This window comes from Miniopterus natalensis, chromosome 14, assembly GCF_054644295.1.
Source record: "Miniopterus natalensis isolate mMinNat1 chromosome 14, mMinNat1.hap1, whole genome shotgun sequence".
In the NCBI taxonomy this organism is placed as follows: domain Eukaryota; kingdom Metazoa; phylum Chordata; class Mammalia; order Chiroptera; family Miniopteridae; genus Miniopterus; species Miniopterus natalensis.
Window position 1 is genome coordinate 45,270,476 of NC_142094.1, and position 144,179 is coordinate 45,414,654.

Below are 144,179 nucleotides of genomic sequence, written 5' to 3' on the forward strand. Positions count from 1 at the left end.
AAGTGGCCAGTCCTGACCCTTCTACATCCCTGGGCAGCCGTGCGGATTAGGGACCAAGTTCCTTTTTTCTGTGGCTGGCTTTCTATTGACCCATCCAGGCCATCTGACTGTCTTCTTGATTTGCATATAGCATGTACCCAGTGGCCTGAAACTCCAAACCTAAAACTGTCTACTAGTTGAACTCATGCAAATGCAACTTGATGTGGCTGGGAGCTAAAGCTTGTAATGCACTAAACAAAATAAATAAAATAAAAATTGCTAAATTATGAAAGAGAAAAGGGGGGAATCCTACCAGGTAAACACTGACTTTGAACTGACCAAGGAGATATACACAGCCAGGATGACCAGAGTACTGGTCTACCTGGCAAGTATTTCTCCATTGGTGAGAGGTCTACAGAGGCAAACAGAGCCCCATGTTATTAGATATCACTCCCCACCACCTCCAGCCTCGACTCCAGCTTTGCTAAGTACAAGCTCCCTTCTAATCTTTGGTTTCCCATGTGGCTTGCCCAGGATGCAGAACAGACAGCATCCATTCTGCATCACAAGGTCTCCTTGCAAATTCATAAACTAGCATTCTGATTCGTACACCCACTTCTGGGAGCTTTCTCAAGGTGACTCAATAGCCCAAGTCCAAACCACTCTGTAAATTGTGGACAGGGTTTCCAAGTGACACAACTAAGAGCCAGACCTGGGACAGGTGACATGATCCAGGTAAACATTACCCTTATGGGAAATCTGCTGGGTACCAGCCAGCTCTTCCCAGGAGAAATTAGGGCATCAAAAATTCCTCATTGGCTGAGAAGCCTGATTTGTTTAAATACTGTCTGTCTGTATGTAGGTAGAAAAATGCTCTGCTCCAGCTACTAAGTGCTAAAATGTATAGCGTGGAAAATAAGTGATCATAAAGATGGAGCTGTGAAGTGCAAGTTTTGGGAAAGGTTCCCTGAATGAGCTTGGGAAGAGTGTTTGCAGGTCAACAGGACCTGGACAGGGTCGGGGACTGGGGGGGTAGGAAGTGTCAGGACAACATGTTTGGACACTCCCCACTTTGTTCCATCTAGGCCAGGGCCCCTGCATAGCTGTGGCCTTTTCCCTCCGTGCCACACCCAGGTGGCACTTACTCATCACACTCATGCCAGGCCCCAAACTGGATTTGCCACCCCACACCGCCCAATTATCAAGAAGGAAAGTCATCTGATGCTTTGGCCAGGCCTCCCATTAGCCATCAAGGCTGGGCCTGCCTTTCTTTCCTTGCCTTCTGCCAGATGAATTTTCCACTTTTTCCTCCATCTGAGCTGAGAGTGGGTATTTCTTCCCTTGACAAAGAAAGAAAAAGGCAACTGCTCTTCCCTCTTTCCCCCCAAGCAAACTAGGTTTTTCAGCTTCAGTGGTTGGGACTCAGCTTCCAGGCTCCGGAATGCTTTACTTTGCTATGCCTTAGTCTCCTCATCTATAAAACGGAGATAACAATATCTATGTCATAGGGCTACTGTGAAGATTAAATGAGTCAATACAGGCAATGTCGTTTTTGAAGAAAAATTGTGAACACCTAGAAAATGTTAAGTCTTCAATAACTGTTGGTTATCCAGGCAGCTGTGTATGGCTGCGCAGGTGATATACTGCTCAAGAACACCCGGCCGGAGGGTGGTGAGGATGGGACCAGTTTACATGCCGTTTGCCCAGCTAAGTGCCATGGTTGTGCCCACCCAGATGAGACTCCTTTTTCGAAATGGCACCAAGGTGCCATCTTCTTGCCCAGAGGGAGCACCTTATTCTAATTCAAGCAAAGGATGGAAAAGGCTAGCAGCAGCCCTGGAGGTTATTCTTATTAGCTCTTGGCATTCTCATGGCTATGCCGTCCTTCCTGCAAGACTGGACTAGAGCGGAGTCCAAGATGGACTGGTCTCAGCCACACATAAGGTCCTGCTCCTCAGCTCCCCAGCACATCTGGAGCACTTGCCGCTACCTAGGACACTCCTGGGTTAAAACCTTGCCCCCAAAGCCCCACAGGCTGCCCTACTACTTCATCCCCACTGAGGGGACTCCCAGCCCCAAACATGGAGTCAGAGTCTTAGCCTCTGGAAGGACCCTCTCCTTGGTTACTGTTGATGGCCTCCTGTCTGCTGAGTGATGGGCAGTGCATTACCTCCTGAGGAGCTCTAGTTTTTGGCAGGTTCCTTCTAACTTCTGAGTACGATCCATTTCCCTGCTTCTGCTAACCAGTGAGTCTCTGAGGCCAGGCAGAACAAGCCTTTTCTCAAGTGACAATGCTTCAGATTCCTAAAGGCCACAGCCCTGGGCCGCCAGGCCTCTTATCCTTAGGGGAAACACTGCCAGTTCATTCCCTTCTCCCTCACAAGCACTGTCCAGAACCTCCACACCATTCCACCCCTCCCTTCTGGACATGTCCCCATTTGGCAGTGGTGTCCCTCGAAAAATGAGACATTAAGAAAGGGGTTCCTGAAGTATTGTTGTGCAACTCTTCTTCCTGGGCTCTGAGCCAGGGATGCTTATCACCGCCTCCAACCAAAATGTGTACCCCCTCCATCAGACAGACTCCCCCACATTCTTTCTCTTTACAGAGCCCAGGTTGTTCAAGAGGGAAAAACACAAAACCAGGTTCTTCCCAGACAGTGCCTTCTCAGGTGGGCAATTTTGCCAGAAGCCTCTATCTAGGAGCTCCTCCCTGAACTTACCCTTAGATGAAAGTTCACTCACACACCCTCCTTTTTGTTTTCTTCATGGGGGCTGCAGAAGCCAAGAGCCTATTCCTGGTAAGGTGAAAAGTTCTGGGATGATGGCATCAGGTTAAAAGTTCAGATCCTAGCCCCCTGAAAGCCTGAGCTTGAAACTGCTGCATTGTTGACAATTCCGGAGCTGGAGGATGGCACTTGAGCAAAAGCCTTTCCATCCACCCAGGGAGAGCAGAGTCAGTACAACCACTTCATGGATACCCACAAGTGGAAACCATGAAGGCAGAATGGCCTGGAGCAGACACAGGGAATTAGCAAACAATGAGAGCCACTTAGGCACGTAGGCTGGAAGGAGGCCGAAAAAAGCGCAGACTATTATGTTATCAGTAAAGAGGTGAACGGCAGCAGTTCTACCTGTGTGTGCCACGCTATTTACCGGTCTAACCTGGACCGGTGACTTGCACAGAGCACCGATTAGCGTTACCTGGCAGCCTCTCCAAGGTAGAACTGGTTTATAAAAGGGAAGGGCCCTTGGTCAAATCCAAAAAGAGAAACAAGAAAATCGAATATAACTCCGAAACTGATTTAAATCCAAAAGGCCAGGGGCCAGGCTCTGCCAGTACGTGGTGCTCTGGTAGTTTTGAAAGGGGTGGAGGTCCTTCTCACACCAGGCAGAGGGGGGAAAAAAAGCAAGGTGCTATCACTGAGAGGATCAGTAAAATATCTTCCCTTCCTGGGCAGCAGCATTTTTTTATTTTTTATTTTCAAGAGACGACGCATTTCGAATGAGAAGCCCGGTCCTAGGGCTTCTGAGTCCCTTCAGCCGGCAGTCAGAAAGGGGAGACACTGGGAGAGGGTTGGGGATGGAGTAGGCGCCAGGTGACAGAGACTATTTGCAACCCAAAAAGAAAAGTTCCGCACAGTGTGGGGTCTCCTCCACTCACTGTCCCGAAAGAGGAAGTGGCAGGGGCTTTATCCGGCCCCAAGCAACCTCATGGCTTCACTACCTTAAACCGAGCAGAAGCAGGCTTCACTCCCGCTCCCTCCTTCCAGGAGGGGAGAGAAAGCGGCGGGAGAGCCGGCTACGGAGCTGGGCCTGTCTTCCAGCCCCAGAGCTCTGCCCAGACGGTGCAAAGTAACGGGTCCTCGGGGCAGCAGGAACAAAGACGCGGTCCCGCGCCGCGCGCCCGGAGGAGCCGAGCTGCCCGCAGTCGGGGCGGGTGCGGAGCGCGGAGCGCGGGGAGGGAGCGCGCTCTCCAGACGGCCGTGCGCCCGCCCCGGCACGGGCGCCGCCGAGGGTCTCCAGAGTCTGCAGCCCCGCGCCCCTGCCCCACGCCGCCATCCCGGGGGCAGCCCCGCCTCGCCCCCCGTGGCCATCGCCTCCTTCTACCCCCAACCCACGAGGAGGGCGCAGAGCCTCGCGGCTGCTGGCCCCAGCTTACGTTTAGCCTCCGTCCCGCTCGCCGTCCCGGGAGCTCCGCGCGGGCCCAGGCTGCGCTCGCGGGTCCCCAGGGCCCGGACGCCGCTGTTCGGCTGGGCAATTAGAGGGCCGGGGGCGGAGACACCCCGGCCGGCTCCCGCCCGCGGGCCCCCATCAGCCGCGCTCTACCGGGCTCCAGAGTTACTCATTTCCTGCATGTCACAGAAACTTTTCCTCCTTATAAGAACAAAACACCCGCCTCTACGCCCGGCCGCAGGAGCTCCTTAAGGAGGAGCGTGCGAGTTAGGGGGGTGGGGTGGGCCCAGGGCCCGCCGCGGGGTGCTGCCCGTTGGCCCCCCAGGAACTCCAGAGGGGGCAGCAGAACTGGAGGATGACCCGGGGAGATGGGATCTGGCCACTAGAGGAAACGGGGGCGAGTGGAGAGCGAGTCGGGGAGGACGCCCTTAAAAGTCGGTCCGGGGCGGCAGACCCGAGGGGGTTGAGTCCCCGCCCGCTACCTCGCATTTTCCGCGGCGGGCCGTACGGGGCCGTGCATTCCTGGGGCCACCTCGTTTGTCCCCAGGAGGGAAATAAAAATCGAGACACAACGCTGGCCCTTTTTCTCTTTTTCAGCAAATGTAATGATAAAGGGAAGCATCCTCGCCTGTCTCCCTCGAGCAGCCAGGCCCAAAGGAGAGCGAGGGCTTGGATGCGTTCATCTGCAGAGGGCGCTTTCGTTTCCAAAGCCTGTTTACAGTCGTCAAGTTAGTTAGATCTCTGTTTTGGAGGTGAGGGACTTGAGGCCGGGAGGGCAGCAGCGCCCTGGTTGTACTGAACGGGTTACGAAATACATAACCTGTTGTCTTTGTGACCTGCCCAGATGCCACAGCCAGGAGAAGTGCCCGGGAAGGGCCTGAATTAGTCCTACACAAAGTTGCTCTGGGTAGTCAACCACCCCCTGGGGAGATGAGTAGCGATCATCAGCATTGCTGCTGCTCTTGGGGCTTGGACTACCTTCCTCAAGTAACTTGAACCCTCGCCGGGAAGACGGGGGCAGAATCGAAACATAAACAGGCCAGGACCAAACGTTCTAAAAATAGACCCCCTGGCCCTTCGCCCAGGTTACTCTTGTTTTCAAGCTGCTGCTGTTGCTTACAGCTCCTTCCTTAAATCAGGCACAGTTGTGGCAGTTCTGGGAGCCCGTGGTGGCGGGGCGGGGTAAACTGATGAAATATTCTTGAAAGAACCCAGTGTTTACAAAAAGTCTGCAAGTTGGATGAGTGGGATACTCATCCCCAAAGAGGGCAGGGGAAATTCCTAGGAGATGGGGACACTGAACTGAGAGCATCACTACACTGCCCTGTGATCCTTGGGGTAAGAGTTCAGGGTTATGTGTGCTGGAATGCCAAGGTCAGTGCTTGAGGGCCCTCTGGGATTGTCGAGAGCGATTTCTAACCGACTGTGCATAGTTGTTTGTATAAGGAACGTTTATTAGATTTGTTTTTCTTTTAAACCTGATGATTTCACTTTGTGACCTGATGATCACCTTCGTTGGCTTCCCTCTGCTCTCAGCATAAGGTCCACTGTCCTAACCTGGCACCTGGGCCATGCATGAACTGGCCTCTGTTTACCCTCACCAGCCTCATATCTCAGTTCATGTTCCACACCCAACTCCTTGCAGTTCCTGGAACCTGTGCTTCTCAGAATGTGATACTTGGTTTATCCCCACCCACCTTGGGTATGCACATGTGCTCTATCTTCTCCCAGCAACCTTCATCCCATCTCTTCCTCCACCCTGTCTCCTCAATGTTGTGTCCCCCCCCCCCCCCCCCCCCAGTATGTGCTCAGTCTTCAGGTCTCAGGCGATTTCTCTTTCAGGAAGTCTTCCTTGAACACCCACCTCTGGGTTAGAGACCCCCAACCCCCATGTAGTTTCCATAGCACTTTGTGATTACTCTAGAAAGGGTTTTTTAAAAGACAGGAAAATACAAAGGACTCAACTTCTGAGAACATGAGAGGCCAAGAAGTCAGGTAAGCTCTCCTTCAAACGCAGAAATATTGGGGAAAAAGTCTACAGTTGAAAGAAAGGAAGGGGAGATCTCTGGGTATGAGATAAGAGGAGGGAGCTCTAAGGCACGTAGCGGTATTTCCCAGGAATATAAGCCCAAATGGCTAAGGACTGGGGGGTGAGCACCCACTCAGGCCTTGTGTTCTAGAAAGGTAGAGATCTGGACTTGAGACTCCCTACTTAGAGCTGGGACACTGGAAAGGCTCTTAGTGACTGTGGGATGGAAAAAAACAAAACAAAAATCCTCCCAGTGGGCCAGGGCCACAACGAGGAAGTTTGTGGTTTGTCTGGGGCTCTGGATGAATTTTTTAAAATGTCTGCAATTGAAACTGAAACCACTAGCTTGCCTATGCCATTCATTGGTGTGAGGTCCCAGTTGACACCACCCTTGTGCTGAGGGAATCCTGAAGTCAGCACAGAATGTAAAAGCTGGTTCCAAAGTGATGAATCCTCTTGGTCCTGTTAGAAGCAAATGCAAAGCCAGTTGTGTATTCTGATCTCTCACAGAATGAGGAGCTCCCATTGATGATGAGTTTACAATAAGAAATTACAAACCAAAGTAGGAAATGAACCACACGAGGGAGGGATGGATCAATAAACAGGAGGATTAGCCCCTGAAGAACTTGAGACAATAGAACAATTTGGAAGAGATGATAAAATAGTTATGTTGGAAATAATTAGTCAGAACGCTGGAACCTGGCACTATGAAGAAAGAATACGTAAATTTGAAAAAAACACGCAAATACAATATATAGAAATAAAAATCTAGTCATTTAGATGTAAAAATGTCAATGATTGGAATTCTCTTTTTATTAAGGGAATGATAACGTATCTGTCAAAAACCGAATAAGAATAACTCATTAAAAATGAGGAAAATAAAGAAAAGTAGTACACTAATCTCATTGATAAGTACCATTTTAGAAACCATAAATAAACTATTAACACAGAATCCCAGCAGCACATCAAAAGAATATTACAACAAGAGCAGATCAAAAAAGAAAAATAGAAAGATTGCTATAGATGCTGAAGAGCCACTAGATAAAATTTGGCATCCAAATATAAACACTTTTGCATCATGATAAAAATGAGAGGTGAAGTTCAGTCCCAAAGCCAATATCATGTTTGATGGGGAAATAATAGAAACCTTCACATTAAAGTCAGTGCATGGTAAGGATGTCTTCTTTTACCTTTTCATTTTAAACTTGTCAATTAGGAATGTGTTTGGTTGCAAGTAATAGAACACCTGACTACAACTTTATGTGCCTAGGACTACAAGAGACTTAAACAAATAGGGCTTTATTTTTAAGTCTGTAGATAGGTAGCTGCTTTGGCTAATGCTTTGATAGTTTGGGGGCTGGTGAAAGGTTATGTATACTTACTCTTTTGATATAGTATATTGCAAAATTGTCCTCCAAAGGTGTTTCACCAGTTTAGACTCACCAATTAAATATGAGAATGCCTATTTCCCTACATCTTTTTGAGCACTGGCTATTTCCTAGCCTTAATTAGTTTGCTTCTTTTATGGGTGAAAAGATCTCTCAATGTCTTGATTGGCATTTCTTTCATTATAAGGGAGGCTGAATGGAACACTATTACTGGCCATTTTTACTTTTCTATTTGTCAGTAGTCATAACTTCACCTATTTTTCTGTTGGCTTGTTTTTCATGTGTGTTTTCCATGATCGTAGGTGCTAGATATGGCTTCAGATTCCACAGTAAAAACACTGGCCCAACTGTGGGCAGCTACACACTGTACTTCAGTAAGGAACATTGGCAATAAAAAACCAAAGAACAAACATGGGGACAGGTTTCCTGTTCACTCCCAGCTGTGGTTCTCCCAGTACATGGAATAAAATATGTGACAATGGGAGAGACAGGAAGCCAATGCTAGTTATGAAGGGTCTGATGGGTGGAAAAAAGATCATTTTCCTTGATTTGGCCAATTTTTCACCATCCTGAATTCACCTTTGTAGGCGATTTTGAGAGATAATAACAAGTTAGCTTACAGGATGTTTCATTGGAACAGACTGCTTGGCTGAGACCTCAAAGGTGTCAGTTGAACAGGATGAATGAATTGCCTTTGGCTATTTCTTTCCTCAAAGTCTGTCCGGGAACTCCTCCACCTCTTCTACAACTATTGGAGCCAGCAGGGCCTTTAGAGATTATTTACCAACATAAATGAAGCCCAGAGAAGTCAGGTCCTGTACTAAAGGTAACACTTTTGCTTATACTAGGTGATAGGTATTACTCTAAGCACTTTACAAATAACAACTCATGTAATTACCATAATAACCCCAAACAGTAGGTATCATTAGCATTCCCATTTAACAGATAAAGAAATGAGGCCTAGAGAGGCTCAGTAACTTACCCAAGGTCACACACCTAATAAGTGGCAGAGTTAGGGTTTGAACTATAAACTTGGCTCCAGAATCTTGCCCTTAACTATGACTCTGTGTCATGTTCATAGTAAATCCCCTTCAAATGTACAACTACACTGAATTTCCCCCCAAATGATATTACAATAGTTAGAGTATTTTTCAAACTGGTTTGAAAATACATTTTACTTCAGAACCCAATATACTTACACACAAGTGCATTATATAAGAAAGTTTTCTTAAAAACAATCCTTATGCTTACTATTTGTGATATAGCCTGGTATGTTCCCTCTTCTTTTTAAAAAAATATATCTTTATTGATTTCAGAGAGAGGAAGGGAGCAGGAGAGAGAGAGAGAAACATCAATGATGAGAGAGTCATCACTGATCGGGTGCCTAGCCCACAACCTGGGCATGTGCCCTGACCAAAATCGAACCTCAATCTCCTGGATCCTAGGTCGATGCTCAACCGTTGAGCCATGCCCGACTGGGCCCTCCTCTTTTTTCTATTTCCATCTTTTACCCTTTTTTGAAAAAAAAAAAATTACTGGTTACAATTTACTAATGGGTCATGATCTACAGTTTGAAAAAAATGCTTCTTTATACCACCCTTCTTGCTCACAGCTCTGTTATGAAAGCTGTTAGTGGTTGATACATGTTAAATTTTCATCGATAAAGCACTTGGAGTGGGAAAGACTGTCAGGTAATTTCTATGAAGCTTATTTTTGGTCAGTAGGTATTTATTACTCTCCCAATAGTTAATGTCTAAAGATGATATGCAGGGGCTTTAAAACAAATCACCATGCTATAACCTTAGGAAAACCTTCATTCACCCACCCATCCATCCATCTATCCATTCAATAAATATTTGAGCACCTACTATATGGCAGACATTGTGCTAACTTAGGAATTGGCAAACTCTGGCCAGCAGGCCAACTCCAGAGCAACACCTGTTTCCGTAAAGTTTTATTGGATCACAATTATCCCCATTCATTTAAATATTATCCTTGGCTGCTCTTGTGCTATGATGGCAGAGCTGAGTAGCTGCTACAGAGACCATGTGCCCTGTGAAGCCCAAAATATCTCTTAATTTGGTCCTTTACAGAAAAAGTTTTCAGACTATGGTGTTAGATTCTAAAATATAATGGCATTTTAGGCTGGTCTCTACCATCCTGGAGATTTGAATTATCCTGCTTGGCTTAAATTGGGTTCCAAGTTCCTTCGGTTGGGGGTGGGGGTTGGGGTTGGTCCAGGCTTTTTGCCTCTCTCGAATTGCCTCGGAGAACACCTGTTCAGAGTAGATGCTCAGCAGGCATTTTCTGCTGATGAAATTATTCAGTAGATCTGACAGCAGATATTGGAAAGAAAGCAACCTACCTACAGGTTAGGAAAGAGAGTATACTCCTTTAACAAAGCAAAGAGTTTCATTTTATAGATGTCTATCTTTGCTGCAATGAGAAGCGGGGCATCCACTTGAGTACCTAGTGTGCATGTGGGTTAAAATAAATAAATACTTGTTGTTTGCCATTTGCATCAGGATGGGAAAAGAAATGAGATAAATGCATTTAACTGTAATTTTTAATACTTATGTTTGGGGACCTGGTGTGTACTTGGAAGTGATTCTATTCAGCTAACTTAGAATCTTAAATATTTGTGTTCCAATAGCTTTTAACTTTCTTTGATCACTAGTGACTCCTAGGAGTAATTACTGTGTATCTAAGTGTAAAAGCTAGTTGCCTGCCTTCCTTCCTTCCTTCCTTCCTTCCTTCCTTCCTTCCTTCCTTCCTTCCTTCCTTCCTTCCTTCCTTCCTTCCTTCCTTCTTTCCTTCCTCTTTTTCTTCCTTCTTTTCTTCATCAAACTTTCTATTTTAAGTGCCTCTTATGTATCAGCACCATAACTATATTAAAGAAAACACTGGTCTTTCCAGTCTTATGAGAAAGACATAGAAATAAACACATGATTAAAATACAGTGAATTGACAGAGGGACGCTCAGATTTTCTAGCAACACAGGAGTTCCTAACCAGGGGATACTTCCTGGAGGAAGTGACACTGAGCTGAATGTTGAAAAACTCATTGGACAAAGAAGGAGACAGGATATTTCAGAAAAGGGACTTGCATATGTAAAGTCTAGACATATTTGAAAATATGGTGTTTTCAAAGGGATTCGTGCTTTGGTTTTAAATAAATTTATCTATTTATTTGCTTACATAGTTATTCACTCACTTATTCAATACTTATGTGTTTATTTATTTGTAGTGGAACAGGTTATGTGGAGCCAATCAGTTTTTTAACCAATCTGGCTAGCCATTTGTTTTGTGTAAGTCACCACTAGTTCTAGGTGACATCAAACTGTTACCGTGGCCTCTTGGGCAAGAAGCACAAGTCAAAGAGCTGGCCTAATTGGTCATACCCCAAAGTGATCTCACAGGGAGAAGTGCAGTTGCTGTTAAACCAATAAAATTCCAGGCAGGCAAGATGACTGGGTGGTCGTGACAGTGTCGTCTCCCTGTCTCCTTCTCCTGGTAAGAATGATTTCCTGCGGTGGCACACTGCCTGCTGCTTCCTCCTCATGCCTGACCTTTCAGTCTTCCTAATAAATCTGCCCGAGCTTTGTTGTCTCCTCTGGTATCAAGAGGGGAGTTTGTATGAAGACCCTTTGGGAACAGATGTCAAGTGTTTCTCAAATGTTCTGTTAAGTTACCTCTGCAGCAGGCTGGAAACGGAGCAGATTAAAGAAATAAAATATGGTCTGAACAGTTTTGGGACGCTGTAGCCAGCTGGGACTCTGCTCTGTCATCTAAGGTGAGCATGGGGTCAGCTGATAAATGATAACAGTTTTCTGCAACACGTGGGCTTTTAATCTTCCCAGCAGCCTAGAGAAGTGTTAGATATGATGACCAGAGCAGTTTTTACCATGCGGCAGATGCAGGTGTTAGATTTCGTGGATATGAAATCCAGAGATATCGCAAGAATGACTGTACAAATAAGACCGGTATTGGTCAGGGCTTTGGAGCTTTTTTTGGAGTGGGGGCAAGTATAAGCAATGGAAACTCACTTCATCTAGACGAAACAGATAAGCTGACTTTGGTAGGAAGGTGAAAATTATTTAGCAGAACCCAAGAGAGCAGCTGTTGCTGGGCCTCCAGGCACCAGAAGCTGAAGGGGCACCAACAACCAAGGGAGCCCCCCTCCCCTTTCCTGTCTTGGGCCTGTGGGTTCCCTCTCTTTGTTCATTGGCTTTGTTCTTCCCTCTCTGCAGCCCACCCTTCTTGGCCTGTCCTGGGTTTCACATATACTCAGTCCAGGCCCTCCACAGAGTGGCTTGCAAGGCTTGGTCTCAACTATAAGTCCCCAGGAAAAATAATGGAATTGGCCTTATGTGGGTTAGGTCTCCACTCCTGACCCATCCAGCTATGACCCTGGGGAGCAGGGAGGGCCATCTAGAACATTTTGGCTTCAGGGAGAAACATATTTCTGGGTGGGAGTTCCTAGTCTCACTACTAACATTATCCTTACTAGTTTCACGAGGGGGTTGTGGGCTGTGTAGAACCTCCCACAATTGCTTCCAGGGCCTCGGTGATCTGTTAGAGGAGTAGCTTCTTTTGAAGGCCCAGTTGCTTTGCATTGCAGGCTGGGGATTTCCATGGAGGGCTGCACATCAGTGTTTCTGTCTGCTTTTCAGGAGTTTCACATTATAGCCTCCCTGGGTGCTGCTGAAGAGGTGAGCACTGTGTACATAGCACTGTTCTTATTACAGAGTCACAGCACACAGCTTAGATGCCCTAGCAGGGTGCTACAGGAGGCACTTATGTCCAGGTTTAAACAAGGAGCTTTGCAGAGGTATTGCAGCTCATGATCACATATTCAAGTTATCTGGCAGGGAAAATGGGTGTGTTTGTGGCTGTCCCTGGTCTGAGTTCACAGCTGCTTCTCTACTATCCTTCCAAAGCTCTGCTATTCACCTACACCCTCTTAGCATTTGGTGTTCTTGCCGTGGTATCTGCCCAGTGCTATTTCCCATACTTGGAATTTCTTCTATTTCCTTCCACGTCTATAATTCATATGTATCATTTAAGGTTAAGTCCATGTACCTTACCCTAACAATGCCATCCTTCACTGGTCTTCCTTATTTTAGAACTCATTCAATAGCCATTCACTTAATAGTTACATACTGAGAGGAGTGATGGTCATTTATATTAGTTTGTTGGGACTGCCATTATAAAGAACTATAGATTGGGTGGCTTAAACAACAGAAATTTATTTGCTCACAGTTCTGGAGGCTAAAAATCAAAGAACAAGATTTTTGGTTTCTTTTATGGCCTCTCTGCCTGCCTTGCAGATGGCCTCTTTCTGTTGTGTCTTTCCTCTGTGTGTGTGCTTCCCTGGTGTCTCTCTGTGTGTCCAAATTTCCTCTTCTTATAAGGACATCAATCGGGTTGGATTAGGACCCACTCAAATGGCCTCATTTTAACTTAATCACCACTTAAGGGCCCTATCTCCAATGACAGTCACATTCTGAGGTACTGGGGGTTAGGGCTTCAACATATGAATTTTAGGGGAACACAATTCAGCCTATAACATCAGTGGAGAAAGGGCTGAACAAGACATGCATGACCTGCATCCTCTTGTTGTTTGACAGCCTGGTAGAGAAGACACATAATGAACAACCATTTCCGTGAATACATAATTAATTACCATTGTGGGATGGTCCAAGAAGTGGAACACATGGTATTTGGAAAGGTAGTCTGGTGTTGAGGGGCTGGTCTGGAAAGATCTCCCTGAGGAAGTAAGATTTGTAGGAAGGATGGATGGGCATCAGCCGGGTGAAGAGGGGGGGCTGAGTATTCTAGACAGAGAGCTCAGTGTCAGTGAATCCCAAGTGGTGGGAAAGAACATGACAGATGAGGAATGGAGGAATCCAGTGTGACAAGGAGTGGTAGGAAGGCCCGGAAGATCAAAAGGGTCAGATTACACTGGGTAGTATGTCGTCACATATTCATTTCAGTGCTTATTACATCCTGCCTTGGACTGTTTTACAATTTTTGTGTGGGGGAGAGGTGGAATGCATGTTCCGTTTCTTCTGTTTTAGGGAGGAGGTCCTTTCAACTCCTTCCTATCCTGCACAGTGTGCAGCATAGAGCTGGGAATATAGTAGGTGCTCAATAAATAAACTAAGTGGGTGTAAGGAGAAATGAGAATGGTAGAAGCACTTCTATTTGTCTAAGTTAGGGGCTGCCCCATCTTGGTTGGGACTGTTACTCCTGGAGGTGCTAAGTGGTGAGGACTTTTGGTAGTATGATGCCACCTAGTGCTCCTTTGTATTAAAACAACAAAGGGGAGCAGGTTGGGGAGTATTTTTCTGTAATCTGAAAAATTAGAAGCAAAGCATTTTCTTTTATCAGCATATATGAATTTGTCCAACCACCCACACGCTCATCCATGTTCATGTCCACCTGCATCTCTTTCCTGTGAGTCGAACATGTCATGTTCCTTTCAACCTCCTGTGGGTCCCTGATTACCCATGTCCAGGTCTTTCTTTCCTCACCTCATAAATAATGCTCTCAAGTGTCAGTGTCTAGATTCCCTGAGCACCCATAGTGCTGTCTGTTGACGTGGCATGGTCTAAATGATACCATCACATTGTGTTAGAATTGTAGATTTTCCTTTCTTCCTTTCCTCCAACAGAAAGGGCAGTGACTCTGCCTTAGTCACCTCTGTGGTTTTTGTGGCAGCCTCTGCCTGCTATGCAGCAGGTACTTAAAAAGAGTGTTTTCTGGATTGAATTACTGTTGCCTTGGCAGGCCACCTGCTTGCACAATGGTCCTTTAGGAAATTCCTGGGAAATGAGAAGACACAGAACCCCACAAGAGTACAAGACAGGGATCGCTAGGCCACCTCTGATGTTACGTACCTTCAGGGATGTTATGGAGTCTCTCTAGATTGTGGTGGTCCCACAGCTGGTGGTCCCAGTGTGCAGTCAGGTTTCCTGTAAACATACCAAGAAACCTGAGCTGTGATGCCTGCCCAGCTCCACCTCGTTTCTATTAGCTTGGCTCACAGCTTGGTTCAACATGCTTCTTCAGCTTCGTCTGCCAGCTCTCCCACTACCTCCACGCACACTGTGTCCAGTCGTATTCTGCTCTGTTTGTCCGCCAGATATACAGTCTCAGTTCATGAACAAGATCACTGTACAGATGTTAATGTTCCCCAAATTAATTCATAAATTCAATGATGTTCCAATAAAAATTTAACATGAGGAACTTGCAAAACATCCTAAAAATTATATGGGATGATAAAGGTTCATGAATTTTGACAGAAGAACTATGGGTGGGGGCCTTGCCCTTTAACCATGAGGATTGGCTACAAAGCCCATGGTACTGACTGACCCAGGGACAAACCAGAGATCTCAGAACAGGCCCAGGTGTATTTTGGAACCAAGATGTTGAAAACTTGGCTCACTTCATTGAGGAAAGTCAGCTCGAATCCTATCTCACACACATACAGAGATGAACACCAGACGGATTAGAGAGCTGACGGTGGAAAAGTAAAACTATGAAGCCTACAGGCGTGGGGGCCAAGGTGAAGGGGGGGGGGAGAGAGGGTTTGGGAGAGGAGCCCCAGGGGCAAGGCAGATTTCCACGACGAGGCTCTAAATTCGCTTTCCCAGGGTGTCTTGAGGTCTGCGCCCCATTTTTCTCACCACCAGTGACCAAACCCTTCGAAGGCAGGGCCCTCACCTTCTCCACCTTCGTTTTCCCCGCCTGTGTCTTGCGCACAGTCCCTGCCCCCTATGGGCTGTAACTGACTCGAATCCAGAGGACTTGGCGGTCCTTCCCGCATCGCCTCAGTCTGACCCCCAAGTCCTTGGGGGGGGCTAGTCTCCCGGCTCCCCTTCGCCGGCTCCCCGCCCCCACCGTCCTCTCCCTCGCTGGCCTCCAGCCCTTCGCTCTCCCGTCTCTTCGGCGTTTCAACTCCTGAGCTCACCTAGGGACTCCCCCAGCCTCCCAGAGGCCCCGCCCCCTAATTTCATTGGCCCCGCCCCGCTCATTATATTTGCATATTCCTTGGGGGAACCACGCCGGGCTGCGCGCCTCAGGGGCTCCTCCCCCTCGAACCTCCGCCAGCGCCCCTAGAGGGCGAGGTGGTTGCCGGGCGACGGGAGGACGCGCCCAGCGCCCACTCGCCACCGGCCCGCCTCCAGAAGTAGAAGTAACGCGGGGGCTTTGGACGCTCGGCCCCGCGCACAGCCCCTTCCTCGGAGTCCCCCCCAGTGCCTGCGACTTCCACCGCGGCCTCCGAGGCACCCCCGGAGCGCGGCAGGATGGCCGAGGTCAGGAGCCGGCCCCCTCTCCCTGTCGCCTCTCAACTCCTTCCCGCTCTTCCTCTCCTGCTGTCGACTTACCCGCTGTCACACCCACTAATATCCGAACTCTACCCACAGCCTCACCTCATTCCGCGGTCCCAGTTGTCTCTGGCCCCATTACCTCCTGTCCCTCCTTCCACTGGGTGGCCTGTCCCAGTTGGTTCTGGCCCCATTACCTCCTGTCCCTCCTTCCACTGGGTGGATACTACCCCCCCCCCCCCCACACTATTAAATTGGCGCTGTGCTAAGCACGGTGGGAAATTCATGACAGGCACCCACACCTACACTTTGAGCCACAAAAGAGATACACACAGACATAGTGATGTCTCACACTGACTGATGGGACCCACAAGAAGGCTTCGGAGATATCCACTGTCACCCCTATTCACTGACCCTTGTGCACCTGTCACACCATGATTCCCTATCACCTGATCAGCTCTGTGACACACCTTCACTGAGTTCTTCGGCTGGTCACCACTGCCCTGCGTTATCACTGACCGTTGCGGTGTGATCTGGTAGCCTTTATTCGCTTCCCCACGCTGCGGTATACCCCATCTTCAGCATCACTGATGAGGGCTCCTCCCTGCAGCCCTTTAAAGACCCTTGTCTGTCCATTAGCACCCTCATTTATAACTCTGAGCACAGCAGGTCCCTGCCATCACTTGCCATTCACGGTCCCCATCCATCAAGGCCCTACCGAAATCCTTCATGGCCCTGTCAAAGCGCTCCCCCATTTCACCCATCCCATGGTCAGTCCCATTCAGGATCAGCTACAGAATTTGAGGGGCTCAATAAAAGACGAAAATTCAGAGCGCCTTGTTAAAAATGATTAAGAATTTCAAAACGAGACAACAGAGTAGTAAACTGACTGGGGTATAGGGCCTGTCTGAGCCAGGGGCCCTACGCAACTGCATAGGTCACAGACCCATGAGGCCAGCCCTGGTCCCAGCTCCTGTCACACCCATTAGACCCCCACCCCTGTTCCAGGTGGTTCTCTTGTCTCCTCTGACCATTCACAGCCCCTCATCATCCTGTCTCCTCCACATCTAGTCTCCCCTTCTAGACTCCACCTCCCGTGGGCAACAGCTCTCTCTCCTAATCCTGCAACCCCTTTCATGTCCTCTCTCTTCCTCACTGCCTGGGCTCCGTCACGCTCTTGTCTCTTCCGTCCATGCTGCTGGGGCCACATCACTTATCCCCACTATCCCCACTTGCTCATATCTCTCTTCTCCCCATCTTTCCCTCCTGTTCTTTCTAATTCTCCCATTTCCCCTGTCATTGCCTTTGAGTATTTCCTCCTCCCCTCCCCTACTCGTCATCTTGGTTTATTTCATTCTTCATTTTCTGTACATTAGCCCCAGATACCCATGCTATGAAGTAATTATTTCCCAGCCTCCCTCCCTCATTACAATCTCCCATTATTTCTTCTTTCTATTTTCCTTCTCACTTGATCTCAGCCAACTTTTTCTCACCTCTGCTTTCATGAGTCTTAATTTCCACTCTGGCCTCATTTTTTACTGCTGCTCTCTTTTCCTTTTCCCTTTTCCTTCTCACCACTAATTGGTATTCCCAGCACCTAGAATGATGCCTGGCAGATAGTAAAAACTCAATAGATAGGTGTTGAATGAAGGAGCATCACAGTTCCTCTCTGATCAGTTCATGTTGAAACCATGCTTCCAAAACAGATAGCTTTATATCCCATAAGTGTTGATACCTACTGGTTGTTGGTCATAGCTAAGAGATAATTTTTGCTTTGCTTTTAAGAGTATATTTTAAAATAGCAATATGAACAAATCTCCTTTGTTCATAAAAGTTTCTTTAAAACTTTTTTCTTTGATATTTTCCCACTCCTGTGCGAAGGGCCAGGTATACAGGGAAAACCTGGCCTGCCAACAAATCATTAGGCTGGTGATCAAGTGTTGACATTAATACCATTTACAGGGATGGAACTGAGAACATTGCCATGATATATTTTTGTGTATACTCATGTTTAGCATCAACAAGGGGAAAGCACAGAGCAGCAGCAGCTCCATATTTCCTAAATATGATTTTTCCTCCTTTGTGGAATTGCTGTATTGTGATCTTTGTGAGAATCTGCTTCTAGAAAACTCCTGTTGAATTTAACATTAGTACTAACATTGTTACACGAAATGTTATAGATATGCTTGTGACTCATCTATTTTAAGATGTGGGCTCCGTTTTGCTTGCATGCCATCTTTAGAAATTTAATCATTAGCACAAATGTTTTTGAAAACCAAAAATATGTAGATTTTCTCCATGTTGGGCAAGATAGGCTTGTCAAAGCAGAAGGGAAACTAGACTACTTGCCCCAAATCTTTAGGGTGAATTTGAATTTTACTTTATTATTGGGATTAAAGAGTGTCTCTGTTGGTTTCTTTGATTAGCAATAAAGCTTTGATGCAAAAGCCCTTCTCTCTTCTTATACCTGAGCCAACTTGAGCTTCTTAACCAGTCTCAAATTTTGGACGCTTGCTTGGTCCTGAGCCTTTGCTCATGCTTTGCCACCTGCCAGGAATACCCTCTGTCTCCATATCACCTGTGAAGACTCCACTGTCCCTTCTGGTCCTGCTCAAATGCCATTTTCTTTATGAAATTTACTTTAATTCTTGCTGTTGGAAGTAATTCCATCCTTGTAGAATTTTGAATCTGTTTTATGACAGGTATCAAACTCTGTACTTCCATTTTGGGAAAACATACCCCACCAATGATTGCTGTATAAATTTCCTGTGGGAGCATTGTTTATTCTTTGTCTTGGTATCTCGTGTAGGCTCTAGCATTCCAACTTACATATAGCAGATGTTCAATAAATACTTGCTGAATAAGTGAATAAGTGTATTAACCATACCCATTCTTTTTTATTATTGTGCTGTATCTAACAAGAAGTAGGTGTATTAGTTTGCTAGGGCAGCCATAACATAGTATCTCAAACTGGGCAGCTTAAAACAGCAGAAATTTATTGTCGCAAGTTCTGGAGTCTAGAAGTCTGAGATCAAGGTGTTGGCAGGGCCATATTTCTTCTAGACTCAGTAAAATCCTTTCTCGCCCCTTCCTAGCTTCTGGGGTAGCCAGCAATCCTTAGCTTTCCTTGGCTTGGAGCTGCATCAGTCTAATCTCTGCCTTTGTCTTCACATGGCATTTTCTTGTGTGTGTCTGTGTCCAACCCTCGACTCCCTGCTTTTTATTGAGATGTAATTGACATGTAACATTGTATTAGTTTTACAATATAATGATTTGATATACATCTATACTGGGAAATGATTACCACAATAAGTTATCGCCACACAAAGTTATAATCCACCCTGCTCCTATTATAAGGATACCTGGACTAAGGCACACTCTCCTCCAGTATGACCTCAACTTAACTAATTATATATGCAATGACTCTATTTCCAAATAAGGTCACATCATAAGTACTGGGGTTAGAGCTTCAATATAACTTTGTGGAGAGACACGATTCAACCCATACACTAGGGAAGTAAGAATTCTTATAGTATAACTAACTTCTGGGTTCCCATCTAAGTCATAGCCAGACTTGCTTGAATTACATTTGCTTGTCTGGGCCTATAGTGTTAAATAACTTGTCCAGATAATCATGGAAAGCAAATGCAGAAAAGACCCATGAGCATTGCGCAGGGGGCATTTTAGTATACCTGTGGAGATGACCTAGCCTAGTTTCCTTTAGGGATACAAGTGATGGAGTATCTTTTAGGAGACTATTCCATATTTCCAATGGGTTTCACTGTGAGTATGTGTGATTTCATGCTATTTATACCCCAGTCTCCCTATGCCTGACCTCAATGTGCTATGGATTCCCTCTGCAGTCCAATCCTGGGGGCAGTAAGAAGTGGGATGAAATGAAAAGAGATCAGGATCTGGAATAATTGTAACAGCTATAAAATTTTATTGGATGCCTACTGTGTGCTAGGCACTTGGCTAAATGTTGAACATGAATTATCCTGTTTAATCTAATCTGTAACAACAACAACATGTGGTAAGAAATATTATATACAGGGGGTTGGGCAAAAGTAGGTTTACAGGGTTATACAAATAAATAATACAATAGTTAATAAAGAATATACAAGAATAAGCTGTGTGCTTTGTGTACATACAAATGTAAACCTACTTTTGCCCACCCCTGTATATACTGTAGCATCAGGGAATGAACATCATACAGTTGTTCCCTTCCCAGCATAGAGCCTAAAAAGTTCTGATTATCAGTGGTTTTTAATTAGCTTGTCTGAAGGTCTTTTATTCATGGGCATTAACAGTAATTTCTGAATGGTCATGGTGTAGACATCGCAATGCTCATTCCCATCCCTGCTCTTCTGTACAGGAAAAGAGTGAAAAAGTAGTGCTGGAAGAAACTGCATTTGAAGAAATCGAAAGAGATTTTCAGGAGGTTCTCAGTGAACTTTCAGGGGACAAAAGTCTGGAGAAATTTAGGATTGAATATGAGAAGCTTCACGCTGTCATGAAAAAGTCTTATGAAAATGAAAAGCGCCTGATGGCCAAATGCAGAGAGCTCAATGCGGAGATTGTGGTTAATTCCGCGAAGGTCGCCACCGCCCTGAAGCTCTCTCAAGATGATCAGACCACCATCGCGTCCTTGAAAAAGGTCAGTGATATTCTGGAAATGGAGTCAATGGAGAGCTGCCGTAGATGAGCCCTGTGTTTGAAACAGCACCTTGTCACCATACTCACAGCTCTGGGCTGGCAGTAAATGAGCTACTAAGTTAAAATGTACATGATTTATGTATTCATTAAGCCTGGGGAATAATGTTCATTTTCAAAGAAAATAATTAGATTGGGTGAATTTGACTATTCAGAATATAATGTACAACTTCACTGGCTTGGTTGCTAAGAAATAATGGGCTAGCAAAAAGAATTAGAGATAAGTAAGAGCAATATTAGGAATCTTAGTATGTCTTGTTTGATACAAGATGAATAGTAATTAAATATCTCAAGCTGATAGCTTGTTAAAGATATTTTTATATTCCTACTTTTAATTTTTTAATTTTTTTACTGTTTTAGGAGATAATACCTTGAGAATACCCAAATAGTAATTTTTATATTTTTTCTTAACATCTCTTTCCTTCTGCCTTGATTCTCCCAGTTCCTCATAATGGGAGAACAGGGATTCCGTCTGGCTTTGTCTCACACTTTATTTTTCCATCCTCAAGTGTGTTGCATTATTTTGAAGGTAAAACATAAATGTTTAATGTTGATTTCAGGGTGATAAGAGGTTAAGACATCTTAATTTATAGTTAAAACCTTAGTGATGAGAAAAAATTCACAAACTTTTAAGAAATACCCTTGATATCATGCAATTAAATATCAGCCAATTCAAATAAATTTCCAAGGCCACTGTGAAATATGACATGTTTTCTTAGAAACAACTTTTTTTTTGAAGTATTTTCTTCCAATTGTCATTTTCTTCTCTTTGCTGAAAAATCAACATGAAAAGGCTCTAATTCCTTTTATGATGAAAAATGCCACTTTTTATGGTAAATGTTAAAACTGGAAATGGAAGGCATGAACTGGTTAAAATCTAATTGGTGAAGTTGATTTGGACAAATCTTCACATAGTCGTATTTGCATTTAAATATCTTTCATTTGTTTTGCTAAAAAATAGTATATATGGTTGTTACAGAAAAACATGTCCCAATAAACTGACATTTTGTCATCTCTCTCTATTGTAATAGCATGAATTTGTTTAATTAAATGAAATACTCTCTACCACTCATTTAATTCCTTGTCAACATGAAAGTGGAATATTTTTACCTTAAGCCAATAGGTTCTTACCTGTATAAAGGACTCACATGCCACTGGATGAAATTTTGCAAGAAAATTAAGTGGCAGGGTAAAAACTCAAGTCTGCTGCAATATTTACCGTGCTTTGTTCGTTTATTTGAATGGCTGTAATTCACTTTTAAGTATTTATGTTAATATTCGACCGTGTATTTCATAGCAGAAAGGAAGCCAAAGCTACATGAGGCCTGGTTCCTATTCTCTGCTATGGGTTTTGTTCTTCCCCTGTAAGCATTTGATGAGAAGGCCTGGGCTTGAGTTTCTGGAAATGGTAATTACCAAGGCTGCTGTGTACAGATTAGGTAACAGCAAAGATTACCTTGCTATGAATTTTTCTAAAGCTCACATGGCCATTAGGAGTTCTCTTGGGACCTAAGGACAAAATATATGTTTTACTTAGAACCTATCGAGAGCTTAAAATTTAAGGCTTGGATCTAAGATCATTCCTTATGTGATAAAGCTTATTAAAAAAATATCTGGACTTGGGAAACACATATGCTTTTATTTTTAATTTTGTAAACCTATCTTAATATTTTTATTAGAAATATCCTCCTAGTTATAGCAGCCCTTGCAGTATGTGAGCTTTGTAGCCACACTCACACAAGAAAAAAGTATCCTTTCCCAATCCCCCCCTGAAAACTGGTATTCAGTATTGACTAGCTCATGTTGAACAACTGAGTAAGTCAATATAAATTTAAAGCATAATGTGTACTATGTGATCTTCTTTCCCCATAAATGACTACTGCATTGCGGTTGTTTTATTATTTTGTTGACTCAGTTTATCTTGCATCTGGAAGCCAGTTTGGTTTTTCTCACTGATGTCCTGTGGCCCATCTAGGAGATCGAAAAGGCCTGGAAGATGGTGGACTCAGCCTATGATAAAGAGCAGAAGGCGAAGGAGACGATTCTTGCCCTGAAAGAGGAAATAGTGAACCTAACCAAACTAGTCGAGCAGGGGTCTGGACTGACAATGGACCAGGATAGCAAGTAGGTCATCGCCTTCTTGATGTAAGCTGGACTTGCTTTCGCAGGCGACTCTTTCAACAGACAGCCTGGGGTTGGCCAGTGTCACCTTGAAAGTGATACAAGACTATTTTTTGTTTTTTGTTTTGTTGGTTTCCTGGAGATTGTTTTTTGTCTATTGCTATTTTTTCTTTTTAATACTCCTTTTCTCCACACGTAAGAACTCCTCCTAATTTATGGTTATATTAAACTTCTGGGTCTATAAGAAACAGTAATACAGTTTCAAAATGAGTAAAGATTTTTAGGTTTATTTCTCTCAAACGTGTGTGGAATGGAACTGGAAGCTCCTCCCATACAGTTGCCACAGTTATGTGGCATCAGCGTCCTTCCAGCTTCTCAGGTTCTTGGCCAGAAAACAGGGTTGCTCTTCTCCCTTGCTACTCCTTTATTCCTTAAGACTTCATCTTATTGATTCAGGCTTACCTGCCTCCCTATCACCAGTGCTGTTGCTTTGGTTTGGACCTTCCATCCTCTGCTGGATTTGGCAGTAGACTCCTAACTGGTCTCCCTGCCTTCAAGGAGACCATCTATTCCTCCCCTCTATACCATCACCACATACCAGATTTATGATGCTGAAACATGTACCTGCATGCTTCCATCTTCAGTATAAACACCTTTGATATTTACCCATTCCCAAAGGATAAAGCCTAAAGTCTCGGACATGTCTCTAAGGACTGTTCATAGATCTGTCCCAGTCAGGTTTGCTTGACTCATGCCCAGCAACACCGTGCTTACTTATGTCTCCATGTTTTTGGACATGTTTTCTATGCCAGGAATGCTTTTTTCCCCTTCTCCACATAATAAACAACTAGGCATCCTTCAAGACCCATCTCAAACACTATCTTTTTTTTTTTTAAATTTATCTTTATTGTTGAAAACACTACAGGTGTCCCATTTTCCCCCCAACTGACCCCCTCCACCTCGCTCCTATCCCCTCCCCAGGCCTTCACCCTGTCATTGTCTGTGTCCATGGGTTATGCATATAAGCATATAACTTCTTTGGTTAATCTCCTCCCACCCTCCACCCCCCTTCCCTCTTCCCTCTGAAAAATGATTGTCTGTTGTATGTGTCAATGTCTCTGGATCCATTTAGTTTGTCAGAGTCTTTTGTTCATTAGCTTCTTCTTAAAGAAGACCTTTCAACATTTCACATAGTACTGGTCTGGTGGTGATGAACTCCTTTAGCTTTTTCTTATCTGTGAAGCTCTTTATTTGACCTTCAATTCTAAGTGATAGCTTTGCTGGGTAGAGTAATCTTGGTTGTAGTTCCATGTTTTTCATCACTTTGAATATTTCTTGCCACTCCCTTCTGGCCTGCAAAGTTTCTGTTGAGAAATCAGCTGATAGTCATATGGGTGCTCCCTTGTAGGTAACTAACTGCTTTACTCTTGGTGCTTTTAAGATTCTCTCTTTGTCTTTAACCTTTGGCATTTTAATTATGATGTGTCTTGCTGTGGGCCTCTTTGTGTTCCTCTTGTTTGGGACTCTCTGTGCTTCCTGGACTTGTAAGTCTATTTCTTTCCCCAGGTAGGGAAAGTTTTCTGTAATTATTTTTTCAAATAGGTTTTCAATTTCTTGCTCTCTTTCCTCTCCTTCTGGTACCCTAATAATACGAATGTGGGACCTCTTGAAGTTGTCCCAGAGGCTCCTTATACTATCTTCATATTTCTGGATTCTTTTTTCTTTTTGCTCTTCTGGTTGGGTATTTTTTGTTTCTTCATGTTCCAAATTGCTGATTTCATTCTCTGCGTCCTCTACTCTACTGTTGATTCCCTGTAAATTATTCTTCATTTCACTTTGTGTAGCCTTCATTTCTGATAGGTATTTTATTAGGTCCTTGATGGTCTCACTTGTTTTGTAATATTCTTACTAATATCCTTGAGCATCCTTATAACCAAAATTCTGAACTCTGTATCTATTAGTTTGCTTGGTTCTATCTCATTTAGTTCCTTTTTTGGAGATTTCTTCTGTTCTTTCCTTTGTGACATGTTTCTTTGCCTCCACATTTTGGCTGCTCCCAGGTGTTTGTTTCTATGTATTAGGTAGAGCTGCTATGTCTCCTGGAATTGGTAGAGTGGCTTTGTGTAGGTGTCCTGTAGGGCCCAGTGGCTCAGCCTCCCCAGTCACCTGCGCTGGGCCTTCTAGGTGCTCCCCTGTGTGGGCTGTGTGCACTGTCCTGTTGTAGTTGAGCCTTGGTTGCTGTTGGCATCACTGGGAGGAATTGACCCCCAGGCCAATTAGCTGTGAGGACCAGCTGCAACTACAGCCAAAGAGCTGATGTGTTGGAGACACCCCTATGGAGCAGGATTTACTTCAGTAGAGCTTTGGTGTTCACCAAGTGTGCTCTTTGAGTGTGTCCCTCGTGGATGTGATAGGGTTGTAATCCAGAGTGGGCGAGTCTGACCACCAGGTGCACTGTCTCTGGGGCCTCCTGGGAGGTGCAAAGTCAGCCTCTGCCTGTGCCTTGCCCAGGGCCACCCAGCATGAGCTACACAGCAAACCGTAGTTGGCTGCTCCTTGTGCTGGGCTTGGCGGTGTCCAGGAGAGGCGCAGCTATGAGCCAATGCAGGCTGCTGCTAGTGCCAGGCCTGGGGCCGCTTATCAAGCCCTATGGGGTCCGCTACTGCTTGCTTGAGAGATTTTAGGAAAGTCCTAAGCATGAGGCTCGAGAGGCCACTTGCATGGAAAAGCCACTGGAACTGGCCTGGATGAGCTGCAGGTGGGGAGGGGCGGGGCCTCCGGGAATCACGGGGCGGGGCCAAAGGTTCGAGTCAGGTGCTGGCGATTCAAATATAGCACCTGCCGGCTGTGTGTGTGAGGACTCGCCAAAGGAGCCATGGCCTCCGCCAGCCCTTCTGCCTGGGAGGAAGCTGCCCCCCACCTCTCGCCCCGACTTCAGGCAGGTTAGTTCCCCCCCGAGTGTCCCAGGTCCTTTCAGGCTGCTGCCCGGCGCTGGGCTCAGAGGGAGCCTCCGAGTGAGTCTGTGTGCGGGCCCTTTAGAGGAGCTGCTGGGGCTCCCGCAGCCTCCTGGACCCTCAGTGACAGTCTCCGCTGGTTTTCACAGCCCGAAGGGGTGGGGACTCCTCTTCTCGGCCCTGGAGCCCTGGGCTGGGGGCCCAATGTGGGGCTGGGACCCCTCACTCCTCTGGAAAACCCCCACCACAAGACGTCCCTCCCGGTTTAACCCGCGGCACCTGGTGTGGGCCCGGCCGAGTCTTTGCGATTCAGTCCTGATCCGCCCGCCTCTCTACCCCTCCTCCCGGTCTCGGTGCTTCTTCAGTTCCCTGGTTGTGGGGCTTCTGTTCAGCCGGATTTCAGGAGATCTGAGTGACGGTGGTTCTGTATTTCAGTTGTAATTTTGATGCGGCAGCGGGAGGCGGCGGGTGCAGCGGTTACCTACGCCGCCAGCTTGTTTCTCAGCCTCAAACACTACCGTAACTTCATTGCCATCGGCATCTCTGTTCCAACTTCCTCCCCACCCCCAGACCCAGTGACCGAGCAGAAGAGTCACTGTGTTCTCTGTTTCCATAGGACCCATGATCTACCTCAAGCATGGCACTGATCACATCGTATGGACACTATTTGTTGAGGTGCTTCTGTACCCATTAGGCTGTGAATCCCTGAAGAAAGGCGCCTTTACCTTCCGGGCAGGGGTCTAGCACTTTGCAGGCCGTGCAAAACCTTGTGTTAATTGGGAATGAGCATACACTTTCTTAGGCATCTTTAATCAAATCTAACTGCCATCTAGACTTCCTGTGCTTTCTAGATGAATTTATCCAGTGTTAGATGATAGTCCTAAGGCTAAGGGATAGAAAAACAAACAGCAGGTGTGGTGTCCATCGCAATGGACTCTATTATTAAAGAAGTCGAGCATAACCAGAGCAGCTACCGAAGAGCAATGCAAGGGAACTGATTAAGTGAGGAGGCATTTTAGTGAGAACTGGCACATGGTTGAGGAGGAAAACTGAAGGAACTGTCTAGCCCAGAATTTTACCTTAAATAGTGCTCTCAGGTATAGCTTCTCTCTTCATAGTAACCTTAGGATTTGAGGTTTTGTTTCTGGAGGAGAGTTTCAGTGCAGTTTTGAAGGCTCCTTTATGTTATATGAAAACTATTGGTAAATAAACATCATCAAATTATTGTGTTTCGAACAGGCCTTTGATGACTGTCAGCTGCAGGGCCTCTGCTTTCTCAGCTCTAAAGTAGCTGCTTTGCTTGAGTCTAATTTTGCTGCACAAGTCATATCAGACAGTTTTTCTACTTGCAAAATGCTAATTCTGCAGAAAGTCATGACAAATTATATGTAATGGTTTTTGAAATGTGGAAGTAACTGGTTTACAATCCAAATCAACAAATATTATCACATACTCTCTAAATACTGGCATCATGAATGATTTTCCAAATTTTGTTGTTGGAAACATTTGATATGGGTTGCATTTCTTTGGGAGAAACTATACTCTCTGGGTGAGTGGATAGGGAAATGGCAGTGTGTATTATTTGCTTATGTTACGCTTCATTTTAGACTTTATAGCTATGACCATAGCCTTCCAGGGGATATATTAAATAGTTTCCTAAATTCACATCTCCTTAGGGTTAATGAGAAGACTTGACAATAGCAATTATAGTCTTATTATACCAAATTCAAAATAATACTAAGAAGTATAGATCATCCCCTCAACTCTTCCACCCTAAATTCCACTTTTCAGAGACAAGTTACCAGTTGGAATATATTTTTCTGGACTTACATAAAAAGTCTCTATAATCCCCTCCCTCCAGACACATGACACTGTGATTTCTTAAATATAGATTATCCCAAAAAATGTATACACGCACTTTAAATAATTATAAAGGCAGTGTTTATTAAAATACACTTCATTTTCAAAATTGAGCTATCAGTAAGGGACACCCTTATGTATGCTATTATTGGCACTTCTTTTTCAGTTAGCAGCTCATAAACAGCTCCCACTTGGGCGTAAAGATCTTTTACATCTGAATAGTGTTCATCCTTGATCTGGAGCCTTCCCCATGAAAGTGAGCTCAGAGGGTGATAAGAAGGCCTCATGAGCAGATGGCTATTTAGTGTGACTCCTGTGTTCTTCATTTTTAGTATCCGGGATTTACTGAAGTTCAAAGAAGAAGTGACAAAGGAGCGAGACCAGCTCTTGTCAGAAGTGGTGAAATTACGGGAGTCCTTAGCTCAGACCACTGAACAGCAGCAGGAAACGGAGCGAAACAGAGACGAGGCAGAGCACGCCATCAGTCAGGTCAGCTCTGCCGAGGAGGGAGCATTGCCTCCCAGAAGGATGTTCTGTCCTTCCCCAGTCTCCTTCTCTCAAATTTATCCCCGCTGCCCAAAGGAGGCATCCACTGTTTTGCTTGTTTCTCTGGTTGGTTCTTGCAAGAGCAATTCTACTGGAGCCACTCTTCTCAGCATTCTCTGTCTGAGAAGTCACGAAGGCAGGGCACTGCTTACAACTCTGGCCCAAGGAGGTGCCCCTGTGAAGGCTAGGGTGCCCTGCATCGGGGGATGGTGAAAGTAGTTCCCTTGACTTTTTTCCATGGTAAGACGCCATCTAGCTGGACTCTTCTGAATACTTTTATATTAAGCCAGAAGTCAAATAGGTCATGCACAAATCTGTCTCTAGGAGAAAAACATGAGATAAGAGAAAGGCCTTTCTTAGAATTTGGGCATCATGATAAAACTATAGTTCTTTCTTTAGCAATATCTAGGACTTGCATAAAAAATGATTTCATATTTAGGGTAGTTGGCTAAATTTATTTAGTTCCCACTGATGGAGAATTGGATGAATTCCTTCCATGTTTAACTTCGCTAGATTCTGGGCTCCCTATTTAATTGGATTTTATACCTTCTTTGTGGATTTGTTTCCACCATCAAGGTGGACGTTTAGTGTCAAGACTCTGAAAAACAAAACAGAATATTCTTGAAAAGCTTTTACATTGGGGTTCAAAGATGACTGTCCTGCAGGGGAAATGCTGCTACAAAGCGACTACCCTGAAAATGAAGGACCTGAGAGAGGGAGAAGCTCGGCGGGCTGAGCCCTGTCCTGGGGGAGAGGTTCAGCTCTTTCCTCCCTGCCCTTTCTGTGCCCGTAGTTCCAACAAGAAATCCAGCAACGCCAGAATGAAGCTCTGAGGGAGTCTCGGAAGAAGGAAAAAATAGAGAAGGAGCTCAAGCAGATTCAGGTGGACATGGACACCAGGCAGACGGAAATCAAGGCCCTGCAGCAGTACGTGCAGAAGAGCAAGGAGGAGCTTCAGAGGCTGGAGCAGCAGCTGAAGGAGCAGAAGGTGCGTGGGTGCGAGCTGCCCCAGGGGTCCTCGCGAAAACAGGGACAGCGCCTTTGCTCATGGTTCGTTGTCCATTGGGGCATTTTGCATTTTCTTTGGAAAGCAGCAAACTCCCTTCACTGTAGCTGTTGGTAACAAGACACTTAGCACTTTGAGTAGCTCTTATAGGCAGATAGGTGCCCTTTTTTTTTTTTTTTTTTTAAAGCTTCAACAGGTTAATTTATTTTTAATCTTTAATTGTTTAAAAAATATTTTTATTGATTTTTTTTTTTTTTTTTAAGGGAGAGAGAGAGAGAGAGAAACATCGATGTGAGAGAGAAACATCAATCGGTTGCTTCCCGTTTGCAACCCGAGCTGGGATCGAACCACAACCTGGGGACGTGCCTTAACTGGGAATCAAACCCACAACCTTTTGGTGCACGGGATGACACTCGACGAACTGAGCCATAGCGACCAGGCAACCTTTCATTAATGTATAATACACATAGGAAAGTGTCTATATAAGTCACAAGCGTTCAGCTCGATGAATTTTCTCCACTTGGTCACTAGCTCTCAGCCCAAGAAACAGCACCCTACATGCCCACTTGTGCCCCCTCCCAGGCATGTTCTCCCCCAGAGGTCACCTCTATTCTGGATTCTAAGCAAAGGTTAGTTTTGCTTGTCTTTGTGTTTTACAGAAGTGGAATGGTGCAGGATGTACTCTTTCCCATTTATCTTCCTCGGCTTCATATTCTGTCTGTGAGATTCATTCATGTCGTTGCCACGTAGTCGTAGAACTGCACTGTCCAATGCCGTAGCCACTAGCCACATGTGGCTACTTAAGTTCGTTATTTAAAATGAAGTAAAATTAAAAATTCAGATCCTGGGGTTGCACTAGCACCATTTAAGGTGCTCAATAACCAGATGTGACTAGTAGATACCATATTGTATAGCACGATAGAGAATATCTACGTCATGGCAGAAAGTCCTATTGGACAGAGCTCACAGAGATTCACTCTCATAGCTGTATAGTATTCCATTGTGCGAATATAACAGGATTTATTTTTAACAGGTTTATTTTTAAGTTTCAAGGTTAGGGAACCCTACTCAGTCTTTATGCACTTAAAATAAGGTACTTTTTTTTTTTTTTTTTTAACATTTCCCCTGTAATAGCGGTTTAAGGTAACTTAGTAATAATTCTAGTCTGCCATTTCTCATTTCTTAAAGAAGCAATTCATGTAATTGAAAAAAAGTCATTTCTTGAAAATGTTTTCGCTGAGGAAGTTTCCAAAGAATTGTCAAGCCATATAGCATTTTTCTATTTAAAAAATAGATATTAGAACACATTTCTTTGTCAGTTGCTTTATTTATTTTATATACAGCCAGAAATAAAATAGATAATACACAGTGTCTAGTATCCTCGAGAAAAATATGAGACTTGTTTGAGCATGAAATCTGAGAGAATTTGGGACATCATAAAACTATAGTGCTTTGTTTAGCAATATCCAGGGCTCACGTAAAACAATTTCATTTTTAGAGTAGCCAGCTATATTTTATTTAGTCCCTGTGATGGGAAATTGGATGGATTCTTTTCATGTTTAACTCTTACTTACATGAAAGTTATACTGGCTCATGAACCACATGGGCTTGAAGTGCATGGGTCCACTTAGATGCAGATTTTTTTTCAATAAATATACAGCTGGCCCTCCTTATCTGCTGGTTTCACATATGCAGATTCAACAAACCATGGATCACAAATAGCGTTTTTGATCCAGAATTAGGAATCTGCAGTTGGGAATCCACAGTTGGGAAGGGCTGGTTGTATGCACTGCTCGGTGTCATTTTATATATGGAACTTGAGCATCCATGGATGTTGGCATCCTAGGGGTTCCTAAAACCAATCCCCTGTGGATACTGAGGGACAACTGTAGTTAAGTTTTGGGGAGTCAAAAGTTATACTCAGAGTTTTGACTGTGTGGGGAGGGCACCCCTAACCCTTAGGTTGTTCAACGGTCAGTTGTATTTGTGTCTGTCTGCTTTTTTTTTCTTTCAGCCCATCTGATACCCTTCCACATCCCCAATTTTCTCCCAATAGAAATGGCCCCCTAAAATCGAATCTTCTATTTCTTTAAAACCTACAGTCAAGGAAGGTAGGAAGAAAGGCTGGCTGACACTGAATTCAGGCAGATAGTAATGATTCCACTGCTGTTCCACGGCTTTGACTTAAGTTGGATTAAAGGGGAACTGTCTCTGTGTTGGTTACTGAATGGTTCGTTCTGGAAAAGGTGGTAGGCACGTTAGTGCAGGATTTGCTTCTGAAGATGTAGCTTCTGAGCCTCGCAGCAGATAAAACTCATTTGAATCTCTAGCTCATTTGAAATGATTATAGCAATTGTTGCGTATGCGAAGCCTGCCAAATGGCAAACAGGTATTAAAATATTTATCCACCACCTGTGAACAAGACTTCCCAAGGCTCTCAGAAAAAAAGCGATCCTCTCTGTGTATTCATTATACGGCGTCATTTTCCTCAGCCACTTAACATTCATCATATTTGTGCATTAGTGCTTTCACTGGGGATGAAGAACCATTTCTACAAAGACAAAAAAAGTGGGGCCACTGTGATCATCCCAGGAGGTCTGCGGGGCTTCCTGTGTGGATCCACAGACACTGTAATCAGATTAAAAAGCATTAACCAGCTCGTTCTGCCTCTTTCAGATATTGAATGAGAGAGCTGCAAAGGAACTGGAGCAGTTTCAGATGAGAAATTCTAAACTTCAGCAAGAGAACGAACAGCACAGTTTGGTTTGCGAGCAGCTATCCCAGGAAAACCAGCAGAAGGCACTGGAGCTCAAAGTAACTGTCAAGTGACATATCTGTTGCCCAGCACTCCCTCCCTCATTTCCTATTAATATAGGTTTGCTGTGTGATCAGAGCCCTTGGACTTATAATCTGAATTAGCCTTGACACATAAGACAGGCACAAGCCTACTGTGATTGCTTTATGCCTGGAAGCAGACAATGTGATAACTTCCATTCTTATAGATAAAGTTGCAAACCTGATTATTGATCATATGATTATGCAAATGCTTTCCAAAGCGAGCTCAGATGTTCATCTCTGTAACGCAGCCTTGCAAGTCACTGGTTGCCCAGAGCTAGAAACCGTTTACACAAGTGAATAGCAAAGAAGTCAGGTTACATTTTATTACTTGTATGGAGAAGGTGGAATGGGCAATGTGGGGGGATCGACTGGTTCTATTGGGTATTGACTTGTAGGATTGTAGAAGCATGATTTTCACTCTGTCCAACATAACTTTTAAGACAGGCCTCCTATTCTCTCTCCCCTTCTCCTCAAAGAGTGCTTGCAAGTTAAGTTTGGACAACAGTTTCATACTTGGGTACCTATTTTATGCCTATATGCTTTATGTTTATCATTAATTCTGAAAAATCTGTAAACCCTACTCTGATTATATTAAATACTGGGTATAAAATGAGTGACCAATCAAGAATAATACTTAGGTTCGAGTAGTGAATTATACAGTTTTTGCATCACAGGCCCTTTTGATAATCTAATAAAAGTGTATGAACACACACACACACACACACACACACACACACATATTGCACATCTTGTATCTTGTTTTGCAAGCAGTCTCAGAGGTCTCCAGGATTTTTCTGAAGTCTAACCATGGGGCCTGGATGAATAATTATTGAATTAAAATATCTTTTGTTGTGACTGAAAGTTGAATTTAGGTCAATTAATTTGGACCCTGTAGGAGCTGAGGCTGAGGAACATTTAAAGCAGCCCAGATGGGTTTGACTCAAAGCCGTTCTCTATGAGAATGCTGTAAGTTGAAGCAGAAATGAAATGACTACTTAAGGCAAAATAATATATTAGCCCCTAAGGTGAAGTGAAAGTAAAAGTACTTACGCCATTAATTCTCTCTTTTGATAACACGAATGGGGCACCTTGAAAGATGACAGATTTTTGTTATAAGATCCCGAACCGGAGGGATTCTGCTTCTACCAATAATCTGAGGGTAACATGCCCAGCTAAGTTCAGTTTCTTCATTGTCAAGGGCTGCAGGTAATTTTTAATCTTTATCTGCATAAGTGTCATTGGTTGCTTTTCCAGTAATTTTTAAGTATGGCACAATTTTGAAAAATGGATTTAATTTGAATTTTTAAAAATTCATAAAACTTGAACCCTTAGAGACAAAAATCTGGTGCTTTCATTTGCTAGAAGTATTATTTTGATACCTTTGGTACTATGTAGACTTACCTATTAATGTCCTTTCGACGTGCCTGTATATACACCCAAAGGCTAACATCCTCTGGGGAAGGAGGACCCCCCACCCTCATATATATAACTGCACCACAGTGGCCATGTGGGTACAAACATGTATTCAAATACTTTATGGCATGTTAATAACCTTCCAAGAGAGACCACTTTGTGAGTCTGTGAAAACTGCTAATTGAATATAGCATCAGTACACAAAATTCACGCATTTATTATACACATAGTTCAGCATTTAGTGGCGCCTTGAGACGTCAGGTTTAATCATTCTTTTCATTATTTTTAGCCTATATAGCCACATATTTTATTCAGAGAATAGAGTTTTTCAATATTCCTTAAAACCGAAGAGTGTGTGTTTTGATTTAACCTGGTAAAACAACTTCACACTAACGAAGGAAGAATTTCCTCTTATTGGTTCTGAGTTTACCGTCATCCAGTCACCAACCCTTTATTCACTGAGTGGCCCTGGTGAATTCTTTCTCACTGATTACAGGCCAAAGAGGAAGAAGTTCATCAGATGCGCATTGACATCGGGAAGCTCAACAAAATCAGAGAGCAAATCCATAAGAAACTGCACCAGATCGAAGACCAAAAGGCAGAAGTGGAACAGCACAAGGACACTCTAAAAAATCAGATCTTGGGATTAGAGAGAGGTAAGCAAAGTATCGTGTTGTGATTTAAAAAAAAAATTCATTTGTAAGCATTTCATTGGTGACTAATGTCATTTGGCAACTCAGGTTCTGTGTGTACAAACACAAACCATGCCAAATGAAATCAGTAAAACAACGTTCAAGCTGGTGGATGGGCAATGTGGAGGGGATATCATTTTAAATACCTTAAAAAATTCTTCAACAGACTCTATTGGCACACTGTAAATCCAGCCCAGAGTATTTGTCAGTGGAGTAAATAACATCTAAACTGGTAAGTCTGGGTTCTACATGACCTTTAGCATTAGTCTCTTTTTCCACAAAAGACAGGGGATAAATTAAAGCAAATGTCCCCCATTAGCAATATGTGAGGCAATACCGTACCAAGGATCAATGGGACAAAAATAAATGGCTTTTAATTTCTTTTCTCTGTTAGTACTTTACCACATGACAAACACTTCTTCTACTAGCTCTCCTGTTGGCCTGTGAAGGAAAAATTTAAGTGCCATGGAAGGCTGTATAGGACAGAAAAATCATTAAGGACACAAACTCTGGAATCATGTCTGCCCGGGTTCAGATCCCACTTCTGTCATATTTAACTGTTGGGGGATGAAATAAACTAATACACATAAAACATGTGGGGACAAGTGCCTAGCACATAGTACATGCTTACTAAATGAATACGCCATAATACCATCTCATTCTAAAAAGAATATAATAGAAAATAGCGTATACTAGTCAAATTTGGTGTGTCAGAGAAAGCTCTGGACTTGGAGGCAGAGGATCGGGTCTAAATTCTGATTATACCAGAATATGTGAGACAGGAACACTACATTCACCCCGGCCCCCCGCCCCCCTGGATGGGGTGCTGTGAGTTGTAAGTCACTGAATGAGGTAACATACATAAAAGCATAAAAACACACACTTAGGTAAAATCAAAATCTCCAGATAAGATGATTAGAAACGTTTGTCATGTAAACCTTTGAGAAGTGCAACTGTTTTTCCTTCTAAGATGTCAGGAAAAAGTATTTTATCTTGACAGTTTCTCTATCCACTTACTCTTTCATTCAGTTGAGTGCCTACTATGTGCAGCCACTATGCTAGGCATTGGGTGCAGGGAGGTCCCTGCCCTCTGCATGCTCGCCGCCTAGCACGGGTTTACAATCTAATGTCTACAGTGACAGGTAGGAACCCCTAGAGCTTGTTTCGTAATGGGCTTTAAGACTTTCAAAACACTCCCATATTTAAATTTCTGTGTTTTTCTCTGCAGTAGTTCTAAGCTTTGAAAAAAAGTTACATATTTAGTGTTGAACCCAATTCTTCATCCTGAAGTCATGTTTACAGAGGCCGTTGCACTCTCTCTCCTTGTTGTTTTATAGATATCATTAACCATTATTTCTTCTCAGGGACCTCTTCCTTTCGATCTGCCTGACCAAAGAGTGGCATTGGACATTATGGTTAGGAGGACAAGTCCTCCATTCGTTCTTTTCTACCAAAAAACCCAAGAAATGAGCTGAAAAACTGCCAGCACTAACAGGAGTTCAATAGGGTGGCAGGTTATAAAATAAATATATAGACATCCATAGCTTTCTTTCGTACAAAGAGTCAGTTAGAATATATGATGGAAAAACCCTCTCTCACAATAGCAACTAAAGTAATAAAACATCTATGAATAAAGTTATCAAGGTATCTGCCAGGTCTATATATAAAAAGTGCTACAGAATGCTATTGAGGGGTGTAAAGGAAGACTTGAAAAATGGAGAGATATACCAAGTTCCTGGATGAGAAGACTTAATGTAATAATGATATAAATCTGTCTAAATTAATCTGTATATTTAATATGTTCCATAAATATTTCAGTGAGTTATATTGCTAGGACTTGAAAACTGGTTCTTGCGTCCTCCAGAAGCATAAACATGTGGCGAGGGCCACACAATTCTTGGAAAGAAGGGTGAGGAGGGAGCATTTGCCTTACCAGGTGTTGAAGTGTCGTATAAAGCTCCGTAATCAAATAGTACAGTGAAGACGTCTAAGCAAACAGGTCAATGGAAAAGATTGAAAAGGCCACAGAAAGACCCAAGATTTTCATTTAAGATAAAGGTGTTGTTTCATACAAGTGTACACTATGGGTCAGTTACTTAAAAAATGGAAGCGTGACAGTTACTTTTTGGGGAAAAAAGTTAACACCAAATGGAGAAACCATAAAGCCAAGATTGAGAGATTTAGTGAAATAATAACTATTTTTTTTATATACCAAAGACTATATATGAAGGCAAATTGACCAAAATAATGTCAGTCAGAGTTAATGTCCTTATCATACATAGCGAGTTCTTAAAAACCCACGAAAAGGGCAAACTATTCATAAGGAAAATGGGCAAAGGGGACGTGTGGGCAATTTGAAAAACAGAAATACGAATAAATGGCCATTAAACATGAAAAGCAGCCAACTTCACTACTAATCAACGAAATGTAAGTTAAATACTGGTTTAAATAATCGATTGCATTGTCAAAGGTCAAAGAGAACAATAATACCCAGCTGTGGTTTGGGTGCAAAATAAAATTCCTATTAATTTTCTGGATAGAAATTTGGCAGTAGGAGAGAAATGTCTTTTTTAAAAAACACTTTGGTTCAGGACCTCTGCTTTCAGAGTAACAAATGAACAAGAACTTTTACAGGGTCATTGCTTATAATTACAAATAAGTAAATAAAATGGAAGCAACTTAAATATTAAGAAAAGGGATTGGCTAAATAAATGACACATTTTCATATAGCGAAATACACAGCAATGAAAAATTCTGATGTAGATGCACATTTATAAATAGAGAGGCATTTATTTTATGTTTGTTAATTGTAAAAGCAAGTTACAAAACAGTATGTGTAGTATGACTTACTTTGGCACATCTATATGAATGCATATATATTTATAATTATAAACACATAATTTGCATAGGAAAAAATCTGGAAAGAGACATGTCAAAATCCTAAATAGATTGCGATTGATTTGAATTTTTACTTTTTGCTTATTTTTATTTCTAATTTCTCTCTGTGTTTATAATAACTTATATAGTAAGAAAGATTTAAAAAGAGTAAGAACTTTTTGGGGTCAGAATCTGTGCTCCCAATCTCAGCCCTGTCACCTCTTGGCCGCAGACCCTTGGCATGTGGCTTAATCTCTCGATGCCTCAGTTTCCACCTGAGGAAGACCTATCTCAGTTATAATAATGATTGCGTAACAGTTAACAAACAGTAGTGTTATAGCTACAGATAAACATATACAGCAGCTTTTGTATCTCTTTGGCCTGGGCAGATTTTTTTTAGGGTGACTCCATATTTATCATTATTCTTTTCCCTGGTGATTTAGAGGTGGAGGCATCAAAGAAACAAGCCGAATTTGATAAGAAAGCAATGGATGAGCTTCTGAGAGAAAGGGACATGTTAAATAAGGTGAGTTGTTACGATAACACTGGTAAATAAGTGTCTTTCTTTAGTGCTATAATATCTGCCTATAACAGGTTGTATGGGGAAAGGAAACCCTGAGGCAAACAAAAGTAGATTAGAATAAATAATAGTGCTCAGTTTTCCTCTAAGCAGCTGTCTGCAGCCCAGCATTCACTGGCTGTGAATTGAAATGGCTTTATCACCTGTGAGCACAAAGGAACTTTGGAGAATTATCATGTAAACTAGCAGGGGATTTCAGAGAGTTTTGTGGATTCTGTTTTTATTGGTGGTGTGTTATTTGGCATCTGAAACTGCCCAAATTATTCAAAATATCTGAATTTAATATCTATAATCTGCAGCTTTTGCTAATCTAGAAAATACAGCTGACTGCTAATAAAATTTTAACTTAGAGGTGTTGGGTCTAGGGACAGCTGGTTGGTGATATAAAAAGTCTCTTATTTGCCTCCATCTTTTCAGGATTGTTGTAGGTTTTGGGTTTTGTTTTCGGCTCTTATTTTTTCTAGCCTTTGAGCTCAACATGGCTCAAAGCTGAGGGAGAGGTTGGGGGAGCTTGAGGCCTGGAGAGCCTTCAGTCAAGGCAAGATATCCCCTCCACCACCCCTTTCCTCCTCTTGCCACTTCCAGAGGATTCCTCCCATTGACAGTCACTCTTAGGAGATTGACTACTATACTTCCAAGGATATAGGATAAACTTTCCTGCTCAAGGATTTCCTTCAGGGAGGAAAAGTGATTGGCCAGGTGTAGAGTGGGGAGGCTGCTTCCTAACAGACAGCCTGATGGCTTTTGGCCAAGACAGCTTCATCTCACTGAAGTAGATACAGCCTATATTTGTTTATTCTGACTTTTCATTATTTCTTTAGGTTTCCCGGAACTGAACAAATGTTAGCAAAATAGATTACTCTTCTCCTTAAAGTAGACTATTTAGGGAATCTCAGGAAATAGTAGATTAGCTATCTTTACATGGAGAGCACTCCTTAGGAAAATCATCACATCTTTTTTTTTTTTCTTTTTCATAATCCTGGAAACTGTTCCTTATTCTATAAATTTGTACATGTAAACAATATTATTAGATTTAGATTTTTAAATTTATTTTTAACACATACAATATTTAGTCCATTTATATTTTATATACAGTGATATTCTCTATAGCTCTTAATAAGCTATAGAGAATGTGATTGTCTTTACTCTTCTCAAAAACAATGTATCTAATTATTTTAGGGTTGAGGCAGGGGCATATCTAACCCCAAATCCCCAAACATTGTGAGTAAATGGGGATGTTCTGTTGTTCTTATTTTTAGAACATGCTCAAGGCAATCCACGCGACCCAGAAACAGGTAGACCTGGTGAAGCTCCATGAACAATCCAAGAGGAACCTGGAGGAAGAAATCCAGAACTACAAAGATGAGGCTCAGAAGCAGAGAAAGATCATCTTTCAACTGGAAAAGGAGAGAGATCGGTACATCAATGAAGCCAGTGACCTCACCCAAAAGGTGAGCCCCTCCTCGATGGGTGGAGAGAGCACCCGCACATTCTTTCTAATTGTCACATTTCTGATGGTCACACTGTTGCAAAGACGATTTATTCAGATTTCAGCTTGTGGTTTGCATCATGATTCAAGAGGAATGGTGCTGACTGTGTAAGAGCTGATCTGGGGTCAAACAGTGAAATGGGTGATCTCAGTTGCCCCTTTCCGGGCTCCTTTCCTAATTTCTGGGCTTTCCATCTTCCCTGCTGCCCTACTGAGAAAAGCATCTAATTAAATGACCTTAAATTAAGAGATGAGTGAAAACTGGCATGAGCTAAGTGTGTGACACATTCAAAGAGCATTTTCATTTTAAAATTATTGTGAACCTAAAACTTCACCAGTGATGGAAACCCTCCCATTGTGTAGCTGAGTTTCAGGCTCTACTTCTCGTAAACTGCTTACGAGGGAGAAGACTTAGGCAGTACCTTTAAGCATGACTTCAAGGATTTGGATGTTACTTCAACCAGTCGTCTTAGCACATTGCCTGCCTTTAGCATGACTGGTTAAACTACTATTGTTCTGGGGCATTCACAAATGGCAATGAGCAGTGGTTTCAAGAGGGGGAATGGGGTAGGAAATGAAGAAATTTCTTTTTGGCTATGAGGCTGAGAAGAGAGTTCGGGAGAAAAGACTCATTTAATGAGATTATACCCCCCAAACAAAGTGTTGTCTGCTATGATTGCACAGCCCTGTCTTCCATTGCAATGAAATCTGCAGTAGATTCTGCAGTATTTACTGATGCTCTTGCATGTTTAAGTTTTTGTTTGTTTTTGCTTTGTTTTCTAGTGGAATCTCAAAGATGACAAGGGGGACAGCCAACATTTGAATTATAAACATAAAGAAAGTAGGAAACAAGCTTTATAGCTTCTTTCCATTTAGGCCAAATGAATGCTGAGCAGATATTTGCAGAATGTAAGTTTAGAGAAGCACAAGTGTGTAGGATCCGTCCAACCCCAAGTGAATCTCATACCCCTGATTGGGAGCCATTGGAATTCAATATATTTCTCTTCTGTCTTAATCATCTTAGAAGCTCCCTTGGTTGATTTACTGACTCTGAGGACGAGTCATCAGTTTAGGTGTTCCTGTTCTCTGTCTTGGGCCAGCCCATTAGCCTCTGTATCAGCTAAAGCTGTAACAAATAACCTTCAAATCTCAGCAGTTTATAGCAACAAAGATCTGTGTTTGCTCACACTGATGGCCTTTAGGGTCAGCGGCAGCCCTGCTTCATGTTCTCTGTACTCCAGGCTGACTTTGTTGGGCTACGCTGGTCTCTTCAGAGGGAAAACAGTGGAACAGTGGACCCTCATGGCGCTCTCAGAGCTTCTGCTGGCAAAGGAAGGGCACAGGGCCTGCGCACTCAGATCCCATTGGCCAAAGCAAGCCTGATCCTACGCCCTGGGCAGGAATACGACCCTCCTAAAAGAGGGGCCGAGGTGGTGTGACACTGAATGTACCTGAACATATGATCTGTTGCAGCCTCCTACTTCCCCTTCCTGATGATCATTCTCTGTCAGTTCCTGACTGACATCACACTGTCAGAGCTGTTAAAAATTCCAATGTGGTCTGTTATTACTCCTGGCCTTACCAACTTTGTTACCTCTCAGCCGCCTGGGGCAGTGCTTCCTAACAGTTTTTGCATCAGAGCACACATAGAAAATAACATGTCTATGGCATGTGGGAATAGGAGGGTGAGACTGTTCAGGACTGGAAGGGACTAACCCGGGGATGATAGCTACCCAGGTCCCACCTCATCTGGCCATCCGGTGGGTAGAGTGAAACTGTATTTTTGTATATACTTTTCACCTGTGCATGACATAAAAATTGGTATGCTCTGACTTAAAAGACAGAGTCCAAGCTCTTTGTTCTCCCTAGAAAATCCTTCCTCTTCTCTGCATGGAAAACTCCTATTCATCCTTCAATACCCAGCTCAAATGTTCATCTCCGGGGTCAAGCCTGCTCTGACTCCCTAGGCAGAGCTAGTCACTTTCTACTTTATGGCTTTGTTTCTGCCTCCAGAATGGCACTTAGCATCTTCTAGTATACTTATTTATTTACATATTTGTTTTTCCTACTTTACAGTGAGCTCTTGGGGGCAAGGACTTTATCTTACGCATTGTTTCATTTGCGGAACCATAAAAGAAACCACTACCGTGTCTCAGCACTTTTTATCCTCATGGTGCCTCCTCTGCTACACTCTAGATTTTACTATTCCGATGAATTGGGAGGCACCGGGTACGGCATTTGAAGTCGTGGTCCACCATATTTACTCTTTTTTGAACTGTTACAAATTCTTGGTAAAACCATTTCCAGTTAATTATTAAATCCGAGGAGCATTTTGGACACCATGCCCTTGGCTTACTTTAGGAGCCCTCCTTTTGCATTCTACATGTTAACCTTCTGGCCTTTGCCTCCCAGACATTTTATATGCCAAAAAAGCAGTCTTTCACGATGAATCCCTGCTTACAAGTTTCTTAGCTCGCTGCTTATTTGCCTGTAAGAGTGTCAAGCAAAGCTCTTCTAGACAGAGGTTCTAAGGAATGAATAGTAATGTGCTCTCAAGGGCTTAGCAGCAAGTGAGGAAAGCAAAAGATCAAAGAAATATTGTTCACTGGATAGGTACTTCATAACGAAACGCAGCTCCTATTTCTTTGATATTTACCCGAAGTTTTATACAGAGCATCTTTAATAAGCTAGAACCCTGGAGAGGAGCTTCAATGGCACATACACAAATTATAAGCTTTTTGTGTTGTAATGAAAAATGTGTATTATGGATCACTATTTTCCTGCAGAACAGAATTTGATCCATAGAAAAATCAAACTGATTTGTTAAGTATAATGATAATACAAAAGAACATAATGTTAACCCACCATGATAATCTATTAGCATTTATTAAATGATTAAATTATGATATTCTAGGTACCTGTCTGGTTGCACAAATATGCATTTTCTCACTCAAATCCTCATAATGGCCCTCTGAGGTAGATATCATTATATCCCTCATTATATAATATAATGTAATATGTTATTAAAAAAACAGAAACAAAGCCCGGCTGGTGTGGCTCAGTTGTTTGAGCGTAGTTCCCCGCACCAAGAAGTTGATGGTTCGATTCCCAGTCAGGGCACACGCCCAGGTTTTGGGCTTGATCCCCAGTAGGGGGCGTGCAGGAGGCACCCGAACGATGTTTCTTTCTCATGGATGTTTCTATCTCTCTCTCCCTCTCCCTTCCTCTCTCTGAGATCAATAAAACAACAACAACAAAACAGAAACATAGCTTTGCTGCTATACATTTAAGAGAGAGGGTAAGATAAGAAAGCAAGAAAAATAAGGCTTAAAATTTCACATGGCTGGGCACATAGGTTCTTTTTTTCAAAGAGTGACTTTTTCAGCGTCTTTATGAGGGTAAAGGCATCGTCAGCATTCAAACCATTGACACTGAGTCAGAAAAGCTTATTTGAGGAGCTTATTGCACTGATATTTCATCAAATGCAAGTTGAAGGGTTCCAAATTCAGTGACCTACTTCCTTACCCCGTCTCCGTCTCTATGATGTTTTGACTACGCTGCAGCTTTCCAGCATGCGTTATTGATTTTTATCTCAGTCTTATTTCTATTGGCAGGTTGTTTTAAGAGGAAAAGAAAAGGCAGGAGTAGGTTATAAACTGGGGCTGCACCCTGATAGTGCACCGTAAGCGGTTTCTGGGCTCCTCCGAAGCTGGGAGCTCCAACTCTCTGGCTGTGATAAAACTTTCTGTATTTGGGTGTGATTTATCTCACGAGTTGGTTTGAGGTATCTAAAGTGTAATCAGCTAATTAAGCTCCAGCCCCACAGCTGGCATCCCCCATTCTCTGATAAACCATTTTTAATGGGTGTGGGGGTGGGGCCGTTTTGCTGACGAAAGGTTTTGCTGCTACTTAACACCCCACACGTTTTATGAATTTTCAAGCCTGGAACTTCTGTGTGACATTGCTTTGAATGATTTCTATAAAAAAAAAATTGGTTCCCAGCACAGCACTAAACAGCTTTGTGAATTGTCGTCTCCTTTAATTTCAATACTTTGTTTTCGTTGCCATTGAACTGAAATGCCTTTGCTCTTCTTGGTATGACAATGGGCTTCAAGAATGCAGAAGCAAGACCGTGATTCTGTGCGCTGTTCTTGCAGAGAGCTGGACCCTGCTAGTTGATGGCCCAAAAGAAATGACCTTGGCTGCATCCTTTCTCTGGAGCATCATTCTGTCTGTGCAAAGGAGTATGCTTGTTATAACAACTCTCGGAGTGATTTGAAGAAGGAATTTTTTTTTTTTCTTTTCTCTGATGTGCTGCTTGACATTCTGAATGCTGATCATGCTGTTCGAAGTATCTTCAGTTATTCATTTCACTGACCCCAAGAGGGTGATCATGTTCATAGAAAGGTTAAATTTTAGGATGAGACAGTGTCTTTCTTTAAAAATAACCAAGCAAATAGCAGGGCCAGTCATGGATACCTTATTCAGGTTTCACATTTATTCCATTTTAGTTACTTGTGGTGGTGCCACCTGCTACTCATTTTTAAGGAATCTAAAGATATAGATCAAAGAAATGGTGTAGAAGGAAGGGGATTTCTCTTCATTTCAGACCTAGCCACTTGCCTCTTCCCCAGACCTCCTTGTCTCAGATTTTCTAATTTTCTTCCTTTCAGGCCCCAAACACCCTTCCAAGCTACCCACTGCTGGGTCTGTATATATTCTTACCTCGGGCCATTTTCTTTCCACACAAAGTGGTGACAGCAAATAATAAAACAGTAAAAATATAAAAATATTTGTACAAGTCTTGTCGCATAAATTTAAAAAAATGGTTGAAATAGAGAATTATCTCAAAAATGTGTATGTATATCAAGGTTTAACTCAAGAAGTGGAAAAGGTAGCAAGATTAATAACTATGGATGCCACCGAAAAAGCTGAGAGAAAATTAGCTCCAACATTGTCACTGAGAGCCTAATGATTATAGAGTTGAATTTCTTCCAACTTTTAAGGATCGGATAATTCTTAGGCTAGAAATAGATTTTTTGGGGGTAAATTTAGTAAAATTGCTATTCATGCACTTTATATCCTTTGGGGTAATATTGGTTGGCATTGCCGTACTGATATTACCCATGCCTTCTGCAGTAATAATGCATAAAGATCCCAGGCCTGGGGAGAGTTTGGGGTCCGAGGTTGGAATGGTTGAAGAATAGGAGGGCAGAGGCAGTTCCCACAAATTATGTGGATGGAAAGTATCAACTGTTTAGATAAGATAGGTAGGGCCATCCTCAGATCCATTAACCTTCCAGTGTTCGAGTCTCTCATAACGCTCTGTGCATATCTCAGTTTACTGGCTATATCCATTCCTTGGTTATCCATTTTATGGTTGAGTCAGTCACTAGAGGTGAACTTGAGGGCCGGCATTATTATTCTTTACATCACTAGTACTTTTACAGTGCCTGCCATAGACAAGTCCCCAATACATGTTCACTGGGGGGTGAATAAACGGGTGAGTGAGTGAATAAGTGAACAGAAAAGGACTCCATTCATTTTTTGAAACCAGCAGAAACCTTGATTTTAAAATAGAACCAAAAAGAAAGCGATGGACTTAGGTCATTTATGAGTAGGTATGCAGAATCCCAAATGAAACTCTAGCAAACCAAATTCAACAGTACATTAAAAGAATCACCCAGTAACCAAAGAGAGTTTATCCTGAAACCACAAGGAGAGTCTTCTAATAAGAAAACTATTGCTGGCAGTATGGAAATGTAAAGTGTTACAGCCATTTTGGAAAGCAATCTAGCAATATCTATTAAAGTTTAAAAAGATATATATCTTTTGAGCCAGTTATGCCACTCCTGGGAATCCATCCCAGCAGAACTAAAAGCACAAGCGAAAGAAGTAAAAGGACATATGTACAAAAATGTTCATTGCCTCCTGGTTCAGAGGATGAAAGAGTAGAGCCAAGTTAATGCCCATCAGAGGGAAGAGCTGAGTATATGTTGGTACATCCACACTGTAGGGCATTACACCACCTTCAAAGAGAACGAATTAGAGCTAGTCCACATGATTTCCACAAAGTATTATTGGGTGGTAAAAAGTAAGGTGCACAAAAGTATATACTGTAAGAAGATCCCATTTTGCTTAAAAAAATGAAAACAAAACAAAAACCCAAAAGCAAAACAGAGGAAAATAGACAAATTCCTGTATTTGGTATATGTACTCATTGAATAGCTGTGAATGATGTCACTTCTTTTGACTTTGATTTCCTTCTTTGAAAATTGGTGTGATGATCATGTCTATTTTATAGGATTTTTTCTGAAGATTAAATGAATTAATACATATAAAATACTTGATACATAGAAAGTACCTGAGAAATATTAGCTGTTATGATGATGATGATGTTACTAGTTTTGAACAGAATATGCAGAATTCAAAGAAAAATATGGAAGAACACGTACTGGATTGTTAACCAGGCGACTTTATGTATCGACGAAGGGCTGATGTGGGTTCGAGAAAGAAGGAAGGTCCAAGTAAATAAGAAAAAGAAAATAAATATATATTTCACGTTTATGCATTTATTTTAAGTTATGGCACACAGAACTACGTATAAAGAGATAAAATTAAAATCAATAGACCCAATAAAATGCTATAAAATAATATATGCTGAAAAGGCACTTGCTAAAATTTAATCCCATCTCTCCTTAATTATATAAGTCCAAGAAAACTTTGAAAGGTGTTTATTTAAAGATATTAAAGGATAACTATATTAAACAGCAGCCATCATTGACTCTGAAGAAAGAACATTACAACAGAATCATGACTCTCGGCTGCAGTGTCCTCAGAAATTTATTTTTTATGAGCAAACTTCTTCAAAAATCCCTTAAGTAGAAAAATGTTCATGAGGACACTGTAGCCGAGAGTCATGATTCTGTAGCTCCTATTGTATGGATTGCTTCTTGAGAGGTACTGGCTCTCTGTGGAGTTTCGAGCCTTGGTTTTCCACACTTGCAAAAAGGAGGCAGCATTCTTGAATCTTATCTTTCCTAGAAGTGTTTTGTGCACAACAGAATGCATTTTTATGAAGTCCTTCGAGTTTCCCTGATAGAGTGAGATTGACATTGGCAAGACAGTGTTATGATTGCTATCAATGTTCAAAGGCCACTTTCTTTCTTGTGTTTAACGACAAAGATGGGCAGTGTGGCCAAATAGCTAAGCTATCTCTTGTCTTTCTTAGTGCTTTGTGTTAAGATCTATTTAAATCTGTGTCTTTTTTCTCCCCTTTCTATTTGGTAGTTGGAGTGGTCAGGAGAGGTTTTCAGAATTGAAAGAATTTCTCTATTTCTCTCCCGTCTTGTGATCACAGAATAACTGTGCTAAGCCTTTATGCTTGAGCAGAACTCCGGAGTAGATAAAATGTTTGCCCCTAATCAGCTGGGCTGAATTTCTGTGTCGTACCTCAGTGATTATAGGCATAGGCAGATTTGCTGATTGCTGGCATTTCTACTAGCTACTCTAAGATAAAAATCTGTGTGTCCCGAAACGATAACCACAGATCAGCTGTCCAACCGCCTTTGTGTATTTTCTCCTCCAGGTCCTCATGAACATGGAAGACATAAAAGTTCGTGAAATGCAGATTTTTGACTACAAAAAGAAAATCGCTGAATCAGAGACTAAATTAAAACAGCAGCAGAACCTGTACGAAGCCGTGAGGTCAGACAGGAATCTGTACAGCAAAAATCTGGTTGAAGCCCAGGTAAAGAATATGCCTCTGTCCTTACATCTTGATTCCTCCCCATCCTGGGTTTAAAGCAATTTCTGTTATCCTGATGGCAGAATTTAGTATAGATCAAGAAAATAATCTTGTGGAATTCATCTGAAAAAGAAGATGAATTTTATGCGTAGCTCTCAGATCGTTTGAAATGGAAATGATGCAACTTGACAGGATGTGAGGATCTCGGTCCTGCTTTTAATTATTGTGCAGAATTGCCATGCTCCTGTTTCTAATTGTTAAAACTGCTAATAGCTGCTGCGACTCGGAGGGGAGAAGCATACTCTTGTCATTTAATTGCAGAGCTTTGCTTTGTAATCTTTTAGTTATAATGTTTGCTGTGGCTCCAACTCCTCTCTTGTAAAATGAGGAACAAGTGTGTGTGTGTGTGTGTGTGTGTGTGTGTGTGTGTGGCATATGCATTATGCATACTTTGTATATATCTAGTGAGGATATTTTGAGAGTTCATGCTATAAAGTATACTCTGAGGTTGATGGGAGGACATACAAAGGAACAGCCCCATCTTAACTAGTCAGGAGACCACTGTTTTGAGAGGGCCTCCCTTAAAAGTTCTCGAATGTGTATTGAACTTCCATAGGGACGGTGGTGTCTTTTTAACTCACTTTCAAACATTTCTCCTTTCATTATGTTAGGATGAAATAACGGAAATGAAGAGAAAGTTAAAGATCATGACCCATCAGGTAGATCAGCTGAAGGAAGAAATCTCTGCCAAAGAGTCAGCGCTGGTGAAGCTCCATCTGGAACAGCAGCGGATAGAGAAAGAGAAGGAAACGCTGAAGGTACAGGTCTTACAACAAGCGTGGTGGACCGTCGGTCCATCTATTCAGCCTACGGAGGCAGGCTCTACGCTCGCTGAAGGCTGAGGGGCAGGGAGGACGGCTAAGGCGCCAGGAGGCCGGGCTCTACCACCTGTAGGTCAGGCTGCCTTACAGGGGGCGCTCTCAGGTAGACGGGGGAGGCCGGGGGGATGCACCAGTACCTCGTTCAGCTGGGCTGGCTATCACCGCTGCAGTGGGAGAGAACCTGGCAGGTCAGCAGTGCCCAAGGAGTCCTGGAGCCTGCAGGCTTTCTACAGTCCCTTTACATTCACAATCCAGGTCCAGCCCTTGTGTCCACTCCCAACCCTCCCACACTCCTCCCCGGGCCTCTATAAGGCAATGCCGGCAAGACCCTTGGCCCTCTGCTCCTAATAGTTGTTTGCCTCACATGCGCACGCCTTTTCTGCCTGCACTAGCATTAGCTATTGCGCAGCAAGCTTTGTTCTCACTTGACTGGCCCTCAACCAGGCTCATAGTTCACCTTACCTCTGTGGGTCTCAGAACTTCACAGCGACTCCTCCAGGGAATCACCTCTGACTTCATATATATACTAAGACTTAGCATTTTAAATCTACTAATTTAGGACATTCTGTGTCTGCTAATATAAAGACTATTTTCAAGAATACATACCAAATAATTACGCCATTTCAAATCCTTGAACCAAATATGTTTTACTATACACGTTCACTAAACTAACATATTTTCCTTTTCTTACCCAATCCAATAGATTTCCCTCCTAATCCATTTGACCAAGGTATTAAAAAGGAACTTTTAAGAGGGTGATGCCATTTTTATTTTGAAAATATACATGCAGAATACTCATGGATGCTTATGAGCCACTTGCAGGATCTATCTATAACAAACAAGGGACTGAGTACCTTGGAACCATCTTGAAAATATGTATCTTGTGTTGGACAGATTTAATGCCATATGTCCTTGATTCCAAGATGCCATCGATTGAAATATGCACTCTCAGAATGGGTTTTGTCTAATGATAGGTCTTCATGGAAATAGAACTACTACACTAAATCCAATTAAGGCATACTTGGTTTGAGACAGATTAAAATCTAACAAAGGTACCATTACAAAAAAAATATGGCAATTGCTATATTTACTCATCTGAGACTTTTATTTCACAACTCCAACTTATGATAGAAAAAGAATAGAAAATTCTGCATGAAAGTTGATTTACACATAAAGAAACATGAATACATTTTCTAAAATTTGAAAATATCCTGCATCTTTGCCCTTATAGTCCTTGTTCAAAGGTATAGTTTTACAGAAGGTAGCTTATTCCACCCTGGAGCCTGTAGTAGAAATGGGTTTATTTATCACTGAGTTATTTAGAAGAGCCTTATTATAAACATTGCTTTACCCATGGGCCTCATGGAGGCATATTAGCAAGGCTTCAGTATAACTTGATCTGGTACACTACCTCTTTCCTTCTTCAGGATGGCACTGATCCTCACCTCTTACTTTCCCGAGTAATGCTCTATTCAAAAGATTAATTTTTACCCCATAATGATGTCCAAGGTGGAACTAACTACCTTCTTCAGATCCTGCTTTAGAATAAGCAGTTGTTGTATGCAAAAGGACAGTTATTCCTAATTCTCTAGAATTTGATTATGGTTAATATTTGTTTCCCTCACGCATTCCATCGCTTGGCATCTGCACATATCGCTCCAAAGAAGCATCACAGTGAAATAAAATAAAGGTCAACAGGGCCCTGTTTTTCGGTCCTGGTCCAGCAGAGCTGGTATAGATGAAAGATAATTAAAAGGCTTCTGCTCCGGAGAGTCTGCTCTAAATGGAGAATCCTAGGTCTGGATAGCTTTGGGTCATCAGGTATAGTAAGATGATTGCTTTGGACTTACTGTGAAACTATGATACCTTTTCCCCAGCATTTCCCATTAAGGCAAAAAGGAGCAACAGAAAAAGGGTGCCAGCTCGATTTATTATTTGAGGTTACCCAAGGGTGACTTGCAGTGGTGCTTCAACTGGATAATTCTGGCCTATCATTAAGCCCGTTTGACATTCTGTAGAAAAATATGACAGCTCAAATATAAAGTTTGAGCCTCTTGACTTTTTTAGCCTCAAATTTGAATCACACTCCACACAGGTCTCTGAATCTCATGCATCTGAAGTTCTCAAACCAAAACCCTGGGGGAAAGGGCAGATTTTCTAGTAACTTTGCTCCAAAAGACATTGAGCTTATTATTGTTGGTTCTACAAAGCCATGTGGGTACATAACCCTCCTGGAAAGGCGGGCCCTCTCTCCTGTTTGGTATACCAGGAGATGCCCGTTGATGGGATAACCCAATTTACTACTTTTCCAAGCCAACAGACAAACAATTGTCTGTAATAGGTCATCCCCATTCTCATTTATCCCCGTCAAAAGAAAAACAGTTATGTTCCTTTCATGTTTCTTTTTTAGTTTCTGTTGCCACCAGGCTCTCCTGGCTCCTCAGGACTCTAGCCATTGTCGGCACATGGTGGTTATGACAGAATGCCAATCGTTCTCTGTAGGCGCGGCTGCCTCTGTGTTCACCTGCTCATTCCGTCCCAGTCTTGTTTCATCAGTGCTGAAGGAGCCATCTCATTTGGAGTGTCTGCTCTCCAGTCCTAACAAGCCCCTGATTCTGTCTCGTCACCTCCCAGTTATCCCACATCAATCTGACAGCACTTTGATTCTTGGCAAATAATTCAGCAGCAAATTTTCTATGTCCAGGGCTCAGCATCACATTAGTGACTGGCTCCAGGGCACCACATCCTTTTACTTAGTGGACGCTCGAATGACATAGACAGGGACTGTCAGAAAGAGAGAGAGAAAGCTTAATTGTTCTCATGGCTAGAAGGCTTCATGGGGCCCTGTTTGTTTTGTTAGATGTAAATGGATGGTTTCTGTAAAACCTAGTGAATGTTGGGATCACGTATGTGCGGGTGAAACTTCCACAGTTGTGGTTCTGGAGGTAGGATTTATGCCTGCAACCAAATGAGATGGTAAATATTCCATAGATACCTACCACAAAATGGTATAATTATGGAGGCAGTGACTAAAAAGTGTGTCCAGCCACTGTATTACAACTCCATACCACCAGAAACACTTTGAGAAATTCTGATACCTTGGGCTCCACCTAGAACATTGCTTGATGGGCGTTTGGGTGCAAAGCAGTTGTTACCAACTTTTCTGGGTGATACAGTGCAGATTTATAGCTGCTAAATGCATTAGACCAAAGGTATTGTGTTGATGTTAACATTTGCTGCCAACGTCTAATACCACATCTAGTTTACAGCCCATAAATTTGTGACATAAGGAGACCATTCAGAATTTTGATATATTATGAAAAAAACCCCACACACCCAGCAGTGCCAAATGCACGGATGGTTTTACATTCCAGACAGATACTTTTACACACCGCTGATTGCATTTAAATATAACTAGGGTTTCATTTTGTTCTGCTGATGGATTCTGATCAGCTCTTGGCTCTTAAGAACAGGGAAGTGAATGTTGCACATCTGGGAAAATAAAAGTTTTATTAAAGAAAGCATGAGCCAAGCAGGTATTTTATTGCTGTCTTCGCTGTCACCTTAAATGATTGCAGAAATAGAAAGGCTGGTTCTTCAAATGCTTTCCTAACAGGCAATCCCCCAAAGTGGTAAAATACTAGACCAGGTCTTTTCTCAGTAAGTATTTCCTTTTGCTTATCCCTGGACCAAAACGTATTTCATGAGTGAACAAACAAAGTGTCATAAGATAAGCCCTTGGTTTTATAGTAGCTGACTGCATTTAGTCTGTGACATTACACATTACTAGGTGCATGGTATCTTCTACTGCTTGGATAAGTTTGAGGTATGGAATTAATGAGGTATGGTCTTCATGGGTTAGAGGCAGACCTCAACGAGAGCTGGGGTGGGTCACAGGCACTTGCAAATACGGGGTTTTCTAGCATTCCAGTGACATTTCTGGGTAGGTGAGGGTAGGGGTCCCAATACTTTCTTGAAAGAAAAAAATACTACTTTTTCACTGTCATTTGCTGATCTGAGAGCCGCTGAAAAGTTGGAACCTTACTATTGTCTTGTCATCTCTCTGTGACTCCCAGCATGGGCGAAAGCAGAGCTGTTCTCCCCTTTGTTTCTTCTTGTGCTCACGTGGTCTGCAATACCACCTGTCTTTCCAATTTGGCATGGACACTCTCAAAGATATATTCTTCTTTCCTTTAATATGGATACCTCTGTGGCTTCCCATTGCCCACACTCTACAGCATGTGGCCTACAAGGCCCTTTCCAGGCTGGCTCAGTTATTTTTCCAGCCTTACCTCCTGCTCTTCTCTACCTAACACTCTGATCCAGGCACATGGGATGCTTTGCTGACTGGTGAATGCACTGGGTACTTTATAGTTTGCATGTGCTTTTGTTTACACAAGCCTGACTGTTGATTACTCTCCCCGTAAAACATACCTGTCCACTTTGGGAATATCTGTCACCTGCAAAGGCCCTGACTGGCTCTTCCATTTAAACATCAGGCAGAAATAGGAACTTGTTCCTTTGTTCTCCCATGTTCTTTTTCACACTGGACACAGCATTTCCACACTGTAGTGCAGTTGGTTATATTTATCATCTCCAATGGATAAGGAATCCCTCATGTCTTACTTATCTTCTGTATTTGACTTGAAACTATTGTGTGATGGTAGCTTTGGAGTCCAAAGATCTAGGTTGGAGTCTCAACTCTGCTACTCACTAGCTGTGTGACCTTGGGTGAGTTAATTTGCTTTGCGTTGTCTCTGTAATTGCATTTGTAAAATGGGGATAAGTAGCTATGCAAAATACCTAATATAATGCCTAGGATATTGCAGGTCACAAATATACTCGTGGAAATGAAGTAAATGTGTTCTTTGATGAGAGTTATTTTCCTTCTGAAACTTAACTGACCACAACACCCTTTCTCCATCATTCTTATAACTTCTGTGTAACCTAAAGGGCTTCACGACCTGGCCTCTCTCAGGAAGTTTCCCTGACAACCCCGGTTCTCTGACCTCCTGTAACATCAACTCACTGTCTTTGTGACAATAAAAATATGGAAATAGTATTGCCCGGACTTGTTAATATTTACATAATATTTGTATATCTTGTCTTCTCGTCTAGATGGGTAGCATCTCAGGAGTAGGATCTATATATCTTTTCATATCATGACATCTCTTCTGTTTCATCAAGATGTTTTATAGTACAGACAATTGGCTGTTATCTTCATTAATTTAATTTTTGCTTAAAATGGGCTTTATCTCTGTAGTTGATGTGCTGGTGGTATTAGGACCATTACAGGAGGTGGTACATACAAAGAACTGCCCCCCCATGCTCACTTCTACATCTCCTGCACTATGCTCTGTGAATTCTTGTGTTTGGCTGGTAAGAGAAGAGCTGCTGAATGCCAATGAAGCCCCTGCCACACATGTACAGAAAAATGATGGAAATCCCCCAAGGGCACAACTCATAGAATAAACATGATCACTGTAATGTGCATGGCTTTATCTCTACAGACTGTGTGTGTGTGTGTGTGTGTGTGTGTGTGTGAGAGAGAGAGAGAGAGAGAGAGAGAGAGAGAGAGAGAGAGAGAGAGATTGTTTTGCTTGTGAGAGTGACCAAACCATGTTAAACAAACCATCAGAGGGAAGTGTGAGAAGCTCACTGCACATCTAATTCCAGGCCCCGCAGCCCTGCTGTGCGGTTACACAGTGACATTTGTCCGTATCTTCCACTTTTTGTCAGGCGGAGCTGCAGAAGCTGAGGCAACAGGCCCTGGAGACGAAACACTTCATTGAAAAGCAGGAAGCGGAAGAGAGGAAACTCCTGCGCATTATTGCCGAGGCCGATGGGGAGAGGCTGAGGCAGAAGAAGGAGTTAGACCAGGTAGGGGCAGCTCTCAGCAGCCCGCGGGCCTCATCAGCAGACGCAGCTGTTTGGCCAGCTCTTCACAGACCCTCGCTCTTCCCCAGGCTCTTCCATTCAGTTTATTGGAAGAACAGTAGCAGAGGCTCATCTTCTGTTGATTAATTATGCAATATTTATTTATTTATTCAAGTCATATCTACGAGTACTTACTATGTGTCAGTCACTCCTCTAGGCACTGGGGATACATTGAACAATGAGAACATAAGATCCCTGTTCTCAGGGAGCTTACGTTCTAGTATAATATAATTGCTGGCATATAATTGCAATTAATAATTACATAATTTGGGGTTACAAACATATGCTTTCAGAGATCTGGCAGGTTAAAAAAAAAGTGTCTAGTGTAAGACAGGAGTGGTGGGTACTGGCAAGAGCTAGCCCACTATAAGCCATTAAAATTTAGGCATTTATAAAATAATGGATTGGAAAAAACCAACCAAACACCTGCGGGCCAAGGATCATTGGATTGTTATCACTGTGGATTATTTGTTGTATCTTTCTCTTTTTAACAAGACTGCAAACCCTCATGGGAGGGGTCCAGTGTTGATGGTCTAGCAGGCTGTTTCCAGTGCCCCACCCCCTGGCTGCCTGGCACATGCGGGCATTGGCTGAATGTTCACTGACTGAATGAATGCTGCTGCTGTAATGAAAAGTGAGACCCTTTGGCCCCTGGTGGCCATGTCCTTCCCTACCTTTCTAGGTCATCGGCGAGAGAGATATTCTCGGGTCGCAGCTGGTTCGGCGCAACGATGAGTTGGCTTTGCTCTATGAGAAGATCAAGATCCAACAGTCGGTGCTGAACAAAGGCGAGAGCCAGTACAACCAGAGGCTGGAGGACATGAGGATCCTCAAGCTAGAGATCAAGAAGCTTCGCCGGGAAAAGGGGATTCTTGCCAGGAGTGTGGCTAATGTCGAGGAACTCAGGTAGTCGGAAACCCCTCTGAACTAGGGGCGCAGGGGCGCAGTGATGGGTGGGGAGTTCCCAAAATTACCTTGTGTGCCTTTTTTGGTCATTGAGGTCTTTATCAAGTTGTATAAAATAATTTCTTATATGTTGAAATTATTAGCAAATAAGAACAACTTTTCAATAATTCAGAATCTACATTGTGCCTCTTCTGTGTCACAAAAAAATGAATTAGTTCCGTTTCAGGGGAATATAAGCGAGTGCAAAAAGATTTTTTAAAAACTTTATTCTGGATTTAAAAGAAAGAAATTTCAAGTCAAATCACAAATATGAATTAGTTACAATTCAGAAAAATTTTTTCCCCAATGAGCCCTTTAGACTTTCTTTAATAAGGCAATACCCAAGAGATGGAACATCAATATTTAAATTTAATCCTGGCAACATTTGCACATTTTTTCTTGGAATTATATACAGAATCAAAAGGGGGAAAATTTAATTTTATCACTATTTGAAAACTGTTTCCTTAGAAGGCGGCCAAATTTTATATCTCACTCTTGATTTATCCTCTGCAGCTTTCACTTTAGCTTAGTGAGCCTTCTTCTTGCTTTAAATCTTACATTATATAAGATGTACTTTCCCGTTGGGAAAACATCACCATGTTTTATATAGGCAATTGCAGGAACCAAATAAGAGGTTCAGTGTTTTCTCGGTAACTATCTTTAGTCCCCACAGACTTGTAGATGAACAGTATCCCTGACAACCTTGGGACAAGGACACGGTTTGGATTGCCTTCTTAAATTAACCGAATTAGAAAATAGTTTTGATATTTAGATGCAGTGAGTATGTTCAGGAATAGCAAAGGAAGTTGCCACTACCATGGATATATCAGTACTTTTTTTCCTAAGAGTTGCTAGTATTTCAGATGATAAAAGTAATACCAATTCATTGTAGAAAATGTGAGAAATGCAGAAACAATATAAAGAAGGAATTAGAAAAATTACTCATAAGTTTACTACCCAGAGATACATACCATCATTGGCATTTTGGAGACAAATGGATTCATTCTAAGTAGCTATTGAATGATCTCTGAGACCATTACTAAACTTGCCAGCCATGAGTTATTTTTATTACGCACACAAAGGACCAAATTCTACCCATTTGCTGGTTTGTTGATAATAGATTTTATTTTTCTTTTCAATGGGAAGACAGCTTAATAAAGATATTGGAGCCAAGCAGGCATGAATTCCAATCTCAGCCTTGCTACCTACGAGCTGTGCGACCTTGGGAAAATCACTTAACTTCTCTGAGCGTTAGACTTGCAGTTAAAATTAAACATGAAAGCAAACAGAATGTGCCCCCCACAAAGCCCAGTAGCTAATACTCTTGCCCTTCTCTTGTGATGGTAATCTAGAAAATAGAAGTGTTAAAAATATGCTTTTAATTCTAAGCAGCTTGTTCTGAGCTCCCTGCTGAGTGAACATTATGCAGTTAATTCTAATGGTTTGCCTTGCTAATGAGGGGAAGTTGTATTATTGGTTTAAATGAAGCAATTAAGTAAAAGAGATGGCTTAGTATTGGTAATCTGCACACACGCAGCAGGCGAGGACCGATAATTCCTTATTGTCCATCCTCGCTGCCCACATCAGTGCCAGAGCTTGCTGCTCTGCCCCCCAACAAAGTGTCCTGTTCCCTAGGGTGGCAGCAAGCTCATGGGGTATTGGGGACGACTGTAGCACATTTCGTACTAACTAGAGATTCCCGCAGATTTTAGAAGTACGCTTGAGCCCGAACTAGTTGTTCAGCCATCTGTGCAGTTGTGGAACACCAGATAACATATCTCTCTTAACTCGGTGTTTCTCAACCCTGGCTGCACGTTAGAAATTACCACGAGGACTTTAAAACCTACAAAATCTAAGCCACGTGCCGGACGGAGTAAAGCAGAATCTCTCTGGGGATAATGGGCAGGCAAAGGCATGTTTTCAAAGCTGCCCAGGTGACTCCAGTGGGCAGTCGGGATGGCCATGCCCTGCCCTGATCGGCGTCAGGTTATCTGTCACCTGAGCCTCGACATCTCGCAGTCGGGTCCAATACCTTGTGGTGGGATGTAGGCTGTGCTCTTGTTGCTGCTGTAGAGACATTTAGAAACTAAAAAGTATATCGAAATTCTTGTAATTCACTTCCTCCCTGTTCTTTCCAGAATCAGGATTCTGAAGGTCTGGCACATTTTATTTTATTTTATTTTATTTTATTTTATTTTATTTTATTTTATTTTATTATTTTATTTTATTTTATTTTATTTTATTTTATTTTATTTTATTTTATTTTATTTTATTTTTTTAAGCTAAGGCTGAAGTTTGAGCTCTTCAAGAATTGTATCATCTGTGTCTGGATCAGATTAGGAGTCTGGTCTCAGTGTTTGCAAAAGCCTCCTGAATTCCAACTTTTTATATAAGATGTAGCATGTATGTAAAACCACATAAAGTTATGATATTCAAATGGGTGGAGAGTTCCTTTGCGAAAAGAAGTGTGTCTTGTCCAGACAGGAGCTTTTTCACATGCAAAGAGAGTTCATGAAGGAGAGGACGCGGTGCCGAGCCCTGGAGGAGGAGCTGGAGAACCCCATGAACGTGCACAGATGGAGGAAGCTTGAGGTAACCTCTGGCAGGGCCTGCCTCTCACCCCCAGATCTCTTCATCCACCCCCACATGGCTTCACCACTAAAGCGCAACGAGAAGGGTGGTTTGATTTAATGCTATGCAAATTGTCCCCTAAAATGTAAGGCTGGATCAGATGTAATTTGAGTTCCCAGAACAAGAACAAAAGTTCACAGAACCAGATGGTTCACTTGGGGTTTGTTTAAAAGTCCGGGACAAAACCCTTTCTGCGTAAAGAAGACCTAGTGGAAACTGTGGACTGGCTTCACCAACCGACATTCGTTTTTCTCTTTTCGGTAATTTTTGCCCAAACAGCTCTCCTGTGGCTGCCTGTTAGTCTGGGATAGTTAATTGCCTTTACTTACACTGGCCACCAGCGTCTTCAACTATCTTTCAACTGGTCTTTGCATCTTTTTATTTCATGTAGGAAATACAGCTCTTGTGAACGAGCCCTCTTTTTGAAGGACTAGCCTTGTGTTTGCCAAACTCTTTCAGAACCTTGGGAACACAGCCAAAGTCCATGGGTAGGTGATGGGTAATAGAGGCATACCTCGTTCATGGTGCTTCACGGGTATTGCTTTTTTTTTTTTTTAAACAAACTGAAGGCAAGACCTCCACCGGCAAAAAGATTACTACTTTCTTCATTGCAATACTCACTTTATTACAGTGGTCTGGAAACAAACCCGCAATTTCTCCGAGGTATGCCTGCAAACCTCCTATTTTATTTTATGATTTCCTGGTAGACGTTACCGCCAGCACTGCAGACAGCAGTTGAAAACAATCTCTGCTTAGTCAGGAGAAAGGTGGCCCTCTCCTCTCGTTGTCCCCAGCAATGTGGGCGCCAGTAGGGGCTTCAGCTAATGGAACGATTAGGATATTGAGAATATGTGTTTTAAGGAAAAGCAGGTCCGGGGAGAAAACCGCCAAGTCGTTTTTTGTTTTTCATTTTTACTTTTCTTCTTGATGAAGAAGGCATTAAGGATAATGCATTATAAGTTGTTATATAAACATGAGGCCTGGATTTTAACAACAGCCAGTCCTGCCAAGTGAACCTGTGTGCCAAATCTAGTCCCAGCGTATGGATATCACTCGGCACTGCTTAGTATTTCATAAGCAAAGTCAGAGTTAATGGAGTATCTTTCTCCCCTCTCTTGTGGACCCTCATTTATTCCTCTCCAAATGCCAAGAGTGGTGCAGTTTACTAAACTAACCGTAATATAGATGTGTGGGGAAGTGGAGCTGAAGATTTTAAATCCATTTATTGTCACATTAGTTTATTCCCTGCGTTTTCAAGCAGAGCTTTAAAGTTTCCAATTCCATGTCAATTTCTATTTAAAAAATTAGAAAATAGAGATGCTGGGAGGCAGTTGAAAATATTTAACTGCTAGATTAATTCAAAATGTCAATACAGTTGAAAGTGAAACTTTGGCTCAAAGTCTAGAGGACAGAATATCAATTTATAAGTGCAGATCTTGTTTGAATTGTACACAGATAGCTATTGAAGGTGTATCAGACCTTTGCGAATTGATAACACTGTTTGAGAGCTAAATGCCATGGTCGTGCTCTGTTGGCAATTATTAGCAGAAGTCCACATCCTCGAAATCTTCCCCATTGTAGGCTGTAAGGAATCTTCTTGCTGACAGTACCAAAGGAGAATCCTGAGGCCGAATGAATTAGGGAACCCTGTCTCATTCCTATGGAAACAGAGATGATGGTAGGGGAAGCCTCGGAGTATAGTAATTAGAGCCTGACATGGCTGGGCCTGAATCCAGCTCCGACCCTTACCTGTGTGGGTAAATAATTTAATGCTGGGGGAAGACCCAAGCTGTTTCGTAGGGCTGTTGTGTGGCTAAAATCAGACAACGTATGGAAAGCACTTAGTATGGTGTCTGGTTGGTGACAAAGAATCAGGTATCATGCATAGTAGCTAACTTTTTTTTTCTTTTTGGTTCTAAATCTCTCTGTCCTGGGTTTGCATGTGTGCAGTAGATTTCAACAAAACAGTTCTTTTGCATAGGGACCTCAACCGATGGTGTCTCAGATTCTTTATTTTGTTCCCCTTGAACAGGCCAGTGACCCCAGTACCTATGAGCTGATACAGAAAATTCATACCCTGCAGAAGCGTCTCATCAGCAAGACAGAGGAGGTGGTTGAAAAAGAGCTGCTCCTTCAGGTAGCATTTTCTGTACTCATCAAACAAGCATATTTTCTTAGCACCGCCACCTCCGGGACTGTGTTTTTTTAGAATTATTTGGCAGTGTTGCATGCCTCATTTTTAACTGTAGATGGCAACAGCGACTCACACACAGAGAACAAACAACCTGATTAATTGGTCTTTTAATCTGCCCTTACTGATATTTCAAGAATTCTGGAAAATGAGCTCAAGGCTAGAGCTACTGCATTGGGTAATGTGAGCTCCCTCCACCACCCCACCCAACTTCTCTATAGTTTTCTTTGTTAGATTCTTTTAAATACTTTTCTTCATATCTTCACATAATGTGAAATGCCATGATTTTGATTTTGAAAATTAGCTTTCACGTAAAGCACAGTATGTCCTCTTGAAGATCTGTCAGAGTGAAATGGAAAGAAAGAGTTCTTTTTGAGGATTTTATGCAGTTTGTTATTTTGGAGCAATCAGGAATGGTACCATCCTTTTAGGTCTGTGTGCCTGCAAGTCCCTGTTGTCGTCACCATCATCACCATTAGCATTGTCATGTCAGATACTGTGCTGCAAGTGGTGGCTTTACCTACCTTGTCTCAGTTCCTCTTTGTAGTTCAGGAGGGAGGGTACTGTCATCCGCAGTCAATGGGTGAGGAAGTCCCAGGAGTTCAGTGTGGAAAGGACATAAGCTCTGGTGGTAGATGGCCTGGGTTGACATCCAGCCTCCGCTGATTTGTAGCTGTGTGAGGTTAACTTCTCTACACCCGAGGGTCTTAGTCTGTATTATGGGATAATTATGTGAAAAGGGATGTGGTGAAGACTGAAAGAACTTATTTAGCATTATGCTTGGCACGTAGTAAGTGTCTAATAACTATTAGCAATTATCCTTATTATTTCTAATTCCAAAGCACATAATCTTAACCGCTGGGTGACTGTAAGTAAGAGCAGGAAATTCTGTATATGAGTGAGAGGCATTTGCCCCTGCTCTTTACATTCTACCTTAAAAAAGACATTTGCGTGGACGCTGGGGGTCCAGCAGACAGCTTTCCAGTCTCCCTATGCCGAGCCCAGGGGGCTGCCCCTCTTCCTTATAGATGAGCGTGGAAGTTAAGAGGACAACTTCAGAGTTGTACCTGGTCTTGAATCAGCTCCAGTTCTTTATATTTCATGACTTGGGGAGAATTCCCTAAGTTCTCTGAACCTCAGTTACTACGTCTGTTAAACTAGGATAATAGTACTCAGTTTCATCACGGGAGGAAGACACCCCCGTCCGAGCACACGACGTAGAAATCCTGTCATAAGAATAACCAGTGAGCACGTGGGCCCTGGGCTCCCGCGATCCAGGTTTGGGCTGTGATTCCACTGTTCCAGCCACGTGTCACATGCCCCAGGCCATGCAGCTGGTAGGTGGCAGAGTGGGGCCCCAACCTCGGAAGTCAGCTCCAGAGCCCACTCTTATTAGGTGTATGTTGGATTTTTTTATTCTTTCTTCCTTATATACTGACCTCTTTGATATTTGTTTTCTCTTTATCTCTTGTGTAACATTTTTCTCAGCTTTATCACCATGTTCACTAAATCTTTCTTTAGGTGTCCTTATCGGCTGATAGCCAATCCACCAAGATCGTATTTTCAGTAATTTCATTTTTATTTTCTAGAGATTCTTTTTTCACATATCTTTGTTGATAGTGTGTTGATCTTATGTTTCATTCCTTCCTTTATGCCTTCAATTAATTTAAATATTTTATAGTTTTTATGTGATTGTTCTATTACTTGAAGGTCTTGGAGGTCTTTTCTATTGTTTATTGTGGCTGCTGATTTTTATTTATGGTGGATCTTTTTCCTGTTATGTTATGACTTGGATTGTGAACTCATTTTCAGGAAGACTTCATTTATGGGACTTGGAATGGCCCAGGTTAAAGGTATGCATTTTAATTCATTTCTGCTAGGGGCCTTGGAGATATCTCTTGCTTAGGATAATTTTTTTTAGGCTAAATTTTCACTTTGGGGCTTCCTGGACCACTCAGTAAATGAATATTAGAATCCCAAACCTTTGTGATGGAAGATCCATGGATACAAATTCTCTGGGCAGCCAATTTTTTCCCCCTACCCAGAGCCCAGGAGAGATAGTTGGGTTTCCTTGTGGTCTTTCTGTCCCACTGGGTGGATTTCTGTCTGTTGTCTCCTTTTCACTGAGATTGTAACTCTCTTAAGTCCCTAACTTTACATAGAAGAGTCTCAGTATCAACTCTCTGCTCCACGCAGGCCCAGCACCTCGTCTTTCATCCTCTTGTGGCCTTTAAAATCCAAGCTCTTTGTTCAGTGAACCCAGCCACTTGTCCCAATCAGCCCCCAAGGGATAGCTGCAGTATCTGTTCGCTGCTCTAATACATAGTTCACTCGTTGATTTTGACACTGGAGGCTTACTTGCAAAGTCCGTTTCGTGGTTAAACAACAGATGTGTTGTTCTGTTTAGCATGTCTAATGCTTTGTAGACTTTAGTTCTCAGGCTCTTCAGTCTGCCATACTGCCATAAACAGAAATCTCTCATTTGCTCATCCATAAAATGGGGGAAATAATCCTACCTACCCACAGAATTAAATATGTTAATTAAGTACACATAGAGATTTGCCAGAGTGTTTAGTTATCCTTAACATTATTACGATGATGATTGTTAATATTATTAATCACCGAGCAGGATTTTACAGGCCTCCAAAGGTTTATGTCCTGCCTCACTCCTTTTATTCAAGTCCTCATTTAACCTTTCTCTTGGATGGTTGGGCAGCTTGTATATCCCCAGACAATAAGCCTTGTTATCTTGGTGAAACCTCAGGTGCTCCACAGGGTTTGATAGTTTCTCATTTTCATATATTTTTTTTAATTATTAGAGAAATTCTCTGCACTCACATCAGAACATTTTGAAATTAGGAAGATTTTTGGTTGCATTCTTCTGAGTATCAGAACATTTTTAAAATGACTATTTAATTGGTTGTATAGTGATGAAGAGATCCCATCATTTCCCAGCAGCAGATATAATGGAAGCCTATTTACCCCCAGTAGACTGTGAGTTCTTTGAGGAAAAGCTGTTGCTAATTTCTCTCTCTAACCCCAATGCCTTGTACAGTACCAGGCACATAGTAAGTGCTCAATAAAGATGGACAGGTTCTGTGCCTGGGCAACTTAGACTCACCCTTTCATTTTTAGCTTAAATGTTTTTCCCTCGGTGGGGGTGGGAGGTGAGGGGCCCTCTTCCTAGGTTAGGTCTTTTGGTAAATGTTCCCATACCTTGACTTCTCTTTTATACCACTTGCCACACTTGTAATGAATGAAATAATTATAATTGTGTGTTTAATTACTCCTCCCTGATAGACCACTCACAAAGGCAGTTCCTGTGTCTGCCTGGATGATCACTTCAGCCCTAGTTCCTTGCACACAGGTAAATATTAGTTTAGTGACTGATTAACTGTTGGAAGAATGTTGGTCCTTCAGTAAGTGACATGTCTCAGGTTATTTACGTTCTGTCTTTGAGCTCTGAGAGCTCATGGACATGATTCTTCCTGTTGCCTTTGCATTTTTTGTTATTAACTTCTAGCTCTATAAACTTGATTCAGACTGTCAGTGTCCTTTTTGTATGCCGAGGTTGGCTGATTCACGTGGTGCTCCCCAGGTTCTCCCCTTGCTCGGGGATAACTGGAAATGGTTCTTGAGCTTGACTTTACAGCTTCAGAGGTAAGATGAAGAAATCTGCATTCTTGCCAGAATTAGCATCTAAGGTGTGGACGGGAAGAATTTCTTTTCTTTTGCCCACAAGCCTCCTCTCCCTGTGAAGGAAGCAAGGGCAATGCAAGCATACCTGGGATGTGCCTCCTGCTGGCTTCTCCTTCCTGTGTTTGCACCATTTATTCCTCAATTCTTCTGAATCCCTCAGTATTAATGACTTCTTGGAAAGAAAAGACACCTGTAGAATTAGGCAGACATATGTGCCAATAGTAACTACTATCCATTACCCAGGTATCATTACATCATCATCATCATCACCATCATCATCATTAAGATCGGGTTCCGAATAATGGCATAAGGCGTGATAGCCTTAGAGTAGGAAGCTCTAACTTCTTGCCAGAGGCACTTAAAAACACATGGAACAATCACAGCAGCTGGGACTTGTTTTTTCCAAGTGTTTAAATATGGGATAGCAAGCTCAAATACACGCACCCTCAGGACCAGGCAGCAAGAAAGAGCAAAGTAAACCTGGCCCATCACGATCATAAATGGCAACTGACAAGGGTCTCGGAGTCAGAGGCAAAAGGGAGTGGTGGGGACTGCAGCACATGGGACTGTGGGTCCATCTCTAGGAAGCAGCTAACCCCACCCCAGCTAAGTATGGGCTCATGTTGCCAAATCTTTAATTTTTCAAGAATAGCTGGGAGTGTGGAGTTTTCTGCACAGTATACTGAGTTTTAAATATCTGTAACTTTAAGAACATTGCCTGGGCTTCCCAGAAACATATCTGCCAACCACCCTTGGCCCACAGGAGGCCAGTTTGCAACCTCTAGCTTCAGCCCTGGGGGAGAAAGAGATTTAAAGGAGCAGCAGCAGCACAATCGGCTTTCCTGTTTGGATTGCTCTTCTTTGATCTAGTGCTTTGTCGTGATTCCTTGACAGAGTACAGAGCACAAAAATAAAAAGGGAAAGAGGAGATGGGGGAGGAGGGGAAGGAAGAGGCTGCAGGTGGTGAGCAGGGGTGGACAGGTGGAGGTGGCGGAGCTGGGTTCCTCCTGGGAGGCAAGCAAAGAGCAGACAAGCCTGGGGTATGCTTGGTGCAGCAGCGGCGGGTGAGCTTAATGGAAGATGCACCTTCCTTAGATGTCTTTTCCCCTGCTGCTAATGACTATTTAATTCATTTACAAGCTTTTCGAAAACAGAAAAGGATTTCTCTGAATTGTTGAAAAGACCAAGGGTTGCCTCCTGACCCTCCGATGCCCAGGCAGCAGATGAATTGCTGGCACCCGCTCCACTAACACTCACAGAGTGCTTTCTACATGCCAGGGTGCCTGGGGCTCCAGAGTGAGTGAGACTGACTTGATCTTGGCCTTGGTGGACCTCCTAGCTCTGCAACCACAGTGCAGTGTGATGACAAGGTCTGTGATTCCGTACAGAATGCCATGGGACTCTGGACAAGATGTTGGGTAGTCAGGGGTCTCAGTTTGGGTTTCCCAAATCAGAGACTGAGTCAAGGTCTTGGGTCCCGGTAGTTTGGGGGGTAATCTCAGGAAGTTGGGGTAAGGGAGCAGGAGAGTGAGGAAGGGGAGGAAAAGGCAGGAGAGAAAGAGAGAGAGAGAGCTGGTCACAGCTGTGAACATATGAATCCCAGTGTCACTGGAGTTCCTCTGAGGAACCACATTGAAACATTGCAGAATTGACCTGTCAAAGGCAGGGAGGCAGCGATACTTCACTGACTCCCATTCCCTACTGGTTGAAAGTTGTACTGGGGCCATTGGGCTGCTTCTGAAAGCTGAGGGAACTTTACTTGTTTCCACTCCCACCTCTGAGGAAGCCCTGGCCTGCAGCAGAAAAGCTGACTCTGCATGCCCCAGGGATGGAAGCTGCCAGAGTGTTCCAGGAACTGGTAGCCATCGCGGGGTGCCAGGAACTTCAGGTGTAGCTGAAATTTCAAGAGATGAGGTTTCTGATAGGCCCTGAAGACCTCCAACCAGTAGACCCCCTTCTTTCAGTCCCTTTCTCACCTAGCTTCTCACCTGAGTGGTAAATTGCCAATCCAACTTTAGGAAAGGCAGTGGCCACTTTCTCAACCAAGTTCCCATTTGGCCTTGCCCATCCCACCCACCTACTGCCATTCCAGTTGAGATCCAGTAACTGTATGATACGGTCAGGCCATACTGTGGTTCATTTAAAAGATGGTGCCCTGATTTTGTTCTGGTCACAGCCATCCTTTATTGAGTACTTCCGTGTACCTGACACTGTGCTTGTTGGTGAGCACTCAGTGAACAATAGCTCATCAGATGGGGGTATGTGTGTGGAATGACCCATGGTTCACCTGAGAAGGTGGTACAATTTGGGGGAAAGGGAGTGAACTTGACCTTGAATGTTAGCACTGAAGCATCTTGCCCAGAATGTTCATTTTACAGATGAGACCAGTGAGGCATTTCCCTTAACATGGACAGTAGTGACATATTACTAGAGGGTTAATTACTTTAGAGGGCTAGGATGCCTGGGAGCACACTGCGTAGTGATGAGTGACACACTGACATCACCTAAGTAAGAAACTGCTTTGGGGGAGTTCAGATTTGTGTCACTTTAGGAAATCATCACGTGCATTCTCGCTTGTTTCTTGTGCCCAGAGGTCTGGGGAATGGGCATGTCCCTCCGATAAATAAATAATCAATGAGATGGAAAGGGCTGCTTCTTTGTTGGCTTCTGGGTCCTGCCCTTTCAAGGTGAACTTTCTCTCTAATTTAATTTTACGACTGACTAGATGCAAGTCTGGTTTACTTGACTGTAAAATGACTTGACTGATAGGCGGATTTGAATGGATTTGTACCAGCTATTAGCTGCGCAGGGGGAACCAACCATTTTTAGATACTTCTTTGGTAAGGATCTTCATTTTTCCTGATCTTCTGATTATTTTTTATTTATTGATAGTTTATAATGTATTAGGCATTGCTCTACATTCCATCTATCTATCATCTATCTATCTATCTATCTATCTATCTATCTATCTATCTATCTATCTATCTATCTATCATCTATCTATCAATCAATCATTTATCTCTCATCTTACTTAATCATTGTCACAGCTCTATGAGATCAGAATTATTACCTTTCTCCTTTACTAGCAGGAAACATGAGGCACAGAAAGGTTGAGAGACTTGCCCCCAAGGCCACACATCTGGCACCTGGTGGAGTCATGATTGTAACTTCTACAGTCTGGCTCCAAAGACTCTTCACTACGGGAAACTCATGGCCAATGATTCATTTTGTGTGGACCACTTTAGTCATTAATGGGGAAAATTCACATTTCTCACTTCATCTAGAGTCTTGCTACTCAAAGTGTGGTCCTGGGACCAGTGGCATTGGCATCACCTGAGGGCTCTTCAAAAATGCAGACCTTAGGACCATCCCAGGCCTAATAACTAGAACCTGCATTTTAACAAGATCCCCAGGGGTGCAGGATGTGGGTTCAGTTAGAGAAGTGTGGGGCCCCTAAAAGATGTTCACTCTCTTCTTTGCTGCAAAGCAAGAGCTATGGTTAAGGAAGGAACCTCATGACTTCTGGTTACCTGGCCTGTGGGATTGCCTAGTTACCTAACCTTCCTACACTTTGGTTTCCTTTTCTGAAACCTGGAGCTCATCATCTCATCAGCATCCTCCAGTTGTTGTGAAGATGAAGGGAAAGATCTGTGTAAGACACTTAGCAGAATGCCAGTGGTCATGAGAATTGGCCAGTGCTAAAAAGTATCATGATTTCTGGAAAAAAAATAAAAAAGATCATTATTTCTGGTTTGGAACATGATAACCTCACATTCTTGTCCTCAGCTCTTGAACTGCAGCTACTGAGTTCCAGGAGGAAACTCACAAATAAGAGCATCCAGGATTCAAAGCATGTTTTAGGGTCCCACAAACTCTCTGAGGCTTCTGATGTTAGTATGAAAAGTCTAGAATGTTTCTTTGTTGAAAGAGACATGAAAATCCTTGATCCTCTTTAATGGTAGCCTGGATAGACTTGGCAGACACTGCAGAGTGTTTCAATGAGAGGAGGAAAGTACAGTAACAGTGCACATTTATTGTAGCTGAGGACACGCCCAGCCACCCTGTGCTAAAGCACTTTGCTTTTACTGTTTCTCCCAGGAAAGTCAGATGAGGTAGATGCTATTATTGTGTCCATTTTACAGACAAGGGAATTGAGGCTTCAAAACAAAGTTTGCCCAAGGGTTTACAGCTAAGAAATGCCAGAGCTGCAGTTATAAACCAGGACTTGGAATACTCTGGGCCACTGCCTATTTGTATTTGGCTCACACCAAGGATGATATTTATATGTATAAGTGGTTAGAAGAAAAGTCAAAAGAGGAGTAATATCTCGTGACATGTAAAAATGATATGAAATTCAAATTTCAGTCTCCACAAATCAAGTTTTATTGGCACACAGCCACAATCATCCATTCATGTATTGTCTATGGCTCCTTTCATGCTGCAATAGCAGAGGTGAGTAGTTGTGACAGAGACTATATGGCCCACAAAGTCCGCAATAGTAACTCTCTGGCCCATTGAAGAATAGATTTACTGGCCCCTCTCTTACAAACTTTAGTCATTGGAATCTGGAACAGAGCCACTCATCACTATTCTATGGTGCCTCCCAACAAAGCCACTAAACTCAGCCCCACCAAAAAATTATTCAAAAAGTGTACAATTATTAAAGAACTGTTTTAAGACATGGAAGGCAGAATTCTAATATCATGTCCCAGCTTCTGGAGGTGTAACCTACAATAAATGTAATTCTTGGCCACTCCGTTAGCAGATAACTAAGTGATCATCTTCCCAAAACTGAGCAGAAATTATTGAAGATGCTCCCTCAGTAGAGAGAGACTGGTGGATCAAAAGGCACAGTGTAAGCTGAAGCTGTTGACTAGAAGCCCACCTGGAGGTTTTTGTTCTATTCTAAAATTAAGGGGAAGAAGAGTGAGATGAGAGGGGGAATACTTTCTGCAGAGTCTTCTGTTGTCGTCTGAAGTGTGGGAAATGGTTGAGAAGGCTTCTTTCCCCCCAGCATGCTGCTCCTTGCAGGCGGCTTCTCTGTTGTCATGTCTTCCTGGGACTTTCTGGAGGATGCCTGCTCTCTAACCCATGCCCTTCACCTGTCAGGGAGGGTGGAAGGCGCAATTGGAGATGGGTTCTTCAGTGAACAGAAAGCTAGTGCTGGCCTCAACCAAGATGTGCGTGTGGTCGGCCTGTGGGGCACTGTATACCTCTAGCCACTTGGTGCGGCTAACACAGCCTTAGTGAGCGCTCTGAGAGGTGGGCTCTGGGGCACCTGGCTCATTCTCGGTTAGCCTGATAGCAACCATGAACGTCCGATGGGCTTTCCATACATCGTATCTCAGTGGTTCCCAAAGGCTGATCTGGGGGCTGGGAGAATCTATATGTTCCCAAACATAGTCATTGGTTTGTAGTAAAAAGGAACAGAATGACTGTGTAGCATAAAACCAATTTTTACTTTTTCTTTTTTAAAAATATATCTTTATTGATTTCAGAGAGAGAAAGGAAGAGAGAGAAAGACAGAAACATCAATGATGAGAGAGTCATTGATCAGCTGCCTCCTGCACGCCCCCTACCGGGGATCGAGCCCACAACCTGGCATGTGCCCTGACCAGGAATCGAACCGCAATCTCCTGGATCCTAGGTCAATGCTCAACCGCTGAGCCATGCTGGCTGGGCCAATTTTTACTTTTCAGTTTTGGGTACTGCTCTTTTTTCTGTTCCTTTTTTCTTTTGGAGAAGTAAAATATTATTTATTTTTGGAAGTGGCATTCTCTTATTTTTTTGTGTACATTCTTTTCCTTTATGAAACAATTGGCAAGAGCGCTAGGTGTTTTCCTATTTGTTGAGAGCTTCCTGTGGATCCTGGAACTAGATTACTAGAGTTTGAATCTTGGCTCTGCCACCAGCTCCAAAACCCTGGGCGGGTTACCGTCTATGGTAACTGTTTCCTCACTTGTTAAATGGGAGTGATTATGCCTGTCTCATAGGATTGTTGGGGGAGATTCTATTAATATATGAAAGACATTTAGAATAGTCCCTGGCACAGAGCACTACATCGCACTACATTAATATTATCTATTGGTCCTTTTCTTGTTCATGTTAAAACTTAGCAAAAGAAGAAATTAGCAAGATTATGCTGGTGCCTCCAAGATTTTGGGGAGAGTTATTCAGGTCCAAGAAATCTAAAATTAAGGAATTACTACTTTATCTCTTAACCTTTGCAACAACCCCATTTAAAACATCAGGAAACGAAAGGTTGAAGAGATTTATGGGCCCTCAAAAAAAATGCCTCTGCCATTGCTGGCAGCTCTAAGAAAAAGGGCGATTGTGCAGGGTTGTCTAGGACCCGCTAAGTCTCTTTTATGGTAGCAGGCTTTTAACATGCAGATGTTTTGGGCTTAAAATCATGTTCAGCTTCATTTAAGGCAAATAAATTTCCCAACCTGTGTCCCTTCACACTTGCCTAGGTATACTTAATGTGCTCAATTATCTCATGCCTTCTCATATTCCCTCTCACTAGTTCTCTATAAATGTGCCAGGAATAACTTCCCATAGCGTTAGGGCCCTACAAGCATTAAGAATTTCTTAACAGATTGGCTCTGGTAGGCTCGATTAGGCAGATAGAGGTTAAAAACCAGTTTATACCTTCAACCATACCTTAAACCCTTGAATTTCCACCAACCCAGGGAGATACACCGTTAACTGGTGGGCTTGATTTTGAGTTTGGTTAGGAAGGGTTTTGTGCCTGTTATGGATCTTGAATCAAGTAGTTTCGAAAGGGACTGTCCTGATCGACTTCCTTCCCCTCACCCTTGTTTTCAACTCAATGTTAAGAGTTAGGGTTGAGGCATTTTAAACTGTCAGAAGTCCAGGAAATAACAGGTCTGATTCCAGAGGTTTCATTAACAAAAAACAGACAGACATTAAGTGTGCAGTAGATGCTGAATCTCTTCCCTTTCCTCATGGAAACACCTTCTATCTCTATGAGAAGAAAGGCACCTCTGCCCAACTTTCCACCCATTTTTTCAGCCCCATCCAAGACTCCTTTTTCCTCTCTACCTCCACCCCTCCCAAGACTGAAAGGAAGGCATTGCTAATCTGATGAGCACAGGATCACAAGAGACTTGGGTCACATGTTTGTGGTGGCGTAGCCCCTGCCTGTGTGCTGAAGCTCTCCTGCTCCGGTCTCTGTGTCAGAGGTCAGCAGGCCAGGGCAAGAGCCCGTCCACTGTCCATCCCATTGCCTCTATATCTTCAGTTAGGTGGGTAAGCACCATTGGGCCTACTCTGCCTGGCCATCTAAGATTCAAGAAAGAGAGAGTAGGTCTCTTGCTTCAGACTTCCCCAGCCCAATGGACTAGAGAAGCTTTTCATGAGTGGTGGTGGTGGTGGTATCAGGTAGAAAAAAGCATAGTGATTAAAGAACTTTGACTCTTGAGCAAATGAGATTTGAGTTCCAGCTCACTCATAACACTGTGTGACTCTGAGCAAGTTACTTAACTTTCTGAAGCCTTAGTTCCTGATTTGTAAAATATAGATCATTGTAATGCCTTTCATATGAGGTTTTTGTATAGATTTATCAAGTACATAGCCCAATGCTTGCACTTAATAAGTGTTAGCTGCTGTTTTCATGGTGTTGTACTTTGGATGTAGATTTTAGAAAGATCTCCAAAATAGTAGCTTATAAATGGCTTAGTGTAACAACTCAGCATTTCATATGTAAATTCACTTTTGGGAATAATTACTAGACCCACTCATCCTTAAGGCAGCCTCTCTCTTTCCCTCTATCGTAACTGGTCTATTCATTGGGGTCCTCATGAAATAAGTTCTGTGGTGACCTCAGTATCAGTTAGTTTTTGCTGTATAACAAGCCAGTCCAAAACTTGGTGGCTTAAAACTATAATCATTTATTAGATCATGGGTTCTATTAGTTGGCAATTTAGGCTGGGTTCAGCCAGCCAGCCAGTTCTTCTGTTGGGCATGCCTGGACTCACTCATGTTTCTGTAGGCAGCTGGTAGGTTGCTAGGAGCTGGTTGATCTAGGTGGCATCTTTCATATGTACAGTGGTTGGTGCTGGCAGCTGGCTGGGGCAAGGGGAGTGACTGAACTACATATATGTCTCCACTAGGCTCGCCCAGTTTATTCTTATGACAGTGTCAGGATGTCTCAGAGCAGGAAGAAAGGACAAGCCCCATGCAAGCACTTGTTGAGCCTCCATTTGTGTCATGCTTGCTCATATCCATTGGCCAAAGCAGGTCATGTGGCTAAGTCCAGAGTAAATGTGGGAGAGGACTGCCCAAGGTCATGGATACATGTGGTAGTATTGCAACAATCTCCTTTCTTTGGTGAGTTTGAATGGAAATACTTTGCATTTAAGCATTCAAGTGGTATAAGGTTTCTTTTTTATAATCCTTTGTCGTATATGGTATTTTAATATTCCTGGCATCTGGTCCCCATCCTTGGATTTTATTGCTGACATGTGTTTCTTTTCTTTAATCTTTTATTCCCCTTATTTGGGAAATTATAGTTTGCTGCAGGACATAGTTCTTTTTATAGGAGAAACATCTGTGATGTCATAATTGAGCACAGTTCCTTAGGGATAGGCATTTATCCCCATGCATTTGGAGACATGATCCACAATCCATTTATTCATTTCTATTTTGGTCTCTGACTTCATATTGAATCAGAGCCAATAGGTGGACCAAACATGTATTAGTTGATAAATTAATCTTTAAAAACATTATTTACTATTTTCCTTTGATTTCTATTGAGCTCTAATAGGTGAGGGAATGTTAAGAAGGATTAATTTTCTTTCTTTTATAAGGATCAGTTTGAACTAAGTTTCACAAAACCGAGTGAGAAGAATACTGTGAGTTTCTGATGTCACAAACAATTCCATTTTTAAAAATAAGAGCAGTGTTTAAGCATATTTTTTAAAGTAAAAACAAATTGAATTATATGACTAGTAACTGAGAATGGAAATAAATAGATTACTTAGAGTCCGAACAAAACATTTTCAATAAAGAATTTCTCAGTGGAACATTTAGGTTCTTATTGAATCTGTGCACAATTACATCTTACTCCCCAAACAAAACAGATTTTCAGTGATAAATGTTTTTGGACAGCAGCAGGATTCAATTCAGTTCATTTCAAGATGCAGATTTATTTGTGAAATTAGAAGAAAATAGTTGCCAACAAGAACCAGAGGGAGTCCTATCTATCTTTAGCTGCTCTGTTGGAGTTTCACCCAGAAATATCTCAGAGATGGAGGTGCTTCTTACAAGGATGAGAAAAATTGCAGCTGGAGCAGAAATTAATTTGTATTTATAGTCCAAACACCTACAGGAATCCTTAATCTGCTTTTTTATGATTTTAGGGGAATTTATAGAATCGTTTAGATTGGAAGAACTCTCCAGTGGGTCATCAAGTTCCCTCTCCTTATAATGGCACCACTGATTTTATTACCCTTAAAGCAGCACTGATAGATGGGTGTCAAGTCTGGCTCATGAATCATGCATTTAAAAATGTATATTCCCTACCCTGAGTGTATTTAATCTGTAGGAGACAGACTGAGAGCTGCCTATATGCCCGGGAGACCTTTTCTGAGTTCCTGACATGCAGTCTCCTCTGGAACAGATGCCAGATATGCAGCATATTAAGCATTATATTGATGCCATCAAACCCAGTTTGCTTTTGGCTTCTTACAGTTGGAAACATTTCCCCAGTGTGTATAAGGGGCCCGGTGTGCTGCCTGTTCTGAAGTAATAGACCATTCCCATTTATATCCTTTGGTCCTGCATATCTCCGGGAACCTGCTGTCCCCCCAGTTAAGAAAGCCTGCTTGGAAGGCCAATTATGAACCAAAAGGTATTTTGGGGTATCTCTAATGTCTGCAGAAGTTTGTGAGACACAAATGAATAAACAATATGGTCCTTACCTGCAATAGATTTATATTCTATTTGAGAAGATTCCTGATGTGTATCTGGAAAGAAATGAGACTGGTCTCTATGAGCAGCATGTGAAAATCCAGACCATCACTTTATGGTTCCACTTATGAACAATACCCAATTATGCATAATCACATTACACTGGGTACTGACAATAGTGAGTGCCCATTTATGCAGTAGAGACACTGTCTAGGGCAGTATATAATATGCTATTTGTTTAAAACAGCTGGAAGAGCCAAAGGGGTAGGAACAGGGGAAGTGAATGAGAACTGGTTTCTCGAGGACAAAGAAGATGTGATTGGGCTGACTTACTCAGCCATTGCCTAAAAATATGTGTTGAAGAAGGGTGGGATAGCCGTAGAGAGCTCAGATCTAGTTTTGAGCCCTTGGGCAACTTTGTGACCTTGGGCAAGCAACTCACCCTCTCAGAGCCCCAGTGACTCCAGCTGCAAGCAGTGGCAGGAGCAGCACTACCTGGTTCCTAGGCGCCTTGTGAGGATCAAGGGAGATAACTCGTTCAAACCGCCAGGACAGAGCCAGCTGCATATGAAGGTGGTGGTGTTGGTGTAGGGAAGGCACCGTGGAGGCATGTGGGTGGGGTAATGGAAAGCTTTCTTGAAAGAGGTATATGTGGAAACAAGTGAAAAGGGTATTTCGGGCTGAAGGAAATGAGTAAAAGTCCTGAGATGGGGTGCGCACTTGGGATGTGGAGATGGGGCCGAGTGGCTACTTTACGTTGAGGCGTGCTTTTGGATATGTTAGATGGGGACCAATTATAGAGTCTTCTATGAGACCAGCATAGGCTTCAAACTCGCTCCAGTAGACAGTTATGGGCTGTAATTGTGATAAAGACCACACTCCCGTGGCAGTAGTCATGACCTTTGACTGCCTGTGGTGTGACTGGGTGTCCAATCCTGTGGTGGGTCCTTCCTTTTATGCATTATTTTTAGTCCTCACAATAATTTTTATTACTTATGTATTAGGCCAATTTTACAAATGAAGAAACGGAGGCCCAGAGTGGTTAAGTAATATGGTCAAGTTCACAGAGCTAACTAGTGACTGACTTGGGGCTCAAACCCACGCAGTCTGTGCTGAGAGGTGAATCCCGTATTATACATAGCCCAGGGTGGTTGACCTTCCAGGTCTATGTTCTGCAGAATTTTAACCAGTCAGGGGTATGACACAGTAAAACTGATGAGGAGGAATGACTGAAAGGGACACAGGGGTGGGGTCACGGTCTGGGGATGAAGCAGCAGTTGAGAGACAGTTATAATTTGGGTCCAAGTTACTGAGGATATTTGGTAAGGGACAGGTAGTGGGGATGAGAAAGGAGTAAATCTGTGAGACCTTTAGAAAGACTAACTTGTAGGGCTTGACAGTTAAATACCTATGAAGGTCAAGGGTAAAGAGCCAAAGGTGGCTTTCAGTCTTTCATCCGGGTCAGTGATAACTCCCAGGTCGATGCAGCTGCTCCACTGTGCCAGGGCCCGCTGCCCACCCCACGGCCTTCCCCTGCTCCTCCTCACCTGATATCACTCCCCCTTTCCCTGTCTCCCCCACAGCTGTCCAGGCTGAGACTTAGACCATGAGACTCTTTAAACCTTGAACAGAACACAAAAAGAAAACAAAACAGGAAAGAAAACCCATGCCACACAAAAGCAGCAAACAGTTACTATAACAGAAAAGCCAGAGATTTAAGTAATTTTTTGGTTCTACTCTCTGTCTTCCCGATTGTGCCTCTGGTGGAGATTGGCAGTTATGGTCAAAGAAATTTTCCCCCCATTATGTGTTCCTGTTGGTTCCTGCTGGCATATTAGAAAGCTGTTAATTTTTACATAGTTATTTGTGTCCAGCCTATCATATTAAATAGCTTCTCAGTTGATTTTCTGGGGCTTCTAGGTATGTACTCATAACTTCTCAAAGAAGTGATGGTTTTCTTCTTTCTTTCCAATAATAATTCAATTTGTTTTTATCTCTTGACTCATCGTTTTGTTTATAAAATCAGTTATTTAAAAAAATTAGTTGGAATAATGGAAATGATGTTGGTTTTTTCAGCACCTGGAGGAAGGGTGGGTTGGAATTCAGAGAGACTAAAGATAGAGTGAATGTCCAGGAAGCTACTGCAGTAGAATTGTGATGTTATGATGCTGAGGGAAATGGAAATAGTCACAAGAGAAAATGGACTGGCCTAGTTATTGTGGGACTGGCACAAAAGATGACTTTCAGGCCTTAAATCCAAAGTCCAGTAATCTAGTTGATAGTTACCAGGAAATTGACTCTGTTGTTAATAGATTTTGAGGTTTATTGCAACCAGTTCATCTGAAAAGAGGTGAGAAAGAAATGAATTAGAATTCTCAGTTTATAAACAGTTCCAGGATGTAAATTTAAAAGAAATTAGCAGTTATCTTAATTTTCTTCAATATTGGCATGGTCTGACTCTTAATTTAGCTAGAGGCAAAATATCACGTAATAATTACAATTTATAAATGTTCTTTCCAGCTGACAAAGCAATTTTACATATATTGTCTGATTTGGTCTTCAACAACTTTGTGAGATAGATGATGATGGAAGTATCTAACATTTATCTAGCAAGTTACATTTTGTAAAGCACTGCCACCTACACTACCTCATTTCATGCTCACAACTCATTGATTTTAACATACACTCAAAAGGTTTAGCCAATTGTGGTTCTCTAAATACAGGTTTTCTTTTCGATTTTTTACAATGAAATTCTCCACATAAAAAATGTTCATCCTTGCCTTGTCCAGGCACTGATCCTCTCTTTGTTTTTCAGAATCTTGTGCATTTAGGATATTATTTTTGCCCCTTTGTCACAAGAGAGAGGTGATGCACAGAGGTAGAGTGGAGAGAAGCTAGCAAGCTAGGTGAAGAGGGGGACCCAGCCCTGTGGCCCCTGTGGGTGTGTACATAGAGGATGGTTGACCAGAAGTCCCCTTGGCAACACTGAGGGTTCTGGAAACTTTGGTGTGGCTTTATCATTGTTGGCTTTTTCCCCAAGTGGAGACAGTGGAGAAGGTGGTTGTGTAAGGGTAGGTAGGAGGGTGACATTGCGTGTGCAAGCACATGCTCTGCATTCTGCAGCTCCTCTCCTTTCCCTTGGTTTTAGGAGAGGAGAGAGGAAAGCTCATTTAGCTGTCTTGAGGGTCCTTCAGTGAAAGGTGTTCCATTTTACAATGGAACTCAGAGGGTAGTCTCACAGGGGCCAAGGCAGGAGAGACTTTCAGGAGGGGGGTAGGTCACCACTGTTGGCATCTACCAAGGGAAGTAGAACTGAGGGAAGGATGTGGCCACCTGGAAGTTGCCTACTTTTGCATAAAAATGCTTAATATCCTTAATATTTAAAGAACTTTTGTAAATCAATTGCAAAAGATTATTACTTCAGCCATTAAATTGGTAGAGATACAAGCAAACAATTCACAAAGGAAGAAATATGCATGGCTAATAAACATTTAAAATATGACTGACTTTAGGAATCAAAGGAATGAGAATTAAAAGAATATTCTTTGCTGCCTATCAGATTGGCCATGAAAATGAGAATAATGGTACCTAGTGCTAGTGAGAATGTGGGGGTAATAGGCAGTTTTATATACAGTGAACAAAGTTTAAATTGAGAGTTTAAACTCTCTCTAAAAAGAGAGTTTGGTAGGGGCATGCTTCAGTCAAGTACATATTCCTTGGTCCTAAAAGGGGCTCCTTCCTCACCCCCTAATTTGTCTAACTTAGAGGGCCTCAAGGCCTCTTGCACTTTTCTCCTTAAAACCTGGGGTCAAGAGTCAAGCCAGACAGTGAACTCCCAGCTTCCTCTCGCCAAGGGACCACTGAGGCAGCAAAGGGAAATTCTAGAGCCACACATAATTACTTGGGCCTATAATGTGAATGATTCCTTGGGGACTAATAGGAAAAGGCAAAATGATTCCAATTATTCATAAAATAATAATTATCATAATAGCTAACATTTATTGAGCACATACCACAAGCCTTATAATGAACAAACTCTGACTCAGAAATTCCACATTAGGAATTAATCCAGAGAAAATAAATCAGTTGTGTAAAAATATGTCATACCGAAGATGCTTCTTGTAGTGTTATTTGTGCTATGTATAAAATTAAAGATGGATCAGTGATGATCATGTACTGTGAACTGAAGAATATGACTGAATGAACCCAAGGTTAAAATACCCAACAATACCGTGATAACACCAAAGATGCAGTTAAATTGAAATGGGAAAGGTCTCCCAATGGAAGTGGCTTTGAGTAGGGTCTTGATGGATGAGGTTTGACAAGGGGTGGGGGTGGTAGTAGGAGAAGGGCATTCTGGATAAATAAGTGGCCAGGGAGTGACAATGACATATTGCAACGGTCATACGGGTAACATGACTGGCAATGGAGAGAGGGCGGAGGGCTCAGGCCCATCCTTGTGATGTCATGGTCCTATTACCGCTTGGAAGCTTTTTAGGATTTAATCACAATATTGGAGTTATTTCAACTTGAGTATGTAATTCCATCAGAGTATTACTTGTTTTAAAATTTAATTTGGCTTACTCAAAACTATGTACTATTCCAAAGAATTTTCCAAGTTAGCCAGATTTCCCTGAGCTGCCTTTCATTGGCCCCATGGCATGATTTCATAACTTGGTTGTGTAAGGTCCTTTCTTTAGGCAGCTATCATTGTCAACGTAACAATTACATAGCTGCTCTGTTCTCTCCTGGGGTCGTCACTCACTCTGGTTTGGCTGGTGATGAAGAGTGGTGGAGGGAGGTTGTTTGGCAATGGACCAAAAGGAGTTCAGGTTGTGCTGGTCCAGGCTTGGGGTCACACTGACCTGAATTTGAATTCTGAGTGTAATTTGTAGATGTGTGATCTTGGGCAAATTACTTAGCCTTGCTGAGCCTCAGTTTCCTCATCTGTGAAATGGAACCGATGTATGAGGATTACATGGATAATGTGTAAAGTGGTTTTCAGAACTTGTGATATGTGTTCAATAAATGTTAGCTATTATTATAATTATTATAATTATTATTTTATGAATAATTGGAATCATTTTGCCTTATCCTATTAGTCTTCAGAAATTCATTCATGTTATGGGCCCAATTAATTATTTATGGCTCTATAATTTCCCTTATGTTTGCTGCCTCAGTGACCCCTTGGTGAGAGGAAGCTGGGAGTTCACTTTCTGGCTTGACTTTTGACCTTAGGCTTTAAGGAGAGAAGTATAGGAGGCCTTGAGGTCCTCTAAGTTAGACAAATTAGACGGGGCCTGAGGAAGGAGCCCCCTTTAGGGCCAAGGAATATGTAATGTACTTTACTGAAGCATGCCCCTAGGCTATTTCTATTTCTAGAACCCCAACATTCATGAAGGCTAGTTCACTCTCACACCTGAAAAAAATCACCAAGAAGCAAGATGAGAGAGAGGAGATCCAGGGGAAAAAAACCTATGGACCCAGCTAGGCAGCCTTGAGCTTGATGAACACCTTGAGCTTGGGAAGTGAAGAACCATTATTGATGGACTCTCAGGGACCTTTCTTTTTAGGGTTGTTCCTTCTCTGATTCTTGTGGTATCCTTTGTGCCTATTTAGAATTGATCTTATCACAACATATTGTTGGTTGACTTGTTTGTGTGCCTCTCACATTAGACTCTAAATTCCTTTACAACACGCAGTATAAAAGAAAGATTTTGGTCTTTTGGAATTAGATTTGCTTCATAGCCCTAGCGCTAATGCCCTTAGTCAATCATTTAACCTGTTTCCCCATGTGTAAAATGGAGATACCCACTAATTTATGGAATTGTCAGAATTGGGTATAATTTATGAAAGGTAACTGGCACATAGTAGTTTCTTAGTAAATGGTAGCTGGTGATGATGAGAACAACCACAACGACAGTGATGATGATGCCAGAGCAGCACGGTGCCTGGTGCACCCATCAGCACCAGGAGGGATGGATGAATGGTTGGGTGAATGAATGGTCAGATGACTGTGTGTTTAAATAGATGAGTAAACAATCAGTTTTCAGATTTGTCATGATGAGTGATTGAAATGACATGTGTTGAGCTTAGTACCATCCTTGGCACATCCACAATACCTGTTCTATAATGAGAGCTGCTGTTTTTGCTTCTGCTGCTCTTTCCAGCATTCTTTGTCCAGTTCTGCCAGATTGTGAGATTGTGCAGGAAAGTGACTACTGTCACAACATAAATATATTTGCTGATGAACCTGTCATTTATATCACTGTTGCCTACTCAGACATGCGTCCCTGCATCATGTGACTAGCTCCTGCCCATTGTGATATTATTGGTCTCTCTTTCTCAGTTGGATTGTCCAATAGTATTAATACTCAACAGGGAATGCAGATTCAATGCAAAGCAATTGTAAAGTAAAATTGTAAACTTTGCGAAAGATGTTGGACATCATAAAGTCAATGCAAGTGGATAAAAAAAATTGCTGGCATCATATACAAAGGCAATGGCATCAGCATCTAGTGGAAAAAGAGAAAATTGGACAAGTATAATTGTAGGTACCTCAAAATGTTTTAACTCTCAAGGATTAAGCGGGGATTTGGGAAAATTAATGAAGCCTTTGAATATTTCTGATAAAAGAAGTCTTTTAAAAATAATTGGTCTGAGTACTTAACTAAGATACAAAAAGCATTCATTATAAAAGAAATTATGGATAAACCTTCCTACATTAAAATTAAGAATGTCTGCTTCTCAAAAGAAGTTATAAAGAAAGCAAAGCACAATTTTATATATACAGGGGTGGGAAAAAGTAGGCTTACAGTTGTGAGTATGCAAAACAATTTATTCTTGTATTATTATTTATTAATTATTGTATTATTTTGCCAGGAACACTTGTAAACTAGGGAACATGCGCAAGAATGTTCATAGTAATATTGTTGATAAACACAAAACCCTGGAAACAACCCAAATACCCACCAATAGGAAAATGAATAAATTGTGGAATTCTCACCCAATAGAATGAATGACATGAACAGAAACACACACCATCAATAAATCTTAGAAACACCGTGTTGAGTAAAACAAGCCAAAGAAAACTAGCTACATTTGGATATATTTTTATAAAGCTCAAAGCAAAACAAAGTTAAATAATAGATATTTGCTGAAACAATATGAAAAAATCTGGGGAGTGATAATGGGATTCAGAATGGTGCTTACCTTGGTTGATGTGTAGGTACAGGGATGGGATGGAGAAGGAAGTGCACAGATTCCAGGTATTTGATGATGTTCTATTTCATTTTATTATTATGCTTTATAGTTATATATGCTATATATTCTTTTGTATGGTTGTTACATAATAAAAATTTAAGAAAAAGTTGTACTACGGAAGTCAGATATATGAAGGAAGTAAAATTGTAGTATACAGTGCTGTTATGTCAAAAACCCAGTAATTTTAATAGATTATTTTTTTCCAGTAAGTAGTACATTAAAATTAAAATGTAAAATTTTAAATTATAAGACACATAAGCTTCTTTTTATGAGTATTAGATCAGTTTTCCAAGGAAAAAAATCTCATTCAAATTTTTTTCTTTACTACGTCTTATGGAAATTGGTCACATGTTAAGTGTATTGACCTTCTCTGTTAAATCTGCCTTTTGATCGTGAGGCTCTTCTCTAATGTATTAATACAAGTGCTATTATTTCTACTTTTATTCTCACCAAGATCCACCTAAACTACTTCCCTTCCTATGTTCCACCAAATGGGTTTCATTTCTACCTATGAATATACCCATACACCACACACTATTTCTGGCACCTCTTTGGGGGTCTGGCATTAGTCTTGTCTTCTTTTATGACTTAACTATTTGTTTTTCCTCAACTCAATAGTAAGCTCCTTCAAGTTTTTGGCCTTCGTGTGAAATAGCACAATAATATGCATAGTGCTGGTACTAAATAGAAACTTAGTTGACTTGAATTTTCTAAGACCTGTTTTATTACAGGCTTTAAAAATATCAACACTATCACTACTTAAAATATGCACACTCTTCACAGATATTAAATTGCTAGGTAAGATGCAAAGGTGAAATAAGTCAACTGTTTTGGTAATGAAGTTCAGGCTAATCTAGATGATTATATACTTTGTATAGGACTTCACAAACATATATTTGCATTTGGAAATAAAATCCCTTGCAAAATGATCTCTGAAGAAAGCTTGTGCTGCGTCTATCAGAATGCACCAGCAGCATTTTTCCTATTGTTGCAAAAATGGTGAAGGTTAGTGCATGTAAATTTCTCATATGCCTCATAAAACACTTAATCATCTACATCCGAAGCCAAGAATCACTGTGTAACCAAGTAGTTCCCTGCTCATAAGGAACTCAGCTGTGTAATTCTGTTTCATCCCCAAATTCAGCATCTCCTCTCCTCTCCAGGGGGCTTTACTACTTCATGACATCATAAACAAAATAGGTCCGGAGTTCAGTTTAGCTGACATTTTTGTTATAAAGCTAATAAACAATAAAGTCCCAAGGTATGAGCCATTATTTTTTGCTTTTCTAAAGTTAGATAGACATGTAATATGTGTACAGAGTTTCTAATTTATTTTCCTACTAATGAAAACAGGCATTTTTAGATAAATTAGGCAGTGTTCTGGAGTTGCCTTTATATAGAGAGGAAAGCAATTTTGCTTAAGATTTGAAATCTGGCTTTAGTCTTTTGTAAAGAATTACGGAAAGGGATGGGAGTGTGGAAAAAAGACTGAAACCAAACAAAGAGGCAAAAATGTATTGCTTTTTTTTTTTAGGTGTGGAAAAGAGTTATGTGTGCAATTATAATTTCTGTGTTTAAGGAGGCTGTTGGGAAAAAAAATCAACACATTATTTAGTTTAGGACTGTAGTTTGAGTTATGATAGGACTTTTTTACTTCCATGTATCAATATGCACATGCACATACGCCAGTTTTCAGAGCCAATTAATTGAATACATCTGCAAGATTTATGAATTAAAAAAGCATTTGAAACCACTCACACTATTAGAAAACCACTACTAATATTTAACTAAGAGATCAAGATTGTGCATCAAGTGATTTTCTGAGTTATATATAATATAGAAAATGAAAATATTTAGCTCAAAGTTTTGAAACTTACAGTACCGGTGAATTATACAAATTCTGCTAACTGGAAGATGTTACCCAATGGTCTAACTCAAGTAGAAGTTCTCAACATAAACATATCTTACCTCTGTTGGTGTGTACTACTAAAAGACAGTAAATGGGCAGTGTGCTGACAATATAATTGTAAGCAACAGAATTACTGAGCCCCTAGAATGAGTAGAACATAACAGTAGATATGAGAGATATATGGAAAAATCACTGTGGTTCTGAACCTAAAGGCTCATAGTGCAATTGGAGAGAAAGAATGGATTCATAAAGATTAAACACTGAAGCAACATAAACGGCATCTGTTGACATTTTGGTAAAGAGATTTTCTGTGTATGCATTGGTTCTGGGATTTTAAAAAAAACGACCTTCATCTTGAACCCACTGGCTGAGCTAGAGTGAAGACAGACTGTGTCTCTTTCCTGGGAGTACCTGATAGCCAAGCATCTATCTGCGTGGGCGGCTTTCACCACGGTGGGTGTTGATAAGCGCGTGTCTTTGGCTCGGGAGGAAAGCGGCCTGTTTCACACGGGTTAGCTAGGTTCCCGGGGAGGCGATTATCCCCACAGCTCACCCAAGCGAACCGATGACTCCAAGGTGAGCAGAATCAATGCACTGGCATTTGCTGAACAGATTCGGATTAAAGCAGAATTAATTAGTTCCTCTTAGTTACTGCCTCGAGTAGGCGAGCTGAGGAAGAAGAGGGGCTAAGTGCACAGTGAATGTGAACTGCCTGCTGTTTTCAGCTGAAGGTGCAAAGCAAAAGGCAGGGACTGTAAACAGACAGTGACTATAAAATTATAGCTCGGTGGGCAAAGGAGTTCTGTGAGCAATTCAGTTTCTTCCTCGGAATTGTACCCGGAATAGCCCTGACCCTTATTTGCATAGACTGTTCAGAATGTAGACTTTAATTTATTGTCAGATAAAATAGAAATACCTGAAGCCTGAGTGATTCTGTGAGTTTCCAGTATGGGGTCAGAGACTATCACCATGTAATGACAGCATTATTTGAAGCTAATACTGTAATTAATTTCTTACTGCTCTACTCAGCCAATATTGACAACAAACCGTAGTGTTATCCGGTATAACTTGGTGGAGACCCTTGTAACAGAAGAATCTGTGACCATGTCTGACAGTCTGTCCAACTGAGAGACTGGGATATCTAGAAGAGAACATAATTTTAAGAATGGGCATCGCACTGTTAATGTGCGTAAGACATACTCAGCCAAAGAGAAAGCTAGTCTCTTGGTGTTAGTAGTCTAGCCTTTTTTCTGGTATAGCTGTTCATAAAGTAACAAGGAGGGAGGCATGCTACGAGATCATATTGATGTATGTTATGAACAAACTCTGAATAAAGAAATGCCAACCTGAAGATGCAATCTTTCACTGGTGGGGAAATAATAAACTAGTTATGATTTTTCTTATGATGTTTCACTGACATATGGTGCTTCTAAACCAGCGACAAATTAATTGACTTGGTTTCAAAAGAACTGGAGGTGGCCAAATGAAGAAGGACACTATATGTATCACAAGGCAGCTGGTTCTGCCACTGCTGGCGTATGGAGACAATATACATGGGGCAGCAAATGAGTCTCTGTTGCATAAGATAGATTCTCTTTATAATAGAATTGCATGCTTTGTCTCTAAATGGGGTTATTATACACACCATTGCACAATGTTTGAAGAGCTTGGTTGGCCCTTAAAGAGGGTTAGGAGAGAAATAAATTGGAAAACAATCGTACTTAAGACCTTCAATCCATCAAACACTTCATATTTATCTAAATTACTCGCACGTTCTCCCAAAATACAAATCTGTATGATACACACAGCTAGAATGTTAATGCTGACCAGCCTTCCCTTCGGTTAGGCCAGGCTTTCCGCTGTAAGCGTAGACCAGCATGATGCCCGCCGGAGCCTGGCGCTGTATTTCAGCCCTGCCCCCCCTTCCCCTCCCTCTGCTCTTCACACACTCCGCTGTCACCACTTGCACGCCACTCACCCCGGCTTATTTAACTCTCGGAGCTTTTTGACTTTGGATACTCAGGCAGGTCTCGTGCTAATTTACTCAGTGTCTTCACTCTTCTCCACACCTGTGGGTCCTCACTGTTCAGTCGCTGAATTATCTGCTAGAATAAATCCATTTCAACTCACAGCCTCTAAAACCCCAGGAAGCTATAAGAAAGCGACAGGATAAGTGGCACCACTCGTTACTCTCTGTGTGAAGATTGCACGTCCTGTGAGAGGACATGGGCAAGACTCACTCAGACGGTGTAGGTCAGGGGAGGTGGCAGCTGAGTCATGCTCTTCCTGCTAAAGCTCGAACCTGGCGCTGTGCTTCTAGTGATATGATCCTGTAGCCTTTAGGACTTACGGAGCTCAGTTTGATCTAGGTTGTATTAGGGTTATAACATGCTTTCAAGCCCCAGAGGGGGTGTTGCATGGAAAAGCGACTTCAGTATCTCACGATGAGGTCTTTGACTTGTCACGGGACTTTGAATGCACCATTCATTCCTGTTGACCTTGGGATTCTCTCGCCTAGGGGGTGAGGTAACAATATTTGCTGCTTCCAGCTTTTCTTCCGTGTCTCTTTCCTCCCTCCCTCCCTCCCTGGAACCATTGAAAAGAATTACGCCTGTGAAACATGTGAAGGTTTTTGGAGTGAGACTGTCTTTCCCGTTTAAGACATTGTCCTCTCCCAAGCCGATTGTGGGGTTCTTTGCTTTTCACATCTGCCTGTATTCTGGCCTAGAGAAAGGTGAGCGGAAGAAATGGACAAAACAGCCTCATGGACTTCTCCACACACCTATCGCCCTTTCCAAACTGAATCTTGAAGCCTTGCCAGAAGTGTTATTTTCCCAACAGAGCAGGCATTAAGTGGCTATAGAAAGTAAACTCACCTCTGATATCTTTCTCATTGCTTGCTACACCCACTTACCGGGAAGATTGTATTTATTATAAGGCATACAACAAAGGAAAAGCGCCGCTTCGTAATTCGATCTGTTGATGTTTTCCTCTTTTGCATGCGTGGGCTTTTGGATTTCCTTGTCATTTCTGGAATTATTATTATTATTATTAACCCTCACCCAAGGATATGATTTTCATTGATTCTAGAGGGAGAGTAAGGGCGGGGGGGGGGGAGGAGAGAAACATTGATGTGAAAAACATCAGTTGGTTGCCTCCCACATGCATCTCGACTGGGGATCAAACCTGCAAACTGGGCATGTGCCCTGACTGGGAATTGAACCTACGACCCTGTGGTGCATGGGACGGTGGATGCTCTAATGAACTGAGCCACAGTGGCCAAGGCTGGAATTATTTCTTAAATGGTGGGTATTGTGTTGCTAAGTGTATTTCTCCAGAAGCTTATTCCATCCAACTAATTTTTAAGTTACATACATTCTTGACAATAAAACCATGTTATTTATAATAAAGTTTCTATAATTTGGCCAGAGAAAATAAAAGAAAAAAACAACTAAGACAAATGGTAACCATGACTATTAATGAATTTTCTCTTACTATTTTTTAAAATGACTTTTATGTTCTTAGGCAAAAACAGATTATTTGAAGACAATGCTAAGAATACTTAACTCTAGGTAAAAAAATCATTTCCATTTGACTGGATGGTTCATTTAATGAGAAGGCTTTTATTTATATCTTGCTCTTTTAGCATAATTATCTTAAGAAAATAATATGTACAGAGACAAATGAGTAGAGACTAGACACTAGTCTTTATCAGTGTTCAAATTAGTGCAGTTTCAAGGAAAGAGAATCTAGAATTGAAATGTCTTAGAAAAAAAATCTTTGCTTGTATGTAGTATCTTTAGTTCAAGGATCTGAAAACACATTACAAGCAATTCAACTTTAGGGTACAAATGGGAATTCTATATTGTTTATCGGTTAAATTAAGTTACTGAACCGAGATTTGCTTTGGGTTCCTAGGAAGTCCTTCCTTTTAAGTCTCCAAATTTGCATATCCTAGTTTTCCTGGATTTTTTTAACCTATTCCCTCAAACCATTTCCACATCTCTCTTCTTCTCATGTCATATTTCCTAAAGGACTCATTTTCTTTACTTTCTGCTTTTAAGTTGCTCCTCAACCTCCGTGACTTTTGCACCCCAAATGCTACTGCGACTTTCTCAAAAAGGTCGGTGGTGCTGTCCGAACTGCCCACCCCAAGGCCACTCCTGTCCCTCGTCTCTTTCTTCTCTGTACCCTGTTTGATGTCACTGACCACTTCTCATTCCTCCCTTTTTAAACGTCTACCTTTTCTTGGTTTGGGGGACATTCAGTTACTCTGCTTTATTTTCTTTCTCTGGATCTTTCTTCCTCTCCCACCCCACATATGCTGGCTCTTCCCCAAACCTGGATGTCCGGCTCACCCTGTAAGCCATCCTGGCTGATGAACCCACTCTCAGGGCTCTAGCGGGGCCCTACCCCTCGCTCCAACTTGCTCCTCAGTTCTCAGCTCAGGGGTATTTTCAACTCCTCCTGTACATATCTTAGAGGGCCCCAAGCTCAACATGCCCCCAAACCGCCGATTATCAGGGGAGAATACAGTAGCAGTTCCCTTCCCTTTCCCCTTCCCCCAGTACTGTCCCCTCGCCTGGCCTCTCTGTCCCCATTACCATCGCGCTCCAGCCCCCACATGTCCACGTGAGAGTCATCTTGGCTCTTGCTCCCCCCGACTTCACTTGTCCCACCATGTAGCAAGCCCCGCTGATCCTGCCTCAGAAATGCCTTCACATCTGCCTCCCTTCCACCCCAACCAGTTGCCTTGGGCCCAGCTTTTCTTTGTGGAGCTTGTGCTGGTGCTCTGGGCAGTCCCTTCACACTTCTCTCTGCTTTGCTGCTGGAGTTATGGCCGTCCCTCGGTGATCTGCTCCGGGAGACCGTCCGACTTTGGAAACGTTGGAAAACCGAGGGATCCACAGCCGACAGCTGGGCCTCAGGATCTTGGCCTCAGGAGAAGCCGTGGGGCACGTTCGACTTCCGAGGCGTGTTCGAAAACCGAGGCATTTCCTCCCGGGTTTATGGCGTTCGTAATCCGAAATGTTCGTCCACGGAGATGTTTGAAAACTGAGGCAGCGCTGTACTCCTCTGAAGACAAACCCAGGCGTGGCTCAGCGTTGGCTCCATGGGGTCCCAAACTACATCCTGTGTGACACACGCAGTCCAGCTGCAGCCAGCGAGCTCTCTTCACTCCGCTCCTCCCTCCTTCTGCCCTGAGCGCCTGCTGCCTGGACTCACCACGAGCTGCCCTGTCACTACACCTTGGCCCTCAAAGCTCTTCTTTTCTCTCTCTGCTTGGGGAAACTCCTCATTCTCCAAGGTACAATTTAGGCACCTTTTCTGTGAAATCCACCCCCAACTCTTGCAGCCAGAATTAGCCACTCCTTGCCTTTATACACGCTTCGTCGAGATCTCCAATCACCGCCCTTGTCTCTCAGTCCTGTGACCGTAAATTTAGGTAGAAAGGGAGTTTCTCACCCTTACCTGCCACATTATTTATACCTAAATGCCGGGCACACCATAGCCCTTGGATCAGGTCAGTCTGACGCATGACTGAGTGAACCTGTGGGTGAGTGGAATCAGCACGGAGCCGTGAAGTAGCTTAGGATGGTCCCGAACCATCGAGGCCACGCTGCTAAAGGCGCTTCCCTTGTCTTGCTGGGCTGTTAATCTCCGCCGCTAACGTCCGCTTTCCGTCTGTCCACCAGGAAAAGGAGAAACTGTACGTGGAACTAAAGCACATCCTGGCCCGGCAGCCGGGCCCCGAGGCCGCAGAGCAGCTGCAGATCTACCGCAAAACGCTGCGTGAGAAGAGCAAGCAGCTGAAGGTGAGCAGTCGCTGCCCTTTCCTGGCCAAACCCCCGGGCGCACACCTGGGCAAGGCCGCTGCGCTGCTCGAGGAGCCGGGCTCCCCAATGCCACGCTCCCCCCGGGTCAGCCTTTTATCCCCCCGCTCCCAGGAGCGGCGCAGCAAGTCAGAGCCACCTCTCTGCTCCTGGACTAATACACCCCACGATTCTCCATCTCCCGGAGCGGGAGGCGAGCAAGTGCGGGAAAAGCAGGGGAGAGGATGATGGCAGTGGGATGGAAATTTGGGGGCGGGGTCTGGATGGATGTTCTCGATGGTTTAGAGGACCTGGGTGGCGGGGAAGAGCCGAGGAAACACGCTAACACCATTGCCCGCTGAGGGAGACCGTTGTGCCAAAGCAGGTTTCTGCTCTTCTGTTTCCCTTGAAATAACGCAAGGCCCCAGCCACGCTCCAGCCCCAGGCCTTGCACCGTGACCACCTATCCAACAAATCACCACGAAAGGGAAATAAAACCGTGAGCGGTCCTCTTAGCATAAATTCCCTTCTAAGTGACATAAGCTCAATTGGAGGGATGGAATATTTTACTATCACACGGGCTCTTTTAAATGTTTTCTAAAAAACCTGTGAATTCCCATTATATTTTGAGCTTTACCTCCTGCGTGAGTACTTCGATATTCTTGGCATGTCAGGGAAGTCTCATACACTCATGTGCACAGAATGCAGCACACGCCAGCTGAATTCTGGCACTTACCTGCGCGCCGAGGGTAACAATTATTGCCTTTCTGCCTGCGGTAAAATAGGTGCCAGCCTACCAATGTAGTACTAATCCCGTCACAAAGAGGACAGTGCAGAGGTGCATCCATTTAGTTAATAGAGGCAGGTGAAACAGCAGTCTAGTGAGAACATTAATTTGCAGCTTACCACTCTTAAGTATTCATCTCACATCATCATCCGGAGACATAATTTGAGTTTGGCATGAGGCGTAACAAAGTACAAGCTTGTTTTCTCAGGGATGGGTACAGATTAGAAAAGCACATGTCTGTCTTTACACTGCTGTCAGACAGCCACACGTAGCACTCGGTTGCATTCAGTGGCTCACAGGAGCCCTTTGCCACTTTAACCCTTTATTTCAGGAGATCCAGATTTTTGCTCTGAATGAGATGTGACCATTGGCGGAAGAGGCTCAGAGGGGATGGTGCTGAACCTCTCAGCCAGTTTGTTCTCATTATCTGGACTCTTTCTTAGGAAATTCCATGTTCACTGTTTGCAAACAAGGTCTTGGGTCCCAAGAGATTAACTATGAAGACAGGTTTTATTCCAACATGAAAACCATACTCTTTAGCTCATGGTAACATCTTCAGGATCATTTCCCCAGCAATTAAGAGGAAGGGGTTCAGAAGCAGATGAACACTCAAAAGACAAAGAGCCCTCCTTTGAACCAATTTTTAGAATAGCGAGCAAGAGGAAAAACAAATCCAGGTCTATTGTGTGCCCCTTGGAACAATAGCCTGTCTTTTCCCCCCTCGGTTGTTGCAGGGAGCACCCCTAGCTTTGGCATGCTTTCCATGTTTCGTTCCGATGAGTAAATTTCCACTCTTCTTGCCCAGGCTGAGATCAGTAGCATCTGCTGAACTCCACAGTGGAAGAAGCAGACAGTCAGGCTTCTCTCACAGCCCCTCACGTGGCTTCGACTCTCCATGCACATGTATAGCTCCCCGATTCCTAGAGGAAAGTGTCCCAGTGCTGGGATAAAGCAAGGGCCTGTGCATAGTCCCAGTGAATACAATAAAGAGGTGACAGGCATTCAGCAGAAAACACATACATTGAATTCCTACTCAGTGGGGTGGTGGCAGGATGATTTCAAAACATCTTTTTTTTTTTCACCATACTCTTGAGACGAATCACACTCCCTAGTGTTGCCGTTCTTGAATGTTTCCTAAAAAAGGCTTTAAAGGACCATTTTATACTGTTTGTCTGGGATTTTTTTCTGTCTGTCCTAACAGTATTCCTCGAAACGCATTACACCACTTATATGCGAGCCTGTTGAATTTTCCCTGAGAGTTCTCCTTTTAAGCAGGCGAATGAGGTTTCATTTAAATCCAAAGAATTTTTATGCATATATGAATAACCCGTGGACACAGACAGCAGAATGGTGAAGGCCTGGGGCAGGGAGCGGGTGCGGGGTGGAAGGGGTTAATGGGGAAAAAGGGGGGCATCTGTAATACTTTCAACAATAAAGACAAATTAAAAAAAAATAAATTTGTCCTTGGCCCCTAGCTGGTTTGGTTCAATGGTTAGAGGGTTGGTCCATGGACTGAAGGGTCTTGGGTTTGATTCCAGTCAAGGGCTCGATCCCCAACTGGGCTCCGGAGGGGAGTATGCCACGGGAGGCAACCAATCCATGTGTCTCTCTCACATTGATGTTTCTCTCTCCCCACCTCTGGAAAGCAATGGGGAAAAATATCCTCCAGTGAGGATTAAAAAAATAATAATAATAAAAAATAAATTTGTCCCCGGATTATGAGTCTTCAGCCCTCAGTCAGATTTTTACCCAGACGCAGGCCTTGGCCTGGTAGAAGCATGCAGATTAACTGTTAAGCTGGGCTTGGTTTTGTGTCTCTAGCCCCACTGAGGGAAATGGGCAGCAGGTTAAAGAGATTTTTCAGAAAAAACATACTGTCTAACTGCGTATCTTCTGTTAATGCTGTTTTACTTGCCATGTCAGGTTATGTCTTCAGAACTGAATATGTATGAATCACAGAGTGAAGAATATAAGTTTGAGCTGGGAAAACTTAGCAATGAACTAATGAATTTAAAGAAGAAATACCTCGCTCAGAAACGTAAAGAACACCTTCAGAAGTAAGACTCAGACACATGTTCTAATTTTGTTGTGCCTCTTACCTGCTGATGAGAAAGTATTTGGTATACAGTTGCAGAGTGACAGATTTCACTGGGGTAAACTAGGTCACAGGGTGAGCAATTGGCATTTTACAGGTCACTCACTGGGCATGTATCAGAGCAAGAGCAGTATCTCAGCCGATACTGAGGCCTGTCCTTAGGACCCTAACAGGGATCCATTAATATCTGTTCACTGGTGCACTTAATGTGGAACAGAGGAAACATAGTGCGATTTTTTCCCTCCTCCACACTGTCTCATAGTTTGGAGATAATCACGCCATAATTACGTTTGCAAATGAGGTTCACAGTCAGTCTTGTGCTGGCTGAAGTATATTCACATTTAAACCACAGGTAATTTTGCCAGTGGGTCTGGGATCTGGGCTTGGTAAAGCTGTTCTTTCTATAATATAGCTGTACCACTGTACTTACGAGGAGTTCGTGAGTAATTTTCACCTACGATTTAGATAAACTGTCTCTGAACCAGCTCTGAGTCTAGTGACTGACTTAAGTATCTGCACTGGGGTATTGATGGGAGCTCTCCTTCCTCTAGGAGATGATAATGCTGGTGCCAGGTTTACATTTTGCTTTTCAGGATGCCCACATGTCAATGAGTAAATGTTCTCTTCATCTGTTATTATTTGCCTGACCTGAAGGTGAGAGACAGCAGGCCCACATCAGTAGGTTTGGACCTTGGTTTGGCTGTGTGGCATTGTCCAAATGACCCAGTTCGTTCTAGTGTGGCTCGCGTTATGGGCTGAAAGTCAAGCTTGGTGTTTCTTCCACATGGGCATTTCAGGGACACGGCGAAAGCGGGTTTGAGTGCACCTGCCTAGGATTCATTAGTGGCAAACAGCTATTTAAAGAAACTGGATGCAAATTCATTCGCCAGTAAAAATCAACCCTTCTTATAAATCAGAATGTTCCCTATTCTACATTTCAGTGTCAGTTTCTTGGTAGAATAAAATAAGCTAAGAATTATAGCTGATTTAGGTGAGTCTGTCTTAATGTGTGGGTCTAGAACTATCAGAATCTCTGGGGAGACTTATTAAACAGCAGGTCCCCAGCCCCCATTTCCAGGTATTTGGATTCAGCAGGCTCTGGAGGAGCCTCAGAAATCTGTGATTTAATCACCCCATGGGTGATTTTCATGCATACTGAGGTTTGAGAACCACAGATATTAATGCTGTGAATTAAATGAGTGTCGGAGTAGAAATATTGTGGTTTTCTTTTAGGAAGCTAAAAGCCATGCTTATGAAGTATCAACATGGCTAGTTTCCACATGAGGCAGGTGTCTAGCTCAGTGGCCTCCAAACTTTTGGGTTGCACACCCTTATCAGTAAAATACTTTTGAACTTGCAGCCCCCAATATATATGCATGCATATAGTTTTTAAAATACATTTTTATTTTAGAATGATTTTTTTTACCTCCAATATATTTTAATTTATAAACTACATGCAAATATTATTGTCACTTTGTGAGTAATTATTATTAAAGTGATATTTTGAATATTTAAGGATACAATATAAATAGAAACTCTATTATCTTCTTTTCACTCCCCAGTGGGTCATCTCACCCATCTTCTAGATGTCATGGACTACATTTTGGAGACCAGCAGTATAATGCACACAGCTACAAACAGCTAGCTTGGCTGAACTGTTAATTATCTTTTTAGAGCTGATTAACTTCTCTGTGTTGGCGCTGGGGTTTGGCCCAGTCTCCTTTGACGGCAATGATCCCCTTCTGCCACAGTATTTTGGACACAGGGAGCATGCTGAGCCAATAGAGGGCGCCCCTTTGTGAGCTCAGCTCTTCCCAACTTCCCATCCACTAGAACTGCAGGGCCCCAGCCAAGTGCCACCTGTAGCTATTTAAATTTAGATTAATTACAATGAAGTCAAATTAAAAATCCAGTTCCTTAGTTGCATTAGTTACGTTTCCACTGCTTAATAGCCACCCTTGGCTAGTGGACACCGCCTCGATGCAGAGCTTTTCCATCACCAGATAGCGCTGCTCTCGAAGAACCTTTGCCTTTGCCTGTCCCCTCATTACTTGTAGCCGCTCTGACCTGGTTAGAATGTCACTGGTGGTTCCATTTAGTCGGGGATCCATAAACTGGAGGTAGACAGAGAGATGAGTTCAGAGGAGAAGTGCAAAAAAGTATTAAAGGGACTGAAGGAAAATAAGCCAAGGCAAAAACAAAAGTGCTGAGATGGTTTAGATTGGAAAGAGAAAGGCTGAAGGGAGTCATTATGATGGTCTATAAATACATGAAAAAGAGACTATAAAGGAGGCATTATTCCCATTAGTCAGCTTAGGCCAAGCCAGAAGCCTAAGCAGCATAAGTTCCTTCAGAGAGGAAAATGGGGTTATTTAAGGCAAGAGGGGGCAAGGGAGGGAAGCGCTGCCTACGTGTAACAGCGTTGGGAGGAAGACAAGTTGCCAGGGTACTTGAAGGAATCTGCTTTGCTGGATCCACTCAAGGCTAAAGCTTTTGTTCTACTTATGGAGGATTTTAAAAATGATAATATCAATTCTGTTAAGAGACAGATGGATTGATTAACCAATCCTTTACAGGTTCTTTCCAAATGGAATAATTTAGAATAATCTCTGTGGATGTTCTCCCCACACATGCACTTTATAAAATAACTCATATCATTTTTACCTTTTTGCCTTTCTCCCCCCCCCCCCAAACACTCCTTTTATCATGCTTCTGTCCCAGCCTGTACCTCACCCACCTGCCCCTGACTCCCCTACCCTGGACCCCCCAGGCTGGTCTAGGGTCTGAAGTACCGGTCAGATTTCCCCCCAAAATGTAGATTCATTCCCTTAAGGCAAATCATTCCTAGTTGTTAAATCTAATTGGTTTTGGTCTTAGTAGTTTGCTTAATTTTTATTTTAAAACAGGATTCCAAAGTTGATTTCCATAAGACCCTTAATTACACAATAGGTAATTTGCGTAAATTTAAGTTACCTCTGTAGGAAACCTGAATGTGTGTGTGTGTCTATTTAAAGGAGCTCTATTTGGAAGATACATTGTAGATTTTAGGGTAGAACTCTCTTGATTGCCCAGGTTTTCTTGTATCTTAAACTCTTTTTACTAATAACTGCTGCTTGTATAAGGTTACAGGAAAATTTGCTTTTATAAACATCCAAGTTTGATGAAGGTATCTTTGTGTGTGGGTGTGGAAACATTTATGTTTGTATTGGTACTTTGGAATATAAAAGTTGATAAATGATGAATTAGTCATTATAATTGAGCCAAGAAAAAGATTCTTCTGACTGATCTTTGGAACTAAGCCAGGGTTTTATAAAACAGGATGACTACAAATCAGAAGCCTTAAGCCTGTAGTGCTTGAGTTATAACGAGGTCTCCTATCCATCTTTAGATCGACATCAGGCTGGCACATTTCACTGTGTCTTTCCCTAATTCTATGTGTTATCAGCAAACACCCAATTGGATTTTAAGCAACCACTTTGTCTGAAACTGAAAACTTTAATAAAGCGTTTTCAGTGGCTCACTCACCCTCTGAACTTAAAGAACACCAAACTTAAAATAGAAAAAATATGTCCAGGAGGTTAACTTTCACCTCCTCTCTTACAGAAACAAGAACAGATCACCCATGGATCTCACCTACTCACTGGCCAAGCCAACTGGCCCTCGCTTTACAGGGGGTGGATTTCCCCTCCACAACTCATCCCAAGTGAAATCCTAACTCGAAGCTGCTGGCTGGGTCCAGTTGAACTACTCATGAAATTTGCTCTGGAACATTTTGGAGAAATCTCTTTCCAACTCCTTAGATATTTATGGAAATCAGTGCTCAGATTACAGGATGGAAAGAAATGCAGAACTCTCATAGTTGTGTATTTATAAGAGTGATGACATTCTACTTGGTCCACATGGATATTAACAGATTGTAATTATATCTGTTCAATTAGGCTGACCCATTGCATGAAGCAGATCTTTTGTTACTACCATGTTGATTGATTTGAAATGCGTCACATCTAGACACTCTGTATGGATGACGCTGTGGATCTTTATTTCTCTATCATACACATTGGTGCATTTGAAGAGGTTTCATATGTAAAAAATATTTTTAAAATGCAGTGCATTCCTATTAATAAGACTCTATTTTAATTATTCCTACTTACAATTAAATAATTTTAATTTAATAATTAAAATTATTAAATCTATTTTAATTATCACTCTGAAAATAATTGTTTTCATCATAAAATTATTTTCAGAATGATTCCTAGGTGGAATTTCTTTTTAGGTCTGGGGAATGAAAATCTATTCCAAAGAGACATACTAATAAATACTTCATCATAAAAAAAAAAAAAAAAGAACCTTTGTAGAGATTTTGATCTTTACTTTGGTAAGGTAATTAAGGTTTAGAACCACTGTGAGAAATGTTTAAGTTAAGGATTTGACTCAGAGGACCCAAGACTGAAATGGGGAATTGGCTGGTAATGTTGGAAGGGCTCTCCTCCCAGGCCTCACTCTTAGAGGGTGGAGTTACACAGAGCGGGGGGCTGGCTTCCCAAGCTGCTGTCAGCATTTTGAGCTGTTGAATCCATTGCATTTTCTTTTTGTTGAAGCCACAATTAGATGGACATCATTCAACGTTCCCTCGTTAAGCGTGCTCATTCAGTAACATTATGTGAGGACACTGGCCATCTCTCACGATAACTTGGATTCTGTAATTCTTTTAAGTTATTGAGGAGTAAGTAGCTCAGGGATGAGCAAGGACAGTACAAGTGGGTCATTTCATTTGTTTTAAAGGACCAAGGTTTCCACTGAGAGGAGCAGGAGGGTAATGACCCAAGATGCTTGTTCAGTTTATACAGGGTTGGGATTTCAGAGGGATCGTCTGCATGTTCTGCTGTCCCACTCAGTTCACCACCAGGAGCAGACCCAAGGCAGTGATGGCCATGAACGTGATTTATTATCACGTGATCTCAGAAAGCCCAGTAGGAGGAGAGAAGTGGGACTGGGAAAGGAAAGAGAACCCAGCTAGGGTGCAATATCAAGTCAAGTCTCATGTTTGGAGACTACCTGGATCTTACAGGGGACTCCGGAGACAGTGCAATCAAATCTCACAGTTGTCCCCATCAGGGGTGAGGGAACAGGGGTATTTATGTCCCTCATGCTGTTAGTCATTGACTAAGGTCTGCTCTGAAGGGATCCTTCTGCTTCTCCCTGTCTGTGGGCAAAGTAGGGTCTGGCAGCAAAGGGGTGGCCCTCAGATGGACAAAGAGATCACAGTGTAGACCACTGGAAGTGAAAGTAGTTAAGGGCTTGGGAAAATGGGTCTTTTATTTCTCCCAAATGGTCCCAGAGGGAGAACTACAGATGGAAATCAACCTCCATGTAGCTCACCTCTCTGTGGTGAGGTGCGACCATCAGCTGTGGAGAATGGGTATGTTCCCTAGAGAATTTGCTGAGAGTACTTTAAACCTAAAGAGTCACAGTGGGGCCAGTTCCAGTTTTGAAAACCACTGGTGCTATTTTCCCTCAGAGCCAACCATATTCTGTTTAGACAAAAGGCTTTTGCAGGTTAAGGTAAGGCAGCTCTGATAACATGTGCAACACCCGAGATTTTCCAGTCTGTTCAGGCACTTTTGAAGTATAGCCACTCCTTCTGAGCCCTTGGGTGACTTTATAAGAGGGTCACTTCTCTAGGGAAATGGGCCCATGGTTCTTGATCTATCCCAGTATGGCAAAGACTCTGGGGATGGATGCTGGGTTCAAATCCTGACTTCAAAATGATGAGTTGCATGTGAGCTTATGTCAGGCACATAGTAGCTGTTGAATACGTATCTGGCATTGTTATTATTACATAAGAGATACCTAATGTTTTCAAAGGAGAGAAGCAAAGTTTTTATGTAATGCTTTATTATATCAACTATAGAGGTGATTCTAATGCTTATTTAGAAGGTGGATGACACTAACACGTCTGGATGAAGGAGGACTTGATCATATAACTTATAGTTGACTATCTTGTAAGAATGCCACACTGGGTGCTTCATGAAAACGTCTGTATACATTTTTTGTAATTGTGACCGGGGGACAGATCCTTCCCCTTCAGAAGTCAAAGCTTCCAGAGGGAAAGACACTAGTGGCCTTGAGCTGCCATCTTCTTGTTTCTCTCCATGTCATGGAGCAGAATGGTCAGCCTCTGCCGATGACAGGGGTCCCGTAATCCAAGGTCACATGGGCTCTGGGAGCTGACATGTTAGCTCTATGGGCTCAATATACTTATGTTCAAATGCAGAAGTAAATTAAGGCTAGAAAAGGTGGAAGATATGAGGCTGCCTCTCGTTTACTGCACATCCTGAGAGCCCAGGGTATTATAAGCAATAACGATTTAGGTGCAGGTGTTACCACCATGGCCACAGTACAAAAATGAGCTGTTAAAAACACCGAGATTTGCAAATCATTAAGGATAACTGTGATCTCACAGTGGGATGAGGTGCTTTTAAAATTACAAATTTGAGCTGCACCGTACAGCAACATTAGGAGATTGTACAGTAGCATCATTTTACCCTGGGGTTTTCAAAGTTTCGGAAAGGAGTCATGCTGCTAGACCAGCCATTGACTCTCTACTGGGCTGCCAGGGAGCCGGTATGGTTCCTCTGTTGATAGAGAGAGACATGATAAAGGGGCCTGCCTGGTCATTATTTGCTGATCACAGCTTCTCAGTGACTGCTGTATAGCCAGGCTTTTACTGTGCTTACCTCTGAGGAAACCGTTCAGAGCAAAGGTTTGTTGCTGTGGTAAGCCACGGGGACAGTAGTCATGCTAGGAGGAGATGGCAGCCACTTTCCTTGTCATGGGCTGTAATTTTGACACAAAAAATTTATCCAGGGTTGATAATTATCATTTGATTTCCTGGTTTGCTCAGCTAGATTCTGAAGTTTGACCTGGCCTATGATACCCTTTGGAAAATACTCTATAACGAATTTTGAGCAGTATGGCTTTTGAGCAGTATGGTATTCCAGAGTATGAACAATTGGAGGAAAGATATTCTTTCTCTTAAACATAATCAATTATATGGAGATCTATGTGGAATAGGAGCAGAGGGAGGGCATTTTAAAATATTAAAATGGTAAAATAGTTTAAAAATACATCTCACTATTTTCTTTATAGTAGATGGAAAATATTTTTATGGTATCATCCATTTTTAACTTCTAATTCAATGCTGTTTTGGTATACCATTTCTCATATCTATTATTTAAAAGTTCCATTAGGGTTTTGAGAGCCATTAAAATTTTATTACAGTATAAGAAGTGATATCAACAGGGCCCCATTTTTCTTTTTTATAATTAAAAATGGATTCACCTCCTTATTTTAAAGTACCTGATTGAAAATATGGATAGATAATTAGAAAATACAGATAAGCATAAAGAAGAGAGAGGACATCAGTAACCCCACCATCTGTTGATAACTGTTGTTTTTCTGGGCTAACACTTGTCTCATTCACGTGGGTTGGCTACACCAATTGTTCCTGCCCACCATTTGTTTTAATTGGTTGGTGCTTATAATCCCCAATTGTTAAATATTTTAAATATCATCTATGAAATATTACTGTTTTATAATTTTGAGTGTATCTTTATGGACATTTAAAATAAGTATATATAGATATATTTTGTTTTTAAAAATCAAAGATATAATTGGGACATAATTTACATATAATAAAAGTATTTTAAGTGTACATTTTGGTAAGTTTTGACAAATGCATGTACCCAAGCAGCCACAATGATCACTCCCTCACCCCCCACCCAAACACCCTCATGCCTCTTGGCAGTCCATATCTGCAGCCCCCATCTAGCCTAAGCAACGACAGATCTGTTTTTCATCATTATATATTAATTTCATCTTTCTTAGAACTTCAGATAAATGGAATCATACACTATGTACTGTTTTGTGCCTGGCTTTTTTTTTTTTCATGTACACTATAATGTTTTTTGAAATATACCTATGTTGTTTCATATACCAGTAATTCATTCATTTTTATTGCTGAATTATAATCCATTATATTGACATAATATAATTTGTTCATTGACTTACCTGCTGATGGGGATGCGGATAGTTTCCAGTGTTTAGCTATTAAGAATCAAGTTGGTATGAATGTTCATGTACAAGTCTTTATGTGGACAGGTATTATCATTTCTCTTGAGTAAATACTGAGCTATGGAATTGCTGAATCAAAGGGTAAGTGTACATTTAACTTGATAAAAAACTGCCAAAGTGTTTTCCTAATTGATTGGACCATTTTACATTCCTACCAACAATGTGTGTGAGCTCTACTTACTCCAATATTTGTTAATATTAGCTATTGTCAGTATTTTTTAAAGCCATTTTATTGAATATATAGTGATATCTCATTGTGATTTAAATTTGTGTTTTCTGATAACTAACAATGTTAAGCTTTTTTTCAGGTACTTTGGACATTGATATGTCTTATTTGTGAAGTGTCTTTAAATCTTTTGCCCATTAAAAAAAATCTTATTAGGTTGTACAAGTTCTTTGTATATTCTAGATATAAAACCTTTGTCATATTTATATATATAAAACAAATATTTTCACTCAGTCTGTGGCTTACTTTTTCATTTTCTTAGCAGTGTCTTTTGAAGAGCAGACATCTCCCTTGCCCTAAGTAATTTTTGCCTACTCCAAGACAGTAGTACTTTTTTTATCTGTGTTTTTTTCCTAGAAGTTTTAATACAGTTTTAGTTTTTATGTTTAGATATATGACCCATTTAGAGTTAATTTTATGTGTGGTGTGAAGTTAGTGTACAGGTTCATTTTTGTTCCATATGTATATCCAGTAGTTCAGCCTCATTTGCTGAAAACAGCCGTTTTCCTTTTGAATTACCTTGGCACATTTGTAGAAAATCAATTGAATGTATTCAAGTAGTCTCTATCCTGTTCTGTAGTTTTATTATATATATATGAGAGGAAGGGAGAAGGAGAGAGAGAAATGTTGATGATAGAGAAACATCGATCGGCTACCTCCTGCATGTTCCCTACCAGGGATTGAGCCCTCAACCCAGGCATATGCCCTGACAGGGATTCGATGTCTAGGTACATGGGCTAGTGTTCAACTACTGAGCCACACCGGCAAGGCTGCTATGTAGTTTTATATTTATCTATCTTGATAACAATAGCTATATAGTAAGTCTTGATATTGGATGGCATAAAACCCTCAACTTTTTTCTCCTCTTTAAAATTATTTTTGTTATTTAGGTACTCTGAATATCTGTATACAGCTTAGAGTCAGCTTGTCAACATCTACAGAAAAACCTTCTGGGAATTTGGTTAGAATTGCATTGAATCTATAAATCAATTTGGGGTACTTCGTCATTTTAAAAATACTGAGCCTTTTAATCCATGACCATGGTATATATGTCTCCACCTACTTAGATCTTTTAAAATTTCTCTCAGCTACCTCTTATAATTTTCAGTGTACAGATACTGCACATATTTTGTTAAATTTGTGCCTAAGTATTTTGCATTTTCTGATGTTATAAATGGTATTTAAAATATCATTTTCCATTTGTTATTAGTATGTAGAGAGACAATTGATTTTTATATGTCAATTTTGTATCTTATGACATTACTAAATTCATTTGTTTTGCAGGTTTTTGGAATTACTCAGGATTTTCTATGACGGTAATCATGTTTTCCACAAATAAAGGCAGTTTTTCCTTTGTTTCCAATCAGTATGTTTTCTATTATTTGTTTCTGTGTTTGTTCATAATCCCCATACTTCTAGTTCGTAACCACCAGGACTTCTAGCACGATGTTAGGTTGAAGTGCTGAGAGCTACATCTCTACCTTCTTCCTGGTCTTGGGTGGAGGGGGAAGGAGGAGTTTGAGTCTTCTGTCATGAGGTATGAAGTTAGCTACAGGATTTTCATAGGTGCCTTTAGTTAGGTTGAGGAAACTTGCTTTTATTCATTATTTGCTATAGATTTTAATCAGGTACAGATATGGAATTTTGTCAATGTTTTTTCTGCACATATTGATATAATCATATGTTGTTTTTTTCTCTTATTTTATTGATATGTTGAATTACTTTGATTTTTAAATATGGAACCAATCTTGTAGTCCTTGGGTAAACCCCACTTGGTCACAACATATTATAATTTTTATATATGGTTGAGTTTGATTTGTCAATATTTTGTTAAGGACTTTTACAACGGTGTTCATGAGGATTATTGGTCTGTACTTTTCTTATAATGTCTTGGTCTGGTTTTGGTATCAACTTTTCTGGCCTCAAAACTGAATTTGGTAATGCTCCTCCACTATTTCCTGAAATACTTTGCATATAATTGGAATTACTTCTTTAAATGTTTGATATCATTTACTAGTAAAGTCATCTGAAATTACATTTTCTTTTTATGGGATGGTTTAAATAGATATAGGATTATTCAGATTCTCTGTTTCATCTTGTATTGCTTTTGAAAATTTGGGTCTATCAAGGAATTTGTGTATTTCATATGTGTTGATTTTATTGACATAAAGTTGTTTAAAATATCCTTTAAGTACCCTTAACATTGCTAGGATATTGACAGATGTTCCCTATTTCATCCTGGATATTAGTAATTTGAATTGTCTCTCCTTTTTTCTTTTGAAAGTCTAGGTAGGAGTTTATCAATAAGACTTTATTGATATTTCCAAAGAAACACATTTTTGTTTCATTAATTTTTCTCTATTGCCAGGTTTTTGTTTTTCATTGATTTCTGCCTTAATAGTGTTTTTTTTTTCTGCTACTTACTTTGGATTAAATTTTCTTTTATTTTCTCTTCTACTTATAGCTTCTTAAGGTAGTCAGTTGATTTTAGTCTTTTCCTTTATTTTTAATATAGCCTTTAAAGCTATAAGTTTCCCTCTAAGCTCTACTTTAAATGCATCCCACACATTTTAATATGCGGTGCTTTCATTATGGTTCAGTTTAACTACTTTCTACTTTTCCTTTATGACTGTTTCTTTGGCCCATATACTGCTTAGAATCACGTTTTTAAATTTTCAAACATTTAGGTGCTTTTCCAGTATCTTTTGTTACTGATTTTTAATTTAATTTTGTTGTCATCAGAGAACACATCCCTGTATACATCGAACTATTCCAAATTTATTGAGGCTTGTTTCATTGTTTTATATGCTACAATATGGACTGTCTTGGTGGTGCTTGTTCTATGTTCACTTGAAAAGAAGGTGTATTTTGCTTTTGTTGGGTGGAGTGTAGTATAAATGTCCATTAGGTCAGTTAGTTGCTAGTGTTATTCAAGTCTTCTACATTTTTACTGATTTTCTGTCCACTTGTTCTATTAATTACTGAGCATGGAGTGTTAGGTCTCCAAGTATGAGTGTAGCTTTGTCTATTTATCATTTTACTGTCATCAGTTTTTGCTGCCTGTATTTTAAAGCTTTGAAGTTAGTGCATAGACATTAAGGATTTTGTCTTCTTGATAAATTGACCCTTTTATTGCTATGAAATCTCTCTCTTGATTCCTGGTAATATTGCTTGTCTGAAAGTCTACTTTGTCTTATATTCATATAATCACTCTAGCTTTATTGTTATTAGTGTTTTCATATCATATCTTTTCACATCCTTTAACTTTTAAGCTATTGGTATCTTTATATTAAAATTCATCCATTGTAGATATAGTTGGATATTGCTTTTTTCTTTTTTAAGGTTCAGTGTCATAATCTTGCCCTTTCAATTGGAGGGATTAGATCAATTACATTAAATGTTGTTATCAATATTATTTAGTTTAGGTCTACCACTCTGCTGTTTGTTTTCTATTTGTCTCATCTATTCATTGTTCTTTTCCAGTCTGCTTTTATATTGAGTTTTTAAAGCTTTATTGAGGTATAATTGACAAATAAAATTGTAAGGTATTTATAGGTATGCAATGTAATGATTTGATATATGTGTACATTGGGAAAGGATTCCCCCACTGAGTTAATTAGCACCTCACTTATTTAACTTTTTTTTGAGGTGGGTGAGTAGAACTTAAGTTCTATTCCCAACAGCTTTCAATTATACAATACAGTGTCACCAACTACAGTCACCATGGTACATATTAAATCTTTAGACCTCATTCGCCTTACAACTGAAAATTCGTCCTGTTTTACCAACCTCTCCGTTGTTTGCTATTTTGTTTTCTGATTTGTATTATTTCTGATTATAAGTCTGCAGTATTCTTATCTTAGTTCCCCTGAATGTCTTTTGCTTTATAAAATTTGTCCTTTGGTGTGTGGTTTTCTTTTTATTTACTTCATTTTTTAAATATGTTTTTATTGATTTTAGCAAGAGAGGGAGAGAGAGAAACATCTATGCGAGAGAGAAACATTGTTTGATAGTTTGATTAAGGTGATGTCTTTCATGTTTCTCCATTGCAAATTTACTTTCAACCCATTGTAACTAATAAATATCTAGTAGATAAATAATTTGAGACTATGTCAATATTCTTTCCTCAAACTTCACGCACTAGTTTTAGTACCAATGATGATTCTTTCCTGAATCAACAATTATAATATTTTGTCAAATAGTGATTTTCTTATTCTACCATTTCTTCTCCATTTATTAGCTGGCTCTTTTACTGGTAGAAAGAGTGTTCCCCTCCTTCCTTCCTTCCTTCCTTCCTTCCTTCCTTCCTTCCTTCCTTCCTTCCTTCCTTCCTTCCTTCCTTCCTTCTTCCTTCCTTCCACCTTTTTCTTTCTAATATTTATATTTTCTAATATATTTGCACAAACAATGTAGCTGTAATAAGTCTGAGAACTGAAAAAAAAAAAAAGCTTCTAGAACCTGAGCCCTTTGACAAATCAACTGTTTTCATTAAGATTTCTCATTTAATAATACAGTCACAATCGAAAGAACATTTAGTCAATGTGCTTTGAGTTTCTACTGTATATAACTTACTATGTACTTTAGCACTTTAGGAAATGTAAAGGTGTCCTTATGAATTTTAGAAGTTTTGAATGCTTCCCCTCTTCACATCCACAGTCCTTCACATTCGTTTCCCCAGCTCCCCACTTTCTCTTTTATTCTATCAAGCCAGAGAGCGTGTCTCTGCTTTTCTCTAAGGCTGATTTCTCTACCCTTGCCCACAGCCCTTTCATGTCTAGTGGAATCTTGCAAATAGACCGGATGGCTTAGTGGTTAAGAGCTCACAGGTTTTGGGACTAGACAGACATTTAAATTCAAATCTATATCCTTTCAATTATAGATGTTTGACCTCAGGAAAGTTAAGTAACATCTCCAGCCTTCGGTCTCTCATTTATAAAAAGGGCGTAATAATATACCCATCTCATAGAATTGTTATGAGGATTACAGGAGACCACATGTGATTATTTGCACAGTACCTGGCACGAAGTAAGTGCCCCCCAAATTTCAGCTTTCATTATTATTATCTGATAATCATCTCCTTGCTCCTAATAATAGCCAGGAAAGTTTTAAAATATTTTTCTAAGTGGTCAAGTGAATGGATAATAAACATTATTAAAGCTGCTTAACTGCTGTCTGAATGGACATGATGAAGAATCCTCCCTGGACTGTGGATCCTTCTATTACGTTCTTTAAATAGGTATTAGAAGATTGAACGGCTGTTAAAGTATATAGTGCCAATTCTGTCTCTTTCACATAAGTGATGAGCCTTTCTTACACTTAATTTGAGACAATGCCAGGAACTCTTTGCTCTAGTTTCAAAATAACATTGCTTTCTTCTGTTTAAACAAAGACAATTCCTTTTCCTCCTTCCCATTGTGGTGATGCAAGGGAACTTCATACTTGTGACAATAACAGTAATAGCCACCAACAAAGACTTTAAAAAACCCTAATGCCCAGGCCGTACCCCAGAATCTCTGGGAGAGAAACATGTTCTCAAACTCGGTTGCACCTGGGAATCACTTGGGGAACTTTCCAATGTACTGATGTCTGGGTCTTCTCCCCAGAGTCTCTGATTTCATTGGCCCAGGTGTGATGTGAGCAAAGGGAATTTTTAAAGCTCCCAGGTGGCAGCCAGGCTGGGAATGGCTGCTTTTACATACAGTAGTTCCTCCTTGAAAGAAACCCCTCTTCAGACCCACGTAGCCTCTCTAGCAAGGGAGAGAGCAGCTTCCTGGGTGGTGGAGCTTCATTTTCAGAGGCAAGACTTGAACTGATACACCTCTTTGCCTAATCCAATCATGCCCCTAACCATGACATTGAGATTTTGCTCAGTCTCTGAGGGAACACAAGCTCCTGCTCTCTTACGCTCATTTCCTCAAGCTGACCCAGTGCCCTATCCCTTCTGTCCCTCATTGTGCCCTCTGGGCTCTGACCTGTGATCCACGAACTTCCTACATCATCAGCGTTTTGTTCTGAAGGGAAGCTGCCTTCTTCCTCTAATGGAGACTTGGCTCACTCCCTCGTAGCCCTCTTGAATGAAGACCCTTTTCTGTTAAATGTTACACACTAGGTGCTCTTTAGGGAGTAGGTGCCATCCTTCCTCTGTATTTCTATTTTAATTCCTATCCTGTTCTCCAAAATATTAGTATGTTTGAAGTTGGGCCATCCTGCAGTATCAGCCACCAAGCCCTCGTTAATTTACACACCCACCTCCTAGGCCTCTCTTAGTGCCCCAAGGTCCTTAGCGCCGGTGGTGGTGGTGGTGGTGGGGTCACCATGTGTCCTTTCATGCCTACGCCTTTGATTGTTTCTGTTGACTTCAGCAACTAGGTAGATGACCCATCAATGCCCTGGGCTCTCGGTTCCTTGAGTGCCTCGCTTCTAACACTTTTCTTCCCTCCCACCTCAGGTTGTCATCCAAGTATTCCACCAGTCTTGAAACCTAGATTTTGAAATCTTCTTCTTTCTATTTTTCCACCTGGGAAGCCCTAGAATGACCAATTCAACAGTTTTACAACGTCAAGCCCGTCAAAGCTTAGACTACTACCTTGCCACGCTTCATCTCTCTCCTTCCTTTTCCTCCTGAGACGGCTTAGATTTTATGGCCACAATTACTGTTGCTTCCTTGAAAACACGTTCAGCGTCCTTGACCCTCCCGCTCTGCTATAACCTTGGTCAAGGCTCCTAGTGAGAGTGTGCTCCCGCTGTCATACTTTTACCACCCTTCCTCACCCTTCTGACTTTTTACTCATGGCTTATTTTACTTAATTGAGGAAAGCCGTATTTCCCCCTTTTCCCCCCCAGAAATCTTCTTGAACTCATTATCTATCCCTGGTCCCACTTGCTCTTCAATCTTCTCCAATCTAGTTTCAGTCTCTAGCCACATCTCTGGAAAGACTCAAGTCTGCAGAATCTTTCCAGTCCTAATCTTACACATTCAACAACATTTGACCCAACTGACTACTTCCTCCTCCTTGAAACACTATCCTGTGGCTGTCCTCCAGTATGAAACTGTCTGATTTTCCCCCATGATTAGATTAGAGTCATTTTCAGGGGGGAAGAATACTACGGAGGGGATTCCCCCTTCAATCTCTTCATATTAGGAGGTACACAATTGCCACATGGCCTCACAGGTGATGTTCACCTTTATCATTTGGTTAGGTTAGTGTTTGCCAGGCTTCTCCTCTATAAAACTATAATTTTTTCCTTTCCATGCTCTCTTCTTTGGAAGCAAGTCACTAATTCTAGTGCAACCTCAACCTGGAGAGGAATGGTAGTAATTAAGTTCCACCAAGGAACGTATTTTTATCCCACTTTTCAGATAAATTGAGGCTCAGAGAGGTTAAGTGAATTTTCCTAAGGCCACACATAGCTGTATGACTAATGATGTTGGCTAATTAGCTAAGTAACTTAGAGCCATCTAACTTGTATTCATGTGCGACTTGATATGACTTGCATGAGGAATTACTTTGGTTTGAATGGCTTAAAAAAGAAAACTTCCAGGTAAATACAAATATATGTTCTCAGCAAGAAGATACTTGACATTTTCTGTAGGCTAATGTGTAGGACAATAAAAATCAAAAGGGATCCCAAACAACATATGTTATTGTCAACAAAATCACATACCTCTAGTTCCAAGAAGAAGGCTTTAGAGAAGTAGTTTCCAACTTGTGTTCTGTGGTTTGGACCTGGCTTCCAGATGAGTTTCATTTGGGCTACATGGTGTTTAAAATTATTTTCTGACTTGCTTGTCAACTTTCAAAAACTGGGACATTTTATATACAAATCCAGATTTTACTCTTCTAGTAGAAATTTGAAAGATCTGGCAGCGTTGGATCTTTATTTATCTATGACAACACAGTCACATGGTGCCAGGTCACTGCAGATACCCTTGGGCGAGCCATACTCTGGTTCCCCACGGTTCCACGAGCCTACCTGGTGTGATTTTTGGCTTTTGCAGCTGTCTGATGAAATTCCTTTCTCCAGTTGGTTGAATTGTTACCTAGTTAGAAGGGGAGTTGATGTAATCTCTGGAGCTCTTGAGAGTGGAACCAGTATCAACAACTCATGTTGTAGGAGACAGTCTCCAGCAAATGTTAAGTCTACAGCTGTTTGCAACCTGGAAATGCAACAGGCTGCCTCAAATATGGTGACCTTCTTTCCACCTGAAGTATTTTAGCAGAGGAAGAAGATCATGAACGAGGCTTTTAAAGGCAGGATTTGTGTTCTAGAGAGAGCCCGGAGTTGACTACATTGGACGAAGTACTCCCAACTCAAATATTATGCAACCCCATTTTTCCTGAAGAAATTAATAAACTTGAAGGCATGGTGATTCTACTTGTAAAGAAGTAATTGTGCCTTATAACTGACTATACAGGAAAGACCACATTAAAGCTCTCAAAAAAAATACAGGAAGCAAAAATGGCAGTGAACTGACTCAAGCATGTAAGCTATAAGGAATGGTGAGAAGTAGGCAGATGTAGGGAAGAAGGTGGGCCCTGAGAGAAGGTAGTGGGACCACCAGTAACTTGTGTTCTGTTTTAGACATGGAGAGACAGGGTTGGGAGTGATGATGAAATGATCCAGTTAAACGAGCAGCATGCTTACCACGAAGCAAAGTGCACGCCTGGATTTTATTTTCTGATCAAACAGCCTTTGCTTATAATAAAAGGAAAGCCAGGTGTAGTATAAATTTGAACAACCTCATCTGAACATAGCCTGCTAAAGATGGTATTTTAATCTTTTTTGTTACAGGGTTTTATGCCGACTGATGGCAGTGTGGTTTTTGGTTTAGGTGGTTAAATGCTTGAGTGCTAGCTGTCTAGTTTGTGACCATGAGAGAGTGCTCTGGCTTTGCCCTGAATTTCGGGGTCAGCTTTTGGGAGCCGTACTGCTGTTACCCATATTTATGTTGTTACAAAAAGTTAAGTGGCTTGTTATAAGGCTGTTCATGTTTACCGATGTGAAGATGACCTGTGGAAGCATTTTGCCTCTGTCACTTTTTCATCTATGAAGGGGCCTTGGAAAAGTCATTTGGAAATTAATTTGGGACATTGTGGTACCAAATCAAGACAGGTAAAGCATCCCACCCATCAGGTGGGCTTATTATCACAACTGTGATACCGATGTTGACTTCTTTGGCATCAGCGATGTTTGAGATGAGAAAGAAATGCGGCAATTAATTACATTTCCCCCCGTATTAATTACCATGTTAAGTGACAGTTTTGTTCACACCTAGTTGTTTTGGTTAAGGAGAAGGGAGAAGAACAATTTTGAGCAGCTCCCTGAAAATTTCGAGCAGGAATCTTGGCTTTTGTTCTTAGCAGATTCCAGACTGAAAACAGAGAAGGAGAGAACTCTTCCACTTGTGCCTGGTGGCTTAACAGAGAGAGAAATTAATGCCTTCCATCGTAGTTTGGCTCAGACTCTTACCCAAGATATGAGTTGATACGAGTTTCCTGTCCTCGACTGCCCTTGTCGAAGGCCTGGAGATCTGTCAGCGTCTCCAACGACAAAGAAGGTCGCTCGGTGCAGCCGGACACAGGCTCTGCTTCCTCCCCCGAAGAGCCATCGCACGTCCTCTTAAGTTCTGTAGCTTTGAGCAGGGTTTCTACTGCATAAGCCCAAGCGCGCTTCCAAATCCTCTTGTTATTGTAAGGAGAGCAACAGAAAAGCCGGGCTCCCAGGAAGCCGGTCTTGTTTTCTATAAGCCTCTAAAGAGAGATTTGTGGTTTCCCCAGTGTGAGCGTTAGGAGAAATAAACGGAGTGTGGCCAGGCGGCTCCCAGGGACAGCACCTGAGAGCAGGCCCGGGGCCTGTGGCTTCCCAGGCGCTAAGGCGCAGGGCCCCGCCGGTTGTCGCCACCTCTGCTTTACAGCTTCTGGTCGTGTTTGTCTTTCTGGAATATTAGTGTGTTGCCCCGTTATCTAGTCAGAGACACTTCGGCTCTTTCCTCCGGGGATTTATAACCACGGGGTTTATTTCCCGGCTGGTGTTCAGTGTTCATTTGGAATTGTGCCCGCCTGACAGTTCCGGAAATTTCCTCTGAAGGGGTTGTATTTAAGCCAGAAACGGCCAGGCCCGCCCGGGCTCCTTTCTGCGCAGTGGGAAGGGGCTGTTTCAGTTAAATTGACTTTACTCGTTCGGAGCTGACTCCCTTCCATTTTCCCTTTTGTTGGAGTTTTGTCTCACTTGCCATCCCGGCCCACTGCCTGCGTGTGAATATGCAGTCAGTGCAGAGGAGGAGGCGCCGGGCGTCGCACACCCCGTCGGGCTGTGGCGCCTGCGGACGTGCCCGCTGTGTGCACAGGTGGGGTGGCGCTGAGGGCGCGGGGTCACGGGCGCGGGGGTGGGGTGGACACAAAACGGACGTGGGTAAGCTCTGGCTCCTGCCATTGCTCGATTTATTAATTCCCCACCTTTAAAAACTTGTAGGGTTGTTGTAAGGGACTCCTTGAAATCATAAAAGAGGAATAGTAATACGTGTAATAAATAGCAAAGGTTAGTTTATTTTTGGTTAATAGCTGCGTCCTTGGTAAATGGATCCAGAGTCCATGTGACTATCATATATGTAGCTGGGTATTTAATCATTTGACAGTTTCACTCTGAGAAGCACCAACATCCTTTAAAAGTTGTATTCCTCACTGGATCAGCAATCCTACCTCTTCCAGGAGGAGTCAGGGCATAAAAGTTTAAAATACTTTTGACCACCATATACGTCTGTTTCCATACTTGTGTGACAAAAGACTCCGTGGAAAGTACTGTACTATATACCGATGCACTTTGATCCTACTCAAAATATTAAGGTCTAAGGTTAAGCTATTTTAAAGGTCTGATAATTTCTACTTTTATTGCCACAGAAATGACTCTTTATTGAGCTCCTGACCCCAGCTGGAACATTTCTGCTGCTGTTCCCAGGAAGGGCACCTCCTTTCATGTCCAGTGTGAAGGGTCACTGATCGCATCAAGACACTACCCCCTCCTGCAGATGATAGACATGCCCTGGCTTTTTCTGGGCTGCTAATGAGTAAGGGCTCTGTGCAGCTGCCACGGGGCTATTGTGAGAAGGCAGGAGCTTTCATCCTTTTGCGGAGGAGGCTGGCTGTTGGGCCAGCACCTTGGGAGCAGGAGAGCTCCATGTCCAGGACTCAGAAAAGAAACTAGCTGGCCGAGTATTATTCTTATGGAAAGACACAGCTACTGAATGCTTAGGATGCTCAGCCTGCCCTCTCTTTAGTAGCAAAGTGGACTTGGGGAACCAGTTAAAGTCCCCAAAAGGGGTTGCTTGGTGCATATAGAGTCAGAGTAATGAGATTAAAAGGCTTTTAGCATTATTTTTCCTTTTAAAAATTACACATGTACTACTTTTTCATTGTAGAATGATTAGAAACCATGATATGCAATAAAGAAAAAAAAGGGCCATATATATCATGTAGAGATAGCCATTGTTAACATTTTGGTATAGACCCTTATTTACTTTTTAATACATCTTTACTGAGTCTTCCAGACTCCAGGGCTCGAGAATAATTCATTCTTTCAGAATCTTAGGGTCCTGCAAGAGCAATTGTTTTTTAGATTTTATTTTGAGAGGGGACAAGATTGAGAAAAACTTGTTTCTGTTAAACCATCACTTTTGCTAGATAAATGGCTGGCTGGCCGGCTGGCTGGATGAATGGATGGAAGAAAGGAGATATGGATAAATTAATGGAATATTTGGAATGAAAACACCTTAACTTAGCCAGTAGAGTGCATCCTGAAGTTGGATAGCTTTCTTTGGGTGGGCAGGGTTTTGTCTGCCGGCACCTTGTCCTTGGCAGAACCTCCTGTCCCCCTGCTCAATGTGATCTGGTTAATTGTCAAATATGCTGTGTGTCCTCTCTCTCCGGACCTCCTAGCCACAGGGATGAGCATGTGACCCAGGCTGAGCAACTCATATTCTTGCAACCCCTTGGATACAATGATTGGTCCAGGGGTGGGCACTTGATCCAAACAAGACTTGCCAGAGGTTTTCCCTGGAATTGATATACGAAAAAGTCTCTCTACGTTGAGGTAGCTCAGTGGGGGAAATGGCCATCAAGGTCAGCCTGATGCCTCCTCGCCTGCCACGTGGAGCTTGTCCGAGAGCAGGAAGCAGCAGTGCAGACACCGACATAGGGCGTGAGGGCGAGGGATGGAGGGAAGACATGAGGGAGGAAGAGAGGAAGAGAGGAAGTGAGAACTTCTCTCATCAATGAGTTGACATTGTCTGAGCCCTTAGATCCGGCCATCCTTAAAATTCCCAGTTACGCTGGACAACTTTTCTTTTAATTAATTATTTTTTATTGAGGTGACATTGGTTAATAGCATCCTAGAAGATTCAGGTGCGTGACATTGCAGTTCTATATCTGCATGCGCCATAGCTTGCTCACCACCAAAAGTCTAGTTTCCATCCATCACCATATAATAGACCCACTTTGCCCATTTCGCCCTCTGTCCATCTCCCTCTCCTGCTGGTAACTGCCAATCTGTCTGCTATCTATGAGTAAACTCTTCATTACTGCTTAAGCTAGTTGAAGTTCGGTCAAATATAACCTGGTCATAGCTACTTCCCGAGCTCCTTGGGGACAGGGGCCCAGCCTCTCTGCACCCGGCCAGGCACATACCTGCCTGACTTGCTGAGTGTCATCTCTTCTTTCCTGTGCTCAGGGTGTAGCTTTTTCCCCTTTGCATTATGCCCTGGAAACTTCAGCCTCCAGCTCTGCATTCACTGTGGTAATGGGCCAGTCTCTTCCTGGGATAAAAGGAGCCCTGAGTCCCCTCCTGGAGATCAGCTTCAGGAGGAACCTGTGACTTCTCTGACAGCGGATGGGGTCAGATGGGTAGGGCAGGCCCCGCTTTGATTAATATGCCTATAAAATGGAATTCTGGGACTGACCTCCACTCAACTCAGGCAACACAAAGATAATTGACCTTTGGAAACTGCCTTTGGCAGTCTTTTTATTATTTTTATAGGAAAGTCCTGCAAACCCATTATATCTCACAATGGGCCTTTTATGGTGCTATTAGTTTAATGCAGCTTTCAGAGAAATTAGTCCTCAGGGAGCCTGAAATTCTAGAGGAAAAAAAGCCTTCCATGGACTTATTTGACGTCTGGATTAGCAGGAAAGATGATTGGTAGCACGCTATCCCCTGTGGTAACTTTGGGCATTTAGAGCCATCTGAACAAGGTACCAAATTCCCATCTTGGGCCCCTGATGTCTGCCCCAAGCAAGAGGAAAAAATAAATTTAAAAAGCACAGGGTGGCTCTTTAAAGAATTTGGCCTACAAAGCAGAGGGTTTACTCCCCTCAGTCTGAGGTCGAAGAAGACCGGGAGTGAGAGAATGGAAATGAAGCTTCTGTTTAAAAGTCTGGGTTTTTCCAAATGTGAGGCTACAGATGCCTCCCTTAGATCCTCACGCTGACTTCTGCACCTCTCACCCTGGCCACAATTATTTTCAGAGTGACTGTTCTGGGGCCATTGTCACAGGTTTGGGCTGAAAGAGAGGAGGTACCATCTCAATCAAATCACCCTGCCTGGCCCCAAGGGTCAAGTTCATGGGGGCCCTGCAGAGCAGAGTGGGGGTAGGGAAAGAAGCTCGAAGGTGACAAGAGGACCAAGGACTTGCAGGGCCTTCCATTTCCCAGGTTGGTTGGCCAGCTCACCCCTAGGACAGGGAAGGGATGGAGGAGCAGGTGCACAAGGGACAGAGGGCCTCAGTGGCTACCAGTGGGAGCTGCTTCCCCATCAGCCTAGCCCTGACCCTTGAAACCCCCAGGCCTGCCTGTCCCTGGGTCCTGTGGTCAGTAGCCAGGCTGCACCAGGGAGCTCACAGTGCTTCTGTTCCCTTTGTAGCTTGAGGACTTCCACCGTGTCCTTACATTCTTTCCCTCCTAGGTAGTGTTTGCTCTGGCTCTGACCTTGTCAGATTCCCCAGGCACACCCAGTCAGGGCTTTTTTCCGCAGGCACCTGAGACTGTCTGCTTGTGGGCTTCCTCTGGCTGCAGGGGGAGCTCCCTTAGCCTGAGTATGTGGGCTGGGCTGAGATGCTAGGACTTAGGCAGGAGCACCCCTCCACTATTCATGGGAAGGCATCGGTGGACAAATACCCCAGCTCCCTAGTCCCTCGGGGGTAACAACTCTGAGGCATGAACACATCATCCCCCAGAGTTCCCTGGTGCAACTGAGCTCCAATCGCCCCAAATAGTACTCTTATTAACACACCCTGTGTTCACTTCCTTCCTCTCCTTGTCTCAGTTCCCCATTTCCCTGTTACTACTTCTCAGTCACCTCCCAAATAAACCATTCACACCCGGCCTTGTCTCAGGTGGCTTCTGGGGCTCGCAACCTAAGCCAGACCTCACTCCAGTTTCCTGTCCCGGCCCTGACTCCCTCACCTTGGGTCTAAGACCTGACTGTCGGCTTGTCAGGCACCGTCACAGGCTCTTCTTGCTCCATCCTTACCTAGAAGTCGTAGGACTTCTCAGGTCATATCTGTCTCGGGCTCCTCTGAGCAATGACCTGGCTTGTCACCCAGGACCCTCCCTGGCCTGTGTGGCTGGTGTTTCTGCTGGTATTGGCCCAGCCCTTGACTGGAAAGAATGGGACCTCATTTTGAAGGGAGGAAGGAGTAGAAAGAAAGGAAGGAGGCCTGAAAGGACCACACCTTGGGCGTGAAATGTAGGGATGTGTCCCTCGAGAGGTACCGGGGCCAGTGGAGAGCTGTGTTCGCCCCCCACCGGGGCCGCCCTGCGTTCTTTTACGCGGGTCCAGTCCTAACACTTGGCGTGGCCAGTGGATCGGCTTTGTTGGGAAGTGGGCTGGGCTCTGTCTTTCCTTCTCCCAGCTGCTCCCTTTGGAAGCAGTTGCAAAGCAGACAGCTCTGGTTGTAACTTCTGCTTATGTGACGCTGGGCAAGTTGCTTAATGTTACTGTTTGTTCAGTGTCCTAGTCTGAGTACACCTCACAGGATACAGTTGCGAGCAGTAAATAAGAAAATGGGATGGCACTTAGCGGAAAGCCCGGCACGTAATAAAAGCTCAGTCGTTGCCAGCTGTTGTTATTAGCCTGGCATGTTCTGCCTGGTTTTCATTATCTTTTGCTATTTTATCTCCCCGGAGGCAGGAGGCGTGTGGTGGCATCTCTCTTCATCTTGGCGTCTGTCTATAGTAAGTGCATAAAAAAATCCCAAGTGTAGGGACCACGTAGAGTCACATCCTAGCGGTGTGACCCTTGCTCTTTCCCAAGGCTTTCAGGCATTGCTGTAGCTTGTCTGCTGCAGAGGATTCCAGCCGCATAGGAGCCACACTGCTTCAGGATGGCTCAAATACCCTCCTAGGCCTTGGGCCGCCTGTCCCGCCTTCCTAAGGATGCAGCCCTGTTATAAGGAAACCATTCCCTTGGTGGCCTCTCTTTATCACACTCAAGACCTAAAGACAGCGCAGGGCCTGGGCCCCCGGGGAAAGGCCAGGGCAGCCATGGGGTATTTCATGCTCTGAGGTGCAAAAGTATTTAAGCTGAACAAGTCACTTAAATAATGGTGTTATCTGCTGCTCCCCTTCAGTGTTCCAGACAGATAAAGATAAAATAGCCGAGGTAATTGTGGAGATGGAGTGTTGCTGGCAAATGATCTGAGCACAAGGCCCATTTCTAGAGACAGATGGAGTGGAGGCTCCGGTGATTTTTCTTGAATCATGTTTTAAAGTGGCACAGTCTGAAAACCAATTCAGCAGGAGTGCCTCGCAGAGGGTCCGGGGCCACTTGAACTTTGAAAATACTAAAGCCCGGCGAGGCTCACGGGGGACAAAGAAAGGAAGCTATCCCACAAATAGCGGGTGCAGGGGTGGGCTGGGAGGGGAGCCTGATGGTTGCCCCCTGGGGAATCCGCACAGCCCTGGTGCCGCGTGCTAAGTGTGATTACTGGTGAACCTGGCAGAGCTGCCGTCTGGGCCTGGCGTGGCTCCAGGGGCCAGGAAGCGATGGCACAGATACGGTGGGATCAGCTGAGGCCCCCGGGAGATTTCCTCGATCATAATTAGGTTTGTTTGGGGACACTGAGGCAGCGGGCTCGAGGAGCCTTGCGCTGTGGAGTTTGAATGTGCGTCAGCTGTCAGCTCTGCGGTTCGGGAAGCAGTTGGGGACTTCCCCAGGTTCACTCTTTACCCGATAATGAAGGAGGTAATGGGCTCTGAAGGTAAAATGACAACATCTTATGGAACACTTCGCCGCCACTGAAAACCATATTGTAGAAAATGATCTAATGACTTGGGGGACGTTTCATGATAAATCTCTAAGGGAAAAAGAAATCTACAAAACAGCACGCAAGTGTGCTCCCGGATCTTGTATAAAAATGACATCTATGCACACATGTGCAAAGAGAAAATGAAGAGACAGCTAAAATGTTATTTAAATTTTTCCCCCCTATTTCCAATCTTTCTGTTTTCCAATTTTCCTACAATGGGCATGTATTTCTTTTGTAATGAGCAAAAGAGATATTAAAATCATACCTTACTTACATTCATATAGTATTTACAGTTTCCTATGTTTTTTACATACATACTTTTGTTTGATCCGAATAACAGTTCTGTGAGTTAGATACAACAATTATTCCATTTCACAGATGAGGAAACTGAGGCTGAGAGCAAATCAGAGACCTGAATAATACATTGCCTGGCTTTTAAGTCACTGAGCCAGGGCTAGAGCCAAATCTTGTGTGTTTTGGTTTTAATGCCCCCCCCCCCCGCATATTAGGGAGTTTTGAGACAAGCCAGTTAACAGTATCTGCCACCTCATAATTGCGATCCTAACTCATGTCACCTCCCCAGGAATACCTACCCTGATCCCCTGGTTGAGACCAGTCTCATTGTTATGAACTCTCAGAATTGAGTTTATTATTTTCTCTGCTGCCCCATACAGTAGCTACTAGCTACCTATGGCTATTTAAATTTGAATTGGAGATAGAAAAATTATGCCATATCCACATATATCCATCATCACAGAAAGGTCCTGGCAGGGCTGTTCTGGATCGCTTATCTCCCTTTATGATTATACATTGATTTGTTCAGTTATTTTTGGAAACATGTCTGTTTCTGGCAGTAAATTATAAAGTACATTAGGATAAGGATCTGATTTGCTTTCCTCTGTACACCCAATGTCTAGCCCAATCTTGACATATAGAAGTTGCTTAATAAATATCTATTGAACACTTTCCCCTGCTTTAGGATGAAGTCCACAGGCCTTGGCTTGGTTTCTCAGGTTCTGCATAGAGCAGCCTGGTCTCCATTACCAAGTCCCCTTCAAATACTCTCTTTCTTGTCTCTAACCATCTAGTTGTCCCAGATCTTTTCCTGTTCCTTGTATATCCTATTTCTTCTTGCCAGTGAGCCCTCACAATGCCGTTCCCTTCGCCTATCCTCTTAATCACTGTGCTAAAGCCTGATGAGAGGATGCTGCATGCCTCGGGTGGGTTAGGGCAGGAAAAAAAAAAAAAGATTTAAGAACTACTCATGTTGAGAAGTTGGCTGAGAACTTGGAGTTCCCCTCCACCTGAGAGACTCTTGCTCTTGAACTTAGTTGGGAGACACGATAGTTACCCATGAAACCACTTAAGAATGTTTCAGAGCAGGGTGCAGGCCAATGCTGTGCTTGGTGGCCCAGGCTCTGTGTGAGACCAGGTGGGATGGGTGCACAAGGAGGGGTGAGTGATCAGGGCAGGTAGGGTGATGGGCATGAAGACCAGGGTAGAGTTGGTCTAGAACTTGAGAGCTGGGCACAAAGAGTTTTTCTGCATGTTCTAGAAAGGACTTCAGCCAATCATTATCGATTTGTCATGGAGCTAATGAGCACCTACTGTGTTCTAGGCACTGTGCTGGGTGCTAAGTGCACAATGTGAGTGAACACATCCAGTTCCCACCCTCATGTGGGAAATAGACAGCAATCAGATTATTAAAGAAATGAGCAAATAACCACAAAGGGAGATAAATTATCTAAAGGAAAGGAACATGTTTCTTTGGGAGCACGTAACAATGAGATCTGGCCAGAGCTGGCTGTGGGTGGGGAGGAAACGCCTCTCTTCAAAGTGTCACTTAAGCTGAGATATATGTGATGAGTTAGAATTACTTGGTTAAAGGGGATGCCAAAGGATTCCAGGGAGAGGATGCAGCACATGCCAAGGCCCTGTGGTAGGAAGGGGCATGAGGAATTCTGGAGAGTGAAAGAAGGCCAGCAAGGCTGGAATGCAGAGCAAAACATCTCAGACTGAACTAGAGAGAGAGAATGGGAGCCAGAACATGCAGGGCCTAAATAATGGTGACCAGACACCTCACTTTGCTGGGGATGGTCCTGGTTTGCTTCTGTTTTCCTGGCAAATTAGGAGTAATGGCCCCTTTTACTCCCAACACTGTCTTGTTTTGGATAGCAGAACATACGGTCACCCTCTTTGGCCTTGTTAAGGATTTCATTCTTATTCTAAAACATGGAAAAAATAAAAAGTAAAACATGGGAAGTCACTCCAGGGTTTTCAGCAGCTAAGAGCCTCCCTTGACCATCAGATTCCAGTTTCCCGGGCATGCCTCTGGCTGCAGTGAGGAGAATGCACTGTGGACCGGGGTCCAGCAGGCAGGCAGCAAGCCAGTTAGGAGACAGTTGCTGCAGTGATGAAGGAGAAGTTGTTTTTCATGACTCCCTTCCTCCCAAACCCGAAAAGTTCCAGAACTCGGGTTTAAAGGAGGACCACTCTCCACGCATGAGTTGGCTGGGTTTAGAGCTCCCTGGTGTCTCCTCACCAGGGGACCTTGTGGCATACAGCCTCGGGGTAAGCGGGACCCCTTGGGTAGTTTCCTGGAAGGCCAAGGACTTCATACTGTTCTGGAAAAAATTTTACATATGTCTCCTTAAATGTCACTCATAGACCAGCTAGCACATGGCTGAGGGCTCCTCCTGGGGGCCATGGCCTAAGTTCCAGCTGTGGGGACAGTGTCATGTCAAGGCCTCCTGATAGAGATTGTTGACATTCTGGATGTGGACACTCATTTCCTAGAGCCTGTCTTGGATTTCAGGTGAGGTATTGGAGTTTGTGAGGGATGATCCAAAACCCACTCCTCTGTGGCTGAGTGCTCTCCCCCCCCTTTGTCATTTTCTCTCTCTGGAGTGTTTACTTTATTTTAAATCTGTGTTAAAGTACTCTTATTACCCCACCCTCTAGCCTATTAAAATTGCCTGGGTTTGGCTGCTTTGTAAAAGCATCTCAAGTCTTTTCTCTTGCTTGGTGAAATGAAAACAAAATTATTCTAGTGGAACACTTTACGTTAGATGCACTCTAAGAAAATGGCTTACAGAACCCAGGGCTCATTTGGAAGCAGCCAGGGCTTGGAGGGGAGAGAAGGAGGAGAGGGAGAGGGAGAGGGAGCAGACGGAGCACATCCTAGGCAGGGTGGGGACAGAGGAGCCAAGCTTGTAAATGCCTCGAGGAGCTGGGGTGGCACCAGCGTAAGCCGCAACATGAATTGATGACCCTTTTAAGTGTTTTCACGCCCCTAGATTTAATTTTCTTTTTTTAAGTCCAGAACTGTGCAGCCCTTTAACCAGGGCCTCTTTCTTCAAATCCTCTTATCCCTCCCACCCCATCTCTCCTGCTCTTAATGTTTTTTTCTCTACTTAAGTTTGTACTGCTTTCCTGGCCCCAGTCAGGAGCTCCACTTTCTCTTACACCCACCGCCATGCATCTTTGGGTTGCAAATGAACCATCACAGCAAGAAACAAAGGTTTCTGGCTTTCTTCCTCTTAAAGCTGGGGCTCTGGTGGCTGGGAGTTCCAGCTCAGCATACCTCTAATAGGAAACCCAGGGCATGACTAGCTCTGCACAGTGACCGAGGCCCCTGGGGTCATCATGCAGCTCTGTTCCCAACTGAACCAGACAATTACTGACTCTGCAGTTAGGACAAGTTAGAGCCAAACAGAGCCTCTGTGTCCCTCTTCTCCAGTCCTCCCAAGTCACAGGGGGAACTGAAGCACAGACAGGTGACATGGAGGAGAATGAATTTAAGCACCCCAGGTGCTAGACTCCCAACCCAGTGCTCTTTTCCTATTGGGGAAGAAACTGAGTCTGGAGGGCAAAACTGTCCTGGCTTCTTGTGGCACCATTCTAAGGACTCACAGAACCCCACAGGACAATTGTTCTCTGTCTTCTTATAGAATAAGGGGCTGAAGGAGGGTAAAGATTTGGCTCAGAAAGAAGCTAAGTATGTGTCTCTAGACTAGATGTTGCAGGTGCCCACAGGGCCAGGCAAACAATGCACACAAAGAGAAAGCAGTAGGGAATGGTGGGGACTGTGGCAAACAGAAGACTGCCTACCTCAACTGACAGAGCAGCTGCTATGGGTACCAGCCTCCTGTGGACACTAAGGAAGGAGGGCCTAGGGGGGCCTGTCTTCTGACTTTTCAAGAGGGACCAGAAATCTGGGCTTTTAAAAATATAATATCTGATTTTTAAATATTGGTATTCCCTATCATTTTACTACAATATTAATAATACAGCTAAGATTAGATCACAGTGCACAGAAGGAGTGACTTCATTCTTTTCAATTGCTTGTCCCCAAATGCCTCTGCTCCATATCTTTAAAATAAAGAAATGTAATTTAACTTTTAAAAATCACAATATACACTTGCTGGTGCTGAAGTCAAGCGAGTCCCCCTTCCCTGGACAAAAACATAATCTTGAGAGGAAATCAGAGGGCAGAAAGTGAGGATTCTACTCTGTTGAGAAGAGGAGATATCAGGGTTTGGATCTCAACTCAGACCCTAGATTGTTCTGATTTCTTTTTGAAAAAATGATGATAACAATGTAGAATGAAGAATATTTTTGCAGCAAAGCTCGGGAACTGGAATAATAATGTCCCTATATTGAAGTAGGTAAGAACACCCAGGGCAGTGACTGGCACATAATAGATGCTCAGTAAATGGTAATTCTGACCATTAACTCCTGAAGGCAGGGATCACCATGTACCTAGAACTAAGTGCAAAATAAAGTTGTTTAACTGAATAAGTGGTTAGTGGCTTGTATGGAGTGGACTTGGTGAAAGAAGAACAGAGAAACAGCCTGGATAGGCAGGGGAAAAAAGCTGAAAAGGAATGACCAGGGCAACTTTTCAAACATACTAGTGAGTAAAACTGATACGCTAAGAAAGAAGAAAGCATGGAATCATAAATGCTCAACTAAAACCACAAAAGACAGAAAAAAAGTGGAAGACAAAAATAGGAACAAAGAATAAGGACAACAAATAGGAAATAGTAACAAATGTGATAGATATTAATCCAACTATATCAATAATCACTTTGAATGCCAATGGTCTAGATACACCAATTAAAGGACAGAGATTATCAGAGTGGACCATAAAACAAAATCCAAATTTATGTTGTCTACAAGAAACCCACTTTTAATATAAAAATTAAAAATAAATGGATGGAGGAAAATATACTGTGCTAACACTAATCAAAAGAAAGCAGTAGTAGTTATACTAATCTCAGAGCAGCTTTCAAACTAAGGAAACATTAGGGATAAAGGAAGGCATTACATAGTGATAAAGAAGCCAATTCTCCAAGAAGACATAACAATCCTTAACAATTGCTCTATAGTTTAATAATAGAACATAAAACTCCATGAGGCAAAACTATTAGAACTGCAAAAAGAAATAGATGAATGCACTATCATTGTTGGAGGCTTCAACACCCTTCAATCAGAAATAGAAAGATCTAACCAACAGAAAATCAGTAAGGACCTCGTTGAATTCAACAACTTCAATAAATGAGATATAATTGAAATCTATAGACAGCTTCATCCAACAATAGCAGAATACACATTCTTCTCAAGCTCACATGGAACATTCACCAAGACAGACCACAGTTTGGGCCATAAAAACACCTTAACAAATTTAAAAGAATAGAAACCACACAGTGTCTGCTGTCACACCACAATGGCATTAAACTAGAAATCAATAACAAAGATAACTGGAAAAAATCCCAAAAAATATAGAGATTAAATAACACTTCTAAACACATGGGTCAAAGAAGAAATTTTAGGAGAAAATAAAAAATATTTTGAACTAAATGAAAATGAAAACACAACTTACTAAAATGTATGAGATGCAGCAAAAGCAGTACTTAGAGGAAAATTTATAGCAATGAATTCATATGTTCGAAGAGAAAATCTGAAATTAATCATCTAAGTTTTCACCTTAGGGAGCTAGGAAAAGAAGAACAAATAAATTAAATCCAAAGTAAGCAGAAGAATTAGAATTAGAGCAAAAATCAATGAAATTGAAAACAGGAAATTAATAGTAAAAATTAATGAAGCCAAAAGCTGGTGGTTCTTTGAAAGGTTAATAAAATTAATACACCTCTAGCCAAACTAACTAAGAAAAACAGAGAGAGGACACAATGATTAATCTCAGAAATGGAAGAGAGGACACCTAAAGACCCAAACTCAGAGCTTCAGGAGGCCTTCTCAGAGTCCAAAGTAGCCTTTTTAACAAAATGTTGAAGCCACACAGAGCTCTTCCTGAGGCTGTCCGGCTGTACTTCTCAGTACCCTGGGGAAATGGGACAGCTGGGTGTGGGGACTGAGCAGGCTGGACAGGGCTCCCAGAAGGCTCCGGTGTAGTTCCAGGCTTGGAGGATCAGATTTCTCCGGGCACCTGCGCACTCTTCTGGGAGCTTGGAGAAGGATTCCTGCCCAAAGACATGCTGCTGGGAACCTTGGTTCCCTGGCTGAGAGGGCTGCCTGGGCAGGAGGCAGGGGCTAAAGCCCACGATTCTAATTTATTTCCAGGAGTAGCCAAGGGGACCAAAGGTGGGTCTAATGGGAACAGGGGCCGAGTCTAGCTCTGCCCCAGGGGTTTCTGTAGCTCGGAGCAGGGATGACGGGAGAGGTGCTCCCATTCCTGATTGGCCCCTATGCCTGAATAAAAGCTGCCTTTTCACCTGGCTCAGGGATCAGCCCACCTGCTCTGGAGATAGCTACACTCAAATCCCAGCTCCACTTTGCATTATCTATATGACCTCAAGCATGTTCCTCTCTGGGGGTCAGTTTGCATCACCTGTAAAATGAAAATAATAACATAGGGTTGGGGGATGGGTAAATGCTTGACCAATGTCAGAACAGAAGCCAAGTTTCCTTCCTCTGTTGATCTCTCTTGGGCAGCTGGGTGGCTACACTGGCTTCCTGGACTTGATGGACTGAACGACTTTCATATTTTTGTCTTCAAACCTAAAACATGTTACTCTGTTCCTACTCCCTGGTGAGCTCATCCATCAGGCATCCCGGTGTGATGGATGAGAACCCGATTCTAGAGCTGGCGTGCTGGGATGTTAACACCATTAACCTACTCTTTAGCTGAGCAACTTTAAGCATATTATTTAATTCCTTTTCAACTCAGTTCCCTCAAGGTAAAAAAAAAAGAAGCAACTCCTTTCCTTTTAGGGTTCCTATCAGGGGTAAAGGAATCCACACACAGAAGCTGTAGAGGGCACCTGGTCTTTCAGATCCTGCTCCTTCCCCTGCAAAGGAGCTTAGCAAGGGCCTTTCTTGGGACCCTGAGTCCCTTCAGACCCTGCCCCTGTGGTTAGTCAAGGTGCCTGCTGCAGCCCAAACTCCTAGGAGAGGCCTAATCGGGAGGCAGGCTCCAGTGGCTCGGACAAAGCCTGGAGGTGCGGGCCACCCCTTGGGGGGCCGAGTGGGTGTTTGCTCAGCCCTGCGGAATCCCATGCAGGTGTGAAAGGCGCACAGTTGGCTAATTCAGCTGAAAGCAGCATTAAGGAGCCAGGGAGGAAATCAGACATCTCCTCTGCAGATCCTCAACTGGCTTCCTGCGCTGCTCTGTGAGAATGGGTCCCTCTCCTCCCAGCCGAAGGCCAGCGTGGGGGTCAGAGGGAGGGCAGTTAGCAGGGTTGCGAGCCACTGAACCCCCCCACCCAGGTGTGCTCTCAGGGTTGGCTTTTTACTTACCACTACCCTCGGTGGAGCCAGTCCCATTTCTATTTGGAATTAGAGCGCAGATTTGATTTTTTTTTTTTAACCTGTGGGCGCAATTTGCTGCAACCCTCCCCCTGCTTCACTTATTTGTTTATTTTTATCATGTAAGGAGGGCTGCTTCCACTGCCCCATCCAAGGGGGAATCAAGGCCATGATCTGGATTGTTGAGGCTGAGAAACAACAAAATGCTGACAAAACTCCTCTGCTTGGCCTTGTGCCTGGGTAACTGAGATGCAATACCAGCTCTTCTCAGGGACAACTGATACAAAACCCAGAGGAAGTTCAAAATCCCTTGTTTCTTTGGTTTGTAGTGAAGCCAGAGATTGGACACACACATTCACTAATATTCAGGATGTTCCCAGCCCCCTCTGTCACCCAGCTGGGGACAGAAAGAGGAGAGGCAGGACTGGGAACCGTCATACGTATACTGAACACTTATGAAATACCATTCGGTGAGCAATCAGTTCTAGATCTCCTTATTTGAGTCACTGCCCATTAGAAAAGCTAATATTTATGGAGTGCTGATAGGTCCCAGGCATTGTCCTAAGTGTCACATCCTCAAACTCAGGTCTCTGTCATCCTCACATTGTGTTTCCTATTTGATCTATTTTAAATCCTCTTATGATGGCTGTTAAACCATCTTCACGTATTGGCTGGTAGTGGGTTAAGAATAATAGCACCTCTGGGCTCCTGCCCTTACTAGAGATATATCAATTATTCACACAAGTGGCTGAATTTGCCTCAATTCTGTCACTCCTTGAGAGAAGCTGTCCTACTGTTATGTTCACTATTGCATGCCTGCATGGTAACTAACTGTTGAATGGGTGAATTCCTAAGTCTGTTCCTCTGCTAGACTATAACCTCTACTAGACTAGTCTGTGCCCTGCTAGGCAGGGCTGTCTGGGCAGGAAGGCTTTGAGGCCTCCAGAAAGCAATCTGCGCCCTGGTTCTTGCCCCAACACAGGGCAGCCTTTAATTTGATAAAAATATTGAAATCTAACCCTTACAGTTGGTATTAGGGGTATTAAAATATATATTCTGCTTTTCCATACCTAACTTTCACTGCCTACATTATATCTTTCAATTTGGAAGCTATGCAAGGAAAAAAGTGAAATAAAGATATGCCAATGAAGTTAAAAACTCACCCAAGCTTTATGAATTTTAATCTTTAGAAATATTTGGAAATCACTATAATTGAATGTTTCCACCAAGGTCCAGAAATTATGCAAATACATTTATTAAATCAAAACCAGTTTTTCACACCTGGCCGGCTTCTGTGATGTCCCGAGTCACGACACATCAAAAGAAAGGTCCCTTATACGAGATGAAAGAAATATTTTCTTCTCTGTAGAATCCAATGTCCATCACATCCGATCTCTAAGAAAAGGGACAATTTTTGTTTGTTTCAGGATTTTCTTATTCTCTCTTGGTGGCTGTGTGGACATTAAGGGTGGCCTGGTCTGTTCCTCTCTGGGCCTGTCCAGTATCTTTTTCTGGACAGCCATCTCTCTCTGCCTGTCGGGGTATCCTCAGCACTCTGTGGGAAACCGGGGGAAATATGAGGAGCTTAAGTGCTCTTATAGTCTGAACAGGGATTTAGGTCCTCCCAGCTGTCTTCTTGAGTGAGGTGGTGGATCAGACACACTTAGTTTAGCTTAGTCATAAGCTGGATAAGCTTTAGCTAGTCATTAAGCCACTATTATTATTATTATTATTATTATTTTAATTTGAGAAAGAGACACTGAAATCTAACCCTTACAGTTGGTATTGGGGTATATAACATACATATTCTGCTTTTCAACCAATGCATCCTAATTCCAGATGCCACTGACCATGTGCCCTGGGAGCTCTGGGAGGGCAGTGCTAGCCCCAAAGCTTTCGGCTCTCTTTTAAACATTTCTGCAGAGCATGCATTATATGCCACAATGTACCCGTGTTTGTTTTGATATCCAGCGATGCTCTCCCGCCCCCATCTCTGGCTAGAGGACTGACATTCCAGGATGACGGTGTATTATGCGCACCCTGCCGAGCCTGTGACTTCCAGCCCCCGCTGTCTGTTACCACCGCCGCTCCTCTTCCGTTTCACAGGTAGAGCGTCTGAGCAAGGGCTCGCAGTGCCTGGCACTGGGCAAGGCCACACTAATGTTGCTCAAAAATAATCTCTGGAACCAGGGCTGGAGAGCTCAGCAGGTAAAGGGCTCTTTGGAAAACACCTGTTTGCCCTTCCGCTGCCCCCACATGTTTTTGTGCGGTTCCAGCCCCCCTGGGGCCCAGGCACTTGCTGCCTATTGGGTTTGTCAGCATTTCCCCCTTGGACCTCACTGGCTAATTAGCTGTCCCTGCCTGACTGGAAGCCACAGGGCACTGCCAGGCTGGCATTTTTTCACGTGGCATCTGCTAAGGAGAAGGCTGAGCCCTCAACCCTGGCTTGTCAACGCTGCGCTCTCTGTCATATGGGCACATATGGGCTCGCATGTAGGTGGGTGTGTTAACCCCATGGGCTTAAGGGACGCAAGGTGTGTTCTGCTCATGGAGCCGGGAGATTTTTCCCAGGATGCTTAGGGCCGATTCGAAGACTTGGAAAGACGTAAACCAAAATTTTTCATCAATACTGAGGATACTTTAGGGGCAGAGTGATGTTGGGTAACTATAACTATTTACTCTCATTTTACCCTTAAATTTTATTTATTTATCTATTTATTATTACTGTTGTTATTGTTGTTTTTAACATTTAACTTGGCCTTTTGGTTTGAAAGAAATCAGGGTCAGTCAAAGAAAAATGAAAAGGTCAGCCTGGGATCAGACAGTTCTCCCTCTTGCATTTACTGTAAGTTTCCTCAGGTCATGTCATCAGTCATCTCCTGTGCTTTCCCAGCTGCCCCCTCTCCTGCTAATGCAGGACCCCGTCTTTGCAAAAAGCCCCTCCCGTGTCCCTGGGCATCCCCAGCGTATCCTGTGAGAGCTCTCAGCAGCCCGGCCAGTGGTACAGGTGTCTGCGGCCGACCGGATTGTCTCTCTGCTGGCCACGGCCATGTCCACAGGGCACTGCCCCGTCTCCCTGCCCCCCGCCTTCTCTGCAGCGCACCACCCTCTCCATGTGCGAACACCCGCCCTCCAGCTCAGGTGCTAAAGCCTGGCCATCTGTGGTGCGGCTGGAGGGCAGGGCTCCACCTTGTGCTCCCCAGTGCAATCCTGCCCGGAGCTGCTGCCTTAAAGAGGCGTCGGGCATAGAGTGGCTGAATGAGTCAAACCCCAGGGGACAAATTCCTCCTTAGGTCATGGGGCAGGGGGCAGGGCTCCCTTTGCTTGGGCCAAAGGCAGGATCGGGCTTGGAGAGTCCAAGAGGGAATTGGGGAGCAGGCGTCAGGTACAGCTAGCTGGCGGGGGACTGGGCTTGTCTGCGTCCTTGGCTTCATTCTGAGTCCCACCTTGACTACTCTCCAGGTCACAGAGCACCCCTCACGTCCATGTATGTAGTGGAGAGAGTCAGGGCCACCTCTGCAGACCTCTGAGCCGGCAGGGGTGCTGCCACACTACCCTGGGCCTGGGCATTGGGAGACAGAGGCCTCACTAAATTCCATGCCCTGGGCATTTCCAACCTCATGTCTTAGTCGATGGAAACCCCCAGGTGGATGCAGGGCTGACCAGCTCTACGGTTCTCCCTTGTGTCTCTCAGACTCCCGCTCTGACCCACAGAGTTCGCTCCAGCTGCAATCCCGGCCTCCTTCAGAGCCGCCTTCCCTGGGCAGCTTAATACCTCTACCTTCAGGCCCCCCTTTCCTTTCTTTCTCTACTAATGATTTTTGTAGTTAATGAGGTTTCCCCCACCCTGTTCTCTAATTATATGACTCTGGGGTCAAATTTAGTAACCATCCAGCTATCTATTTATATACCACTGGGCTTTTCAGCTCTCCCTCCCAAAGTTTTTCTGTGACCCTTTATTTTTTACCGCTGCAACAAAGTGTGTCTTAGAGAAGATAGTTATTTTCCTAATAAGGAGCCTCAGTATGTGAAGATACACTGATGTCCAATGTGAATAATTAATAAAAACATTGTTGGGATCCTTGGCCTTAGGACCAAGTGTTTGGCAGCTCAGTTAATGCTCATCTGTAGTTATCTAATATTCTGCGGGGTTTATTTCTGCTATGAAAATGGAGCCTAACAATGATGATGCCTGCAAGGAATAATCTCCTCTTGTCAATTATATTGATCACAGAACCCTGCATCTCAATCAATTCATTAAGTCCTTCTGGAACATCTGTTGAACTCAGCACTGCGCTGTTTGCTCTAGGGAACTGGCTGCAGGAGCTTTAAAGGGATAGATGCGGTTCAAGCCCTACCTTGGGAGCTCTGGGCCTGTAGAGCTATTTGCCAGACTAATACGCAGCCAAGGCTGGGGACCACGGCTCTGGGAGGAATGGAGAAGACTGGCGTTCCTCACTGTGAGCTCAGAGAGCAGCTGTTGGGTGTCTGCACAGCCCTGGGCACTCTTACAACCATTACCTTACAGCCTTAGCTCTTTCCCACTTTCGCTGAATTTCCTAAATTCTAAGCATAGATACATTTGATTTTGAAGCTCAGAATCAAAGTGATACAGGGAGTGGCAGGGCTGGCCTTGAACCTAAATCTGTGGCTATAAAACCCACACCCTTTGCACCCTCTCAAGCTATGTATGCCAGGAACAGACACAAGGCTGTGTATAATTAAATGCCAGAAACTCGGTTCAGGTTCAGTAGGTGTTTAGAAGAGAGAGAGGGGGAGGATGAGATTGGAGAATTCAGCCATGATTTTGCTGTGGAGGTGAGATTAAAGGGAGACGTGACAGATCCCTGTGATGAGCTTGGAGAGCATGAACAGACAGCGCTTCCTCCATGGCTGGGCAAAATGAGAGCATTTCCCGGGTTTGACTTATAGTTTCATTATAAACAGGTATGTGTTGGGAGAAGGAAGGTGGATGGGGTTGACAGTTCACAATTCAGGCTGGGCCTCTTGGAATTTGTGATCCTCTAGGGGGTCGTTTGCATTCTGGGCTTTGCAGGTTTAGGACTTTGGCTTTTTCAGTTGGCCTGGCACTGAGGTTCTGCCCATTTCCCCCTCTCCCAGCCCCTTGCATACTGGGTGGGACATGAGACACCCTAGGAAAGAATTCTTCAAGTGTGTGGAAGTCTGACCTGGGATGATGTTTAAATGAGAGGTACTAGCCCTGCCCTTCATAGATACTCATTCTGCACGTCTGGAGTGAAGTCTGGGAGCCTGGGTTTCTGTGATGCTGATACAGCAGGTCTATGGATCTTAGAGCTTGAGGAAGGTGTTCCCTTGATCTTAGTACACCAAAGCTCCCACAGCCCTAAAAGCCCACCTCCACCTAAAAGTCCTCCTTGATTGATGAGTAATAAAGTAATGAATGCTCCCCTGCCAGTGGGTTTAGAAGATGCAAGATTCCTTTCTCTTCGCCCCAGACACTCCCTGATTTCTTTCTGGACCGATGAGGAACACCAAGTTCTGAGCCGGTGACATGTTTGTCCTTCCCTCTCTGTCTCCTCTACAGCCGCTCTGCCGCTCAGTGCTTTTCTTGACAGCTTCTTGAGTGAGGGCGGTAGTAAGGGCAGTTGAAAATGATTTATAGATTTCCATTGACTAAAAATTGAGACAATTCCAGAAAAACCCGGACTCTGTGTGTGAATATAGATGCTCACATTTACATTTCTACTATGTTAAGTTGGTTGTTCCCAAAGTGTGGTCCCTGGACCAGCATCATCAGGATCAATGAGGAACTTGTGAGAAGTGCAAATTCTTGGGCCTCGTGCCTGACCTACTGAAACTCTGGGGTGAGACTCAGCAACCTGTGTTTTAACAAGGCCTCTGAACGATTCTTATGCATAACAACGTGTGAGAACCACTGCCTTAAATACATCGCCTAATTTAATTCTCACAAAAGTGCTGAGAGAATCCCCAGTAACGTGAAAACAAGGAAACTTGGAGGGAGAGGTTAAAGATAAGGGAATTGACTAGGTCTTCTCAAAAATTCCAGTGCCAGCTCATCTAGGGACTCTGGGATCCTGGCGGATAGCGCTTGTGCAGACTTCCTTGCAGCCAGTTGCCACGTATAGAGAAAGGTCCAGCTGGCCTTTGCAAACACAGCTGCAGGGGAAGGACAGAGTGGCCCGAAGAGCATGCAAATGGGAGTAAAGTGCTTGGTGTCTGGGGGGCAGTTGTGCAAAAAAACCCCAAAAAAAGCAGCCAGGGAGCATCTTTTCACACTGTTTCCCTGTGTCCCATATGTAGCCAGCTTGCCCATCCCAGAGGAGACCCTTGCGCGTCCTTGGACATCAGGAGCTGCCTGTGTTCTGCAGGAGGGGGCAGCCGAGGCTCTGTTTGGGAAGTGCCGTCACTCAGGGTGGGCGTGCTCCGTGCACGGCAGGGTAAAGGGGAGTGGGAGCGCAGAAGGCCGGCTGTTGGCTCTGGGACAGAGCAAAGATTGGCGTTAGTGCCATTTGATCTCGGCTGCTGCGTCCATGACCCCAGGGAACAGCAGTGCCTGCTGCTTGTAAGCCAGCTGTTCATGGCATCTCGGAACAAGCATAAAATCCCTCAATAGCTGCTTTTATTTATCCTTTAAAGTTTGCTTTGATGAGTGTGAAGTTTGTTAATGGAAAATCAAAGTGTCTTCCTGACTCTGGCTCTGGCAGAGAGGCTACCGGGCCTTAGATTATCGTCTTACATCTTCCTCCTGGTCCAGCCTGGGGTTCACATGTGTGGTGGGGAATTCATTCGATATTAGGGTCATTGTTGCCGGTGCCAGGCAAGGCTCTAGGTGGGGATACCGCAGTGAGTGAACAGCCCTTGCCCTCAGGGAGCTTGCCTTCTAGAGGAGATGGACAGAGACTTTTTGTTTATTGGTGACAGGTGGTGCAAAATGAAACGGAGTGATACGGTATCAAGCATCGATCGCTGTATCGTACAACCATTCCTAAACTCAGTGGTTTAACACAACACCTGTCCAATTTGCTCACAATTCTACAATCAGGGCTGAACTCTGCAGGGTGGTTCTTTTGCTAACCTTGCTGGTGGTCACCTGTGTGGCTGCATTTGGCTGGCAGGTTGGAGGTGTCTGGGATCAGCTAGGTCAGCTGGGCCCCTCTCTCTCTTCATGTCATCTCAGGGCCTCTCCCTCTCCGTGGGGCTTCTCCATGTGGCCTGTCAGGAGGGGGACTCCAGGCTTCCACAAGCACAAAAGTGGAAGCTGCCAGGACTTCTTAAGGCACAGCATTGCCTCTGCCACATTCTATGGTTACAAGTCACCAGCCCAGCCCAGAGTCAATGGGGTGAGACTACGAAGGGCGTAATTACCGGAGGCATGATGGATGGGGACCATCATTTACGGGGCTATCCCAGGCATGCTGGACTAGATGAGGCGTTAGGTGGGCTGCTGGGGACTGAAGGAACAGCCTGGGGGCAGCTTCCCAGGTTGCTTCCTGGGTGCTGTTGAAGAATAGACAAAGCCACAGGTCCTTCGAGGGGAATGGATGGAGTTGGCGTCATTTCTGAAGAAGCTCTTTATAGCCTCTCGGTGGCACCACTGGAGTGGCAGCACCTGTTGGTTTGCTTCTTGGTGTGTGTTTGGGGAGGGGGAGGGGTCACCTTTGTGCAAATTTAGAGAATTATTTTCAAATGTCAAGTATCTTCTCAAGTGTCTGAAAATAGCCTTTGGGTTTTTATTTTTGTAATAATACAGATAGAATCAAGAAGGACTGAACCAATTTTTTCTTAGAATGTGGTCCACAGAACAACTACTCCAGAATCACTAGTGAGCTTGTTAAAATGAAGACTCTCAGTACCAGTCTCAGTCACATTGATCGGTATCTAAGTGAGATGGGCTCCAGGAATGGACATTTTAAAATGCTCCCCAAAGATTCACATGCTCATAAAAGCTCAAAGCACTGCCTTAAACCTTTTGTGACCTCAGATGGAGTTACGAGTGAATTGCTTGGAAATGAAGTATAGAATCATTCTCTGAGGTCCAGCTGAAATGTCACCTCCTCCAAGAAGCCTTCCTGATTCCCTTGGGATGAACCTGTTCACATATGTACTGAGGTACTTAGGGTACATCCTTAAGATGATCTGGTCATACAACCTTTGCTCTTGGCAAACTGAGAGCTCCTGATGGTGGGAACAAGTTTTATTTGGGTTTCTGTCTCTAGTACTTAGCACAGTGCCTGGCACTGTAGAGGAAGTACTTATAGTGATTGAATAAATAAATGAAGGGAACCCTAAGGAGCACCTCATCCAATCCACTCCTTGTACAAATGAAGAATTGAGTACCCAAGAGGCAAGGTGCCTGGCTCAAGGCCTCAAGGCTAATAATGCAGAGCTGGGACTAGTACCAGGCTTCCAGACTCCTAGTCCAGTGCTCGTTCCTCTCACCCAGGCCAACTTCTTCCTTCAGGTGACAAATAGAGCAGTCTCATTTAGAAATTTAATCCTGGCAGCTTTCCCACCCTTCTCCCAACCTCACTGTGTGGTGTGGAAGGAAGTCACATCATATTCAGGTCTTCCTTTGCTACCCCCCTCAGGCAGGGGCAGGGGCAGGGGCAGGGGCAGGGGCAGGGGCAGGGGCAGGGGCAGGGGCAGGGGCAGGGGCAGGACTTCTGCTAAAAGAGCTCTGAGGAGCACCCTCCGACTTCAGCAAGACACAAGGTTTCTCTTCTCCTCTCCACCTTCCTTCGGTTCACAGCCTGCAAACCCCATTTGGTGGGCATCCACCAGGGCCTTCTCCGAAGGGATATAAATGATGCTTAGGGTGCCTCCTTCTTCATTGTGGCCAATGAAGGGTTCAGGGTGGGATTTGCATATTGCTAATTACAGTTGATTCTAACTTTGGAGAAAGTCATTGATCCATTTATAACTTACAGTAGTTTGCAAAGCAATTACCTTCTGGCATCTTCTTACTTGCTAAAAAGGTGTTACTTCTTTTTTCTGTGCTTTTTTTTTGAAAGAAAAATGACCTGGGCATTATCCATGAAGGACCAGCCCTCTCTGTGTGCCCGAAGAGGTAAATAGTAAAAGCCTGGAGGGCTGGAACTGGGACCTAAGAATCTTTAAATCTTATTGGGTGCCCACACATAGTAGGTATGCAATCAGCCTTTGACTGAAAGAAGAAATTGGAAATGTCCTTGCATGGTATATGCAATTAATACAGTTGTGGTGGGCTTCTGCTGAGTCTGGGGTCTTCCTTTCTCCTCTTCTGTGTGGTGGAGAGGTGGCGGGCTCAGCCCCTGGAGGCAAGTCACATGTTTTTCTGTACCTGGTGTTTCTCATGGTGAGATGGAAGGGCTAGCAGTATCTACCTGTCACCTCCCCCACCACCTGATATAAAGATGGAATGAGATGATGTGGGTAGAGTGCCCAGCACGTGGTAAATGTTAAATTAATGTTAGCAATTACCTTTTCTTGGTTCGGAGAAGTTGTTTTTTATAATTCAATAGGTGAATTGTCAGTTCCCAGCTGGACACCTGTAAGACACACAAGAAAGGCTGTCTGGTGTGGACTGGGGGTGTTGATAGACAGAGGATCGCAGCGGTTCATTGGATGCATAAGGGTGGCTCTGATGGAGGGGCCAGCCTCTGCCATCCTGCCCAAAGGAATCACATGAGCAGTGGGAAAACAGGCATCCCAGGGAGTGTTAATTTGGGGAACTGGGGTCTAGTGGAAAGAGTCCTGGCTTTGGGATTCCAAAGTCCAAAGTCGTGGCTCCTCATTTACTGTGTGACCCTGGGCAAGTCACTCCACATCTCTGAGCCTAAGAAGGGAGAAAACGTGGATCCTTATGGCAGTCGTGCAACCAGGGCCAGGACTAGGGTAAGGACAGTCAGGCACTCACCTCGGGTGTAAAATTTAAGCAGGGAGCCACCAAAACCTCAGTAATCAAGAGAAATAATATTTTAATGTAACATTTAAAAAAATCAAAATTAATGCCTCCCATTCTGTTCATTGAGATACTGGCTTCTCTCTCCAGGTCAGAACACTATCCCTGTAGCCTTCTGACCCTTTTGGTCTGTAATAAAAAGATCAACTTTCTAAGAGGGTTAGGAAATGACTCCCTTTTATCTTTCTGGCACGCTGGACACCTCTTTCCACTCCCACCCCAGTTAGTGTTTGAATGAACTGGAAATAGAGCTGTTTCCTTCCAGCTAAGAGCTGCAGTGAGAGAGGGCATCGTGCAAAGGAACGCCTGTGTCTCCAGGCTTAATGCCATGCTCAATTGTCTTTAATTTTCTTGTCAGAGCAGACAGGTTAAATATCCTCTCATTCGCCGCTGCCAGCGCTGCCTTCAGAGTCAGCTGGCGCTAAGATTAAACACATTTTAGCTGTTGCTCTTTTGTTTCTTTTCTTTTTTAGAGAACCAAGTAAAGAGTAAACATGTTGTTTTTCTCTTTTCCACTTAAGTAAATGTCTTTCTTTCATTTCTGAAAGCTCCTTGCTCCGGTGGGCTTGTGTTCTCACATTAATCCCATCAACTCTCAATTTATGCATCTTTGGAAAAGGCATTAGGAAATAATCTCCCTGCCTCTTCCATTCCGCCCGAACCCCCAGCTAGTCCAGCTAAAAGCCACTTCTGCATAAAAAGGCAATCATCCTTTGGTTACACATGGCCCCGACAATGTTTAGTTGTTGAATGTAATTGGTTAATTGGTATCATGCGGTTTTCATTTCTCTTTCTGTTGACAAAGATGGCTTTGTCTATCAACAGTGCTGCCCAATAGATAAAAATGTTCTATATCTGTGCTAATACGGCAGCCACGAGCCATGAGCACTTCAAATATGGCTCGTGCAATGCAAGAACTGAACTTTAAACTTTACTTAATTTAATTAACTTAAATTTAAATGAGAAAAAGCCATATGCGGCTATTGGCTCCTGGCGTGGACAATGCAGGTCTTAACAAGATCACCCCTGATTAGAAGGGGATGACCCTCAGATGCTTTCCTGCAGAACCCTGGACACCTGGCAAGAGTTTTCGTGTCTCCATGGGGGAGTGCGGAGTTGGTCGGCTCCCCTCAAAGCCGCCCAGACCTGCTGACTCCCTCCTCTCCCACCAAGGGCACCCGCTGCCCTCAGGTCATTGGCAGGCTCGTCCAGCTCCCCATGGTCTCTGGGTGCACCTGGCCCCTGGGTTCTCAAACACATCTGGAGAGGAGGGTAGGTTCCACAGCGGTGGGAGGGCCTGAGCCACAGGTGGGGAGCTCCTGGCTAGCAGTTCCAGTCCCTGGGATTGCAAGATGTTCCAGCTCCTTCCTTAGCTGCTTGGGGTCTAGGGGTTCCTTCTCTGGAGCACAGCCCCATTGATGAACTGCATGGAGAGCAAGGGACCGAAGGTGCTTTGGCTTCCAGGCCTGAGATTCTGACATAACCAGGGAGCTGGTATCAAAAGACAGGGTCCTGCAAGAAAAACAGGCACCACTGATATTTTTACAATGCTGGACATTCAATGCAGTGTGATGAAAAGCCTCAAGCTGGAGGGGATGGCAAGGCAACCCAGAGGTTAGCAACGGTGGAAGTGGCCGTCCTTCCTAGGCTGGACAGTCAAGGGGAAGACGTGGTGTCACCAGAGCCCTGCAAGGGGTGCAAGGGTGTCACCTGGTGGAAACTGGGGCCATGGGGCAGCACTTTCAACGGGAGTGGGAGCTAGTTAGGAAAGCCTCTGCTGCCATAGACATTTTCTCAGAGAGACAAGGAAGGTGGGGGTACCCTGGCTTCTCCCTTTCTCCCACCCTCCAGTCTCCAATGAATGCTTCCCTTTGGGCCAGGCCACAGAAGCCAGGGGACATAGGAAGCTCCTGCAAGGCCAGAGCAGGGTAGGGCCAAGGACTGGCCCAGAGTCTGTGTGTGTGGGGGGTGTGTGTGTGTGTTTAAATGTGAGCCTCTACTGTTTTCCCAGCACACAGTTACAGAGGCAAGAACCACATCTTGTTTCCCCTCCTTCCTGCCAGGCTTCCCTTCCTCCAGGGCCCCTCCCAGTGTACCCGGTGCAGAGCCCACGGAGAGGGTGCCCGCAGTGTTGATGGACCAGACCTCTCAGAGAGGGTGCTGTAGAGCGGAGTTAAACTTTGATGGTGGTCATGGTTTAACTAAATGGTTTTTTAATTGTAAATTGTTTTTAAAATTTTTTAATTAATTAAAAATTTTACCATACTTTAAAAAAGCGCATAACATACAATTTACCATTTTAACCATTTTTAAGTTTGGGGGCATTAAGTACATTCACACTATTGTGCAACCAATCTCCAGCTCTCTCTTCTTGCAGAACCCATTCCCCCTCCCCACCCTTGGCAACCGGAGTTCTGCTTTCTGTCTCTGAGCCTGCCTGCTCTGGATACCTGGGAACTGAATTAGTTTTGAAGTGACTGCCAATCTGGACAGTCCATGATTCAATCTTAAAAGTCTGAGTAGTAGATTGTCTCTGTGATTTAAAACGCAACAGAAAGAGCTTTCGTGTGCGATTGCTGTGGCTGGATTTTTCCCTTCAGAAATGGAAGGAAAGAAATTCCCAGTAGGTGTGCTCCTACTGGGTGGGGTTCTTCACCCGGCGGGTGTCCCAAGCATTCATTCTTGTGGGACCTATTAGATTGCTGCCTTTTGCCTTGGCCAAGATTATTGGACAAAAAAACACCAGTTACCCAGTGAGTCCCCGGAGTTTCAGCCATAATTTCTTTTGCCTCACTGGGGAGCAGCAGCCCGATTGTCCTTTGGATCAATCACCTTCCTGGCTCAGTCAGCCCAGCCAGGGCTCTGATTCCCTTTTCTGCCTCTTGGTTCAGAGGCATGAAGAGCCTAGAATGACTCAGTCACCATTTAATGGGCCCATGATTGAGATTTAGGACATACAAGTCGACCTGATTTGAATGTATATAAAATGCTTTGTTTTTTTCCAGTTTTATAGCAGCTTTATTTGTAATAGCCAAGAACTTTGGGGTAGGCAGAATTCTAAGCTACTCTCAAGATTCTGGCCCCTAATACACACGCACCTTCTTCCAATGAGTTAAACACTAATCTAGGTACAACTGTGAAGTAATTTACCAAATGTTATGAAGGTCCCACATCAGCTGAGGGTAAGATAGATGACCTGGGTGGGCCTTACCTCATCACACAAGCCCCTTAAATCTGCATCTAGGTCAGAGATTGGGAAAGTCAGAGATGCGAAGTGTTTATGTCTCCAGGGTGATAGGAGAGGAGGTCACTGATGGCCTCCACGCAGGCTGCACCAGGCCCGGCATGACCTGTTGGGGGCTCAGAAGGAGCTCAGGGGGTCAGGCTGCTGAGTGCCTGGCAGGCAATGGCATTAATTAGAAGGCTGACAGCACTGGCAGAAATGTTTGGGAGAAGACATTGAGTTGCTTTTATATTATTTATTTATGTAACATAAGCAAGTGAGAAAACTAATCAGCCAGCCCCACAAGCCTCTAGGTGCAGCATGGCTAGAATAGCCTGTGGAGGAGTAAAGAAGGTCAAGGTTTAGGGTAAAATTGAAGGGACCAAGAGCCCAGAAAAATCTTCCCAGGATAAGGTCATGCTACCCATGCCTCTATGCATCCGTGTATCCATCCTCCATCCATCCTCCATCCATCCATCCATCCATCCATCCATCCACCATCCCCTGTATGTGTAGGCAATGGGCCGGCCATCCTCCGTACACACTGTGCCAGTTCTTAACTGGCCAGTCCAGCAGACTGAGCTTTATGACCCACAGCTCCTTTCTGCCTCCATGATCAGATAAACACCTCTTGTTGAGTTCCCACCTTGCACCAGTCCTGTGCCCGATCCCAGAGGGGATCCACAGTAAATATAAAGATGGCCCTGTCCTCAAGGAACTGTTCTTGTAACTGAGGGACAGCACATCCACTCCGACAAAAGTTTGCTGCACTGCCTCTAAATATTTGATGACATACTTAAAGGTTTGTAGACAGTAAGCAATACTAAGAGGCCACAGGAGGTAGAGGGGTAGATAGCTCACATTTCAATGGAGAGGTGAGCTTTGAAAGATTTCACAAAGTGGAATAAATGAGACATATAAAGGGGGAAATGCAATGTGAATTGAGTATCTACTGTGGCTCCTAATATCCCCATTTTACAGATGAGGAAATGGAGACACCTCAAGAGGTTGATAACATGCCTAGTGCCACAGGGAGCTTGCTTGAGCCCAGATACTTTCAGACTCTGAAGCTCCTGCCCTTTCCACTACTCTGCCTCTCTGGCCGAGGGTGGCTGGGAGGGCACTGCCATTAGCCCTATGCAATTAATTCTTTCCTTTCCCATGCACATTGGAAAGCCTGCCAGCCACGCACCAGGTGCTGAGTCAATGTTTGTTCCACTATAAACCAAGTTTCCATTTCTGAGTTGTTTCGAACTGACCAGTCTCTAGCATCCATTGTCTAACATCCATCCGTTTCCAGCACAGGAAGAAATGGGCTGGGTGAGATATTTTTATTTCTACTGCTATCTGAGAATGAAGTCTTTTGAAGCACAGGACTCTTCCTGATCATAGCTGAGTCCACTGCGGAATCCATGAAAGCTCTTCTAGGATGTCTGCCTTGACATAGGTTTCATAGGTAGTGGAACTGAAGCTCCCAGAGGTTGTTTTATTGGCTTTTGGCATGAGCTCAGCCTTTCTCTTGGTCTGGCTCCTCCCAGCCAAATCCCTTGCCAACTGGGACCTCTAGGAGTTCATTGTGACCCTGCCTGGTGATGCTTTCCTGGGGCCAGATACACTTGCTACCCCTCCCAGGCTTTCTCTGACCCCTATGGCAAGCCTGCCTGCGAGCAGAAGGGAGTGAGTGTCTCTGTTGTGTGCATGACTTAAAATAATGAGGCAGTTGTCTTAGCAAGAGGAGACAAATAAATCACCAGGAAGGGCTTTTCACAGGTCAGCAGGTTTGGGACTCAGATACATTAATATGGAAAATTGCTTTTCCTTCTGAGCAGGGAGCTTAGGGGCGGCGGGTGTGTGTGTGTGCGAGGGATCCCCTCCTGCTCTGAGCTGTGTTGTTCTCTTTCCCAGAGCCCCTCTGTGGGACAAGCAGGGAGTCGAGTGCCCAGTGCCCACAGCTGCTCTCGAACCTTAAGTCCATCACACACCCAACCCAGAGACCTCCTGCCAGTCCTCGAGGCCCCCTGGAGGGGCTTCCTCTAACTGGTTTCTCAGGGTAGACTTCCCCCCTCCCCTCCCCTGTGTCCCTACCTCTCGGCCTTTGCTTGGGCTGGTTCTCCCTCTGCCCTGACGGGTGCATCCTGCCAGCTCACCTCCTTTAAACTTATCTCCTCCTGGAAACCCTCAGGGATGTCACCTTCTGTAAGTGTCTATGCCTCCTGCCTTCATCCCTCACTGAGGGGCATTCTCAGAGTTCTGCTTAGCTGGCTTTGGTGGCCGCCCTGCCTTTTAAGCAGGTTGGATTTCCTTGAGGCGAGGGGACTTATCTTAATGGCTAAGAACGTGGGCTCTGGGGTTCAACAGACTTGCTTTGTGCTTTCATGAAAGTCCTCACTTTCTGCCCTGAGGAGGGGCCCGGTGGGCACAGAGAGAGGGCTTCAGATCCCAGAGTCAGGCAGCTCTGACTTTAAATTCTGCTTTTGTCACTTTCTACTTTGGGAACTTGAAGAGGGCACTTAACGTCCCAAGGCTCCTTTTCCACCCATATAAAGGGAATAGCTATAGTATTTACCTCATCAGGTAATTGCGAGGCCGGAGTGGTATAACCACGCCCGCTTCCGAGTGACGTTGTGTTTATTCTCACAACTCCACGCAGTAAGTGCCTCCATCCTTCCTGTTTTTCAGAGGAAACCGAGGCCCAGAGAGGACCTGGCCCCCAACAACAGCATTCTGTTGTTCCGCTCTCAGGATGGTTACCTGTGCCCTTGTTTTAAAGGAAGGGAAATAATAGTTCAGAGAGGCAAAGGCATCTGCCCAGGGACACACAGCGAATAAGGAACAGAGCCGGATTCGGGCCTGGTTGCCGGGTTCTGGCCCGCCCGGGTTCCGTTCCAGAATCAGAGACGCCTCCTCCAGCCTGCGAGCCCTTGGGGAGCTGGAGTGGGGCCACTTGGGTTGGCTGGTCCTCAAGCAGGGCTGCAGGGAGATGCTAATCCTGCGGCTGGAGGTGACGAGGGTTCCACGCGGGGCCACCTGAGCCCGGGCTTCCCGCCAGAGCCGCCAGTACCAAGCCGTGTTTTGTCGCCTGCTCCCTTTGCCTGATGTAATACGACCTTAAATAATAATGGGTCAGGGGGAAGGGGGGTGGGAGAAACAACCCAGCCAAGATTCTGTGTAACAGTCTCATCAAACCTGGTGTTTTCCCTTTGCTATTTGAGAAGCAATTTCTCCTGTGATGTAAACATTTTTTTTTATGATGATTCTGGGCTGAGCGGCATCAGGAGCTGCTGTTCGGTGCTTTCCTCCAGCTCCCTCTGGCCCTCGAAAGGAGGCAGAATGGGGCCTGTAACCATGGCAATTCTCTAATGTTCTTCTGCCATAAACCATACACATAGGGGGAGTCTTCATTATGGCTTCTTCAAGAAGGAAACAAAGCTTTTCCTGACTGGGGCAGGGCAGTGTGGTGGGAAGAGGGGAGGAGAGGAGAGAAGCAGAGACCTTAGTTTTTCTTTTGTTTTTCTATGGAGATGAATTGTCTCAAGATTGGCTCAGTGCAGAAGTGAAACAAGATACGGCCAGGGGCGCTCCTTAAATAATCGTTAAAGGCAGGGAAGACGGGAGGGAGGGAGGGAGAGAGTGGTGTGGAGGGCAGAGGATTTGGGGAATCATGAGGAATAATGTTAGATGGCCATATGGACCCACATTATGAAAAGGTTTCAAGTTCTGTGACCTAATAACAGGCTCCTTGGGAGAGCGAGATGGTGCATGGAGGGTCCTCGCTGAAGGCTCCGGTGGCGTCTTTTCGTCCTTGGATCCTGGTGCCAGGTCTGTGGGCTCTGAATAGTCAGCGTCGATGAGCGTTTGTTGGAGAAATGAAGGGGTGAGTGGGTCTAATTTTCTGACTTCTCGGGGGTGGTCCTAATTGTATCGAGAACATAAATATAGCAAAACCTATGAATTCTTACTCCAAAATTGGACTCATGAAAACACATATTTTATATGTCACCAGACTCACTGGTGGTCACCCCTTGACTCCACTGTGAGGATTCCTGGCTGCATTAATCTCTAGGTGCCCCTGAGCATTTGTTAGGCAGGATTATCAATGAGAGAAGGGTCTACTGTGCTACCTTGGTTTCTCCAAGGTAACTGAGAACAGGTGGATCTGAGGAAGCAATTTTACTTCTAATTTCCAAGTGCTGGGAAGATAGTTAGGGTTCACCAAAACCCTTTGGAGCCCCGGGGGCTTCAAGAGAAATTCCACTCCAGACACCTGCACAGTGAGAAAGAATTCAGACCCTCTTCTATGAAAAGGCCTTGAGTGTGGACCCTGACCCGAAGCCCCTCAGCGTATCTGTTGTTCTTGAGGCTGTCACATTAGGGCTCTCCTTGTATCATGCACTTTTGGTGCTAAAACTGGTCCTGCTGATTTCTCACCATCACAAGCCATGCACCTGTCGACATGTGCAAGTTTCTCATCTATTCTGACAGTCTTAAGGACTGACCAATCTGAAGCAGACACCTATGTCTCATTGTCTTTATATTCCCAGGCTCAGCAGAGTTTGGGGGTCCAGGTACAGGCTTTGATTGGTGGACCTCTGGAATCCCCTTCAGCACTATCATGCTGGGAATCCAGCACCCTCCATGTCCTTAGTATCCCTGTCCAGTATTATGAAAGCAGTTTATAACATCAATGAACACGACATTGGACGTCGTCACTGATCTTGGATATCTTGCTCTTGACTAGAGACCTAAGGGTCCTTTCCTTTTTTACCCATCTAAATCATTCCTGCACCTAAGATGTTCCCTCCCTTGCAAAGTATCCCTTGACTTTCACAGTCAGAATGTGTCACTTCCTCCCCTGTTCCCAAGCTCTTTGCTTCACATCCAAATATCACCTCTTTATGGACTTACTTGTTTCCTTTATTGGGTTGTAAATTCCTGGAGGGCAGAGACTGGATCCACTTCAACTTGGCATCCCCTGGCACCTTGCATGTAGTGGAGACTCAGCAACTGTGGGACTTGGCGAATAGCGGATAGTTCTCTTATTATGTGGGGTGGGCTTACCCCTCTCTCTGTCCATGCCCCAGGCTGTATCAGTCTGCAGTTCACAAGGGCAGATTATGTGTTCTTGCCCTTTGACCTTGGGCTTGGCCATCGGGATGCTAGTGGACCTGATGCAGCAGAGGCTTGGGATGAGCTGGTGCGGTTGACTCCCCCCTGTACCTTTTGCTGTCCCCTGACTCACCCTTGGCCCCAGCAAGAGGGTAAGAAACACATGGAGCAAAAGCCGCCCGGGCAGCTTGCAAACTGATGAGAAAACCCAGGCCTCCTGCTGGAGCCACTGCGACTGGGACGTTGTTTGCAATGTAGCAGCAATTGCTGAGCGCAGTTGTTAACCTCAAACGTCGGCCGAAAAACACAGAAGGCTGGATGGAGGTGTGAGCTGTTTTTAAGGGATAGCTTGGACATTTTAGGAAGAATGGGACATGGGGGAGTGACTTGAAGAAATGGTTGGTTATTTCCCAAATGAAAGACTCGAGGGAGGTGGAGGAGGTGCAGACTTTCCCCAGACGTCTTCCTCTCTAAGCCAAGCCCGTGACTGTGAAAACCTCAATGGTGACGGCTTTTGGGGGAGGGAAAAAAATCGGGTTTCTTTGCAAAGCGGCCCATTTCCCTCGGAGTTCCAGAAGGTGCTGTTTCCGGTTGCTGACTTCTGCGAGTAACTCTGCAGCCCGAAATAACATCTGTGCACACGCGAGGGTGTGCGGATCTCCGAAAAGCCTGACATGGACGCCTTTTAGAAAATTGGGGTTTTCCATCATTCTGTCATGAGGTTCCCTAGCCGGCTCACTGCATTGCTGGTGGCGTGAGGGATGGGACACCAGAGGTGAGGGAGCTTAATTCTGTTCCGCCCTTGCCTGTGGCTTGCGGGTTTTTGCATAATACACTCTCTTCAAAACCTGGAGGTGCCAGAGCATACTGATGGCCAAACTTCTCACCGCCTTCCAATCCACAGCTGTTTTCCAAGGAACTGGAGCCCACTGCTGGGGAAGGGATTGGGGCACAAAAGTCACCTGGAGAGCTTGGTGGTGACCCACAGCTGGGACAGTAGTTTTCACTTATGAAACCTCTATGGACCATCTGCTACGTGCCAGGCACTGCTAGGCATCAAAGCAACCCCCTGCCCCCTGCTCTCATGGAGCTTATGATCCAGGGGGAAGACAGACATTGATAAATATTCACATAAATAAATGTCAATGTGTAACTGTGACAGGGACCTACATGGGCTATGATAGCTAATAACAGAGGTATTTGACTTTGGGGCATCAGAGTGGGAGATGATGTCTGAAGCCACTTAAAGAGTCTGTCTTATCAGGGCCATAGCTGCTCCATATGGAGTCTTTGTGCAAATCAGAAAAAGATACTCCACCTACGAGGAGCCCTTGTGTGGTGAGCGACCTGCAGGAGCGTACACAGTGGCCCCGCTCCTCAGTCCCCCATCCTTCTGTTTTTTCTTAATTCCCATGTTCTCAAAAAAGCTTTGAGATGTGGGTCTTGACCTGCCTCCCTGACCACGTGGCCAGGGAGGGTTGGCCACAGGCGTTAGGCACCTAGGGTGGAATTCTGTTTCAAGAGAAGGGATAAAAGATGAAGTTGTGAGAACATCTCCTCTGGTACAGAGCTTGTCACTTTTCCATTCTAACCATAATAGAGCTGGCATTCTGATGAGTGGAAAACATTCCTTATGTTGTCTGATCTGGCCTATGGCTTGGTTTCTCATATTTCTGCCCTGCCCAAATTGATGTTGGGAAGGATAGGGTGTTTTTCAAAGCATCAAGGTGAGGAGTTTTCAGATCTGCGTGGGTGGTTTCCACAGTAACATCAGTGCCTACCTGATTACGGCTCATCTTGCTGGTGCTCAAGGGGAGGAGGGGAGAGGCTGGTAGAGTTCTCAATAGAGATTCTGGCCTTTCCTTAGCTCTTCCTGCCAGGGGCACCCCGTGTTTTGCTATGGCCCAGCTGGCCTATCCCCAGCCTTTGCAATGGGTCGTTTCACCCCTGCCTCAGGGGGCCGCACAAAAGGCCAAGTGATTCTTTTTTTAAAATATGTTTTTATTGATTTTAACGAGAGAAGAAGGGAGAGAGAGAGAAGTATCAGTGAGAGAGAAACATCAATCTACTGCCCCCCCCCCCCCCGCCCCGGGGATCTATCTTCCACCTAGGGCATATGGCCAGGACCAGGAATGAACCAGAGACCTCTCAGTGCATGGGACAACCCTCAACCAACTGAGCCACACCAGCCAGGGCAGGCCAAGTGATTCTTGACTTGGAGCCTGTACCACATAAACCGAGAGAGGCTTGGGAAGGCACCACAGAGTGAGTTCCCTCACCTTGGAGAGGATGAGTCTGCATTCGACAGGGCGCCCTGCACTCTGCTCTCTTCCCAGAGTCCCAAACACAGACCCACTCCATCCGTAGCATTGCTTTCCAGGTTCATAATATAGTACATGCCCAACTGGCAGTGGCCTCTTGGCTTGGCATCCTGTTCCTAATCTCCCCCCTCCCGATCCATCTCCTGGCTGCTGTTGCCTTCCTTATCTTAAAACAAAGCCCTATGACATCTCCTGCTCGAGAACTTTCAGTGGCTCCCCAGTGCCCCTCAGTTAAGCCCAAACTCTTCATCATGGCAGCTACCAAGTCATTCCTTCATTCCCAACTTACCCCATCACCTTTGCCTCTCGGTTCCCTGCCCCTGCATTCTGGGTGCTGGCCTC

At 43.4% G+C, this 144,179-nt stretch overlaps 2 protein-coding genes across 2 annotated transcripts in view; one reads left to right on the plus strand and one right to left on the minus strand.

Annotated features, from left to right (window-relative positions):
- ITPRIP (inositol 1,4,5-trisphosphate receptor interacting protein) overlaps window positions 1–4,334 on the minus strand; it is a 24,181-nt gene extending 19,847 nt beyond the window's left edge. The window contains exon 1 of the mRNA XM_016212194.2: window positions 4,139–4,334. The gene's annotated coding sequence lies outside the window, so the exon portion shown is untranslated. The remainder of the gene's footprint in view (window positions 1–4,138) is intronic.
- A 7,139-nt stretch (window positions 4,335–11,473) lies between these two features.
- On the plus strand, window positions 11,474–94,995 carry CFAP58 (cilia and flagella associated protein 58). The gene is made up of 18 exons (XM_087824083.1): window positions 11,474–11,551; window positions 20,277–20,558; window positions 22,590–22,738; window positions 27,882–28,038; window positions 28,889–29,083; window positions 31,778–31,915; window positions 33,849–34,008; window positions 37,365–37,447; window positions 38,761–38,952; window positions 46,579–46,740; window positions 47,409–47,555; window positions 53,358–53,498; window positions 54,238–54,461; window positions 56,981–57,092; window positions 59,164–59,268; window positions 87,823–87,942; window positions 90,650–90,783; window positions 94,425–94,995. Exons 1-18 carry the CDS (start codon window positions 11,474–11,476, stop codon window positions 94,534–94,536), a joined length of 2,691 nt encoding a protein of 896 aa, XP_087680209.1. The 3' UTR covers window positions 94,537–94,995.
- The last annotated feature ends 49,184 nt before the right edge of the window (window positions 94,996–144,179 follow it).

Bases quoted from the DNA above. Each gene is read 5' to 3' on its own strand.
- CFAP58 (XM_087824083.1), top strand. From the start codon at position 11,474: ATGCGGCAGATGCAGGTGTTAGATTTCGTGGATATGAAATCCAGAGAT. The intron at 28,039-28,888 runs GTCAGCTCTGCC...CTGTGCCCGTAG, and splicing joins CAGAGCACGCCATCAGTCAG to TTCCAACAAGAAATCCAGCA. The intron at 53,499-54,237 runs GTAGGGGCAGCT...CTACCTTTCTAG, and splicing joins AGAAGAAGGAGTTAGACCAG to GTCATCGGCGAGAGAGATAT.